General features: G+C 48.6%; 10 protein-coding genes across 30 annotated transcripts; 5 read left to right on the top strand and 5 right to left on the bottom strand.

Moving 5' to 3' along the window:
- Window positions 1–976: 976 nt before the first annotated feature.
- Window positions 977–44,244, bottom strand: SPDYC (speedy/RINGO cell cycle regulator family member C). 9 transcript variants are annotated; one of them, XM_077862351.1, is made up of 10 exons: window positions 41,740–44,236; window positions 23,684–23,826; window positions 7,301–7,466; window positions 3,894–4,289; window positions 2,960–3,141; window positions 2,633–2,691; window positions 2,094–2,179; window positions 1,821–1,992; window positions 1,396–1,738; window positions 977–1,203 (listed from the first exon to the last, which is right to left on the bottom strand). In XM_077862351.1, exons 5-10 carry the CDS (start codon window positions 3,099–3,101, stop codon window positions 1,169–1,171), a joined length of 837 nt encoding a protein of 278 aa, XP_077718477.1. In that variant the 5' UTR covers window positions 3,102–3,141; window positions 3,894–4,289; window positions 7,301–7,466; window positions 23,684–23,826; window positions 41,740–44,236; the 3' UTR covers window positions 977–1,168. The 9 variants fall into 9 exon arrangements, with proteins under 9 accessions (XP_077718477.1, XP_077718481.1, XP_077718480.1 ...); XM_077862355.1 differs by lacking the exon at window positions 41,740–44,236 and adding an exon at window positions 26,046–26,171; XM_077862354.1 differs by lacking the exon at window positions 41,740–44,236 and adding an exon at window positions 25,399–26,039.
- SYVN1 (synoviolin 1) lies at window positions 42,089–49,611 on the top strand. Of its 5 annotated transcripts, none has more exons than XM_077862335.1 (16): window positions 42,089–42,396; window positions 43,247–43,398; window positions 43,632–43,724; window positions 43,815–43,967; window positions 44,109–44,157; window positions 44,593–44,696; window positions 45,502–45,628; window positions 45,718–45,817; window positions 45,905–45,970; window positions 46,066–46,182; window positions 46,277–46,440; window positions 46,725–46,853; window positions 46,937–47,092; window positions 47,170–47,371; window positions 48,145–48,296; window positions 48,380–49,611. In XM_077862335.1, exons 1-16 carry the CDS (start codon window positions 42,249–42,251, stop codon window positions 48,484–48,486), a joined length of 2,019 nt encoding a protein of 672 aa, XP_077718461.1. In that variant the 5' UTR covers window positions 42,089–42,248; the 3' UTR covers window positions 48,487–49,611. The 5 variants fall into 5 exon arrangements, with proteins under 5 accessions (XP_077718461.1, XP_077718463.1, XP_077718462.1 ...); XM_077862337.1 differs by having other exon boundaries at window positions 42,172–42,396; window positions 46,940–47,092; XM_077862336.1 differs by having other exon boundaries at window positions 42,174–42,396; window positions 43,250–43,398.
- MRPL49 (mitochondrial ribosomal protein L49) lies at window positions 49,524–53,810 on the bottom strand. Its single transcript, XM_077862359.1, has 4 exons — window positions 53,651–53,810; window positions 52,101–52,251; window positions 50,956–51,080; window positions 49,524–50,828 (listed from the first exon to the last, which is right to left on the bottom strand). The coding sequence occupies exons 1-4, from the start codon at window positions 53,726–53,728 to the stop codon at window positions 50,682–50,684; spliced, it is 501 nt and encodes a 166-aa protein (XP_077718485.1). The 5' UTR covers window positions 53,729–53,810; the 3' UTR covers window positions 49,524–50,681.
- An 18-nt stretch (window positions 53,811–53,828) lies between these two features.
- FAU (FAU ubiquitin like and ribosomal protein S30 fusion) lies at window positions 53,829–55,470 on the top strand. 2 transcript variants are annotated; one of them, XM_077862360.1, is made up of 5 exons: window positions 53,829–53,987; window positions 54,250–54,332; window positions 54,443–54,587; window positions 55,017–55,072; window positions 55,297–55,470. In XM_077862360.1, exons 2-5 carry the CDS (start codon window positions 54,258–54,260, stop codon window positions 55,420–55,422), a joined length of 402 nt encoding a protein of 133 aa, XP_077718486.1. In that variant the 5' UTR covers window positions 53,829–53,987; window positions 54,250–54,257; the 3' UTR covers window positions 55,423–55,470. The 2 variants fall into 2 exon arrangements, with proteins under 2 accessions (XP_077718486.1, XP_077718487.1); XM_077862361.1 differs by lacking the exon at window positions 53,829–53,987 and adding an exon at window positions 54,004–54,138.
- Window positions 55,471–58,849: 3,379 nt separating this feature from the next.
- On the top strand, window positions 58,850–60,152 carry ZNHIT2 (zinc finger HIT-type containing 2). The gene has a single exon (XM_077862343.1). The coding sequence runs from the start codon at window positions 58,916–58,918 to the stop codon at window positions 60,107–60,109; it is 1,194 nt and encodes a 397-aa protein (XP_077718469.1). The 5' UTR covers window positions 58,850–58,915; the 3' UTR covers window positions 60,110–60,152.
- Window positions 60,153–60,291: 139 nt separating this feature from the next.
- Window positions 60,292–64,701, bottom strand: TM7SF2 (transmembrane 7 superfamily member 2). 3 transcript variants are annotated; one of them, XM_077862341.1, is made up of 10 exons: window positions 64,488–64,701; window positions 63,918–64,114; window positions 63,757–63,811; window positions 63,206–63,355; window positions 63,023–63,126; window positions 61,703–61,822; window positions 61,447–61,615; window positions 61,136–61,216; window positions 60,929–61,051; window positions 60,292–60,655 (listed from the first exon to the last, which is right to left on the bottom strand). In XM_077862341.1, exons 1-10 carry the CDS (start codon window positions 64,537–64,539, stop codon window positions 60,495–60,497), a joined length of 1,212 nt encoding a protein of 403 aa, XP_077718467.1. In that variant the 5' UTR covers window positions 64,540–64,701; the 3' UTR covers window positions 60,292–60,494. The 3 variants fall into 3 exon arrangements, with proteins under 3 accessions (XP_077718467.1, XP_077718466.1, XP_077718468.1); XM_077862340.1 differs by having other exon boundaries at window positions 63,206–63,400; window positions 64,488–64,700; XM_077862342.1 differs by lacking the exon at window positions 63,206–63,355.
- A 131-nt stretch (window positions 64,702–64,832) lies between these two features.
- VPS51 (VPS51 subunit of GARP complex) lies at window positions 64,833–86,460 on the bottom strand. Of its 2 annotated transcripts, XM_077862333.1 has the most exons (10): window positions 86,154–86,460; window positions 85,534–85,663; window positions 68,905–69,051; window positions 68,605–68,824; window positions 67,738–68,455; window positions 67,169–67,384; window positions 66,751–66,969; window positions 66,206–66,327; window positions 66,025–66,112; window positions 64,833–65,223 (listed from the first exon to the last, which is right to left on the bottom strand). In XM_077862333.1, the coding sequence occupies exons 1-10, from the start codon at window positions 86,376–86,378 to the stop codon at window positions 64,963–64,965; spliced, it is 2,346 nt and encodes a 781-aa protein (XP_077718459.1). In that variant the 5' UTR covers window positions 86,379–86,460; the 3' UTR covers window positions 64,833–64,962. The 2 variants fall into 2 exon arrangements, with proteins under 2 accessions (XP_077718459.1, XP_077718460.1); XM_077862334.1 differs by lacking the exons at window positions 85,534–85,663; window positions 86,154–86,460 and adding an exon at window positions 71,709–72,120.
- A 3,608-nt stretch (window positions 86,461–90,068) lies between these two features.
- Window positions 90,069–91,510, top strand: CATSPERH (catsper channel auxiliary subunit eta). The gene is made up of 3 exons (XM_077862362.1): window positions 90,069–91,043; window positions 91,149–91,248; window positions 91,358–91,510. The coding sequence occupies exons 1-3, from the start codon at window positions 90,870–90,872 to the stop codon at window positions 91,432–91,434; spliced, it is 351 nt and encodes a 116-aa protein (XP_077718488.1). The 5' UTR covers window positions 90,069–90,869; the 3' UTR covers window positions 91,435–91,510.
- Window positions 91,481–95,537, bottom strand: ZFPL1 (zinc finger protein like 1). Of its 3 annotated transcripts, none has more exons than XM_077862347.1 (8): window positions 95,378–95,537; window positions 94,904–95,013; window positions 94,511–94,622; window positions 93,217–93,410; window positions 93,036–93,108; window positions 92,818–92,964; window positions 92,445–92,568; window positions 91,481–91,932 (listed from the first exon to the last, which is right to left on the bottom strand). In XM_077862347.1, exons 2-8 carry the CDS (start codon window positions 95,003–95,005, stop codon window positions 91,746–91,748), a joined length of 939 nt encoding a protein of 312 aa, XP_077718473.1. In that variant the 5' UTR covers window positions 95,006–95,013; window positions 95,378–95,537; the 3' UTR covers window positions 91,481–91,745. The 3 variants fall into 3 exon arrangements, with proteins under 3 accessions (XP_077718473.1, XP_077718474.1, XP_077718475.1); XM_077862348.1 differs by having other exon boundaries at window positions 95,362–95,521; XM_077862349.1 differs by lacking the exon at window positions 91,481–91,932 and adding an exon at window positions 91,943–91,988.
- A 91-nt stretch (window positions 95,538–95,628) lies between these two features.
- CDCA5 (cell division cycle associated 5) lies at window positions 95,629–109,616 on the top strand. 3 transcript variants are annotated; one of them, XM_077862344.1, is made up of 7 exons: window positions 96,306–96,445; window positions 100,370–100,801; window positions 107,285–107,398; window positions 107,607–107,713; window positions 107,919–108,017; window positions 109,032–109,098; window positions 109,234–109,616. In XM_077862344.1, exons 1-7 carry the CDS (start codon window positions 96,395–96,397, stop codon window positions 109,546–109,548), a joined length of 1,185 nt encoding a protein of 394 aa, XP_077718470.1. In that variant the 5' UTR covers window positions 96,306–96,394; the 3' UTR covers window positions 109,549–109,616. The 3 variants fall into 3 exon arrangements, with proteins under 3 accessions (XP_077718471.1, XP_077718470.1, XP_077718472.1); XM_077862345.1 differs by lacking the exons at window positions 107,285–107,398; window positions 107,607–107,713; window positions 107,919–108,017; window positions 109,032–109,098; window positions 109,234–109,616 and adding exons at window positions 95,629–95,774; window positions 95,987–96,081; window positions 96,159–96,224; window positions 100,966–104,799 and having other exon boundaries at window positions 96,304–96,339; XM_077862346.1 differs by lacking the exons at window positions 96,306–96,445; window positions 100,370–100,801 and adding an exon at window positions 101,044–101,711.
- The last annotated feature ends 4,086 nt before the right edge of the window (window positions 109,617–113,702 follow it).

Here is a 113,702-nt window from a genome sequence, read left to right as displayed (position 1 = left end):
GCTGCCCGAGACTGTTGTAAACACTTCTAGGATTAATGCATTCGAATCTCACAACACCCAATTTAAGTATAATATCCATTTTGTGGATGACGCTATGGCGATTAAGTAATATGACAAGGTCACATAGGAACCTAGAAGTTAGATAGAAGCTGTCTGGCATCAGAGACCAAGTCTAATCTATTCCTCTGGAATAATCTTCTAGAATAGCCTACCTCATGACTTCTGCCCCTCCATGGGCAAACTTGACATTGGTCAAGGCCCAGCTCTAATGCCACCTCCTCTGGAAAGCCTTCTCTGCTCCCTCATTGACAAATTTCCTCTTGGGGACAGGGGACAAGTATTATAATAATTGCATTATATTTTATTGCAGCCCAGCGAAGGGACCAGGTCTTATTCCTAAGCAGACCTGGCCCTTGCAGGTATGTCTAGGCTAACTATAGGGGGCTTCACCATTTAAGCTTTTTTTGTCCTAGAGGTTCCAGGGCCTCTTGTAAGGGCTGCATATACTTTTTCTCATTCAACTTCATCCACACTGTGTAGATTTCATCATTTATGGGTGACATTATAGAGGGGAAACATATAGAGGCCCAGTGAAATAGCAGTTCAGGATGACTGGTCATCAATGGAAAGGGGTCATCAATGGAAAGGGGAATTGTTATTACAGAGCCCGTGCTCACGAGTCTCAATCACTGGTACCTAAACCCGGCAGGATTCCCTCTCCAGGGATCCCTGGGTGGCACAATGGTTTGGCACCTGCCTTTGGCCCAGGGCGCGATCCTGGAGACCCGGGATGGAATCCCACGTCGGGCTCCCGGTGCATGGAGCCTGCTTCTCCCTCTGCCTATGTCTCTGCCTCTCTCTCTCTCTCTCTGTGACTATCACAAATAAATAAAAATTTAAAAAAAAAAAAAAGGATTCCCTCTCCAATTTCATCCCTACCCCGACCCTGGGTCAAGGAGCCAGGCCAGGGCCTAAGCACAGTTGGTGTCCTATAGACACAAGTTTATTAGAGGGGCCAGGGTCAGAGTGCGTACAGTTGGGAGGAGGTGACAGGGGACCTGGGCAGCACTGCCAGCCTGAAGCCAATAAGACAGAAGGCCAGGGGGCCACAGCCAGTGGGGCTTAGGTCAGCAGGCAAGCAGGTGGGCTGCTCTTCACTCTGCACATGTCAGTGCCCAGGGCATGGTGGAGGCTTCGGGAGGACTAGAGAGAAAGGACAAAGAGAGGCTCAGAGAGGACACTTAGCAAAAGCAAACAAGTAGGAGTTGGCAAAGGTGGGACAGGTGCCCAGGCCTGCTGGACCCCAGGCCCTATGCCCCTCCTTCCCATTCTGTCAAGCCCCACACCCACCTCCCAGGCTCCTAAGCCCACCCCCAGCTGCTGTCCCCAACTCACTATGGAGAGTGTAGGTGCCTGGCTCTAGTTGCAGTTGGGGGGGCAGGATGATGAGGAAGCCCCCCCCCAAGGGGTCTCCAGCCACCGAAAGACAAGCTTGCGGGTCAGGGCAGTGTCGCTCAGGGTTTGGGGAAGGACACTTGAACAAGACAGGCAAGGGGTGGGGCTGGTGGCTGCAGTGGCTGGGGGAAGAGGGCAAACTACAGAGGGAACAGGCAGGTGGTGAGAGGCCGGGGCCCCCGGGGAGGGCAACTCGGGGTTTTGTGCAGCCCCTCTGAGCCCCACCGTGGTGGGGACGCCGCTCTCGAGTCCAGGCCCAGTGGGACGGCTCCTTGGCCATGACCTGGCATGAGTAGAGTGCACAGTAAGTGGGGGTGGGAAGTCCAACCTTGTTTCCCCAACCCGGGTTGATGGTAGGGCCTCACCTCCTCACAGCACTGGCGGCTCACCATGGCCCGGAAGCCCATCCGGGCCCACAGCTTATCCCTTTGATGTAGGAAGTCTGCTACCCGACAACGCCAATCTTTTCCCAGGGCCCACAGGAAAATCACACATTTAGGGTCCTCAAGATCCTCCTCCATGTCGTTTGCAAGAAACCTAGTCATGGAGACAGCAGGCAGAGAGCAGAGGCCATAAGCACCTGCACTGCCCCATCCTACAACTCCTTATGAATGTCCCCACCACCCAGGGCCACTCACAGGGCCAAGAACAAGTTGCTATGGGTGTACTCGCTGAGCTTCAGGTTGGCACGCCGAAAGTAGACCAGCACCATGGCCAGGAGATACTGCAGACACAGAAAGGGGGAGAGGTTACAGTGAGGCCTGCAGGAGAGGGGACTGTGCCAGGCCCATTTACACCCAAGGAAGCCGCGGTGTGGGTCAGAAAACCCAGGGGAAGTGGTCAGGTAAAAACAGACTTAAAAGAGAGATGCTCAGGACTCCTGGGTGGCTCAGTGTTTGAGCATCTGCCTTTGGCTCAGGTCGTGATCCCAGGGTCCTGGGATTAAGTCCTGCATCAGGCTCCCCATAGGAAGCCTGCTTCTCCCTCTGCCTATGTCTCTGCCTCTCTCAGTGACTCTCATGAATAAATATATAAAATCTTAAAAAAAAAAAAAGAAAAAGAAAAAGAAATGCTCCCAGTACCAGACCAGGAGGCCCAGTGAAATAGCAGCATTCAAGCTCCACTAATTCAGACCGCCCCAGGTGACTCCCAGCCTCTGTTCCCAGTGTCACCTCACCTTATCCGAAATCTGGAAACAGGGATCTCTGGAAAGGAATTCCTGGAGGAAACTGTGCTCTGGGGTAGAGAAGAGGAATGGTGGACTGGGGTTACCACCAGCCCCCACGAGACAAGAGTGGCATCAGAGTTCCAAAGCTCAAACCTCCACTGAACCCACATTCTGACAGGACCCCTCCCCTCCCCTTGCCAAACTGGGGTCACCTGAGAAGGGAAGGGGCAGAGATTGCTGATACTTGCATGGCGGGTGAATGTCCCCCCCACCTTCACTTCAGTTTCACACTTGGTCCTCACAGATGCTTCCACGCCAGTCCCTGAGTGAACTCACCCAGAAGGTTGAGAAAAGCCTGGAGCTCCTGGTGCCGGCGTGGATGAACAGACCCACTACCCCCACCTTGATGGCTCCAGCCCCCCAGCTTCACCTGGGTGGCAACCACTGGGAAAGTGGCAAAGTCTTGAGCGTCACTCATCTCCTAGGGGATGGGGACGGGTGGGGTGGGGCAGGATGGCCTGTAGAGAAAGTAGCCTCAGGATTAGCACCTACCCCCTCGCTCCCCACAAATCAAGGGGGTTTTTGAGGCTGGCCTGACAAAAGACCTCCAGGAAGTGGTGAGATGAGCATGGAGACTTGGGAGGGTGGGAGTGCAGTGCTCGGAGCAGACTAGAAACGGGCATTCGTGTGGGGTGAGGAGGCCAGAGAAGCAGCAGAATTCCTGGAGGCTGCAGCTCCCCCCACCCCATCCTGGGGCCCCAGGCCAAGCTGGAGAGTAAGCATAGCAGCAACAGCCACCACTGAGGGCTTCCTAAGTGCCTGGAGCTGTGCTCAATTCTTTGAGGGCATTATCTCACTTCATCCGGGTAGGTGGGTATAGGCCAATACTCATTTTGCAAACCCCGAAGCTGAAGCGTGTCAGGCTCACGGCCACTTAAAGGTTGGGCCTGCCTGACCTCCAAGAGCCAGAGTTTAATTGCTCCTCTTGCCCCCCAACTCCCAAATACCCCCTCACCCCACACCCAAGCGGCACACTTGGAAGGACCACCAACCCTCCTTCATGGAGAGGAAGCTGAGGCCCAGAGTGGGGATGTTATTAGACAAATGCCGGATTTAGAGTAAGGTTAGGTGGGGCCACCTTACCCTTTGCAAGCTACGGGAAGAGATGCCAACTACGGGGCTCAGAAGTTGCTGCTCAGCATCCTGCGGCCAACCTGGGGGCCTCCACCTACGCTCCCACAGACGCCCACCCTCCTCCAAAGTGTCTTACCTGAGCTAGGGGACGACCTACAGCGCAACTCCCCCGCGCTGGAGGGACTGCGCTTATATAGCCATGGCGCTGCCCCGCCCCCTCGCCCTTCACCAATCAGCGCCCTTTCCGGGAAGGGGGTGGGGCTTTGCGCCCTCTCCGCTCCCCCAGGTAGGAGCTTCTCCAAAGCTGCATCATCTGCAAGAGGGATAGAGCAGGCCGGAGGGACCCCAGGGCCTGAATGATGACACCGCCCGGGCCCCTCCCCACTTCCTCACAAAGGTGGAGCCAAGGTTGCGGGCCTGAAACGAGCCCTGGGCCCGATTCACCGGATTCACCGGATTCACCACCAGGGCCTTGGTGGGGCAGGGTCATTGGCAGTGTCTGTGTTTGTTTAGGATCCAGGAACCTCAAAACCTAGGAGCCGGAGAGGAGAGTGTCTTGGCATGAGAAATCCCAGAGTCTGCATCCCCCTCCCAAGATCCTTTAGCGGTAGGGGGAGCCTAGCCAGGGGCTCCAAGGTGGGAGACGGGGAGGCCTTTCCCAAAGACCACCAAGCCCCTTTCACTGCACCCCCCACCCCCCCACCCAACTCCCACCCTCAGCCCCAGCAGACCTTTCCGTCTTCACTGGCTCATTTACTCTGTCTACAATCCTATGGGACAGTCAGCACCTGCATTACTTTCCATATTTGACAGGTGACACTCTTCCCTCCTTTTTTTTTTTTTTAATCGTGGCAAAATACACATAATGTACAATTTACTACCTTAGCCATTTTTAAGTTGATTATTTTTAAGTACATTCATATTGTTGTGCAACCATCGCTACCGTTCATCTCTGAAACTCTTCATCTTGCAAAACTTGGTGTCTAGGGGCACCTGGATGTCTCAGTGGTTGAGCATCTGCCTTTGGCTCAGGTTGTGATCCCGGAGTCCTAGAATCGAGTCTGGCACCTGGCTCCCTGTGGGGAGTCTGCTTCTCCCTCTGCCTATGTCTCTGCCTCTCAGGAATAAATAAAATATTAAAAAAAAAAAAAACCCTGGGTGTCTATAGCTATTAAACAGTCACTACCCATTTCCCCTCTTCTGGTGCAAAGCAACCAGCATTCTGCTTTCTGTGTCTGTGAATTCAGCTACTCTCGGGACCTCCTACAAGTGGAATCACACAGTAGTTGTCTTTTTTGTAATGGGCTTATTTCATTTAGTATGTCTTCAAGCTTTTTTTGTTTTAAAGATTTTATCTATTTATTCATGAGAGACACAGAGAGAGGCACAGAGACACAGGCAGAGGGAGAAGCAGGCTCTATACAGGGAGCCCAATGCAGGACTTGATCCCAGGACTCGATTCAGGGACTCCAGGGTCACGCCCTGGGCCGAAGGCAGGTGCTAAACCGCTGAGCCACCCAGGAATTCCCATGTCTTCAAGGTTTATTCATCCCTAACATATGGCAGGATTTCCTTCCCTTTTGAAGGCCAAATAATATTCCATTCTGTGTAGAGACCACAGTTTGCTTATCCATTCATCCACTGATGAATCCATTGATGGACACCTAGGCTGTTTCCATATCTCGGCTATGGTGAATGAGGCAGCTATAAACAAGTATACAAATATCTCGAGATCTTGCTTTCACTTCTTTCAATTTCTTTTCTATACACCGAGAAGGGGAATTGCTGGGTCAGGGAGTAATTCTATGTTTAATTTTTTTGGGAAACACCAAACTGTTTTCTACAGTGATGGCCCCATTTCATGGTCCTGTAAACAGTGGGCAAGGGTTCTAACTTCTTCACATTATTGTCAACACTTGTGATTTTCTGTTTTGTTGATAGTAGCCATCCTAATGAGTGTGCAGTAATGACGGGTGACTTTTAAAATACATTTTTGATAGAAATGGAGACCAGAAAGAAGTTGAATCACTTATGTTCCAAGTCCCACCACTGGTGACGACAGAAGTGGGCTCAAGTCACATGACCAACACATCTGCCCCACCCTCCCCACCCCCCAGTAGGTAGGTTTTGTGATTCTCATTGCCATTTTTCAGAGGGGACACTGAGGCTCAGGACCTCAACCTGCTGACATTTGAATGAAAGAAGAAGGAAATGTGGCTGAGCCAGGTGGGTGGTGAGCACGGAGCCAGGTTTGGAGACCAGGTCTGGGGAACCTAAGATGCAGACTCCTCCCTGTGGCCCAATTCATCTTCACTGGTTGGACACCCAGCAGCTGTGTCTGCTCCCAGTGTCAGGGCTTTGACTCTGGCTACCAGTGTAAATTTTCATTCCCTGGGACTGCCCCTCCTGCACTGTGCCCACCTCCCCATCCCTGTTGGTTTCTGAGTCCCTTAATCTCTTGATCTCTCTCTATTTCTCAATCTCCCCACATTTCTGGGTATCTGGGTATTTCTCAGAGTTTCTTGGTGTTTCTGGATCTCTCCAGGTCTCCAAGCCTCTAGACATATATAAAATCTCTTATATCTCTAGTCTTTTGGCATCTCTGGGTCTGTGGGTCTTTTTGGTGCTCTAGGTCTTTTTGGCTCTCTCAGGCTGTCTTTTCCTCTCTGGATCTCTCTCAGTCTCTGGGTCTCCCTGAATCTTTGTATCTCCCTCAGTCTCTGGGTCTCTATATGAATCTCTGAATCTCTTGGTCACTCTGGGCCTCTGGACGTCTTTCTATTTCTTGGTGCCTTAGAATCTCTAGGTTTCTGAGTCTCTATGAATGTCTGAATCTCGTCGTTTCTTGGTCTCTCGGTCTCTCTGGGTTTCATGCTCTCTTTGGGGCACCTCTCATGCTCCCTGAGGCTGCTGAGCCTTTCCCTGACTACTAGGTCTTCATCAGGCCACCCTGCTTGTATATGTGTATGTGTGGGGGGAGGGGTATATGTGTTTCCTTTTGTGTATTTTTTCTTGGCTTCCCCCAGAAAGGAAAGTGTGACCCCCATGGTCTCCACAGCAAACCCTCAAAACGTGTCACTAAAGAGTCTGTAATTGAATCAGCTCACATGTTCATGACTACCCTACAAAGTGGATAGTTAGTTGCTTCATTTTACCAAGGAGAACTACAACTAAACCACCGAGTTTGGGTGGTCTCTGAGAGGTTAAGTGACTCACAGTTAGCCACGCAGCTAGTGAGTGAAGGGCCACATTTTCAGCCTGGCGGTCTGGCCCAGGCCCCACGTTGAAGCGTAAGACAGGGAGCCTGGCTATCTGCTCTACTGCTGTTTCTGGACAGATCCTGACACACAGAGGGTATTCAGAACAAATGAATGAATGAATCCTGCAGACCAACTGTGTTGTGGACCTTTCCCCCTCAGTAAGTGAGTACAAAAAAATCTGTTGGGGGCTTCAGGCCCATTCCATCCATGCCAGCCTTGGGCTGCTACACTATATTTAAGAGAACTTTTTCATTTTTTATTTTGAAAGAATTTAGACTCTCACAGATGTCGCTTTAAAAAGTATGGAGCCTGGGTGTCTCAGTCGGTTTGCATCCAACTCTTCATTCCAACCTGGGTCATGATCTCAGAGTCATGAGATTGAGCCCCGCATGGAGACTGCTTAGGATTCTCTCTCTTCCCTCCGTCTCTCCCCAACTCCTGGTGCCTCTCTGAAAAAAGGGAAGTATGGAAAGTTTTTGTGTCCCTTTCGCCCAGCTTCCCCCAATGGTAACATCTTACATAATCAGAGAACAGTTAGAACCAGGAAATTGACATTGGTACAACATCACTATGATTTCATCAGTTTTCACAAGCACTCACTTTTTTTTTTTTTTTTGGTGTCTAGTTCTATAATGTCATTATACACATGGATTGACATATCTACCATTTCAAGCAGGATACACAACTATTCCATCACCCAAAGCAACTCCCTCATGACTCCTTTAGAATCACACCCTCCTTCCCACCCCACCCCCCGCCTCTGGCAACCATTCATCTGTGCTCTGTCTCTATAATTTATCACATTAAGAACATTACATAATTGGAATTGTACTGTATGTTACCTTCTGAGGCTGGCTTTTTCACCCAACATAATGCCCTTGAGACCCATCCAGGTTGTTGCATGTATCAATGGTTCTTTCCTTTTTATCACCACATATTTTTATTACCACGTAGTATTCCACGGTATGGAATAGGTTGTCTCCAGTATGAGCTATTTCTAACAAAGCTACTACGAACATTTGTATACAGGTTTTTACATGGACATAATTTTTTTTCTCTAGGATAAACACCTAGGAGGAATCAGATGGTAAATGTATAAGAGACTGGAAAACTGTTTTTCAGAGTGGCTATTTTTCAGAGACAATTTTAGTATTGTCAGTATTCTTTATTTTAGTCCTATGGTTTATTTTCTTTTTTTTCACCCCTTCCTAGCTATTTCTACCTACAAGTGAATATAGACCTTCTCTACCATTTTTAAAAATTATTCTGACACCATCTACACATAAACTTTTGATAATTGGATTTCGTTTTTTTTATGGTGAAAAAAATTGTATTTAGATTTATAGCCGACTAGACTCCGTTTAGATTATCCTAATTTTGTTGGCCACATCCAAAGCATGATAGGAGCCAGTCGAACATATGCTTTCTCCTCTCCATCAGGTCTGATTAAGGTGTTGACCTTGGCCACATCAATGTCATAGAGCTTCTTCACAGCCTGTTTGATCTGGTGCTTATTGGCCTTGACATTCACAATGAACACAAGTGTGTTGTTGTCTTCTATTTTCTTCACGGCTGACTCAGTAGTCAGGGGGAACTTGATGATGGCATAGTGATCAAGCTTGTTTCTCCTGGGGGCGCTCTTTCGAGGATATTTGGGCTGCCTCCGGAGGTGCAGGGTCTTGGGTTGTTGGAATGTAGGTGATGTATGGATCTTTTTTTGTGTGACTGTTCACGTCTTTTAGCACTGCTTTCTTAGCTTTCAAAGCCTTTGCTTTGGCTTCAGCTTTGGGAGGGGCAGGGGCTTCCTTCTTCTCCTTCGCTCTTCCTTCTCCTTCTCCCTCTGCCTGTGTCTGCAATCCCTTTGTGAAAGGGATTCGATAATTGGATTTCTAAGCAACAAATTTTAATTAAACAATCTTTACTGGAATTCTTTGTGTAATGTGTTATATACTTCTGTGTCTAACTATATTTATTTTTTTGGTTTCCTTAGTCGTGTGGTTTTAATTTGCATTTCCCTAATGGCTAACAATATTGAACATGTCTTCACATGCTCATTTTCAGTTGTGGAGTGTTATTATTGTCCCCCCACTCCTGCAAAAGATATATTAGTCACCCCTCCCTCCACCATTTCCTGTGAATGTGAGGTCATTTGGAAATAGGATCTCTGCAGATGTAATCAAGTAAAGATGAGGTCATACTTGATTAGGGTAAATCCTAGTCCAATATGACTGTTGTCCTTAGAAGGGAAGAGACACAGAGACAGACACATAGAGGAGAATACCCAGTGAAGACAAACACGCAGTGCCCCTGGGTGGCTCACTCAGTTAAACATCTGACTCTTGGCTTTAGTTCAGGTCATGATCTCAGGGTTGTGAGTTTGAGCCCCATGTCTTGCTTTCCACTCAGTAGGGAGTCTGCTGGGGATTCTCTCTCTCCCCACTGCCTCTCCGCATTGTGCGCATGCTCACATGCATGCATTCTTTCATAAATAAATAAATAAATAAATAAATAAATAAATAAGACACCCAGAGGGAAGATAGCCGTGTAACATCAGAGGCCGAGATTGGAGTGTTGTAGCTGCAAGCCAAGGAACATCAGGGATTGCCTGCACCCTTCAAAGAGGCAGCATGGCCACACTAACACCTTGATTTTGGACTCCCAGCCTCCAGCACCTAGAGAGAAAGAGGCTTTCTCTTTGAAGCCCTCCAGTTCGTGGTACTTTGTTACTTGGCAGCCCTAGGACATGCATACGTTTTGCATCCGGGGGTCTTCTCTGGAGAAAGTCTGTTGCCTCTTTGTTAATTAGATCATTAGTTTTCTTACTGTTAGGTTTAGAGAGTTCTTTACATAGCCTAGATACAAGCTTTTGTCAGATGTATGATTGGTAAATATTTTCTCCCAAGCTATAGCTCATCTTTTCACTCTCTTAACATTGTCTTTCACAGAGTCTTCCATTTGGATGATGTTCAATCATCAGTTATTGTTAATAGATTGGGGGATTTCAAAGGTCAGGATTCTCCCATTCAAGGGCTTCAAGATGCCCCAGAGAGAGACAAAAGCCAGAGAGGAGAGAGGCAGCCAAAGGCCGACCGCTCTAGAAGAAGCCAGAAGCTGGCGGCTGAAAGCTGCCCTGGTTGGCTGTGTAGGAGGCAGCGCATTATCTGCCCCCCACCCCCAATCTGTTCCTTCCTCCGGTTCCCCATCTACTTACCAGTAGTTGCTCTAAATTAACATAGCAATGACAGAAAAGTAGGAATCATTGTTTTTAAGTAAATTTGTTATTGCAGCGCAGCAGCCACATAGAGAAGTACAGAGAACAGAAATGAGTAATGTGATGAATTTTCAGAACACACCTGTGTGGTCAGGGGCCCCGCGTGCCCTGCCCAGTCTCTAATCCCCCCACCACCACCACCTCCCCCCACAGGCTAATCACTATTCTGGATTCTATCCTCATAGGTTAGTTTTGCCTGTTTTTAACTTTATGTAAATAGGAAGCACAGAGTAGGTTTGCTTTGGGATAAGATTCATCATCCTCCTTCTTCATTCCCCTTGCTGGACCCTGTTCTCTTGGGGAAGAATTTGGAAGTATTTTTACTTTCTTTCACACCCCCAATATCCAATTCATCACTAAATCTTGGGGACTCTAGCTTAAAAATCTCTCCCTAGTTCATGCTCCCCTCTCCCCCACTGCCTCCCTGGCCATCCCTCCTGCCTGACTCCACCAGTGGTCTGCTGAATGGGCTCTGCCTTTCTGTGCTCTTGGCCCTCTCTAGAGCTGCAGTGATCTTTATTAAATAGTCCTTTTGGGGCACCTGGGTGGCTCAGTTCAGCTCAGGTTATGATCCTGGTGTCCTGGGATCGAGTCCCACATCAGGCTCCCCACAGGGAGCCGGCTTCTCCCTCTGCCTGTGTCTCTGCCTCTCTACGTGTCTCTTATGAACAAATAAATAAAATCTTAAAAAAAATAAAAAATAAAAATAGTTCTTTTAATAAAATACAAACTTTCCCTTAACTGTGGTACCTTTGTGATCACTGATCCCATTGTCCCGCAATCCTCTCTCTTCCTTGTTACTGCCCACTAGGTCAATACCTTCAGATCGGGAACCTTGTCTGTCCCCAGATTTCCAGCCATGACTCAGAGCCTACTGTGTAAGCACTCTGCTCACATTTACTGGATTAATGGATGGTTCACCAGGCCCTACACCATCCGGTCTTGCTCCAATCTCCAACCACACCCCTGGCCCTGCCCTTGGGCCATTCTCCAGCCAGACCAGCTTCTTTCTGTTCTTCTGTCAACTACGTCCTCCACTCCTTGCCCCAGGGCCTTTATACATGCTAGTCCCTCCCCAAAAAGACAGGTGTCTTTCCTCTGGGACAACTCTACTCCCTACCCCATTTTATACTTTCCTGGGTGGCTTGCTTCAGTTAATGGAATCTGAGCATAAATGCTTTATATGCCACATCTAAGCAGAAGCTGTAAGAGCCCCAAGGAGGGCTCTTGCTCTTTCTTTTCCATCTGCACCGGGTGCCCTCCCTAGCCTGGAGTCTGGAATAAAGGAGACAGGAAACAGATCCAGAGCTAACCTGTAAATGGCAAATAATGTGAGCAAGAGATAAACTTTTGTTTTTGAAAGCCACTGAGATTTTGGAGTTGCTTATTATTGTATTGGATCTCTATTTGCTGCTGTGACAAGTTGCCACAAATGTAGTGGCTTTAAACAATACAAATTTATTATCTTACAGTTCTGGAGGTCAGAAGTCACTCTGCTAAAGTCAAGGTGACAGTAAGGTTGCATCCCGTGTGGAAGCAGCCTGCACTCCTTGATTTATGGCCGCCCCCTTCTATCTTCACAGATAACAGCACAGTGTATTTAAATCTCTAACTCTGACCCCACTTCTACTTGTAAGGACCCTTATGATTACATTGGGCCCAACTGGATGATCCAGAGTAATCTCTCCATCTCAAGATCCTAGACTTAATCATATCTGCAAAGTACCCTTTGCCATGTGAAGTTCACAGTCTCCAGGAATTGGGATGTGGACATCTTTGAGAAGTCATTATTCTGCCCACTACATTATTCACAGCATAATTTATGCTATGCTAACGAATCTACTATTTATAAAACCATATATTAGCACTGCATGCTATTTATAAAAGATACACATAAAACAGAAGGATATAGGGGTGCCTGGGTGCCTTAGTCAGTTGGGCTGCCGACTCTTGATTTCTTTTTGGTTCAGGTCATGATCTCAGGGCCATGAAATCAAGCCCCTCTGCCCCTTCCCCCATTGGTCCTGTGCTGTCTCTCTCTCTCTCTCTCTCTCTCAAAAAAAAAAAAAAAAAAAAAAAAGGATATAAAAAATTTGGAAGTACAAGGCAAGGATAGAGAAAAAATAAGGCAAATGCTAAAAGAAAGCTGAAATAGCTATATTAGTATCAGAAAAAAAAAATCCATGTTAAAAGCATTACTAGACAGGGTCTTACGTAATGATTTCTAAAATATATAGCAATTTAAAATGTATTTATTATTAAAAATAAAGTCCATGGGGTGTCTGGGGCTCAGTTGGTGAAGCATCTACCTTGGGCTCAGGTCATGGTCCTGGGGTCCTGGGATCAAGCCCTGTGTCAGGCTCCCTGCTCAGTGGGGAGACTGCTTCTTCCTCTCCCTCTACCCCTCTTCTCACTGGCTCATTCTCTCTGTCTCAAATAAATAAATAAAAATATTTAGAAAAAATCTTTTTTTAAAAGATTTTATTTATTTTTTTTAAGATTTTATTTATTTATTCGAGAGAGAGAGAGAGAGAGAGAGAGAGGCAGAGACACAGGCAGAGGGAGAAGCAGGCTCCATGCAGGGAGCCGGATGTGGGACTTGATCCCAGGTCTCCAGGATCCCAGGCTGAAGGTGGCGCTAAACCGCTGAGCCACCGGGCTGCCCTTGAAAAAATCTTTGAACAAAAAAAGTCCATAAGCAATAAAGATATGTAAATATATACATATACATAGGTAGGTAGAACCACAAGGAAAAATAAATAGCAATAAAGCAATAAAAATATGTCAATGGATACTACATATATGGATAGAACCACAAGGAAAAACAGACAAATCACAGTTGTAGATCTGATGGCACATGCAGGAAAAAAATTGCCAAAGGTATAAAAGACGTGAAGAATGTGGTTAATGAACTTGACCTAGTGGATAAATACAGAGCATTGGACCTAAATGCAGAAAAACGTGCACAGAACATTTTCCAATAAATGGATTAAATTCTCAACCATAATGCAACTCAACTAATTTCAGAATATTAAAATAATTGTATTTTTTTTACCGCAATGCAATTAAGTTAAACATCACCAACAAACAGATAAATAGAAAGGGGGAGGGAGTATGTATTTGGAAACTAAGAAATATTTGATGAAATTTCTGGGCTAAGGAAAAAGAAAACACAACAAAAGTTAGAAAATAAATAGATTTGTGTTGTTTTAGATTGCAAGTCATGGTCAAAATATCATCTATCCAAATTAGAGAACAAGTAATAATTCTGAGACAGAAATTTATGACCTCGAATGCAAATATTAGGAACTAAGAAAGGGTAAAACCTAATGAGGGGTGCCTGGGTGGATCAGTTGGTTAAGCAACCGTATCTACTTGCTTTATTTATTTGAGAGAGAGCATGTGAGGGGAGAGGCAGAGGGAGAGGGAGAATCTCAAGCCCAGTCTGTGCTGCCCTGGAGTCCATCGCCCACCCATTCCGGCATCCAACCCAGGACCCTGAAGATCAAGACCTGAGCCGAAATCAAAGGTGAGCTGCGTAACCAACTGAGCCACCCAGGTGCCCCAATAAATAAGCCTTAAAAAAATTTTTTTTAAAGCTAATGAACAAAACCCTGAGTTAGAAAGTTACAAAACAAGAGCCGGGAGTCTCTCCGTTAGCTGAGGACCAGAGCAGCTGCCTGGGACCCCATTTCTCAATGTTTCCTCTCAAAACAAATCAGAATAAGAAGAGTGGGACTGACACTGCTGAAACCACAGCCTCAATGTAACTTAAAAGTAGAGTGTCCAATCTTCAAAATAACTAAATAAAAACAAAGCACACCAACTCACCCCGCCCACTAGCAGGCTTTGTGCCCAGAAAAACAGGAGGGGGGGGGCTGGCAGCTGGGCTCAAAGTGGATTTAGAACCTCCGTGGGAAAAAAAAAAAAAAAAAAAATAGAACCTCCGTGGGAAAGACCTTCCATAACCTGAAAATACTAGGAGAATGTCTGAGGAGTTCAGAGCTTGCACCACAGGCAAGGTAAGTTCCTTGTGAGTAGGATATGAGGCATCAGTCTTTAGAATGCATAGGTTCTGGGGTGCCTGGCTAGCTCAGTCCCTGGAACATGTGACTCTTGATCCTCAGGTCATGAATTCAAGCCCCTTCTTGAGCACAGAGCTTACTTAAATAAAATAAAATATAAAATAAAACACATAGGTTCTGGAAGAAGAAAAAAGGCCAAAATTAGCAAGAGGTGTCCTTGAGCAATTGAGTAGTGGAGGGGGCAAAAAACAGAAGGAGAAAATTTAGGATCTTACAACACAAAAAAGAAAGAAACAAATTGGAAGCCTCCAACCCTTCCCCCACCAAACAAACAAATGAAAATCCACTAAACTGTGGACTTTGCTCTATTGGTATAAGTGTGCTATTGAACTAGAAATCTTGTAAAACACCCAATACCACAAAAATGAAAAAAGATTATTAGCAGATCTGTATGGAGCTATTATTAAAACCAAAAGGTTTGGGGGGCTCCTTGCCTGACTCAGTTGGTAGATCATGCAACTGTATATCTCAGGGTCATGAATTCAAGTCCCACGTTTTGCGTGGAGCCTACTAACTACAAAAATACGTACATACATACATATCCGCCCTACCAAAAATCAGAAAATAAAACACATCAACTGAAGAAGTCTCCTACTGAAAAAACAACCATGAATCCAAAGAAAAGTATCATTAAAATGAAAGAATGGAAAGAAATGAATATAATTCCCAGCTCAAAACTAGAGAAAGAGACACAAAGTAAACCCAAACAAAGCACAAATGGGGGCAGCCTGGGTGCCTCTACGGTTTAGCGCCGCCTTCAGCCCAGGGCCTGATCCTGGAGACCTGGGATCCAGCCCCACATCAGGCTCCCAGTGGGGAGCCTGCTTCTCCCTCTGCCTGTGTCTCTGCCTCTCTCTCTCTCTGTGTCTCTCATAAATAAATAAAATGGTAGAAGGGGAGGAGGGCGGGGAGTGGGAGTGAATGGGTGATGGCACTGGGGGTTATTCTGTATGTTAGTAAATTGAACACCAATAAAAAATAAATTAAAAAAAAAGATAAAAAAATAAATAAATAAATAAAATCTTAAAAAAAAAAGCACAAATGGGAAAACAATTTAAAAAAATGAATAGACTAGAGAATAAAAATTAGACTTGGATTTTCGGAAAAATTAACAAACAAAAAGTATCAGCTCACTTATTTAAGAAAAGGGGGAGAGAAAACAAGTATAACAAATAAGAAATGACAAGAGGAAAACCATAGACCAAGAAATATTTTTAAATCTTAAGGTTGATTTCCAAAATGTCAGAGTGAGGAGCTCAGTAGACTTCCCAGTGAAACAACCATTTCACTGGGAAAAAAATATTTTTGAAAACCCAACTATTTAATGTCTGGAAATTATCCTACAGGCATATCCAGCGAATGTAGAATTCATTCAAGGAAATCTTAGTAAGAACAGTGAGAGCTTGTAGCATTTGAGCCACAGCCCACTCCTTTCTCTTCCCACCTCGTCCCCCTTCTTTTTTTTTTTTTTAAGATTTATTTATTTATTTATTTATGATAGATAGAGAGAGGCAGAGACACAGGCAGAGGGAGAAGCAGGCTCCATGCAGGGAGCCCAACGCGGCACTCGATTCCGGGACTCCAGGATCACGCCCTGGGCCAAAGGCAGGTGCCAAACCACTGAGCCATCCAGGGATCTCCCTCGTCCCCCTCCTGTCTTCTGGAAGACAGGCTGTGCAGCCAAGAAAACAAGGGCCTCTTTCTCTCACTCTATTCCCCATTTCTCAGTATAGAGCTAACGTCTCACTCCAGGAGGGGCAAGCCATTAATGTTTGTCATCCCCCTGTCAAGGAAGCTCTCTCTATTCCAGGAAGGTGCAGCAAAAAAAGAAACAGGCATCTTTTCCCCACACACAACCCGCACTTGTAGGGAAGAAGCTCTAGGCCGGGCATGACAGGCCTAAATTACTGGAACCCCATGACTGGAACCCCAGCTCTCTCCCAGGACAGATATTCCATGCCAGGAGGGAAAATCAAGAAGACCACGGGCTACTATCCCCCGCCCCCCCACCAGGTTATAGGGCAGAGACGTCACTCAATGATAATGGGCTGCTTTCCCCCTAGTTCCCACAGGGTGAGGCAGAAGTTCTGCCCAGGTGGAAAGACAGGCCATAAGGACGAAGAGCTCCATAGTTCTGCCTGGAGAAACTGATATTATTTGGGCCAATACCAGCCTGTGGCTTGTCTTCTCATTCCCAGCTCCTAGGTTATAAAAACTGAGGTTTCCATCTTGGGCCTTCCTCACCTTCCCTCTCTTGGATCAGTTATTCTGAGGAAAACCATGCTATGAGCAGTCCCACAGAGAAGCCATGCGGCAAGGAACTGACGTCTCCAGCCAGGGAGGAGCTGAGGCCTGCCCACAACCATGTGAGTGAGCTTAGAAGGTGACTCTTTGGGCCTCGGCCTCTGTGGAGTCTTGAGTTGACTGCAGCCTTGCCTACAGCTAGATTAGCTCATGAGAGACGGAGAGCCAGAGTCCTCAACTAGGTTGCTCCCAGATTCCTGTTGCCCACAAAAGCTAGAATATGGGAGATAACACAACAGATAGCTAGACAGAGGACCAGTCCTAGCAGACATTAAAACAAGTATAAAGCTTCTGTAATTAACACAGCATGGTAGTGTTACAAGAATAGACAAACCAGCAGAATAGAAGAGAAAACCTAACCCAAGTACAGTGGAAACTTGGTATAGGGCAGGAGGCATCTCAATTCCACTAGGGAATAGGTGACCTTTATAATATATGGTGTGGGACAACCCAGTAACCATTAGGATCAAGAAAAAAAAATAGACCTATACACTTCAGGTGGACAAGAATCTAAATGTAAAATATAAAACCATAGAAGCACTGGAGGAAAATTTGAGTGAATTCCTCATTAACCTATGTAGAAAAGGTCTTTCCAACTCTGATTCAAAAATCCTGAGACGGGGCATCTGGCTGGCTCAGTGGTTGAGCATCTGCCTTCGGCTCAGGTCATGGTCCTGGGGTCCTGGGATCGAGTCCTGCATCGGGCTCCCCACAGGAATCCTGTTTCTCCCTCTGCCCATGTCTCTGCCTCTCTCTCTCTCTCTCTCTCTCTGCATCTCTCATGAATAAATTTTTTAAAAGTTCCAGAGACAGTAAAAGAGAAGATTAATAAATTTGACTACCTCACATGAAGAAAAGATTTTTTTTTGCATGGCACAAACACCATAAACAAGCTGTGACAGTCATTTTAGGACCCTGAAAGGACAGGTAAGGAGACAAAAATCAACACACTGAAAACGTCTGAGAAGAAAGATAAGAAAATGCTAGACCTCTGATGACATCATTGAATCACTTAATTACTAGAAGAATTCACCACCTACTCAAACTTCTTGTTATATGAAATAATAAATGTCCTTTATTTTAAAGCCTTTAGAAGATGAACCATTTACTTGTTGAAATTATCACATGTTAATACTTGATCCTCATAAAACATTCCAGCAATAGAAAAATTGTGTATAAAATAGAAAACAAAAGCTCCCCACAGCTTCTAAACTAAGACAACTGACAAATCAGAAAAATTTTCAACCTGTATCCTTAATATAGAAAGAACTATTACAATTGAGAGACAAAAGACCAAAACCTAGATTTTTAAAAATGGGGAAAAGATCTGAACAGAAAATTCATAGAATAAAAGACATAAAAATCGTTTTCAAACATACGAAAAAATGTTTAAACCTAAATAAATTATTTTTTTTTTAATTTTTTTTTTTTTTTTATTTATGATAGGCACACAGTGAGAGAGAGAGAGGCAGAGACACAGGCAGAGGGAGAAGCAGGCTCCATGCACCGGGAGCCCGACGTGGGATTCAATCCCGGGTCTCCAGGATCGCGCCCTGGGCCAAAGGCAGGCGCCAAACCGCTGCGCCACCCAGGGATCCCAAACCTAAATAAATTAAATCAACACCAAAACACCTATCAGATTGGTAAAAGTAAACAGTGCAATGACATATTTTGTTGGTGAGGCTGTGGTGAAACAGACCTCATGTTGCCAATTGAAACAGGAACTGGTATAAAATTTCTTCTTTTTTTTTTTTTTTAAGATTTTATTTATTTATTCATGAGAGACACACAGAGAGGCAGAGACACAGGCAGAGGGAGAAGCAGGCTCCATGCAGGGAGCCTGATGTAAGACTTGATCCGCAGACTCTGGGATCACATCCTGGGCCAAAGGCAGAGGCTCAACCGTTGCGCCACCCAGGCATCCCAGTATAAACTTTCTGTAGGAAAATTTGTCAATATCTAACAAAGCTACATATGTACTTACTTTGTGACCCAGCGATGACACTTCTAGGAATTTCCCCTGATGATACACCTCCAATGATATGAAAATATATACTCACAAGATTATTTATTGAAGCATTGTTTGTCATTGCAAATAACTGAAACAAGCTCTACATACTGCATCATACATGGGAGATGGATGAAGGGATTTAGTACATCCAGACAATAGAGTACTATGCAGCTGTTAACGGGGAAAAGAAGGGGGCGCCTGGGTGGCTCAGCTGGTTGAGTGACCAACTCTTTATTTCAGCTCAGGTCATGATCTCAGGCTCATGAGATCGAATCCCGCATTGGGCTCTGCTCCCAACATGCAGTCTGTTTGAGATTCTCTCTTTCCCTCTTCCCCTATCCCGCCTCTCCCCACTTGCTCGCTCTCTCTCTCCCACAAATAAATAAGTAAATAAAAAAAAAGGAGGAAAATCTCTATGAACTACAAGGGAGTAATTTCCAGCAGCATATAGGATGCTATCGTTTATGTAAGAAGGAAGAGACTGTAAGAAGATATACCTATATCTATTCATTGTGCAAAAAGAAACACAAGAAGGATAAACCAGAACTAATGACATTTATTATCTTTATGGAGTAGGTGGGAATAGGTGAGAAAGAACCCAAGAATGGAACTGGCCTAGAAGGGGTTAGGGAAGAGTGACATTTCTCTGCGTATAGTTTTTTCTGTAGTGCTGACTCTTAGGCTCATATTAATGTTTTACCTACCCACCAAACAATAAATAAATAAATAAAAGTCATCTTGAATATGTGGGGGGTACCCCAAAAAGAAAATAAGCAGTGAGACGTGAACTTCACTGCATTAAAAATGAGTAACATAACCACACTAAAGGGAGTAGGGAAGATAAAAACTCACCTAGGTCACTTTGGATGCCAGTATTTTGACTACATACTTTAAGGCAAAAGACAGGTACTGAACAACACAGGTATTGCACTCAAATTACAGTATTTGTTTTTCAGAGGGTTATTGGTTAGAAATTCTGAAACTATCTGAGTATATACTTGTAGTAAGCATGTAAGTAATACACGATGGATTATGAGAACCAGATTTCTCACTGTTGAAATAAAGAGTTACAGATAAGGAAGAGGGTAGTGTTGGATTGGAATCAAAAGCATTAGTATAAACTTATCATCTGCCTATATGTTAAACACATATATGACGTGACACATATAACACATGCACACATATATACACACAGAGGGATAGATCCTACTGTACACCTTGAGAGGGCCTAGAGACAAAGACATCCCAGCAACAATGAACACAGCCAATACCCAGATCTTGGTTCTTAAATTCCATGCTCCAATAAAAGTAATCACGGCTCTTCGGAGATATGGTTCATTTCCAGGCTAGGGCAGAGATGAAACAAGATGAGTCTAGAACATCATGCAGTGACAGAAAGTAATGGAGTGCTCAAAAAATGATGGGGGCATTTCAGAAAAACAAGAGTCAACATGAAGGAGCTTCCAAGGGCCAAATCTGGGACAATTTGAGTAATTCAATGAATAGTGATAGGGTATTAGTCAGAGTTCTCCAAAGAAATAGAACCAATGAGCACCTGGGTGGTTCAGTTGGTTTAGCGTATGCCTTCGGCTCAGGTAATGATTCCAAGGTCCTGGGACTAAGCCTCACCTTGGGCTTCCTGCTCAGCAGGGAGTCCACTTCTCCCTCTGTCCCTCCACCCACTGGTGCTCTCTCTTAAATAAACAAACAAACGAATAAATAAATAAAACCTTTAAAAAAAAGAAAGAAACAGAATCACCAGGATATATATGTGAAGAGATTTATTAACAAGAATTAGCTTATGCAATTATGGAGACCATAAAGTCCCACAGTCTGCCATGTGCATGCTGGAGATCCAGGAGAGCCATGGTATAATTCCATCAGAGTCTGAAAACCTGAGAACCAGAAGCACTAAGAGCAGAAGATTGATGTCCGCTTCAAGCAATCAGGCAGGAAGGGGCAAATTCTTCCCCCTCCCCTACAACTTTTTGTTCTCTTCAGACCCCCAATGGATTGGATGATGCCCACTCACATTTGGGACAGCTAACCACTTCAAAGTCCACTGATTGATGAAATGTCTGTTTCATCCAGGAACACCCCCACAGATACACCCCAAAATATCACTTAACCAAATATCAGCATTCCTTGATCTAGTCAAGTTGACACAAAAAAAATATACGACAGATACTAATAATTACCTATAAATAAAATAAATGTTCATGAGTCTATTCTAATATAAATAAGTAAATGGGGGAGAAGAGACATCTCTTCCTTACTGTAGGATTCTAATAAGTAAATATAGAAGGAATGATAGAAATAGAAAATCATCATTAAGCAAATTGCACAGTAATAATTGTTGCAGGCATGACTCATTGATAGATGTTAAAATTAATGGGATCCCTGGGTGGCGCAGCGGTTTAGCGCCTGCCTTTGGCCCAGGGCGCGATCCCCTCAGACCCGGGGTCGAATCCCACGTCAGGCTCCCGGTGCATGGAGCCTGCTTCTCCCTCTGCCTGTGTCTCTGCCTCTCTCTCTCTCTCTCTGTGACTATCATAAATAAATAAAAATTAAAAAAAAATAATAAAAAAAATTAAAAAAAAATAAAGACATTAAAAAAAAAAAAGATGTTAAAATTAATAAGTAAGAGGAGCCTGGCTGACTCAGTCAGTAGAGCATGTGACTCTTGATCTCGGGGTTGTGAGTTTGAGCCATGTTGGGTATAGATATTACTTTAAAAAAGGGCACCCCAGTGGCTTAGCAGTTTAGTGCTGTCTTCGGCCCAAGGCCTGATCCTGGAGACCCGGGATCGAGTTCCACGTCGGACTCCAGTTCCACGTCGGGCTCCAGTCCCACATCGGGCTCCCTGCATGGAGCCTGCTTCTCCTTCCGCCTGTGTCTCTGCCTCTCTCTCTCTGTGTCTTTCACGAATAAATAAATAAAATCCTAAAAAAAAAAAAAAAAGAATCATGATAAAAAAAAGACGTTACTTAAAAAAATAAAATATTTAAAAAGAAAAATCATATCTAAAAAAATTAGTAAGTAAAAGTATGATGAGAAACAAGATATCTGCATAAATTCAAAGTCTCTCTTCACGAATGTTTACTAATTACAAAGAGAAAAAGTGTAACCTCACAGTGGAGAAACCTAGAACACACTACCTTACCCAAGTGATCGAAGTTTACATGACCATTTATTTATTTTTAAGATTTTTGTTTTACTTATCCATAAGAGAGAGGCGGAGACATAGGCAGAGGGAGAAGCAGGCTCCTTACAGAGAGGCTGATGCAGGATTCGATCCCCGGACCAGGATCACACCCTGAGCCAAAGACAGACACCCAACCACTAAGCCACCCAGGTGTCCCAACATGACCATTTATAAGACATACCAACATCATGTACCATCTAATATGAAGCACTTAGAAGAGCACTTCACTTCTGTAGTATTCTTACCCAAAGAATAGCCTCAAAGGAATCATTACAAAACATCAAAATATCCAAACTGAGGGATATCCTAGAAAACAACTGGTTAGTTACAACTCTAAAAAAAAATGTCAGGTTCATGGAAGAAAAATTAATCTGAGAAATTGTCCCAGATTGAAGAAGACCAAGGAGACATGACAAGTATGGTAGCCAGCCTCCAAAATGGCCTCTGAGTGATGCTGCTGTCATGGAAGAGGGCTGACCCACGGGTATCAATAGGATATTGTGGAAATGACACAGGGTGATTTCTGGAGCTAGGTCAGGAGGACTTTGCAACGTCAGCCTTACTTTCTTTGGGTGAAGCCAGCTGACGTGTCATTAGGCCATTCAAGCAACACCATGGAGAGACCCACAAGGCAACGAACTGAAGCCTCCAGTATTTATGTGAATAGGCTATCTTGAAAACAGATCCCCAGTCCTAGTCAAGACATTATATAACCACAGTCCTGGCTGACATCATGAGTGAAAAGTCATCAGAGACCCTGAGCAAGAACTACCCACCTGGGACACCTGGGTGGCTCAGCGGTTGAACATTTGCCTTTGACTCAGAGCATGATCCCAGGGTCCCAGGATGGAGGCCTGCATCTGGCTTCCCACAGGGAGCCTGTTTATCCCTCTGCCTATGTCTCTGCCTCCCTCTCTCTGTTTCTCATGAATAAATATATACAATCTTCAAAACAAAACAAAACAAAACTACCCACCTAAAAGCAGCTCCCAAATTCCTGACCCATAGAAACTATGAAACAATAAGTGTTTGTTGTTTTAAGCTACTAACTTTTAGCATAATTGTTACATAACAATAAATAAGGGATCCCTGGATGGCTCAGCGGTTTAGCGCCTGCCTTTGGCCCGGGGCGCGATTCTGGAGTCCCGGGATCGGGATCGAGTCCAGCGTCAGGCTCCCGGCATGGAGCCTGCTTCTCCCTCCTCCTGTCTCTGCTTCTCTCTCTCTCTCTCTCATGAATAAATAAATAAATCTTTAAAAAAAACAATAAATAATATACCAGTGATATGCAATTTGGAAACATACATGTAAAAACCCTAAGCAAATTAATTATTAGTAATAATAATTACTGAATCTAGAAGTATGTCGAAAAGGGGCACCTGGGTGGCTCAACAGTTGAGCATATGCCTTTGACTCAGGTCCTGATCCCGGGGTCCTGGGATCAAGCCCTGCATTGGGCTCCCCACAGGAACCCTGTTTCTCCCTCTGCCTATGTCTCTGCCTCTCTCTCTGTGTCTCTCATGAATAAATAAAAAAAATATTTTTTAAAGTTATACAGAAAAGATAACACACTGTGCCTAAATTGTATTTATTCTAAAAAGGCCAGGTTAGGGCCACCTGGGAGGCTCAGTTGGTTAAGCATCTGACTCTTGATCTCCGCTCAGTTCTTGATCTCAAGGTCTCTTGAGTTCAGGCCCTGTGTTAGGCTCCGAGCTGCTCACGGAGCCTACTTAAAATCAAACACTCAATCAGCCAGGTTAGAGATGAGAAATTTAATGAATGCAACTTACCCCTTTAGTAGATGAGAGGAGAAAATTTGCACCATCTCAATGAATGCATAAAGTGCATCTTGCTGGGCCCAGTGAAGTGTACCCCATAGGGCCCACTGCATCAGTAGGGGATGTGTGGCCAAGAGCAACAGGAGAGTCAATGTCTGGGCAGAAAGTTTGATCCAAATGTTAAATAGGATCTAGATATTCGGAGGTTTATTGGGCATGCAGTCTGTTTTATACTGAAAAAGCAAACCCTTTCAATTCTTAACTGGAACATTTTGGTAAGTGTATTTATAATAAAATAGTCACTCATGTTTATGAGAGAAATGAAAGCAAGGTAATGAGTTTTAAAATATTATAAATTAGGGTTGTGGGGGTCAGGGAGATGTGTTGGGAGGAAGAAATGGGGGAAACGGCAATGTTACTAATGTTCTGTTTTTCAAGCTAGGTGTCTAATTTATTATTTCACTCCATTGCTTGTGTATATTTGACATCAATTATTTTGTACATATCCAACAGTTCATAATTTTATTTTTTTATTTTTATTTTTTTATTTTTTCAGTTCATAATTTTAAAAGGTGAACTCATCAGGCTGCCTCTAAACCTGCAGTCTCCCATTATTCCCCGTAGAGAATAATTCTTTCATACAGAAGCCTGGGGCTACTTAGCTTCCCCCACATTCACTCAAATACTGCATCCTGGCCCCCTCTATCCCTTCAGGGTGTCTGTCCACCCTGCACAAACCAGAGCAGGCTGTTTCTTTTTTTTTTTTTTTTTTAATTTTTATTTATTTATGATAGTCACACAGAGAGAGAGAGAGAGAGAGAGGCAGAGACACAGGCAGAGGGAGAAGCAGGCTCCATGCACCGGGAGCCTGACGTGGGACTCGACCCCGGGTCTCCAGGATCGCGCCCTGGGCCAAAGGCAGGCGCCAAACCGCTGTGCCACCCAGGGATCCCCCAGCAGGCTGTTTCTATCTCTGAGTGCTGCATCAGCTTCCTGACCACTCTTCCTGCTCCAGCTGGAGCCCCTCCCTCCTCCCTCTATGGTAGCCATGACGATATTTCCCAGTGCCAATCTGCTCTTCCATCTCCAGCTTAAACTCTGCAGCATCTTCCCACTGACTCTGGTATAAAGCTGGCTGTTTACAAGGCCGGATGTGCTCAGTCTCCACTCACCTCTACAGACTCATGTTCAGCCATTCTCAGCCTCACTCCTCGAGCTCATCACTCAGGGAGTCTCATTGTTTCCTAAAATACACCTGCACTTTCAGGCCAGGGGAGTCTTCCTACTGATGCTGTTTCTTTTTCCTGTCCTCCCGCCCTATGCTCTAATCATCTTCTGGTTCCATCCTAAATGTCACTCCCTCATCCCATTTTTCTTTTCTTTTTTTTTATTATTCATTAGCAAGCATGACCTTTGAAAACCTCCCTAACAATCTCTCTCACTTTCTTTATCTGTGACTTCCAGCCCAATGCAGATCTCCAGGGAGCTCCAAAGGCTCCAGGGGATGGCCAAGTCGCAAGATAGAGGGAGCCCGGGTTCTTGCATAACTGGGTGGGAGCCTGTCCTCCGATTGCTCATCACAATCAAAGATACCTGCTATATTAGTTATCTGTTGCTGTATAAAAATTACCCCAGAACTTTGGTTTAAATAAAAAAACAACTTACCACTTCACTGTTCCATGGGTTAGGAAATTTAGGAGCAACAGAGCTAGGAAGTTCTGACTCACCATTTCTCATGAGGTTTGCAGTTAAGATGTCAACCAGAGCTACCGTATCTGAAGGCTCGGTAGGGGCCAGAGGCTTTCAGGTCCCCCTCCCTGGGGACTCATTCACATGGCTGTGGGCTACAGGGCCTCCACCCCATACCATGTGGTCCTGTCCAGAGGGCTGCTCCAGTCTTCCTGCCATGGCATCTGGCTGCCCCCAGAGTCAGAGAGCCAGCAGGAAGCTAAAGTGCTGTTTGTGACCAAGTCTCACAAGTCACACCATTGCTTTTGTTGTAATCTGCTCTTTAGACACAAATTACTGAGACCAGTTTACACTCACAGAGAGGAGAACTAGGGGCACCTCTTGAAAGGAGGAGTATTGGGGCACCTGGGTGGCTGAGTGGTTGAGTGTCTGGCTTTGGCTCAGTTCATGATCCCTAGGTCTTGACCTGAGCCAGCCTCTGTCTGTGTCTCTGCCTCTCTGTGTCTCTCATGAATAAATAAATAAAATCTTAAAAAAAAAAAAAAAAAAAAAAGAGTATCAAGAGCAAATGGATGCATCCTAGGAGCAGCCCACCCTGGCTGAACCCATTCATTCGCCTGTGTATTTCCGGCACCTGAGGGCTGCCTCACAGTGGACTTGGGCCGTGGGGTCCCTGGGCTCCCACCTTCTGGAATTCTCCTGTGTTTCTGTACTCAGATCCCACTCCTCTTTCTTTTCTTTTCTTTTCTTTTCTTTTCTTTTCTTTTCTTTTCTTTTCTTTTCTTTCTTTTCTTTTCTTCCTTTCTTTCCTTTCTTTCTTTTAAAGACTTTATTTATTTATTCATGAGAGAGGCAGAAACACAGGCAGAGGGAGAAGCAGGCTCCATGCAGGGAGCCCAACGTGGGACTCGACCCTAGGTCTCCAGGATCAGGCCCTGAGCTGAAGGTGGTGCTAAACCGCTGAGCCACTGGGCTGCCCCCAACTCCCCTTTCTGATGTAACTGGGTGTGACATCTCATTGCTCCTCCCACTTCCCACACTCACTCCCTTGTCCTGGTCCTGTATCTACCTGAGCCCACATCTGTGCATACCTCCTGCAGAGAGAGGACTGTCCTCCCTTCACTCTGGGTCCTTCTCACCTGCTCCACCTCCCTTCCCTTCTTGATTTCCCAAAGTCAACACTTCTCTGTGTGTTCCCTTGTTTATTTGTTGTCTATTGACTGGAAGCTCCGGGAACAGGGAATTTTTTTTTAAGGATTTTTTTTTTAATTTAAAATATTTTATTTTTTATTTATCCCTGAGAGACACAGAGAGAAGCGGAGACATAGACAGAGGAGAAGCAGGCTCCTCACAGGGAGCCCAATGTGGGACTCGATCCCCAGACCAGTATCACGGCCTGAGCCAAAGGCAGACGCTAATCTGCTGAGCCACCCAGACATCCTAAGATTTTATCATTATTGGAAAGAGAGACAGCACAAGCTAGGGGAGCTGCAGGCAGAGGGAGAGGAAGAAGCAGGCTCCTTGCTGAGCAGGAAGCCCAGCCCAGGGCTCCATCCCAGGACCCTGAGATCATGACCTGTGCTGAAGTTAGACACTTCACTGACTGAGCCACCCAGCTGCCCCGGAACAGGGATTTTTATGTTTTGCTCACTAATGCATTCTTTACACTTAGCATAAGGGCTGGCTCATGGTGGGCATGCAGGAAATACTTGCTGGATAAAGAAATGACTGAATCAGGGACACCTGGGGGGCTCAGTCAGTGAAGCGTATGCCTTTGGCTCAGGTCATGATCCTGGGGTCTTAGGATCAAGCCCCACATCGGGCTCCCTGCTCAGCAGGGAACGGGATCCCTGCTCCCTCCTGCTTCTGCCTCTCTTGCTTGTGCTCTCTCTCTCTCAAAGAAATAGTCTTTAAAAAAAAAAACTGAATCAGTGGCAGGAGGGAAACTCCATCCATTCTAATGGGAAAGAAGCAGGAGGAAAAGTGTGTGTCCCACATTTCCTGCACCAAGCAAGAAGGCTTATGAGGCCACAAAGTATCATTTTGGTCTCTATTGAGTCCCCAGCACACAGCCCTGTGCCTGGCACATAACAGGCCCTATAAGCTAATGTGTTGATTGGCCAAGTGCTGATTATCCAAGCCAGTAACTTATTGCCCCCAACACCTTTCTTTGTAATACACTTGGGTAACAGGTGCTGTCCCTGTCCCTGTATTCTGTGTCCCTTTCATAGATGTCCTCAGGTTCCATGTTCAGAGTTATGACCTGGCCTCACTCCTGGCCACCTGCTCCTTGCAGCGGTCAGAGACTTGGGTTCCCTGTCCCTGCTTTGTCCCTCCAAAGACACGCAGGTTGTCTAGCTCAGTGGTGATTCTTCCCTGGCTTTGCCCAGAGACTATGGGGAATGGCTGAGGCCCAGATACTCCTGGAGTTGAGAGTGGAACTCACCACAGGTCCTGGGGAGTTGGTGCACAAGAAGTGCAACTAGGGAATGTTGGGGAACCAGTGTCCTAGCTTGGCCACTCTCCAGCAGGGTGACTCCGCTAAGTTCCCTAGCCTCTCTGAGCTTCAACTTTCTCATCAGTAAAATGGCAACTTGGGGCACCTGACTAGCTCAGTCAGTAGAGCATGCAACTCTTGAACTTTGGGTCATGGGTTCAAGCCCCACGTTGGGCTTAGAGCTTACTTTAGAAAAACTGGCAATTTGTCATAGGAATTGAGAAGATGGATGTGTTACAAAGTAAAGAGGGTGAGAGTGGGGCTGTGGGGCTACCCTGCCTGGGTTTCAGTCCTGAGTTTGTCTTTCCCTATTAGTTGTGCAAACCTCAGGCAAGTTATCTAATCTTTCTGTACCTTAGTTTCCCCATTTATGAAAGAAGCATGATAATAGTACCTGGCTTATGGGATTGTTCTGATCCAGTCATACAATCAGAACTCAACACACACGGGCTGTGTGATCATCCTTACAGCTTACATCACACACATAGGAGTTATTATTATTATTCCGAACTTTGCGCTGACAGAGGTCACAGACACAGGAACAATTGCAATACAGCATTAGATGAGACTGTGTTCACATCGGCTCAATGCCACCATCAACAAGGGAGGGAGAGATTCGTTTAGGTTTACAGCTGATGCCTGAGAGTGTCTTTGGATGTGCACTAAGCATTTTCCGGGCAAACAGGAGGAGGAAAGTGTCTTACACAAAGGAAAAGCAAAAGAGAAGAAAGTTATGCTGAAGAGATGAGCAGAGTTTGAGGGAGGAGGACAAGTGAAGGTTGGCCACAACACAAAGTGCATGAGGGATGGCAGGGAGGCAGCAGGTCACGTAAGGATCCAAATGCCCAGTGAGAGCAGTGAGTGGATGCGGGTGTAGCCATCTGGCTCACCTGGCATCTGTCCCAGCCTCCTCCCAGCTTCCTTCTTGGACTGCAGAGTTTGTATTGGGGAAAAAAAAAAACATGTTCCAGCTGTTCAATTGCAATCATGTGAGACTTAACTCTGGAACTGAGTGAAATGGAGGGCCACCCCTGACCCCCAGGCATTCCTTCTGCTGGTGTGACTCCAGCACGCATGGTGTGGCTCTGGAACCACTGCACTGGGGAAGCTTCCAGGTCCCTGGATGGCAGTTATCACCTCACCAGGACAGCTGTCTTTGCACTGCCTGTGATATGTCACCTTCAGTGGCTCTGACTGAAACCTTGCCCAGGAAATGATTTAGAACAATTCCAAAAGAAACTGTCCCTTCAATCCTCCACGAAGTTGCTGTCTTGTGTCCCTGATTCTGCCAGAAACTACCACTCCAGGGCTGTCAGGCCTGAGTCAATGCCATTATCTACCCATCTATTCATCATCCAAATGTTTATTTATTCACTTTTTCAATATTCACTGAACTCTTGTTTTGTACCAGGCCCTGGGGCTGGGAACCATGAGATAAACCAGACATTATGCCCACTGTTTGAGTTATCTATTGCTATGAAACAAACCACCCTAAAATGTAAAGTTTTACAACAATAGCCACCATTTATTTCTTTACAACTTTGCAACTGGGGCAAGGTCTCAAGTGGAGAGCTCTTTTCTCCTGCATACGGCATCATCTGGAGCAGCTGGTTGTTTTACCAGCAAAAGCTAAAGATGGGTTTATTCAGGAACTGCTGAGAATTACAACCTGAAAGCTACAAGGAAGTTCCAGCAAAACCACAGGTAAGTAACTCCCTGAACAAAGAGAGGACCACTCTTTAATAAAGGAAAAAGGGGAGTTGGGAGTTATAAATTAAAAATCTATTGGAGTAAACTGGGAACGTGAACTATAGTGGCTTATAAATTAAAAATCTGGGGATAGTGGCTCAGCAGTTTAGTGCCTGCCTTTGGCTCAGGGCATGATCCTGGAGTCCCGGGACTGAGTCCCACATCGGGCTCCTTGCATGGAGCCTGCTTCTCTCTCTGCCTGTGTCTCTGCCTCTGTGTGTGTGTCTCTCATGAGTAAATAAATAAATTTTAAAAAAATAAAAATCTATTAGAGTAAACTGGGAGCTTGAAGTATAGTGGCTTCTCAATGGCTGAACTGTGACTGTCTTTGACTGTTGCTGGGGCAGGAAGAAATTTTCCTTCCTCCCACTGGGATAGCACAGAAGTATCTACTTGCAGGATCCCACTCTTCCCTTTGGGTCTGCGGTAGACCCCTAGTGCTGGGCTTGAGAGCTCCCCCTGCTGGCCTCCTAGCTCCATCCTAAATGAGATTTCCTTTTATTGATTTTCACACCAGCATGAGCTTTGTCTAGAGAAGAAACAGAATGTAATAAGTATGTCAGATAAATGATGGGACAAATTCCTGGTGTGTGCCCCTGGAGCCAATACCCAGCTGAATTAGGAGTGGGCATGGCTGCTCAAGGAGTGCCAAGAATGTCTCCATTTCAATGTGTGCCCCATGTAACAAAGCTTATGTCCACAGAACTGGGACAGGTAACGAGCAGGAGTGACCTTGGCTGCTGGAACTGGAAAGCTCTGGCCCCATCTAAGCAGCTCTAATCAGGAAGTTGGACTCAGTGGGGCCACACAGCCAAGTTTCCTGGAGAAGCCAGGCATCCTTACCTCTTATGTGAAATCTTATACATTTTAAGCAATGACAATTGATAAAAATTATCAGTGCTGTGCAGGTCTAACAAAACTCAACCATCTAGCTGGATGTGCCTATGGGCAGACAGCTGAGGTCTCTGATCTGAAGGCTATTTGTCCTCCAGAATACCAACGGTGCCCTCCTCCATGAAGCCTCAGGCTTACTCTGCCACGCAGCTCCCAACAACCCAGAATTACTGCTGTCTTTATTTTTAAATCCTTACTTTTCTGTTTATGAAAGGAATCCTCTTTCTTGGTGAAAAATTCAAACCTTACAGAAATTTTTTTTTTTTTTAGAAATTTCTAATATAACCTATGAACACGGACCTAGTCCTACCTCTACCTTTCCACCTGATAGTTGGTGAATATTCCTTCAGATATTCTAAGAATCTTTTTTCCAGTTCACAAAATTGAAATCTTACTGAATAACCACTTTATAAACTTTTTTTATAATAACATAGGATGAACAACTTTTCATGGCAGTGGCATTGATCTAAATTCAATCTTCTTGGGATGCCTGGGTGGCTCAACGGTTGAGCATCTGCCTTTGCTCAGGGCATGATCCCAGTTTAGGGATCGAGTCCCACATCAGGATCCCTGTGAGGAGCCTGCTTCTCCTTCTGCCTATGTCTCTGTCTCTCTCTGTGTCTCCCATGAATAAATAAATAAAATCTTTTTAAAAATAAATAAAAATAAATAAATTCATCTTTCTTAATGCCTGTGTTTAGGAGACACAGTGGTCAAGGTGAATGATTGTGAAATCAGATAGACCCAAGTTCAAAGCCTATGTCTAAATAACTGATCAAATGGCTCAACCTCTCTGAGACTCCATTTTCTCATCTATAAAATGAGAGAAAAAATGGTGTCTACCTTGCAAGGATTAAGTGAAAACATGAATGTAGGGTCTTGCACATATTATGCATTTGATGAACTTTAGCTACTACTATAGCATTCTGCTGTATGGTTATATAATTTCACCATTGATGGTCATGTAGTTGTTTCTAAATTTTCTCTATTACAAATTGTGCTTCAGTGAATTCTTTGTCAAGATGGATTCCTAGATTGAAATTGCTGGGTCATGGGTATCTGCATTTTTTTTTTTTTGACTTACTGAAATTCTCAAAATCATTTTATAAACGATCACACAAGTAATAGATGAATACATTCCCTTTCATGTGGTTTTAAGCTGCTCATAGGTATGCAGGGTAAAACACAGCCATCTCTCTTCACAACACTCCTCTCTCCATCCCACCTCCTCTTCTTTTTCCTAGAGATGTCCCCTTTATTTTTTTAATTTTTTTTTAAGTAGACTAACATGAGGCTTGAACTCACAACCCTGAGATCAAGACCTGAGCTGAAAAAAAAAAAGACCTGAGCTGAGATCAGACACTTAACCAACTGAGTAACTCAGGTGCCACTAGTCATCCCCTTTAAAAGTGTATTCTTAATAGATGCATGTAATACGTAGTATGTATATAAATACACACAGCTTTTTTCTTTACATCAATGAAATCATACTTCTAACATTTAAGTTACTTTTTTAACCTAATAAAATGTCTGTAAGTTACTTTTTTAACCTAATAAAATGTCTTAGAAATTTCTCTACATTAGAGACTCACCTCATTCTTATTATTTAAGGAAATATTCCAGAACACAAAAAGAGAAAACTATAGGGTGCCTGGCTGATTCAGTGAAGCATGAGAGTCTTGATCTTAGGGTTGTGGATTCGAGCCCCACATTGGGTGTAGAGATTGCTTTAAAATAAAGTCTTTTTGGGGATCCCTGGGTGGCGCAGCAGTTTAGCGCCTGCCTTTGGCCCAGGGCGCGATCCTGGAGACCCGGGATCGAATCCCACGTCAGGCTCCCGGTGCATGGAGCCTGCTTCTCCCTCCTCCTGTGTCTCTGCCTCTTTCTCTCTCTCTATGTCTATCATGAATAAATAAATAAATCTTTAAAAAAAAAAATAAAAATAAAAAAATAAAAATAAAATAAAGTCTTTTTTAAAAATCTAAATGCCTTATACATCATATACTATATATATATATAAATATATATGTGTGTGTGTGTGTTTATATCACTTTAAAAAAAATACTTGGTATTGGGGCACCTGGATGGCTCAGTCAGTGAAACATGGAACTCTTGATCTCGGGGTTGTGAGTTTGAGCCCTTCATTGGGTGTGGAGATTGCCTTAAAATAAAATCTTAAAAAAAAAAAAAAAAAGTAGACACACCTATGTACCCTCCACCAGTTTAGGAAAGGAAGCATTTGTTTTTGTTTTTGTTTTGTTTTTTAAGATTTTATTTATTTAGAGAGAGTGGGAGAGAAGGGTAGAGAGAGCAGGAGAGAAAGAATCTCAAGCAGACTCCTCGCTGAGCTGGGAGCCCAATGCTGGGTTTGATCCCATGACCCTGAGATCATGACCTGAGCCAAAACCAGAGTTGAATGCTCAAAGGACTGAGCCAGGTTCCCCACATTTTTATAAAGTTTTATTTATTTAAATAGTTTCTACATTCAGCCTGAGGCTCAAACTCACAACCCCGAGATCAAGAGTTGCATGCTCTTCCAACTGAGCCAGCCAAGTGCCCCCATATATAGCTACATTTGAAAATAAACTCTAATGTTCCATGAAAAACTGTTTTTATCTAGATTGAAATGTTAGGTCAATTTGGAGGAGAACTGACATTTCCTGCCAGAAATACATGAAGGTACCAATACCTCTACATCCTTGCTAACATTTGCTATTGTTGGTCTTTTTGTGTACGTCTTTTTTTATTATAACCATCCTAGTGGATGTGAAGTGATCTCAGCGTGGTTTGGATTTGCATTATTTTCATGGGACTATTGGCCATTTAAAGAAATTTCTGTTCAAATCCTTTGCTATTTTTGAATTGGGCTGTCTTTTTATTTCTGAGTTGTAAGAGTTCTTTTTATATTCTAGATACAAGTCTTTTATCAAATATATGATTTGCAAATGTTTTCTTCTGTGAGTTGTCTCTTCAATTTTTGGATGATTCTTTTGAAACACAAAAGTTTTAAATTTTAACGATGTCTGATTTTTTAAAAATATTTATTTATTTATTTATTTATTTATTTATTTATTTATTTATTCATGAGAGACACACAGAAAGAGAGGCAGAGACACAGGCAGGGGGAGAAGCAGGCTCCTCACAGGGAGCCCAATGCAGGACTCAGTCCCCCAACCGGGGATCATGCCCTGAGCCCAAGGCAGACACTCAACCGCTGAGCCACCCAGGCGTCCCAATGAAGTCTGATTTATCTAGTTTTTCTGACATTGCTGTGCTTTTGCTGTCATAGCCAAGAAATCATCATCTAACCGAAGGTCATGAAAATTTATGGCTGGTTTATTTCTAAGATTTTCATAGTTTTAGGTCTTACATTTAGGTCTTTGATCCACTTTGAACTAATTTTTTGTGTATGATGTGAGGTGGGGTTCCTAGCACCATTTGTTGACAAGACTATTTTCCCCCCACTGCATTATGTTGGCACTCTTGATGATAATCAATTGACTATAGGATGCCTGGGTGGCTCAGTGGTTGAGCATCTGCCTTGGGCTCAGGGTGTGATCCCAGTTGGGGGACTGAGTCCTGCATCGGGCTCCCTGTGAGGAGCCTGCTTCTCTGTGCTAATGTCTCTGCCTCTCTGTTTCTCATGAATAAATAAATAAAATCTTAAAAAAAAAAAAAAAAAGGAAATAACCAATTGACCATAAATGTCTATGCTTATTTCTGGACTTTTTTTTTTTTAAGATTTTTATTTATTGGGCAGCCCCGGTGGCGCAGCAGTTTGGTGCCGCCTTCAGCCCAGGGCCCGATCCTGGAGAGCCAGGATCGAGTCCCACGTTGGGCTCCCTGCATGGAGCCTGCTTCTCCCTCTGCCTGTGTCTCTGCCTCTCTCTGTGTGTGTCTCTCATGAATAAATAAAATCTTTAAAAAATAATTTTAAAAAATAAATATAAAATCAGGAAGTGGGATCCCTGGGTGGCGCAGCGGTTTGGCACTTGCCTTTGGCCCAGGGCGCGATCCTGGAGACCCGGGATCGAATCCCACGTCGGGCTCCCGGTGCATGGAGCCTGCTTCTCCCTCTGCCTGTGTCTCTGCGCCTCTCTCTCTCTCTCTGTGACTATCATAAATAAATAAAAATTTTAAAAAATAAATAAATAAAAAAATAAAAATAAAATCAGGAAGTATGAGTACTCCAACTTTCTTCTACCTTTTCAAGAATGTTTTCTCTCTTCTGAGTTTCATGCATTTCCACATGAATTTGAAGATAATCACCTCGTCAATTTTTGCAATGAAGGCAGCAGGGATTTTGACAGGGATTGTTGAATTTTTAGATCAATTTTGGGGACTATGCCACCTAACAATATTAAGTCCTATAATCCATAGATATGAGATATTTTCCCATTAATTTAGATGTTTAATTTCTATCAACAATGTTTTATAATATTCAGTGTACCAGTTTATATTTCTCTTGTTTAATATATTCATAAGCATTTTATTCTTTTCATTGCATTGTAAATGGAATTTTCTTGATCTTATTTGTGGGTTGTTCATTGCTAGTGAATAAAAATACAATTGAGTTTTGAATACTGATCTTCTATCCTGCAACCTTGCTGAACTCATTTACTAACTCTAGTGTTTTTTGATGGATTCCTTAGGATTTTCTGTAGAAGATCCTACCATTTGCAAGCAGAGATACTTTGATTTCTTCCTTTCTAACTAGATGTCTTTTATTTCTTTTCTTACTTAATTACCCTCGCTAAAACTTTCAGTATAATACTGATTAGAAGTGATAAGGGTGGACATTCTTTTCTTGAATCTGATCTTAGAGGGAAAGCATTCAGTCTTGTACTGTTATGTAAAATGTTAGCTGTGCTAACACATGGCTGCGTGATAAATACCATTTATCAGGTCCAGGAAGTTTCAGTAGATTCCTACTTTGGGTTATTTTTTAAAAGATTTTATTTATTTGAGAGAGAGAAAGAGAGAGCACAAGCAGGGGGAGGGGCAGAGGGAGAGAGAGAAGCAGACTCTCCACTGAGTTTGGTGCTCGACAGAGGCTCCACTCTAGGACCATGAGATCATGACCTGAGCTGAAATCAGACACTTAACTGACTGAGCCACCCAGGTGCCCCTAGTTTCGGTTATTTTAAAAATTATTTTTATTTATTTTTATTAAGTTTTAACTTTTAATTACAATATAGTTAACTTACGGTGTTCTGTTTCATGTGTACAATATAGTGATTCAACAATACATTACTCATGCTTATCATGATAAGTGTACTCTAAATCCCCTTCATCTATTTAACCCATCCCCCTGCCCCCCTTCCCTCTGGTAACCCTCTGTTCTCTATAGTTAAAAGTCTGTTTGTCTCCTTTTTTCCCCCTTTGTTTTTTTTTTTTTTTTTTTTTTTACTTATTTATGATAGTCACAGAGACAGAGAGGGAGAGGCAGAGACATAGGCAGAGGGAGAAGCAGGCTCCATGCACCGGGAGCCCGATGTGGGATTCGATCCTGGGTCTCCAGGATCGCGCCCTGGGCCAAAGGCAGGCGCCAAACCGCTGCGCCACCCAGGGATCCCTTTTCCCCCTTTGTTCGTTTGTTTTGCTTCTTGAATTCCAAATATGAGTGCAATCATGTGGTATTTGTCTTTCTCTGACTTATTTCACTTAGCATTATACTCTCTAGCTCCATCCATGTTGTTGCAAATGGCAATATTTCATTCTTTTTAAGGCTAATACTCCATTCTGTATATATACCACATCTTCTTTTTTTTTTTTTTTAATTTTATTTATTTATGATAGTCACAGAGAGAGAGAGAGAGGCAGAGACACAGGAAGAGGGAGAAGCAGGCTCCATGCACCGGGAGCCAGACGTGGGATTCGATCCCGGGTCTCCAGGATCGCGCCCTGGGCCAAAGGCAGGCGCCAAACCGCTGCGCCACCCAGGGATCCCCTATACCACATCTTCTTTATCCATTCATCTATCAAGGGACATTTGGGCTGCTTCCATGATTTGGCTATTGTAAATATGCTGCAGTAAACATAGGGACGCATGTGTCCTTTTGAATCAAGTTTTCATATTCTTTGGATAAATACCCAGTAGTGTGATTACTGGATCATAGGGTAGTTCTATTTCTTTTTTTAAGATTTTATTTATTTGACAGAGGGAGAGGGAGAGAGAGAGAGAGAGAGCAAGCGAGCACAAGCCGGGGGAGCCACAGGCAGAGGAAAAGGGAAAAGCTCAGCGGGGAGCCCAATGTGGGGCTCAATCCCAAGACCCTGGGATCATGACCTGAGCCAAAGTCAGATGTTTAACTGACCGAGCCACTCAGGTGCCCCTATTTTTTTATGGACCTCCATACTGTTTTTCACAGTGGCTGCAGTTCGCATTCCCGCCAATAGTGCATTGTGGGTTCCTTTTTTCTACATCCTCGCCAACACTTGCTGTTTCTTATGTTTTTTTTTTTTTTTTTTTAGCCATTCTGACAGGTGTGATGTGATATCTCATGATGGTGATTTTGAATTGCATTTCTCTGATGATGAGTGATGATAGCTCCCTGTGCTCTCTTCTAGGATTTTTACGGTTTCAGGATTCACATTTAGGTCTTTAATCCATTTCAAGTTTTTTTGTGTGTGTGTGGTGTAAGAAAGTGGTCCAGTTTTCCCAAAACCATTTATTGAAGAGACTTTTTCAATTGTATACTCTTGTCTCTTGTCAAAAATTAATTGATCATGTAATTAATTGATCATATAAAGGATGTTCACTCTCACCACTGGGTTTGTTTCCAGACTTTCTATCCTGTTCTGTTGATCGATGTGTCCGGTTTTAAAATAAGATTTTATTTATTTGAAAGCACCAGCAGGGGGAGGGGCAGAGGGAAAGGGAGAAGCAGACTTCCCACTAAGCAGGGAGCCTGATGTGGGGCTCAATCTCAGAATCCTGGGATCATGACCTAAGCCGAAGGCAGGCACTTTAACCAACTAAGCCACCCAGGTGCCCCTCATGTGTGTATTTTTGTGCCAGTACCATACTGTTTTGATTACTACAGCTTTGCAGTATAACTTAAAACCTGGACTTGTGATACCTCCAGCTTTGGGTTTTTTTTTTTTTTTTTTCTTTTTCAATATTATGTTGGATATTTGGGGTGTTTTGTCATTCCATACAAATTTTAGGATTGTTTGTTCTAATTCTGTGATAGGAATTACATTATGTTTGTAGATTGCTTTGGGTAGTATGGACATTTTAACAATATATATTCTTTACAACCCCTGAGCATAAAATATCTTTCCATTTGAATCATTTTCAATGTCTTTTAAAAAAGACTTATTTATTTATTTATTTATTTATTTATTTATTTATTTATTCATGAGAGACACAGAGAGAGAAAGAGAGAGAGAGAGAGAGAGAGAGAGGTAGAGGGAGAAGTAGGCTCCCTGCAGAGAGCCTGATGTGGGACTCCATCCCAGATCCCAGGATCAGGCCCTGAGCTGAAGGCAGATGCTCAACCGCTGAGTATCCCTAAATCATCCTCAATGTCTTTCATCAATGTCTCATAGTTTTCAGAGTACAGGTCTTTCACTTCTTTACTTAAGTTTATTCCTATGTATTTTATTATTTTTGGCACAATTGTAAATAAGATTGCTTTCCTAATTTCTCTTTGTGCTTAATTTCTCATTATTGGTGTATAGGAATGCAGTGGGTTTCTGTACATTGATTTTATATGCTTTGACCTTAGTAAATTCATTTATCAGAGACTTCCTCCTAAGATGAGGAACAAGACAAGGATGTCCACTCTCACCACTTTTATTCAACATAGTTCTGGAAGTCCTGGCCACAGCAATCAGATAAGAAAAGGGAATATGGGATCCCTGGGTGGCGCAGCGGTTTGGTGCCTGCCTTTGGCCCAGGGCGCGATCCTGGAGACCCGGGATCAAATCCCACGTCGGGCTCCCTGCATGGAGCCTGCTTCTCCCTCTGCCTATGTCTCTGCCTCTCTCTCTCTCTCTTTGTGACTATCATGAATAAATAAATAAAATATTTAAAAAAAATTAAAAAAAAAAGAAAAGGGAATAAAAGGCATCCAAATTGGTAAAGAATAAATAAAACTTTCACTATTTGAAGATGACATTATGGGGATCCCTGGGTGGCTCAGTGGTTTAGCGCCTGCCTTTGGCCCAGGGCATGATCCTGGAGTCCCAGGATCGAGTCCCGCGTTGGGCTCCCTGCATGGAGCCTGCTTCTCCCTCTGCCTGTGTCTCTGTCTCTGTCTCTCTCTCTCTCTGTGTCTCTCATGAATAAATAAAACCTTAAAAAAAAAGATGACATTATATTATATATAGAAAACCCTATAGTTATTTTTAATCATGCAAGTGTTTGATATTCTTTTAAATCTTTCTTTTTTTATTTTAAAGATTTTATTTATTTATTCATGAGAGAGAGAGAGAGAGAGAGAGAAGCAGAGACACAGGCAGAGGGAGAAGCAGGCTCCATGCAGGGAGCTGGGTGTAGGATTCGATCCTGGGACTCCAGGATCACGCCCTGGGCGTAAAGGCAGGCACTAAACTGCTAAGCCACCCAGGGATCCCCTAAATCTGCCTTTCTAATGGATTAAACGTTATTGCAATAGATGGATCTAACCATTCTCTTCCTAATGGACATGTGGGGATTTTTTTTCTTTCCTATCATATCTTCTTCCCATTTTACATGTTATTATATGCAGTATTTTAATTTTTTTATCCTCACTTATTAAAAATCTAATTTGTGGGGCATCTGGGTGGCGCCATCAGTTAAGTGTCTGACTCTTGGTTTCAGCTGAGGTCATGATCTCAGGGTCATATGATCAAGCCTCATGATAGGCTCTGCACTGTGTGTAGAATCCTCTTGAGTCTCTCTCTCCCTCTCCTGTCCACTCCCCCCCAAAATCTAATTTGTGATGAATTTATTTAGTTTTGAAAGAAATATGATTTGGTAAAGATACATTTTTACCTTTTTTTGTATTTATAATACATCTGGGGTCCCCACATACAGAGCATATGACTGATTGTAGGGAGTGGAGGCAAGGTGTGAGCTGAGGTGTCAGAGGATCTTTCTGGCCACTGTGGGGACAATAAGCAGACAGTAGAGTATAGGAAAAGAGATCAGTTGGGTGGCTGTTAAACTGGCCCACGCAGGGGCACCTGCATGGCTCAGTTAGTTAAGCATCTGCCTTTGGCTCAGGTCATGACATGGAGTCCTGGGATTGAGACCCGTGCCAGGCATCCTGATCAAGAGAGTTTGCTTCTCCCCATCCCTGTGCCCCCTCCCTCCTGCTCGTGCACTCACGTGCATGCTGTCACACACACTCTCTCTCTCAAATAAATAAAATATTTAAAATAAAATGGCCTGAGCATGAAATGATGATGATGGACTGAAGATGGAAAAGAATGAATGAATTCTGGAGATACTTTGGATATAGAATCAACAGGACTTCATCTCTTGTGTAATATATTGTAAGAGCCTCCTAACTGGTTTCCCTGCACCCCAGACTACTACATTCAGTAACACAGGTGCTAGGGTGACCCTTTTAGACCTAAGTAGAGCATGTTCACCTCTACTCAGCATCCTCCAGTGCCTCCTCATATCACTCAGAGTAAAAGCTAAAGCCCTTGTAATGGCTAAGGCCATCTGGTTTTGCCACCTCCTCCTCCTTACCCTTTTGCTATTTCCACTCCAGCCACGCTCACCTCCTCCCAACAAACCAGGACAGGTCGACTCTTACCTAGCTCCAGCTCTTTACCCAGACATCCCTTTGACTCACGCCCCTACCTCCTTCTAATCTTTGTTCAGCTTCTCACTGATACTACAACCTGCTTCAAGCACCCAACCAACACTCCTGATCCTTTTTTGTTCTGCCCTTTTTGCCTATAGCACTTATTACCTACTTATTATCTGCCAACATAGTAGATAATTCACTTACATTCTGTATATTGTTTATCACCCATCACACCCACTAGGATAAAACTTCACAGAGATTGTTATTTGTTCACTGACATCCTAATTTCCTAGAACAGGCTCCATCTGACACATATTTGTAGACAACTGGATAAATGATTTAATTACCAGTTTTATGTGGGGACAGATGGAGGGAGAGGGTGAACAAGATGCCCAGGTTTCTGAAGCTAGGGTAGGGCTGGAGGAGTAGGAACACTGAAATATTTTCCAAACAGGAGATATTCCAGCTGAAGACCTCTTGGGGGGCAGCCCGGTGGTGCAGCGGTTTGGCGCTGCCTGCAGCCCAGGGTGTGATCCTGGAGACCCGGGAGGGAGTCCCTTGTCTGGCTCCCTGTGTGGAGCCTGCTTCTCCCTCTGCCTGTGTCTCTGCCTCTCTCTGTGTGTCTCTATGAATAAATAAATAAATAAAATCTTAAAAAAAAAAAAAAAGAAGACCTCTTGGGTTAGGGGTGTGGAACCCACAGGAGCAAAGAAAGAAAAGGAGAGGCCTGTGGGATTACAGAAGCCCAGGGAGGAGACTTATTAGAAGAGGAGAGAGGTCAGGTCAGGCAATAACTGAAGCTGACTACTGGATGGAATCACTAGAAAGTAATACCTGGCCTGGGGGAGCCAACTCTGTGACAGGTTACAAGCTAAATTGGTCAGGCCAATTCAGGAGGAAGTGAAGGTGGCTGAAGCCAACAGGACGGGAATTTAGAGTCGCACAGACCATATGCCAATCCTAGAACAGGTCCTGTTAAATCTCTGAACCTCAGCTGTCCCAGGTAAATAAGCAGAGCACCTCCTCGCCCATTAACCTTGATGCTTGATTGCCAAATGAGAAAGAGGAAAACGCAAGATGCAATTTGGCGTATTGTCTTCATTCTGTCAATGCGCAGACTGGCTTGGCTGCGACTGCGTCATCAACTGAAATACTGGGCAGCCCAAGGCCAGTGGGAGCTGCGCTTACCGCGGGGGACTGGACAACACGAGGAGGGCAGAGCTGTAGGCCCAGGGAAGCTGAAGTCAATCCCTTTGCACAGAACACCATCCCAAGATTAGCCGGAATTAAAGGTCTGCCTTCCTAGTCCTACACACACCAGCCCGCCCTCCCTCTCGTGGCGCAGCAAACACTGCGGCTGGGCAGGCACACAGCACCCGCCCACGGACTGCGCCCCCCCCCCCTTTCCCTCTCTCTCCGCCAGCTGTCCGCCCACTGGGCTTGGACCTAGACCTAGGCAACGCCGCCTCTCGTCCCTAGCAACCACTCACCTGCTTCTCCCTTTCCGTTGGCCGGCAAATTTCCCTTTTTTATTGGTCCGCGTAACTCTATTCGGCCAATTAGTAGCAGCCACGGGGACCCAACACACTCCCACACAATTTGGGGGTGATCGTGGAGGAGCAAATTTTTCTTTTCCGAATTTATTTGTTAATTCGTTGTGAAATATCCTGGAATGAGACTCTAAAACATCTAATTTCTGTTAAGCCTGTGGCGTCTGGCCCTTGCACGCGCCCCCCTCCAAGTGGGACGGGCCGCACAGGTCCCGCCTTCCTCCCCGCGGGGGAGCCGGAGTCCTTCGCTGGGTTGAGTCGCCTCGGAGACCGAGACGATACCATCCGGGGCGAATGCGCGGGGGGACCCCAACTACCTCCCTCGCTGCCCTATTCCACTCTGACCGCCTCTCGCATCTCCTGCTCCGGCAGTGGGCACGACGCCTGGATACGGTGGTGGGACTACGCTCCCGGCGCCACGGAGGGTGCGTGGTGCGGCCGAAGGAAGGATGCACTTGGTACGGTCCACACGGCGCCCCGCCGGAAGTGAGGTGTCTCACCCCCGAAGTTCCGGCTCGCAGGGGGTGGGGAGTGTCGTTAACCGAAGTCGCCTCCGCAGTCTCGGGGATCGAGCTGGCTCGCTGCGGTGGGCTCCTGGTGAGTCGAACGGGGTCGGGGTCGGGGTCGGGCCCGGGTAGTGGTTGGAGTCGGGACCTGGGTCCTCCCCTTGAGGGCTCCGGGGTCGGCGCGCCCCCTCAGCCCGGCTCGCGGCTTGTCAGTTGTCCGTCGACCGCGGGTGCCCGCGCGGCTGCTCTCCAGAGGCCGGGCCCCGCCTGCGACAGTCGCAGCTCCTGGCCATCACAGGTGCGGGGGCGACCCGGGTCCCTCTCCCTGCCGCCGTGCATCGCGGCGATCGTCCGTTTCTCCGCTGCCCCCGAGTGGACCCTGCCCCGGGGGTTGGGGGACGCCAGGGATCCAGACTGACGTACCCCGCCCGCTCCCGCGGGGCGCGTGTCGCAGCTGCCCACCCTGGCCGAGCTGTCACCGTCGCTGTCGCCTGCCCGGCTGCGCCCCCCAGCGCCCCCCAGCGCCCAGCTTCTCCTAGTCCAGGCGGCACGTTCCTGCTTCCGGAGGTTTCTGCGTGTGCATCCTCCGCATCACCTTTTAAGAGGCTGTGGTAGCGGTTCCCCTTCCTCCAGCACGGTTGCCTCTCCTCGTAGCTCCCTAGAGGCGGCGGCATGGAAAGCCCTAGATTTGAAACAAGACTGATCCGGGCTCCAGGCTTTGCGTCATTGCGATCGCTTAACCCCTTTGAGTCTCCATTTTCTTATTTGTAAAATGGGGGAGCGTACGCTATTCTTGACGTCTTGCTATTCTTGATTATGAGGGTGAGGTGAGGCGAGTCTTTTTTTTTTCCCCCTCCTGTGTAATGACACTGCGTTTCGGGCGCTGTGCTCCGTCTGCACGGTGCACGCATCACCCGGGTTATTCCTTCGCTCTCCCCAAGCAGGTCTCCAGGCCGGGGCGATGTTCCGCACCGCAGTGATGATGGCGGCCAGCCTGGCTCTGACCGGGGCCGTAGTGGCTCATGCCTACTACCTCAAGCACCAGTTCTACCCCACTGTGGTGTACTTGACCAAGTCCAGCCCCAGCATGGCAGTGAGTACAGACAGGGCTCAGGGTGGGAGGAACGCCCTGGGAGGGGAGGAGGCGTTTGCTTGAGGCTGGGGCGGAGCTAGAGGTCAGGTAAGTAGACTAGAAGTGAAGAAGCTGCTAGCTGTCGTATTTTGAACTAATTTTGTGATGGGGACATAGGGAGGTTCCCGGGTGATGAACCCCAGACATAGCAGAGCAGAAAGTGACCTCAAACCATAGTCTCTTCTCACTCCTAGGTCCTCTACATCCAGGCCTTTGTACTTGTCTTTCTCTTGGGCAAAGTGATGGGCAAAGTGTTCTTTGGACAGCTGAGGGCAGCAGAGATGGAGGTAAGATGTTCATGACTCCAAAAGTGAGGGGCAGGGGGCTGGGCAAGCAGAATGTCTTGTGTTCCTCATCATTCCTTATTCACCCCCCAGCACCTTCTGGAACGTTCCTGGTATGCTGTCACTGAGACTTGTCTGGCCTTCACTGTCTTTCGGGACGACTTCAGCCCCCGCTTTGTTGCACTCTTCACTCTTCTTCTCTTCCTCAAGTGTTTCCACTGGCTGGCTGAGGACCGTGTGGACTTTGTGAGTTGGGTCAGAGGGTTCTCTGAAGCAGATGGGAGCCAAGGAGTGGCTTGGTGGGTAGGCTTGTGCAGTGAAGGCTGGGTTGGGGATGTGGGGTGAGCCCCAGCCTTCCTGATGGGCCCCCTTTCTGCTCTGCCTCAGATGGAACGCAGCCCCAATATCTCCTGGCTCTTTCACTGCCGCATTGTCTGTGAGTGAGATCCATGGGAGGGGATGGAGGGAGCTGGAGGGAGAAGAGACACCATGGAGGACTGGAACATGGAACATGGAAAGTCACTAACCGTGGACCTGTACACTAGAGCACAGGCATCCCCCCTCAACCCACAGCTGTACAGGAAAGATAAATTGGGAAGTTAATTTGCATCATCTCTGCCCGGTTCCACTCCAGGGCTTCTCAACTGCCCAGCCCCTTAGCTCTTGGCCTCCTCACCTGGAGCTTGGGCCGCTCTGATACCCTCCTAGGCAAAATTGGGAGTTCCCAGGGGGCTGGGTTCAATGGAGTGTGCCACCTGACTAGATGGCTAGGGCCATGATGGGCTGGAGGGTAGTAGGGAGGGCTCTTAAACCAGGAAGTGGCTGTCAGACCCTAGGCTGACCCAACCAACCCATTTGGGGGTCCCCACAGCCCTCATGTTCCTCCTGGGCATCCTGGACTTCCTCTTCGTCAGCCATGCCTATCACAGCATCCTGACCCGTGGGGCCTCTGTGCAGCTGGTGTTTGGCTTTGAGGTAAAACTGGCTTGGGAGGTTGGGAGGGCAAGCCTGAGGTGGCAGTGAACGTGCCTTGAATAACACGATAAACCCTTCCTGAGCACCTGTTCTGGGGTCAGGCCTGTGCAGGCCACCAGGGAGCAGCCATCAGCCAGTCTCGGCTCCTGCCTTCTACATGCTCACACCTGGGAGAGTGGGGGGAGCACAGAAAGAGGCATGTGTGGAGGAGGAGCCCTGACCTGGCACTCAGGGAAAACGTCCTCAAAGTTGACGCCAGGGGAGCTGGCTATTGATGGATTAAGGAATTGGCTGACAGGGATCCCTGGGTGGCGCAGTGGGTTAGCGCCTGCCTTTGGCCCAGGGCGCGATCCTGGAGACCCGGGATCGAATCCCACATCAGGCTCTCGGTGCATGGAGCCTGCTTCTCCCTCTGCCCCTCTCTCTCTGTGTGACTATCATAAATAAATAAAAATTAAAAAAAAAAAAAAGGAATTGGCTGACAGCTAAGGAGGTGTGTTTGGTGATAACAGCTCACATTTGTTGAGTGCTAGCTGTATGCTAGACCCTGTACTGAGCGCTTGACTTGTATCTTTTCATTGGCAAAACAGTGTCATTACAAAGGGATAGTTAATTCTGTCACTTAACAGGCCGACAGGGTTGGAGGGGTCTGGTGAGTTGCCAGAAGTTGCAGGAGCTCGTGAGTGGAGGAGCTAGGAGGATGCCATTGTGTCCGAGCCCATGCTGGTATCACTGCACTGGCAGAGGGTGACTGCAGGAGGGGGTACTGTGTCTTACGGCCCCCCACCCCCTCGTCCTCCTCTAGTATGCGATCCTGATGACTATGGTGCTCACCATCTTCATCAAGTATGTCCTGCACTCCGTGGACCTCCAGAGTGAGAACCCCTGGGATAACAAGGCTGTGTACATGCTCTACACAGAGCTGTTTACAGGTGAGAAGAGCCCAGGCCTCCCCTGACCTGGATCGACATCCCCAGCCTTGCCTCCCAGGCCCTGTGACTGCACCTCCCCTTGCCCCCAGGCTTCATCAAGGTTTTGCTGTACATGGCTTTCATGACCATCATGATCAAGGTGCACACGTTCCCTCTCTTTGCTATCCGGCCTATGTACCTGGCCATGAGGTAAGCCCAGCTCAGCCCAGCCCAGCCTGCCTGACCCATACCTAATCCTACCCCATCACTCAACTTTCACTGAAACTGTCCTTTCAGACAGTTCAAGAAGGCTGTGACAGATGCCATCATGTCTCGCCGAGCTATCCGCAACATGAACACACTGTAAGTGGGCCGCTTTAGTGGTTCTCCCAAGCTCTGCCCCAGGTTCTCCCATCTCTGCCTCTGGTCTTGACATATCCTTGGACCATCCTAATTAGGTATCCAGATGCCACCCCAGAGGAACTCCAGGCAATGGACAATGTCTGCATCATCTGCCGAGAAGAGATGGTGACTGGTGCCAAGAGACTGCCCTGCAACCACATTTTCCACACCAGGTAGGAGGGGGCCCGGGGAGCCTGACACCAAGGAATACGGTGTGGAAGGCAGGCCCCCAGGGACCGCTGACCATTGCCTGGTCTTGACTCCCAGCTGCCTGCGTTCCTGGTTCCAACGGCAGCAGACCTGCCCTACCTGCCGTATGGACGTCCTTCGGGCATCACTGCCAACCCAGTCACCACCGCCTCCTGAACCTGCGGATCAGGGGCCACCAGCGGCTGCTCACCCCCCACCACTCCTGCCCCAGCCCCCCAACTGTGAGTGGCCCCCTCATTTGGCCATTCAACACACTCCGTTGAGTACTTGCCCTGAGCTGGGTATGGGAAATGCTGATGTGAATCAGACTCCCTGTTCTTCAGCCCAGTCTAGGTGGGGGAGAGGGTCATAGAGAGGAACATCAGTGGCTTGTAATCACGTGCTGAGCTCAGAGAGGCCTGTGAGAGCAGGGATAGAGTTCCTAAAGTTCCTAACAGTCAGCCCCTTGCATATATTTGCATTGATCTCACTTTGGACCTCTTCTCACTGCCCCGTTCTCTCGCAGTCCCACAGGGCCTCCTGCCTCCCTTTCCTCCAGGCATGTTCCCGCTGTGGCCCCCCATGGGCCCCTTCCCACCTGTCCCACCTCCCCCCAGCTCAGGAGAGCCTGTGGCCCCACCATCTACCAGTGCAGGTGAGTCCTTTGGGTACTGAGACAGCCAAGGGGTGGCAGGAATGGAAGCAGAGGTCTCTTAACTTCCTATTCTTACTCTCCAGCAGCCCTTTCTCGGCCCAATGGAGCAGCCACAACCACAGCTGCTTCTGCTGCCTCTGCCTCGGCCCCTGGCTCTGCCCCCACCCCTGAGGCTGGCCCCACCCCAGGCTTCCCCTTCCCTCCACCCTGGATGGGCATGCCGCTGCCTCCACCCTTTGGTGAGCTGAGCCACTCTCAGGGTTAATCTGGAGGGTAGGGGGTGTTAGGCCCAGGCTGAGCCTCTGCCTCTCTCCAGCCTTCCCCCCAATGCCCGTGCCCCCTGCGGGCTTTGCTGGGCTGACCCCGGAGGAGCTGCGGGCTCTGGAAGGCCATGAGCGGCAGCACCTGGAGGCTCGGCTGCAGAGCCTGCGCAACATCCACACACTGCTGGATGCCGCCATGCTGCAGATCAACCAGTACCTCACTGTGCTCGCCTCCTTGGGGTATGTCTGTTCCAGGTACGGGGGGCGGGGGGGGGGTGGGCGACGGCAGCGTAGAGCTGCCAACAGAAGGCCCCTGGCCAGGGTTCTCGGTCTTTTTCTTTTCTGCCACTCCGTGACGCCTATGGATTCAGGCCAACCTATCTGTAGACAGACTAGGATCCCCAGGTTCTTGAGGCCTCTGTCACAGGACTGATGTTCATTAGAGAGCTAATTTTGAGTTTTGCTCCTTTATATTTTTCTAAAGTCAAATTACTCCTAATTCTCAGTGCTTTAGTTCATCATGCGTACGCTTCTCACATATGGTGACCCTGTGCTTGGGAACAAATGCCCCTGATCTGAGACAGTATGTAAAAAAGTTGCCCAGAGCCAGCCTGGCCAAAGTTCAAGTCGTGGTCCCACCACTCACTTGTTTGGTGACCACTATCACCTTATTTGAATAGATGGGTTCTAAGTCCTGTGCACAGGTCACATGCACAGAGTGCCTGGCACACAGCAGTGACGGCACAGCCTGGGAGGGGAGCTTGAGTCTGAGATTTGAGTGTGTTCAGAGCCCGGCACCCCATTAGAAATGGCAGTTTAATAGTGAACGAGGCCTGCAAGTGGTCTACAGTCCATCTGTAGTATGGAATCACGAGAACTCACACATATTCTTGTGTCTGCTGCTAAGTCAGGCTGCAGAGGTACATCAGTGCTGACTCTACCCTACAATGCTCACAAGGGACCAAAAAGTATGCCCAGTTGTGCCTGGATATCAAGGCCTCACCTGCTTCTACCTCTTCTCTTCCTAGTCCACCCCGGCTGGCCACCTCAGTCAGCCCCACTGAGGAGCCTGCCCCTGTGGTTGTCACTGCTGCCTCCCCCACCAGCATCCCCAGCTCGGAGGCCACCACACCATCCCCAGGAGCTTCCTCACCAACCCCTGAGCCTGAAAAGCCTCCAGGTAGCCTGAGTCAGCCTCGGAAGCGGGGGGTAGGGAGTGGGGAAGGAACTTCTGTAGGTTCCACTTCTGAACTCTGTCACCAGCTCCTGAGTCAATGGGCACAGAGGAGCTGCTTGAGGATGGGGAGCCTGATGCAGCAGAGCTCCGCCGCCGCCGCCTGCAAAAGTTGGAGTCCCCTGTTGCCCACTGACACTACCCTGGTCCCACCCCTGCCTCCACTCTCCTGAGCAGCCCTTGCTGTAACATGTCCTGCCACCAAGTGCCCACTCCCTCTATCTGCACCAGGGAGTAAGAACCCCAAGCTCTGAGACAAAGGAGGCAGCATCCCCTAGGCCAAATGGAAAGAAGCCTGAGGCCCCAGTTGACTCCAGCCCTTCCAGTCCCAGGCAGCCATGGGGACCTCGGGTTAGTCCCAGCCTTTCTCTCCCACCCTTCAGCCTGTCCTGCTGGGGCCGTGAAGGCAGAGAGGCATAGTCTCTGAGAAGCCCCCTACACCCTCACTCCTCTCTGGGAGAAGGGGTTGCTCCTCCAAGCCTCACTTTTGTGTGTGCGTGTGTGTGTGTGTGAAGTCGCTTCAGTGCTAAAACAGTATTAGCTCCCCAATCCCATGTGTGAACTTCAGGAGCTGGAGGCAGACCAGGAACTTGCTCCCTGGGCCACCCACCAAGACTGGTACTGACGTCCCTTTTGACTCTAAACTCCCTATGAGCCCTTTGTGATGGTGGCTGTGTCACTTCTGCCCTGTGGTGTTTCCGTGTCTTACAACTGCACAGCTCAGGGAAAGGAGTGCTGGGGGTGGAGGAGCAGGTGGGCAGCCTTGAGGCACCCTGCCCTTCCCCCCAGGTCCCTCTCTCCCTGCAGTTTATAAAGTGAGACTGTTCCTAGTCTCACCCAGCAACCACTGCCCGGCCTCACTCCAGGCTGAGGGCTCATGTCTGCTCCTGAACCACTGCAAGCCTGAGAATCTGTGGAAGGTCACTTCTCAACTACAGAAATTTGAGTTTTGAAGAATTGGAATTACTTCCTTGCTGTTGTTTTTTGGCTTAAATTTTTGTCTTTGAACTTGAAATCTTGACCCTAAGAAAGAGGAGCAGGAGTGTCAGGCTCCTCCTGGTCTTTCCAGTTTAGAAAAGGCACTGGGCCAGGTAGGGACCACAGGAGCCGAGGTCTGCCTGCCCCTGTCTTTTTTTACCCTCGGTTCTGTGTTACAAGAGTTGCTGGAGACAGTTTCAGATGATTATTTAATTTGTAAATATTGTACAAATTTTAATAGCTTAAATTGTATATACAGCCTAATAAAGACTCGCATTAACAACTGGTGGAGCTGGTGTCATGGGATCAGTGTGCCAGGCTGCTTTTTCTTGCTCAGGCTGCAGACTTGAGAATCCCCAGGAACGTGGATTTAGACAAGCCATTAAACAATTGTGAAGATGTCCCCATTTTCCATATGAAGAAACTGAGCCCCAAGTCATAGAACAAGTAGGGGAGCCATGCTTTGAACCTTGTTCCTAACTAGTTTGAGGGTGGGCACTCAGGCCTCTGACCTTTGTAACTCCCAAGGGTGGGGCAAGTGTGAAGGATCATTGGCTGGGGTGGAATGGGATGGCAGGGGCAAACGGCCAGCATCTTTCTTCCTGCAAAGCCCCTGTCCAGCCTTGATAAAGAGGCCAGCAAGCTGGAAAGGCAGGCTGGGAGCTCCCAGGCACCCCCTTGTGGACACAACAGCTAAAGCTAATCACAGCTTCCCGGGGCTAGAAATACTGTCAGGCCCAAATCCTGCCTAGAATGGCAGAGGTGACTGGGCCTTCTACTCCACGGGTAAAAAGAATGAGCCCAGGGGCTGCCATGGGCGTTCTATGTCTGTACCAGCATTGCACTTGGAACTGAAGATCTCTGGGACCCAGGCCTGAGTCCTCTGTGTTCTCCATAGCCTCTACCAAACCAGGTCTGACCTGGAGCCTCAGGAATGTCTGCAGCAGTGAGGGTCTGAGGGACTAAGAAGGAATGTGCTCAGTGGGTTTACCCTGTGCTACCCTCCCCTAAACAGGGTTGGGCTATTACTTCCACTAGAGGGGCAGTTGTCAACCTCCAGAATTTGAACAGCAGAACCCAATGAGCTCTGATGAAGGCAGGGTCACCAATGTCACACAGCCCTCTCCCACTGCTGGCACCTGCGAAGAGAGTCCCATTACCCCTTAATATGAGCAAGGCCTGCTCTGAAGCTCTGAAGCCCTTTAGCCTAACTTCCTCTGCCCTGCCCAAGCTCTTAGGCCTGGCGTTTATACCTCCTGTCCTAATTGCTCCCACAGCCATCCCCCTCCTTCCAAGACCCCCCTAAACTCTAGTCTGTGGGGGATGCTATTATTCAGGCTGCTCAGCTGAGCCTCAGAAGCCCTTCTCCAGGAGCCATGCTTTGAGCTGCTGGTCAAAGTAGCCTTTGACCCGTAAGGTACCTGTCACCTCATTGATCTGGGTGACAGGTGTCTTCCCCAGCAGTAGACTCAGAAAATCTTCCACATCCTTCTGCAGGGCCTGGAGAGGGAGAGTGGAGGAAGGGGAGATGACAAATCAAACCTGGTCAGTTCATCCCCTCTAGTAGACCCCCATTCCTTCAGCCTTGAAAACGTCAAAATCAGACCTGACCCATGCCCTCACTTACCCAGATGTCTCCCTCCACCTTTCGGATCACAGTCATCTGGCGGTTGCCATGTGTGATGTCCTTGTAGACAGGGATGTTGTGCATTCGAGAGCGCCGCACAAAGTAGGGCAGGTTGGGTGGGGGGTCTGTTATATGGAAGAATGACAAGTCAAATCTTCCCAGGCCCACCTTAGCAAACACCCTTCCCCTCAGTCTACAGAGAATCAGCGCACCCAATGGTAAAGCCACCTCTAGATCTCATGAAGACCTGCTCTTTCGGGGGATCCCTGGGTGGCTCAGCAGTTTAGCACCTGCCTTTGGCCCAGGGTGTGATCCTGGAGACCCAGGATTGAGTCTCATGTCAGGCTCCCTGCATGGAGCCTGCTTCTCCCTCTGCCTGTGTCTCTGCCTCTCTCTCCCCATGTCTATCATGAATTAAAAAAAAAAAAAAAAAGACCTGCTCTTTCCCTAAATTTAGAGCCAGGACCAGCTGCTGGTTCACCCCGGTAACCTCACAGGCCCAGTGCCGGGTGTGACAGCAGAAGGTGCTCAAGAAAAAATGAAGTTAGGGCCATGCCTCCATGGATCTTTAGGTCCTTCATCTGGGACCAATCCTTGTACTTCTCCCCTGGGTCATGGAGGCTAATACCAATCTCCAACACAAAGAAATGGGGATTTACAGCACTGAACACCTACTACCACATACAGGGCTCTGTGCTAAGTGCTTTATGTACTGTGCAGATTATCTCCATTTTGCTGAAACTGAGGTTGGGAGAAGCTAAGTGACTAACTCATGATCACACTGACAATGAACAGCAGAGCCAAATTCGAACCCAGAATTGCCCAACTCCCAAGCTCTGTTCCCAATTACGCTATAAGGCCTACTGGGGTAGGGGTGGGGTCGAACCTCTTAGGTGTTCTCTCTATGCTTCATTTTTCCTGAATGGGAAGACCTCATCCTGGCAGTGTGAATGGACCGGTACTAGTGAAACAGGGCTGCATTCCCAGGCCCGCCCTTGAACATGAGACAGATGCTAAGCCCTTAGAGACCTCAACACAAATCCTGAACCCACTGTGGAATCCCAGAGCCTCAACTGGTGAGGTAGACCACTAGGGAGGGGGAGGTTTTCCTGTAAACTTCATGCCATCACCATTGCCCAGCTCACCTCTGGGTGGCTGCCAACCACTAGGAGTGGGATAATGTTCGTGCTTCGGGGGCTCCGGGATGCTGGTAGGGGGTAACAGGCGTTCCACAAACTGGTATTCATCCACAGACTCCACAAAGCTGGGGTAATCAGGAGGCCCCTGGGTCTGGCTCTGAGGCCAAAAACAAGAATAAGCAACCATTGCTCCCATCAGCCCATCCACCACACACCCACCCCACACAGAAGAGGGAGAACTTAAGTAAAAAAAAAGAAACACTACAGGTGCAAAGAATGGCATAAATAAAAGCCTGGAGGTAGGAAAGCATCAGACTTAAGTTTGCCAGGGTAGAGGTGAGACTGGAAAAATTCAAGCACTCGGAAGAGCCCTCCTCTCTTGGGATTTCTCTGGGTCTCAAAAGCCAAAGCCAATTTACTGTAAGTCTGACCAATATACCATTTTTCAGTATCTTAAAGTCTCCTCTAAACATCCTACACAGGGATCCCTGGGTGGTGCAGCGGTTTAGCGCCTGCCTTTGGCCCAGGGCGCGATCTGGAGACCCGGGATCGAGTCCCACGTCGGGCTCCCGGTGCATGGAGCCTGCTTCTCCCTCTGCCTGTGTCTCTGCCCCTCTCTCTCTCTCTCTCTCTCTGTGACTATCATAAATAAATAAATAATTTTTTTAAAAAAGTTAAAAAAAAATAAAATAAACATCCTACACAAATATTATAGTTCTGGATTGGACACTTCAGCAACCGTGATAACTTCAGCAAGTCACAATCATCCGATGTGACCCTCGCTTTTCTGGAACATTTTGGCCTCGTATAAACACCACTAAGCACTGGACTACAAGTATTTTTTTTTTTTTTTTTTTTTTATTTATGATAGTCACAGAGAGAGAGAGAGAGAGAGAGGCAGAGACACAGGCAGAGGGAGAAGCAGGCTCCATGCACTGGGAGCCTGATGTGGGATTCGATCCTGGGTCTCCAGGATCGCGCCCTGGGCCAAAGGCAGGCGCCAAACCGCTGCGCCACCCAGGGATCCCTGGACTACAAGTATTAAGGGTACAGTTTTGACTTGATTTTTACAATGAATACAAGTTAGGTATTTTATTACTCCCTTTTTCCATCTAAAATAAAATAAGACATTAATAATCTACCTAGGGTAACTCTCCGCAATCCGTCCTCCCATCCTCCAGCCTGAAGATCCTTCTTGGACATTTCTCCCAAAAGATACCCTGGAGTCCTGACAGGCCCCGGAGTAACGAGAAGAGGGAAGCGGGATGAAGTAGCCTGTACATCATGAACTCTAGGTTCCCATTAGTGTCGCCAATGATCTGGGGTCGACCCCTACCTAACCTGTGGAACAGTAGCCCTTTTAAAAAATTAGCAGGAGTTAACGCTGCCCCTCCCAGTTCTGACTAACCTACGTTGTCCACCAATCAGGTTCTACGCCCCACACACCGAAACGCGCTGCGGGCTTTGCCTCTATCTTGTATCAGAGCTCCAGAGTTACAGGAATAACAAGACTGAAAGCAGCCCTCGTCCTCCACCTCCCGGCTGAGCGTTCTCACCAGCCGCCGTAGCCTGCAGCCCGGCGGGACGCCGGTTCTCCACCCTCTCAGCGTAGCGCGGAACACGGCCGCGGCCATCTTGAACTACTCCCGTACACTGGCCGCCTGCGCGCGCAACCAGCTACGTCCCGCCCCTTCCTGGGCGCACCGCCTGGGACCGAAAGAACGCCTGCGCAGGCGTGAAGAGGCGGAGCTAAGCCCGCACAAAAACCTAAGGCCCTAGCGGTCGCTCCGCAGTGACGTGACACGCAGCAGACGGTGAGGACGTACGCGCCCTTGCCCCTTCCTCTTTCTCGACTCCATCTTCGCGGTAGCTGTTGCGGTGTCCGCGGTTCAGGTAATATTTCGGCCGTTGCTGGATCTGTAGGGCTTAATACCAGGTCGGCCGCGAGGTCAGAGAGCGCGGTGAAAATAGAGGGAGAGGATCTGCTTTGAGAGTCAGCTTCCCGTCCTCAGCCGACCTCACTGGCAGGCCCGGCCTTATCCACGTGAGATCCCGCGACCACCTACATCCCAGCGCGATCGGTCCCTGCCTGCCACCTTCCCCCAACCCCTTCTCTGCCAGAGCGTTCGTCTCTTACAAGCCTTTCCTTCTTCAGTCGCCGACATGCAGCTCTTTGTCCGCGCCCAGGAGCTACACACCCTCGAGGTGACCGGCCAGGAGACGGTCGCCCAAATCAAGGTAAGGCTGCGTGGTGCTTCCCGGGCATCGCCCTCTGGGGGGAAAGCCTTCCTGAGTTCTTCAGTCTCGCCCCCCGCGGGATCGCCGATGAGTCCTATTTTTCCCCGTAGGCTCATGTAGCCTCGCTGGAGGGCATCGCCCCGGAAGATCAAGTCCTGCTCCTGGCAGGCTCGCCTCTAGAGGATGAGGCTACCCTAGGTCAGTGTGGAGTGGAGGCTCTGACCACCCTGGAGGTAGCCGGCCGCATGCTTGGAGGTGAGTTGGGGAGCATAGTCCTTGGAAATGTTTGTAAGCCCATAATGAGTGTGGAGTGTGGAGTTCAGTATCCTCAACTCAGGGTGGTTCTTCCTGTTTACCTCCCTCATTGAGAGGTCCTTGGGAGACTGAGCCAGAGTGTAGTTTTATTTCAGTTACTTACCCTGTTTTCTCACAAAAATCAAGTCAGACTAGATTCCTGGAAGTGTTTTTCACTTCTTGTGTTTAAAGTCAGGGGCTTGAAGATCCTGAACTGAAACCTTGGAATGTACCATAGAAAACACTCTCGGCCAGAGGTTATATCTCTACAACTTTGTTCTCATTCCTTGTTGGTCTGGTTTCTTTAAAGACTTGAGTTGAGGAAGAAAGGATTCTGCCGGGCGGGTCCTTCTTGCACTCCTAACTGTCCTTTGACTGTTCCCACCCCAGGTAAAGTCCATGGTTCCCTGGCCCGTGCTGGGAAAGTAAGAGGGCAGACTCCCAAGGTAGGTGAAAGTATTAGCGGGGTGTTTAGACTTTGGGTTTTGTTGTTGTTGTTGTTGTTGTGTTTTGTTTATTTGTGAGGGGTTTTTATGCGTTTTGTTTTAAATCAAAGCTAAGCCAAGCAAGACCTTTGGTCTTTCCTCTGTCTGTCTTCTCCCTCTAGAATTAAGACTGAGGGAATGCATGAAAGGTCAGCCAAGGTTTGATCATCCCTCCCTTTTCCCAGGTGGCCAAACAGGAGAAAAAGAAGAAGAAGACAGGCCGAGCCAAGCGACGAATGCAGTACAACCGACGCTTTGTCAATGTTGTGCCCACCTTTGGCAAGAAGAAGGGCCCCAATGCCAACTCTTAAGTCCGTTGTAATCCTGGCTCTCCCCAATAAAGCCACTTGGTTCAGTCATCTCATTGTTTCATCTTCACACGCAGAGCCTCAGGAAGATACACAGATACACGGTTTCTAGGGCTGGTGTGTTCATTAGAACATTGAGGCCTGAATCTTAATTCTTGCCACTGTCAAGTTGGAAGATGCAGGGGCTCTTGGCTAGGATGGAGAAGAAATGATAAACTCCATAAGAAAAGGCTTACCATGAGAATTGGTAATCCAAAGATAGTAACTTAAAGATATATTTACTTGAGGGAGGGGCAGAGGAAGAAAATCTAAAAGCAGACCCCCATCTGAGCATGGGGTTGGACACAGTTCCATCTCAAGATCTGAGCTGAAACCCAGAGTAAGACGTTTAAACAACTGAGCTGCCCAGGCACCCTGTTCTTGTTCTTTAAACAGACAATAACAATTCTCAGGAGGATTATGAAGACATCAGTAGAGGAGTTTGAGTAAAAAGACCTATCAGGGAAGGCTAATCTGACCTTTCCTGAACTTGAGACCAGCTATGACTTTAATGGAGTCCAGGGCAGGGATCTAGTCTGTACCTATTTGGGAAAGTGTGGGCCAACCCTATTGGGTAGAGGCCAGTGCCAGCCCTAAAAGAGTTTGCCTAGGGCAGAACAAAAGAAATACACAGGTTGAATACTCTGGAGGGGCGGGGATCCCTGGGTGGTGGCGTCAGAGGAGAGACTTTCTGCCAGGAGGCAGTGGGATGGCCTGTAGTTAAGGGGAGTTAGGGGAATGTGTGGAACTTTTAGTAGCTATCCCTTGTAAGCAGCTCATTGGTCAGCTAGGGCTATGGTGATGTGGATTGCTAATGGGCCTATTTTGGCCCGGTGGTCACTATGGGCCCTTCTACCTTATCCGGGCTTCCATTGCTCAAGCCTGTTGCCTAAAAGTAGTCTCTAGAATGTTGCCTGCCTGATTATGTTAACACTAAGCTTGTTTGTACCTCCACCTGACTAGCTAGCTTCCTTAACCTAATCACAGCTTAGGATGGTGGGTTGGTTAGTTGAGTGTTCTGGGAGTGGAATTCTCTGGGACTCGTGAGGTTCCCCTAGTAACATGGATCTCCTCTCATTTTGCTAAATTTTTTATGCTGCTGATTCTTGAAATACAGTGTAACATAAGTAAAGACCTTAGATCCGGGCTTGGACTGCCTTGAATTTGAATCCTTCCTTCTGATTTTCTGACCTTAAACAACTTACTTGATTTCTGCCATCACAGCTTGAGAGTTGCTGTGAAGAATAAAAGATATGAAGGGCTTAGATTCAGAATCCTCCAGCTAGCAAATGTGCAAACATATAGCCTATTTTTATCTCTAGTAATCTTTTTAAAAAGAGACCTGGTGGGCAGCCCCAGTGGCCCAGCAGTTTAGCGCTGCCTTCAGCCTGGGGTTTGATCCTGGAGACCCGGGGTTAAGTCCCACATCCGGTTCCCTGCATGGAGCCTGCTTCTCCCTCTGCCTGTCTCTCTGCCTCTCTATGTCGTGAATTAAAAAAAAAAAAAAGATTGAAATATTAATGGTGGTACAATGAAAGGGACTGTGGAGTTGGACAGACATCCTAGGGAAGGCCTCTGAATCTGGGGTGTATGAGGCCTGAAACCTATCAGATAATGGAAGAGGTCCAGCCCAGGGGACTGTGTGCAGAGCTGTGTGGTTCATCAGACATGGAGAGGAGGAGTTCAGGTCTGAGTCCAAGTGCAATGAAGAGTTACCAAGTACAGGGAAGGGTTTAAGCCAGGGCCTGATGTGATCATGTGATCTGACTGGTGATCCAATTTGTGGCTGATTTTTCTGAACAGCTGGCAAGAAAGGGAGCCAGTTAAGGGACTAGTAGCTGAGACTGGTAATGGGGATGTAGAAAATGAAGGGACTTGAAGATCATCAAATCCATCCAGATCTTTTTTTTTTTTTTTAACTTTTATTTATTTATGATAGTCACACACAGAGAGAGAGAGGCAGAGACCTAGGCAGAGGGAGAAGCAGGCTCCAAGCACCGGGAGCCCAACGTGGGATTCGATCCTGGGTCTCCAGGATCGTGCCCTGGGCCAAAGGCAGGCGCTAAACCGCTAGGCCACCCAGGGATCTCCATCCAGATCTTGATAAATAGATGATCCATGTAGAAATAACGACAAGGTATTATGAAGGTCGAACTTACTGGGATGGGACTGTTGTGCCCAAGATTGTGAATCCGAGAAAACCACCAAGGAGCTGACACGGATGCAAGCACATAAGGGTTTATTAACAAGCTTGAGCTTGGGTCCAAGTATACCTGACACAGTGAAGCAGGGACTTGGACCCTGAGGTGGGTTACAGCTGGGTTTCTATGGGCTGGTCTAGGGGTAAGGGGGGGGGGTTTCAGTAAGGGTGGGGGTGTGAGAATCTCCAGTAAAGAGGTCTCACAAGCTCTTGCTTCCTTATTCTGATAAGGGCATGCTTTGTGGTTTTTTTCTGTAGCTGGGGTAGAGTTCAGTACCTGGTCACAGTGGCCTGAGATGGCTGCCCCAGGTGCAATGCCTGTACTTGTGCCAATGTTAAACTTGAATGGCCCTAATTTTCTCGGCCTCCACAGGACTAGATGTGAGGGACTAAAGAACTAGAGCTCACTTCCCCGGGTGCCATGGATCAAGGCCTCAAACGAAGTTCCATCAGGCGAGGGATCCCATCTCTGCTCCTCGTGTTTTGGCACATAGCATGGATTCGGTACTAAAAGTCGGATGAACCGGGGCAGCCGGGCTGGCTCAGCGGTTTAGCGCCGCCTTCAGCCCAGGGCGTGATCCTGGAGACCCGGGATCTAGTCCCACGTCGGGCTCCCTGCATGGAGCCTGCTTCTCCCCCGCCCCCCCCCCCCCGTATCTGTCTCTCATAAATAAATAAATAAACAAACAAATAAATAAATAACATCTTTAAAAAAAATAAAGGTCGGATGAACCATGGATTTGGAGGGGAAACCAAACAGGAGCTCAGTTACCTGTTCTTTCTTCTCAAGAGGGGAAACACCTCCAAAAACAGAGTCTCGGCCACGTAGTCCATGTTCACCCTATTTCTACATCTCGCTTTACTGGTCTCTCCCGTAGGAGAACGGCTGCCCCTCAGCTCAACACGCCTCCTTCCCCAGGGCCCTGCGCAATTAGTGGCCCGAGTAGGGCCTCACGAAGATCGACTCCCCAAGGGCGTTTTATAGCGCTCAAAAAGGAGCCACTGGGGGGGCGGGCGGGCACCAGCGGAGCTCCGGCTGCGCACCAGCCCCCTCGACCCACGCCGGCGCCGGCTCGAGCGCTACTAGATAGAGGGGTGGGGCTTGGCCACCGAGCAGGGGCGGAAGTTGCCGAGAGTCCTCGGGGGCTTTGACCACGCCCCGTCGGCCTTGCCCGGAGGCGGAAGTAGCCGGTTAGCGCCGGAAGTTGCCCCGCGCGGCCTGAGAGCGTTCGTAAGCGGCGCGGGGCGCCCGTTGCCATGGAGCCGGCCGGGCCGTGCGGTTTTTGTCCGGCCGGGGAGGCCCAGCCCGCGCGCTACACCTGCCCTCGCTGTAATGTGCCCTACTGCTCCCTGCGCTGCTACCGGGCGCATGGCACCTGCGCCGAAGACTTCTACCGGGACCAGGTGCTGGGAGAGCTTCGCGGCCGCAGCGCCTCGCCCAGCCGTCTGGCCAGCGCCCTACGCCGGCTGCGTCGGCAACGCGAGACCGAGGACGACCCCGAGGACGCAGGCCTCAGGCCTGGCCCGGCGCCAGGCGGGCCCTCCAGACTCTGGGAGCTACTGGCCCCGGCAGAGAAGGTGGCCTTCGAGCGGCTGCTGAATCGTGGCGAGGCCGGGCGGCTGCTGCCCCCATGGAGGCCGTGGTGGTGGGGCCGCGGGGCGGGGCCGCGGCTTCTGGAGGAGGTGGGTGATGCTGCGGACCGTGACCCTGCGGAGCTGGAGCCCACCCCCGCGAGGACGCCCCCGGAACCCGTGAAGGAGGCCGCCGCTGAGCCGTTTCTCGAAGACCCTCCCGAGGCCTGCGCGCCCGCCGTGCCCACCCGGATCCCCGTGCTGGCCAGTCTGAGCCGCGGCCGGGCCTCGCCACTCGTGCGCTTCCAGCTGCCCAACGTGCTGTTCGCCTATGCGCACACTCTCGTCTTGTATCACGGCGGCGACGAAGCACTGCTCTCTGACTTCTGTGCCACACTGCTCGGCGTTTCCGGAGCCCTGGGTGCGCAGCAGGTTTTCGCCTCTGCTGAGGAAGCCCTGCAGGCCGCAGCCCAGGTGCTGGAAGCGGGCGAGCATCCGCCTGGGCCCCTGGGCACACGGGGTGCCATGCGCGAAGCCGCCCGCATCCTGATGGGTGAAAGCCCCGCCAACCGGAAAGGCTACACGCTGGCAGCCCTGGGGCACCTGGCACAGACCCTGAGCCAGGCCCGGAAGCAAGCTGTGGCTACGGAAGAGCGAGATCGCCTCTATCGGGCGCGGAAGAAGTGCCAGTTCCTGCTGGCTTGGAGCAATGAAAATGAGGCGGCCCTCACATCCCTGGCTCTAGATTGTGCAAGGGCCCATCGAGCCCATGCTGTGGCGGCCGAGGAGGTGGTAGCCCTCACCGAGGAGTTGGAGCAGCTTTGGGGAGGACCCCTGCCACCTGCTCCAAGAATTCTCATTGAGGAGCTCCCTGGCTGAACTGGGATCTCTTTGTCATTAATAAAGCTGGTCTTCCCTGTCAGCAGTGCCTGTTTCTGAGGAACAGCTCTTGCCCACCCCACCCCCAGACTCTTGGGCCCATAGACCACTTCAGCTTTTCCTGGATCAGAGCTTACCTAGAAAGTTTTAAACACCCTGGCCCCAGAAAGGGAGGGAAGTGGTACCATGGTTTCTAGATGTTTATTATCCAAGGAGAAAGAACAGCCCCTCCACTCCATTTTTGGGCACTGGCTTCATTTCTCCTTGCTCCAGAACACCTCTCCCGGGCTGTTCATCCCTGCTTGTTGGAGCTTGGAGCAGGGTAGGAGTCCAGTCTCCTGGTGCTGAGTGCACATGCCCCAAGTCTGGGGTGAGTAGAGCTGCTTCAGTAGATGTAGGGCAGGATTCGGTAAGGCACACGCCGACAGTATTCATGCCAGGCCAGGCCATACTTCTGCAGGCACTGCTGCTCATCCCGGGCCTCACGGTGTACCAGTAGTGCCGTGAAGTAGAGGAGGTAGAAGTAGGGTAGCAGGTGAGACACTCCTGTGGGGAAGTAGAGGCTGTGATCCCTCAGCAGCCCCTCCAGTTCACAAAGACTTCCACATCTAATGGCTCATAGGACATTGGGGCTGTGGTGAAAGGTCCAGGTCTGCAGCAAGGTGCTGGCACAGCTACGCAGTCCATTCCCAGCCTCCTGACTGCTCCCTCTACTAGGGTGTATCCCTGTTCTCCATTCCACACCCAGACTGAGCATCCTGTGATCACCACCTCTGTCCCTGACGTGGTCCCTGTTCTGTGCCCACCCATGCCACTCACCACAAGGCAAGGACCAGGCCAGAGCCATGATGAGGTCTCCAAGGTAGTTGGGATGGCGGACCATACCCCACCACCCAGACACCAGCAGCTGTCGCCCGGTGGCTGTGGGGATGGTCTCAAGGTCTGAGGAAAGACAGGTAATGGGATGAGGGAACCTGTAGGAAGCCCTGCTGCACCACCTCATAGCACCCTAGAAACCCAGCTCACCAGCCACTCTGGGGTCAGAAGGATTCTTTCGGAAGGTGTTCTTCTGGGAATTAGCTCCTCGGAAGATGTAGTAACCAACAGCTAAGGGAAAGCGTGGACAAGTGGTCAGGGTTAAGGTTTTTAGCCTACTACCTGACTGACCATCCACCCACAGCCCAGATTCAGTTGGCCTGGAGACCCAGGACCCAGTCCTCCCCGCCCCCCACACACCTCCACCCCTTCTTAAGGAAATGCCTGAGGCTTAGTACCTACCGGGTACTGAATAAACAACATGAATGAATGAAAGGGGTAGGAGCCCCTTCATGACTGACCATTGATGAGGCAGATGACTGAGGCCACGGGCACCCCCAGTGGCTGTGGGTGGTGCAGCAGGAATTGGGCCTGCAGGCTGTAAGTGAAGGGTACCCAGGCTAGGTCCCCAAAGGCCAGCATGAAGCCAAACCCATCATGTGTGATGTCCATGGTGGTGAGAACAGCTTCCTGCAGGGATGAGACCCAGAAACACTAGCTTAGTCCCCATGAGGTCCTCAAACACCCTCCCTGCCTCTTCACCCCATCCAGCCTCACCTCATGCCAGAGAGCATCACCCACATAGAGTAGCTGGAAGCCATTGACCAGCCACATGGCCAGTGAGGGACTCCCCCGAAGTTCTGCTTCCTGCATCAGCATGGCCAGGTTGATGAGGACCTGGGGTTGTGGGAGAGGGAGGACAGGGCAGTCTGTCCCCAGCCTGTCTCCACAGAGGTGGCAGCACCTAGATGGGGCAGTGGCTTATCTGTCTTGGTTCTCAGTCACCAAGTCCTGGGCCCTTTATTGAATGGATCCAGCCCCTGTACAAAGACCAACAGATGCTTCCAGAGGTGCAACCTCCTGTTGGCTCTTGCCTTGTCCAGTAATGTTCCTTTGGGGAGAGCAACATAGAAAGCTACTGGACATTTTAGGCTTGAGGATGAAAACAGACCTGGTTTTAAATCTCAGCTCTGCCACTTCGGCAAGTAGCTTACCCTCTCCAAAGACACCTTTTCCCCCATCCCATGTGGGAAATGAAAATAATCATGGACCTGCATCACAGAGCTGAGGACTCATTGACATGATGCATGGGCAGCACGAAGCATGATGTGTCCAGCACATACTCATGATTAGCCAGAGGCACACACTCACCTCCATTCTGATATCAGTGGGTTTGGGGCTGTCATTAATACGACCACTTCTGATCCTCACAAGAACCTTCACAGGAAGGTCTGATCCCATTTCACACATGGGGAAATCACCTCAGAGGCCAGGATGCAGATCCATGGTGGATACTTGGCCTCCTCTCACCTCTAGTTTCTAGGATGACATGAGCACCTTGCCCAAGAGACCCTTGGGAAATCTTGACCACAGTCCAGCCTGGGTGGTGTTAACCCAAAACCACAGTTGGCATGACATCAAGGCCACTAGTGATGGACAGCTTGCTATGCCCAGTGATCTGTCTCAGGTTCTGCACTGCTAGAATGAGCGGGCAGCATAGCATGAGCTCTCCTGTCCTCAAAATAGATTTTGAGCTGATTTATTTAAAGTTGCACCTGTTCACCTAACTCCCTCCATACTTTTTCTTCCTAGCACTTAGCATCCCCTGCCATGCTATATATATTTTATTTTTGTCTATCTTTCCCAATAGAAAGTAGGTTGAGAACAGATTTTTTTTTTACTATGCTTTCCTGTAACTTTTTTCTCTTTTGTCTCCTTGTACCTAGAGCAGTGCCCAGGGCACAGAGTGGACTCAACAAATATTTGTTGGATGAATGAATGATTAATGGTTTACATCTGTGCAATAGTGCCCTGCCCAAGCACTACTTACTCATCCCACCCCCCTCCTTCTGGCCCATGTAGCCATGCCCAGCATACCCAGCCGATGAGGCCAGGCCGCAGTTCACAGAAATATTTGAAGTCAAAGGACCAGACGCGCGGGTTGAGCTCCCGTCCCAGGAAGAAGTCGTAAATGGGATTGCCTGGAGAATAATGGAGGCTGAAGATTCAAGCGAGCACCCCCATCTACTCCTGTCTGCACCCTCCTGGAACCCCTCTCACCTGAGTTCCCCCCAGGTGCCAGGGCCGAGGCAGGGGCCACCAGGGCCTTCAGATAGAGAAAGAGGCTGAAAATGAAGGTGGTGAAGGTGGCCGCAAATGCCAAGGGCAGGAGCATTTCGGGGAGCGCCCCCAGAGGCAGACCTGCCAACACTGCCAAGCCCACCAACAGGGCTGTCAGCATCAGGGCCTGGAAGCCTGAATTGCAGTACACAATGAGTCCTGGGGGCTGCGTCCCTACACCTCTGCCCTTCCACTCCACTGCACCCCCCTCCATAACACACACAGTCCAAAGCCCAGGGAGGTCAAGGATCTTGCCCTTGGCTTTCAGTGGGTCACCACTGTTCTGGTGCATAGAGTAGTAGTAAATGCTGTGGGTAGGGATGTAGAAACAAAAGATGTGGAGAGGGAAAGTGAGATCCCCCAAGGCTACCCTGGGCACATAGCGTAAAATAGGCATCTAACGGAGCTTGGGGTTGGGGGCTAATCTCCACTGGGCCCAGACCTCCACCCCCAGCCACGACTCCAGCGAAAGGATCCATCCCCCCAAGCACCGTTAATGGGATAGAGCAGACGACTCTTGTCCTTCAGTTCCTGTCCCTCAGCAACCTGCAGGCACAAAGGGGGTCCGATAAGGGGTGAAAGTGTCTTCGTCTGGCGGAGCCGCCTCCCTCGGCCTGCTCCCCCCCGCGAGCCCCGCGAGCCGAGTCTGCACCTTGCGCGCAGGCAATAGGTAGAGAGCCGCTTGCAGGCCGAGCCAGGTGAGCCACAGCAGTAGCATCCTCGGGCTCCACAGCACTTGGAGTCCCGGCAGGTAGGGGGGTGGGCCCAGGAGGCGCGCGGGGCCCGAGCGGACCACCAAGAGCAGGTGGAACATGGTGGCAGGGAGCAGCAGCATCAGCGCCGCCGCGCCTGGGGGCCGGGGACGATCGCATCGGGCGTCCGCTCCGCAACTGCCCTCCGAACCCCCCACCAGGCGCCCCGTGGTCTCCAGGGCCCCTTCGGCGTTCCCCCTGCCCTCCATGTCCCGGTCTCCGCCCTCAGTCCCTGCCCGGACTTCCATCCTGGCCCCCGCCTCCACGCTCCCCCAAAGACCTTCCTGCTGCTCTCGGTACAATCCTCCACTCAGCGCCTCCCGCCTCACCCCCGATCTCTCGGCCTCGGGAGACCATTCACAGGCTTCCATTCTCAGATCCTGCTCCTCAGTATCCCTCCCCACCCCCGCCGCCTGCGGTTCACCCGCCTTCGCTGAGCCTGACCCCAGATTCCACCCTCTCCCCATTACCCAGGGGTCCCCCGAATTCCAGCGGAGCCCGGGATCCCTGAGGAGAGGCCATGGTTTCCGCTCCACCGGGGGTGGGGGTACACAACAGTCGGTCAAAGAAACACAGTCCACCTCATCCCCCGGGACACGAGCTTGGTGATGCGGATCAGACCAGCACTGGAACCTGCTCGGTCTGAGCTCAGACTACTACCCACTCGATCCGGAGATCTCTAAGTGGACCCACCCCCGGCCCATCATGGGCCCAGCAATCCAGCCAATCGGCTCTGGGGGGTGGGCCTGACGCAGGCACCTCGGGAGCCTCCTCACAACCTCAACCCCAGCAAGCCCCGCCCCTGGGAGCCAGAGGAAGAGAACAACACGTCTTTATTGGCGGGTCTGGAGGCCGGAGGGGAAAGGCCAGCGGGCGGGAGACCAGGGGATGGGGAGGTTGGGGCGACCAACGGCGCAAGCGGGTGCGTGCATGGCAGCGGCTGGCCTAGCCACGCTCGCAGATGACCTCGACAACACTGGGTTCCATGGGCACTGGGTCTGGGCAGCGCAGGGCAGCTGAGGCCACCACTTCATCCAACAGCAGGTGCACAAGCTCCTCGTCCGCCACGAAGCGCCACAGGTAGAGCTGCAGGAAGTGACAGTCCACCTGCACCTGCTGCAAGCCGAAGCGACCAAAGGTGCGCAACCGCACACACTCCAGCAGCGTCTTCAGGCTGATCTTGATGATGCCAGTCAGCACCGAGACCTGTGGGCAAGGAACAGGAATATAGCTCTGGGCCAGCAGGTGCTGGGAGGGGGCACTGGGTCCCTGAAGGCATCCAGTTCTGGGCAGGGGCTACACAGAGAGTAAGAGGCCAGGAGCTGCAATGGGGTGTACAAGTCCCAGGACTCCCATAGATACAATGCTGGCACCATTATCTGGAGAACAGAGGGAGAAGGCCTAACAATCAGAAGCAGAGATGGGAGTCAGCACTGACATAGGGGAGCAGAGAGGCTTGCTGAGTCAGAGACAAAAGAACGCCAGGTCCCAATCGCTTGGGTGGCTAAGTAGTTGAGCTTCTGCCTTGGCTCAAGTTGTGATCCTGGGATCGAGTCCCACATCTGCATTGGGCTCCCTACAGGGAGCCTGCTTCTCCCTCTGCCTATGTCTCTACCTCTCTGTGTGTCTCATGAATAAATAAGTAACAACTAACTTAAAAAAAAAAAAGACCACCAAGTCCTGGCATATGGGCTGGGTTGGGGCAGAGACTATGGTATGGACAGGAATCCTTGGGGAGGACCCAGGACTACTCTGATGACGAGGACAAGAGCAAAAGAGGCATTCTAGATCTACATCCAGACCCAGGCTGGGAACACACCAAGGTCAGGGCAGAGGGCCATGGCATACGGTGATGGTGGGGTTCCGGCTGACCATTTACTCCTAGAAACAGCCCACAGAGGCAGAGCCTGGGTGAGGACAGAGTCCTAGGCTTCCTGACTCTGTGGGACTGCTTCAGCCAACCTTCTCAAGGGCCCCTGGAAGTTGGTGTCATGGGGGACTTCAGACCTTGTTGAACTCCACGGGGCTGAACACATCAATACGTTCAGAGAACAGTTTCTGGATGTTGCTCAAGAGATTAGTGTCCATTGGGGCACTGGATGGGGGGGGAAGACAAGCAATCAGAACCCACCCTGGACCTCCATCCTCCTTTGTCCATTCCCCCTGGGGTTCCCCTGGCCAGCCAGACCTGGGTGTATAGCTGGGTGCATAGCGGCCCTGCTGGCGAGAGCTGCTATACACAGAGAAGGTCCTTTTGCTGGAGTCACTGCTCTGAGCCTTGCGGACACCCTCTTCATACAGAAGACCCACCTGGTAGTGGAAGAAAGCACTGCAAGGAGGCCAGAGCAAGGGGAGCCTCCAAGCCCATCAGGTGCCCAGGGTGAGGCCCAAGGACATGCTAAATTACAAACCCATTTGTGACAAGAATCACAGGATAGTGGGGACCTGGTAATGGGGACTTGGTACCTGGTCACTATTTATAGGTCTGGTGGAATGGGCAAAGGCGGGACATGAAACTTCGCACTGAGGCCCAAACTTCAGTGCTAGCCCGGCCCTGATTCCCTGGTTGACTCTAGACCTCAGCCTCATTGTAAGTAAAATGGGGGCAACAATGCCTTGAGCCAGGGCTGAGGAGGAACAAGCCACAGGCACTGGTGTCTTGATCCTCCGAGGACTGCTCCCCTCACACCCACAGCCTGCATCAGGACCCCCTGGCCAGCCCGAGGGTAGCACCTGCACGTCAATAGCCGTCGTGTCCTCCACCACCCGCTTCATGACAGCACGCACATTCCGGGGCTCCAGGGTACTGAGCCAGTCCCGTGTCTCGACACTCTTGCGCAGCATCTGTGATATGACCAGGCCCTGCACCTTCACATAGTGGGTCAATAACCGCCGTGCTGTCTCCCTGGCCTCTGCACACAGTGTGCTTACAGGTGTCACTGGAGACTGGTCCTGAGCCAGGGGTGCAGAGGACAGAGAGACAGTGAGTGCTGGAAGGGCCACTGCCAAGCAGGAGCTGGGCACAGGCTGGGCAAGGCAGAGGCTGGGCAGGGCATAAGCAGCTGGCCTGGGTCTGACCATGACAGCTCAGCCCAGCCTCCGGGATTCCCAGTACCACCATCCCCTACCCTGCTATGAGCTAGTGGTTCACCTGCACGAGAAACTGTTCATCGGTGAGGGTGAGGATGTAGGAGATGGTGGCTGTCTCATAGTCCAAGCAAAGGCGGGAGAGTAGCAGGAGCAGAGCAGGCGGTGTGGCACCCCCCTTCTCCCCAGGGCTGTCACAAAAGCTCTGAGCTGTCTGGCACATGGAGCGGATGAAGCCCACGATGAGGCCCTCACGAACACCTTGGCTGCAGAACTCGCCCTGTGAGGAGGAGGGTCACAGATACATAGCAGGTCCCCTCTTCCAGGCATGGGCTGCTAGCCACCCTCTATTTCTAAATGCCCTAGACCCTCTCCAAGGGACAGCTTTATTCTGCATTCCAGGACCCAAGAGCAGCTCCCTTGCTTGGAGGAGGGAGTGCAAAGGAACAAAGCCAGCACTGGGGATCCCACTTGCAGATGCCCTCACAGCCTTCCTCATGACAGCCTGAAACCACATCCAGAGTGCCTGGGCAAGGACTGTGTGCTCTGATAGCTGCCAAACTGTAGGATGAATAAAAGAATGCCCAGGATTAAGGGGGAGGGGGGGATGGGAGGCCCAAAGATAGGTCATACCCGGAAGTAAGGCTTGTTGGAGAAAGACACCTCCTTGGCGGTGAAGAGGTGCACAGCTGCCAGGGAGGCTTTGATGTGGCTCAGGATGGAACTGGCCACATTGGCCAGCAACTCCGCCAGGCCTGGGCCTTCCTTTCCAGCCAGACGAGGTGCAGCCAATGCCTGCCTCACATCGGTCAGGCAACCCAGGAAGGCAGCCCGCAGGCCCTGCAGGTGGTGGCCTAGGCGCTCCCGGGCCACTCGCTCCACAATCTCCGTGGCAGCCTCAGCCAGCCCCGCAGCGGCCAGCAGAGCCCCAGGCGCCCGCAGGCGCCGATGGAAGCGGTCCAGTGCCCGCACCAGCAGCGAGTTGTCCCCGCTACCCTGCTCCTGAGCCAGCCGCCGCTCTACTAGCGCAAAGTAGCGGCCACCCAGCTCCTGGGCGAAGGCTGTGAGCTTCTCGGCACCCGCCGCGCCCTGGGCTGCAAACAGCTCCTGGTAGGCAGAGGCCACTTGGCAGAGGCCACCCACGAAGCCACTTCCCCCGTGATCGGTGAACTCTAAGACGTCGGGAGCGGGAGGGGAGGGCCCCAGCTCTGCCTCCAGGCTCCGCAGCTCGGCGTCCAGCCGCCCTCTGGCGTTGGCCAGGAACTCGTCACACAACTCCTCCGCAGGCTCGCCTAGGGCCAGCAGCAGCTCCACGCACTCTGCCTGCTCTGGGGCTCCAGAGCCGCCCTCCCTGAAAGGTGGGAGGTGGCGGTGAAGGGAAGGCCCACAGACTTCTGGGTGGGGGTGGGGGTGGGGGCGGGGGTGGGGGTGGGGAGTGGGGCAGACAGCAGACTGGCAGGCCCAGGACCCCGGCGGGGTGGGTGAGGGCCGGGGCCACACCTGAAGCGCTGCCGCAGCTGCTGAGCCAGGCGAGCCGTGATCACCTGGCAGTCGTCCTGGATGGCGCGGAAGGAGGGCAGGTGCTGGTACTGCTGCAGCACGGCCCGCGCGCGGCCCTGGTAGCGCACCGCCTGCCCGTAGGCGCCCAGCTCCACACACTTGGTGAGGCACGAGGGCAGCTCGAAGAGGAACTGCAGCTTCCGCAGCAGCGCGTGGACCCCTGGGGGACGGAGGCAGGTGGTGAGGGCCCCAGGGCCCGGGGTGGCCAGCTCCGGCCCCTGCTTCCGGGGCCGGGCCCACCTGCCAGCTTGGTGATGCGCTCGTGGCGGTCCTGCAGGGTGGCGCTGATGCGCGCGCTGAAGTCCGTGATCACCGCCATGTTGGTGGCCAGCCGGTCCATTTCGTCTTCCATCTTCCGAAAGTCGTTCTTCATCTTCCGGATGGTGTCTGGGGGGGCAAGGGCACGGGAGAGGGCAAAGGAGATGACTTGGCACAGGCGCAGCACTCAGCTGGAGGCAGGACCCAAAGGCTTCCCCGCCGCCCACACACCGCGCACCCCCCCCCCCCCCCCCCCCGCAAATGCTCCCGAGCCAGCTCCTCAGGTCACATTCATGCTTCAGTGCAATGGTGCTTCGTCACAGAAATCGGGAGGGAAGGCCACATTTTCTGAGCACCCCCTGTGTGCACCGGTGCAGCAGGGGGACGGCCTACGGAGCCACAGTTCTATGCTGAGAAGATGCCTAAGGAGGGCACAGAGCACTTGGCAGGAACCTGTCTCCTCCTTCAGAGGTACATCCTCCATGCCCAGAACCCTGCCCGACAGGGAGGAGATACCCTTAAGTCCTTCCCAGACCTTCCAAACCCTTTCACTCCACCTTCTGGAACACAGCTGACCTCTAATGGGCCCTTTCCCTTTTATCTTAAGGGAAATCTGCCTGAGACAGTTTTCACACCCATGCCCCAGGGCCTGGCCCCTTGATACTTCTAGATAGTTTCTACTCTTCTTCCCTTTAAAACCCCAGCTTCTCTGAAGACCACGCCATCAAACTACACCCCTTTTGTTGCCATCTCTACTGTCCTCTTTGCCACACCTCTCAGGTGCTGATCACTGTCACTTCCTTGTAGACAAGAACATCCATATGGAGGAGGCTTCAGACATTCCTGACTCTCCATTCACAACCTCCCCAATTCCACCCACCCTTGCCTCTGTCTCAACTGTGCCACCCTCTCCTTGCCCTCAGAAAGAACTGCTTCCTCTCAATCTCAGCTTTAAGCGTCGCCACCTTCTGTAACTCTGATCATTCACCCTGTCTATTCACTCTAACAATCCTTTGGCCTCTTCAGGAACTCCAGACCCACTGACCTTAGCACCATGTCACTACTCATGACACCCTTATGGCTGCAATTCCCTACATTTCCTTCATTTCCCAGGATCTCTGACCCACCACTAGGGGATCATGGCATACTTACAAGCACCCTTGCCTCTTTTGCCCCCTTCCTCCAATACTTGCTAGTGAAACCGTCCCAACAAGCCACCAACCCCATGCAACTGAACAGCTAAAACTGAGCCACAAAATCATGCCAACTGGCTTCCCTTTAAATTTATGACTTCAAGTTCAAAAGTGGCACTCCGCATCGTTCACCCCTCTATCCTTCTAAACCCTTTGCTTTGCCATTTTTTTAGATTGTATTTATTTATTCACGAGAGACACAGACATAGGCAGAGGGAGAAGCAGGCTCCCTGCAAGGAGCCTAATGTGTGACTTGATCTTGGGATCACACCCTGAGCTAAAGGCAGATGCTCAACCACTGAGCTACCTAGGTGCCCCTGCTTTTCCATTTTCTAAAGTAGTATCTTCTCCTGATATCTTAAAACTCCAATACATGCCCCCAGCTCTCAACTGGTACCTCTACTTCACACTTCACAAAGAAAATACAAGCAAACACCAACACCCTCCAAATCTGCAGAGTACAGGGACCCATGCCTTCTGCTCTCCCTCTTCCTTGGGGGTCTGTCTCATCCAGTCCCATGGCTGTGGTGACCTGGACATTATTGTCTCCAGTCCTGACCAGAGTCCAGCCTAACGACCCATTTAACACCTTGATGCGGATGGTAAACAGGCTATTTAAGTATGACATGTCCAAAACAGAATTCTTGACTTTCCTAAAAACTGTTCTTCCACTAAAATTTTCCATCTTGCTCCTGGCCATTTTCAGAGTCATTTTTTATTCTTATCTTTCCTTCACTTTACATTCGTCTATCAACAAGTCCTGTAAGTTTTACCTCCAACAATTTGTTTCCAAGTCACCATCATCTCTTGTCCAACTATGGCCAATATTTCCCAAATAATTTCCCTAAATCTACTCCTGAACTTATCATCAGTATTCATAAAGGAAGGCTGCCTGGCTGGTTCAGTCAGAAGAGCATGTGACTCTTGATCTCAGGTTGTGAGTCTTTGAGCCCCATGCTGGGTGTAGCGATTACTTTAAATATATATTCATGAAGGAAAGCAAGTATGAAGCTGAAACATATTTGTCACAGGAGACTTTAATCTACTTCTACCGATCCACAACAGATCAAGTGTCAAGAGCCAAGGGAAGCTACAGAAGATCTAAAGAACTAATATAGGTGACCTATTTGATTGAAATTGGATTCTTTTCAGATTCCACAGAATACACTACAACCTTACCACATATTAGGTCTTCAAGAAAATCTCAATAAATTTACAAAGACAAGAAACTGAAGTTGTACAGACAGCATTTTCTGATTACAATGCAATTAAATTGGAAATTAATAACAAAACCACAAAACAAAAAGACCCCATCATTTAGAGGGGAAAAAAAACCCTTCATTTTTAATCAGTTATTGGGTCAAAAGGGAAATCAAAACAAAGTGCAGTATATAACAACAATGAAAACACTACAGATCAGAACCTATAGGACACAGCTGGAGCAATGCTCAGAGGAAATCAGTTTTTAATCTTTATATAAATAAGTTAGAATAAATTTTCAACTCAAGTTAGTAAACATACTACAAATAAAAAAAACAGAATTAAGGAATTAGTAATGCTAAAAGCAGAGATTTTTTTAAAGATTTTACTTACCTATTTATTTATTTTTAGAGAGAGTGAAAGTGAGTGCAGAACCCATCGCGGGAGTCAATCTTACAACCCTGAGATCATGACCTGAGCCAAAACCAAGAGTTGGATGCTTAACCAACTGAACCACACAGGCACCCCAAGATCAATACATCTATTACATGGGTGAACTAACGAAGATCAGGATCACTAAAAAAAAAAGGATAAAAATAAAATTTATAAAATGTTAGGTAAAGGGCACCTAGGTGGCTCAGTGGTTGAGTGTCTGTCTACCTTTGGCTCAGGGCATGATCCTGGGGTCCTGGGATAGAGTCACTCTGCCTATGTTTCTGCCTTCCTCTCTGTCTCTCTCTCTTTTTTTTTTTTTTCTGTGTCTCTCTTGAATAAATAAATAAAACCTTTAAAATTTTAAAATAAAATGTTAGCTAAATTAATTTTTTTAACAAGTGTTGATGAGGATATAGAATAAAGTGTTTTTTTACATTTTTATTTATTTATGATAGTCACACACAGAGAGAGAGAGAGGCAGAGACATAGGCAGAGGGAGAAGCAGGCTCCATGCACTGGGAGCCCGATGTGGGATTCGATCCCAGGTCTCCAGGATCGTGCCCTGGGCCAAAGGCAGGCGCTAAACCGCTGCGCCACCCAGGGATCCCCTAAATTAATTTTTTAAAGGGGGAAATAAATACAAATACATAATTAGAATAATTACAAGATAAAACTTTACTCAATTTTATGTAAAGAAATTGAAAACCTGAATGAAATGAATAATTTGCTATGAAAACAGAATTTACCTATATGTGGGTGCCTAGGGGGTTCTGTTCTGTTGGTTAAACATCTGTCTTCTGAGCCACTCTTCTGAGCTATGGCGATACCCCTAGGACATTGGCCAGGCCTGGTGCCCATGTGTAGACGGGAAGGAGAATCTTTTGTTGACAATGTTCTCTTTTCGCTGTTTATGTTTTCTGTTGTTCTGGAATCCATATGGTTAATTTTTTTTTAAAAAGGTTGTATTTACTTAATTGAGAGAGAGAATGAGCACAGTAGGGGGGAGCAGAGGAAGAGGGAAAAACAGGCTCCCTGCTAAGCATCCAACTCTTGGTTAGCAGGAAGCCCAATGAAGGGCATGATCTCAGGACTCTGGGATCTTGACCTGAGCCAAAGACAGATGATTAACCAACAGAACCACCTAGCACCCCATATAGGTTAATGAGAACATTAACAAAAAGAGCTCAAAAATTAAAATGATACATTCATATCTTTTATGAATAGAGATGCACAGATAAATAAATGGAGAGGCTGAGGCAACTTAGCAAACAGAATTCAGCAATGTATTAAAAGAATAATTGGGGGATCCCTGGGTGGCTCAGCAGTTTAGTGCCTGCCTTCAGCCCAGGGCATAATGCTGGAGTCCCGGGATCGAATCCCAGCTTATTAATAGATGAAAATTAAGTGCCTGGTTGGCTTAGTCAGTTGAGCATCCAATTCTTGGTTTCAGCTCAGATCATAATCTCAGGGTCATAAGATGGAGCCCTGTGTGGGGCTCCTCGCTCTGCACTGAGTCAGCCTGAGATACTCTCTCTCCCCCCTTCCTGCTCTCTCTCTCTAAAAATAAATAAATAAAAATAGATGAACAAGAAATAATTCAACACCAATTCTTGAATTTGAAAAAAAAAAAACTCAATAAAATATGAATAGCCGAATATTTCTCTAACCTCCAAAAACCAACATAAACTTTAATGAAGCAATGCTGGAAGCATTCTCATTAAAACCAGAAAGATGACAGGAATGACCATGATCACCACTGCTATATAACGTTGTTCTGAAGATACTAGCCAACCCAGTTAGACTCAAGAAATACATTATAGAGAGACACAAATTGGAAAGGAGGTAAAATTATCACTATTTGCAGATGATATAATTATACAAATAGAAAAACCAGGACAGTCCGGGTGGCTCAGCGGTTTAGCGCCGCCTTCCGCCCAGGGCATGATCCTGGAGACCGAGGATCGAGTCCCACGTCGGGCTCCCTGCATGGAGCCTGCTTCTCCCTCTGCCTGTGTCCCTGCCTCTCTCTCTCTCTCTCTCTCTCTCTGTCTCTCATGAATTAATAAATAAAATCTTTAAAAAGAAAAAATAGGGGATCCGTGGGTGGCTCAACGGTTTGGCGCCTGCCTTTGGCCCGGTTTGGCGCCTGCCTTTGGCCCAGGGCGCGATCTGGAGACCCAGGATCAAGTCCCACGTCGGATTCCCTGCATGGAGCCTGCTTCTGCCTCTGCCTGTGTCTCTGCCTCTCTCTCTCTCTCTCTCTCTCTCTCCCTCTCTGTGCCTCTCATGAATAAATAAATAAAATCTTTTAAAAAATAATAATTAAAAAAAATAAAAATAAAAAATAGAAAACCCAAAAGAATCACTGAAAATATCAGCACAAACAAGAAGAGAATTTTGTAAGGTGACAGTATGGAATTGATACAAGGAAATCAATAGTATTAAGTAGCAGCACTCACACTTACTAGTTAGAAGATACAATGAAAGAAAAGGACCTGTTTTAATACAATTTAAAAAATAAAAATGTCTAGAAATAAGTTTCAGAAATGTTCAACACATATGAATAAACCTGTATAAATTAGAGAGGAAGATACTAAAAGGCCTGAAGGAGTAGAAAAGCTTATCTTGGATAGGAAACCCAATACTCTGTCAATTCTCTCTAGAAATTTAACTTAATTCAGTAACATTTTAAGATATCACTTCTTGAAAGTATAACTTAATGTTCAGATGGAAGAATAAGCACACACAGGAAATTTTGGAGGTGAAAAATAGTGAGGGAGAACTAGCTTTCCCACAATGTAGAGCATTTGTAACTTTATAGCTACAATAATTTAAAGTGTGTGGCACTGGTATGTGGACAATTAGAGATCAGTTACATCAAACAGAAGATTTTTTATTTTATTTTGAGAGAGAGAATGTGTGCATGAGGGAAGGGAGCGGAGAGGAGAGAGAATCTCAAGCAGAGTCCACACTCAGTGAAGAGCCCAGATGGGGCTCAATCTCATGAGCCTGAGATCACGACCTGAGCCAAAAATCAATCCAGAGTCAGACACTTAACTGACTGAGCCACCCAGGAGCCCCAAAACAGAAAGTTTTTGAAAAATCCAGAAACAAAGAAATTATGATAAGAGTACCATTCCAAGTCCATGGGAAAAAGATTAATTATTCAACAAATAGTGTTGGGACAAGTGGAGAACCACTTGAAACAAAAATATAGTTGGATTCAGACCTCACACCTAACACGCACATGAACAAACACACACACAGTAGATGAATCCAAGTTTGAATGTGATTTTAAAATGTAATCACAAAGTATATGAAGACAATCAGGAAGAATTTTTTAAAAATTATTATTATTATTATTATTTTTATTTATTTATTTATTTATTTATTTATTTATTTATTTATTTATTTATTTATTTATTTTATGATATTCACAGAGAGAGAGAGAGGCAGAGACACAGGCAGAGGGAAAAGCAGGCTCCATGCACCAGGAGCCCGACACGGGACTCGATCCGGGTCTCCAGGATCGCGCCCTGGGCCAAAAGCAGGCGCCAAACCGCTGCGCCACCCAGGGATCCCAGAATTTTTAAATATTACAGATGGAAAGGTCTTTCTACAACACCTTAAACTCAGAAGCCATCGAAGAGGAGATCAATAAAATTATTTGACCAACAAAAACCACCGGAACTAAATCAAAAGATGAACTTTTAAAAAATATTTTATTTATTTCAGAGAGAGGGAGAGGGAGAAGCATATTCCCCACTGAGCAGGGAGCCAGACATGGGGCTCGATCCCAGGACCTTGAGATCATGACCTGAGTTTAAGACAGATACTTAATCTACTGATCCACCCAGGTGCCCTGAAAAGATGAACTTAAAAAAAAAAAAAATTCATGTCATTTCATCTAGGGCTAATTTTCCTTAGTATGTGAAGAAGAATTCTAAATCATTATGAAAAAGAACAACAACTCTATAGAAAAACAGGAAAAAGACATGAATAGGCAGTTTACGGACAAGGATAACAAACAGTTCTTCAACAGGCAAAAGATGTTCCACTGCACTCACAAGACAAATTAAAATTCCAGAGGTTTCCAATTTTCACTCATGGGAGTATCAAAGATGAAAAATTTTGGTAAGTGTTGACTGGGGTGTTTAGAAAGAGCTATTCTCTTAGTTGCTGGTGGTTGTGCAAACTGATGAATATTTATGGAAAGGAACCTGGCGTCATCTGTGAGCCTCTGCACACCCATACCTGGCTTGGGTGTGGCTCCTGGACCATGGGAATATTTTCTGAGCAGACCTGGGGCAGCAGCCCAACTTGGGGAGACAGCAAGAAAGGCAAGGTGAGGAGAAAAACATCAAAGACATGACAGGGAAAATAAAAGGGAACAGACACAAAGTTGCAGGAAACAAACAGAGAAGGTAAAAAAAATGCACAAGAACCCACAGAGCTAAAATCTGTGGAGCAACTGAGAGATTTAAAAAATGTACAGGAGGAAGTAGACCATGAATTAGCAAAATAACCTTTTCATGTTAGCAACAATCTATAGCACAAAACCACTCACCTTTATTCTTTTTTTTTTTTTTTTTAGATTTTTATTTATTTATTCATGAGAGACACAGAGAGAGAGAGAGAGGCAGAGACACAAGCAGAGAGAGAGGCAGGCTCCATGCTGGGGAACCCGATGTGGGACTTGATCCCAGGACTCCAGGATCACACCCTGGGCCAAAGGCAGACGCTCAACCACTGAGCCACCCAGGGATCCCACTCACCTTTATTCTCACTTTATTCTTAGATGTTACCCTAGAAAGTTACTAAAAAATAAAATAATATAAAATGAATGGACTATACTTACTATTCTTTGGAGCCCCACTCTGGAGGTGCTTGCATTTTGTTGGAAAAAGATTATTCCATTGCCAATCCATGAACAATGTATTAAAGAACACAGCACACAGAGTACCGTATAGTTAAAAAAATGAATAAAAGCAGAGCAAAGGCAAAAGATGAAAGCTGAGGTACCAGAAGGATCATGGGCTAATGATCACGGAGGAGCTTGGAAAAGAGGCATTTCATCCTCCCCTAATTTCTGTCTTCGCTTAGGAACAGTTTAACCAAGGGATCCCTGGGTGGCTCAGCGGTTTAGCGCCTGCCTTTGGCCCAGGGCGCGATCCTGGAGTGCCGGGATCGAGTCCCATGTCAGGCTCCCGGCATGGAGCCTGCTTCTCCCTCCACCTGTGTCTCTGCCTCTCTCCCTCTCTATCATGAATAAATAAATAAATCTTAAAAAAAAAAAAAAAAAAGAAGGAACAGTTTAACCTGTTGACATAATCTCCATCCAGGTTTGTCAAATGATACCATCAAAAGAGCAAATTCCTTTTTGGGGTGGGTGTTTGGGCCCATGACACTTAGGTACTACCTCAAAAAGGAAACTTGAATCTGACTTCCAAAGGAAAAAAATCCAAAAACTAAGTTGTCACTCAAACGGAGTAAAAGAAAACCTACTGCTGGTGTCATTGTTGCTGAATGCACAGGCACAGAGCTATTAAAATGGAAATAAAAGTTGTACAATGTTAAAAAAAACAAAAAACAAAAAAACACCACTGAGTAATAGAGACTATACTGTATATCCTTGAACTATTTGAAGCTTGTTACGTTCCAATTTTAGTATATGTGCTGCCGAAGCGAGCACTTGAAGCTTGTTACGAAAAGCAGCTTGCACTAGGGCAAATGGTAACTAGACACCAAGACACTAGCTTGGGAGAGGAATGGGAGGTAAGTGGTAGGAGACTGGGGGTGGGGTGGGGGTGGGGAGCTAGCCAACCTGCAGCCTATTGGCCTCAGTGCTGACTTCCCAGACCTGTTCCATTTGTGAAATTCACAGAGCTCTGTACTTGTAACCTGTGTACTTTTCTGTATGTCTGTGAATCTTCAATAAAGTTTACTGTTAAAGATTGATTTATCATTGCCTGGGGAAAGGAATGGGAAGAGGCTTTTCATTGTGCAACCTTTGAGACCTTTTCAATTTTGAAACAGATAAATGTATTATTACATAAACTAACTATCAAGGCCAGAGGTTGGCAAAGTACAGCCTGGAGACCAAACCTGACTTGATCCCTGTTTAGCTTTTTGGGTTTTAACTGGGATGTAATCAGCATACCCTGAAATTCAGTGGGTTTTAGTATTTTTAGTATATTCACAAGATTGTACAACCCATATCACTATCAAACTAGAATATTCATCACCCCAAAGAGAAGCTCAAAACCCTTGGCAGTGACTCCTATTTCTCTCATGCCTCAGTCCCTGCCAATCACTAATTTGTTTTGTTTCCACACATTTGCCTGTTCTGTACATTTAACACAAATGGAATTATACAAAATATAGCCTTTTGTGCCTGGCTTCACTTAGCACATGTTCAAGGTTCTCTACATTATAGAATGAATCAGCATGTCACATTTTCTTATGGCTAATATTCCATTGTGTGGCTCCACATTTGTTTCCCGATCTACCATCTGGTGGCCATTTGCATTGCTTTGTTGGCTACTATTAATGCTGCTATGAACATTCATGTACATGTTTTTATGTGAACATGTTTTCCGTTCTCTTCAGTATTGTCCCACGAGTGCAATTTATGGGGCATATGCTAACTCTCTGCTTAGCTGTTCGTGGAATGGCCAAAGTATTTTCAGGTGCACCATTTTGTATTCCTACCAGTAATGTCTGAGAGTTCCAAATCTTCCACATCTTCACCAACATTTGTCATATTCCACTTTCTGGAAATCCCAGTGGGTATATAGTGGTATCTCACTGTGATTTTGATTTGCATTTCCCCAATAACTAATGATATTGAACATCTTTACATGTGCTCATTGGTCATTTGTATATCTTCTTTGAAGAAATGTCGATTTAAACCCTTTGCCCATTTTTCTTTAATGATTTTTCATTTATGTATTCATGAGACACACACAGAGAGAGAGGAAGAGACATAGACAGTAGGAGAAGCAGGCTCCCTATGAGGAGCCCGATGCGGGACTCAATCCCAGGACCCCACAATCATGACCTGAGCCAAAGGCAGACGATCAACGACTAAGCCACCCAGGTGCCGCCTTTGCCTATTTTTAAATAGGGTTATTTGTCTTTTTAGTGCTGAGTTGTAAAAGTACTTTATATATTCTGGACATTAGACCCCTTATTAGATATAGGACTTACAAATACCTTTTCCATTCTGTGAGTCATCCTTTACTTTCTCAATATTGTCCTTTATTATTTTTTAAAGATTTTATTTATTTATTTATGAGAGACACAGAGAGAGAGAGGGAGAGAGGCAGAAATATAGGCAGAGGGAGAAGGAGGCTCCATGCAAGGAGCCCAAAGCAGGGCTTGATCCCAGGACTCCAGGAAAATGCTCTGGGCCGAAGGCAGGTGCTAAACTGCTGAACCACCCAGGGATCCCCAATATTGTCCTTTAAAACATAAAACTTTATTTTTCTAAAAAGATTTTATTTATTTATTTTTGAGAGGGTGCATGGAAGCCAGGTGAGGCACAGGGAATCTCAAGCGGATTCTACACTAAGCACAGTGCCTGACATGGGGCTCAATCTCATAACCCCAAGATCATTACCTGAGCCAAAATCAAGTGATGGACGCTCAACCAACTGAGCCACCCAGTTGCCCTCACAAAACTTTTATTCTGATAAAGTCCAATTTACCTATTTTTTTTTCCTTTGGTTACTTATGCTTTTGGTGTCTGTAGAGAGAAAAGACACTCCTGTGTGTTTCCTCCACTCTCAATACTCCAACACTACTTCACATCTGACACCAGATTATGTGGGTTTACCACACATCAATTCTGCAACACCAGCTGAATATCCTACAATTTACCTTAATTGTGTGACTATTTTTTTAAAATTTTTTTTAATTTTTTTTTTTTTTTTTTATCTATGATAGTCACACAGAGAGAGAGAGAGAGGCAGAGACATAGGCAGAGGGAGAAGCAGGCTCCATGCACCGGGAGCCCGACGTGGGATTCAATCCCGGGTCTCCAGGATCTCGCCCTGGGCCAAAGGCAGGCACCAGACCGCTGCGCCACCCAGGGATCCCAATTTTGTGACTATTTACCTAGAGTTAGTGTCAGATCTTTTTTTTTAATATTTTATTTATTTATTCATGACACAGAGAGAGAGAGAGAGAGGCAGAGACACAGGCAGAGGGAGAAGCAGGCCCTATGCAGGGAGCCCAACATGGGACTCAATGCCGGGTCTCCAGGATCATGCCCTGGACTGAAGGCGATGCTAGACCCCTGAGCCACCCGGGCTGCCCTAGTGTCAGATCTTATAGGCTAAGGGCTAATTCACACAAGACTACACTACCCCAGGGCATGTGGGTCGATCAGTTGGTTGAGCATCTGACTCTTGATTTCATCTCAGGTCATGATCTTGAGGTCATGGGATCAAGATCCAAGTCTGGCTCCTTGCTAGGTTGCAGAGGCCTGCTTGAGATTCAACCTCTCCCTCTGCCCCTCCCCCTCACTTTGTGCGCATACATGCTAGCTCTCTCTCTTTCTCTCAAATAACTAACTAAATAAAATCTTTATAAAATACAGCAGATTTAAATCTTTCTTTTAAAATTTTTTTTAAAGATATTATTTATTTATTCATGAGAGAGAGAGAGAGAGAGAGAGAGAGAGGCAGAGACACAGGCAGAGGGAGAAGCAGGCTCCATGCATGGGACTTGATCCCGGGTCTTCAGGATCACACCTTGGGCCATAGGTGGCCCTAAACTGCTGAGCTACCCGGGCTGCCCAGATTTAAATCTTTCTGTAGTAAATTCAATACCTGGGCTTCTGAAGAGACAGTTTCTTTCTTTTTTTTTTTTTTTTTTTAAGATTTTATTTATTCATGAGATAGAGAGAGAGGGAGAGAGAGAGAGAGAGAGGCAGAAGCAGGCTCCATGCAGGGAGCCCGACATGGGACTAGAACCCGGGTCTCCAGGATCATGCCCTGGGCTGAAGGCAGGCACTAAACTGCTGAGCCACCCCGGGATCCCTGGACACATATTTTTTTAAATACCTGGAACCAATACATCTCTTTAGTTTTTGCTGAGGGACTGTGTGAGTGTGTGTGCTGGGGCAGATCTTAAACACTCAACCAGGCAGTTTACAGCTCTGCCTTAGCCTTTACTTACTGTTTGTGCAGAGCCTGAAGGTGAGCCAGAGAAGAAACCTTAGAGCATTCTCAGGTCTTTCTTAAATGCATGTGTACCACCTTACATATATGTGACCTTCAAATTTCAATATGAATGTCTCGTTCCTCAGCTTTTCCTGTTAAGCGTTTGAGTTAGTCTTTGTTTGCCCCATGTATTATCTATCACTTCACGCAGACACAGTAATTGCCTGAAATTTTCTGACAAAACTCTCTGGTGAGAGGCTTTTAGACCCAGGGTGACTTCCAGGGTCAGGTCAAGTAAAAACAAATCTATGGAGTGGAGTCTTTCGGGAAACCACCAGACAGGTTACATAAAGGCAGTTCTTGGAATGCCTGGGTGGCTCAGCAGTTGAGTGCCTTCTTCAGCTCAGGTCGTGATCCCGGGTTCCAGGGATGGAGTCCCATGTCGGGCTCCCCACAGGGAGCCTGCTTCTCCCTCTGCCTGCATTTCTGCCTTCTCTGTGTGTGTGTCTCTCATGAATAAAAAAATAAAATACTTAAAAAAAAATTCTTTCAGCATGAGGCTTTGAAAGAGCTCCACTTCTGTTCTGGTCACTTCAGTACCAGAAATAAATGGGCTACTACTGAGCTGGTTGAGATGGAGAGGAAATTGTGGGGTAAGCTAAAATATCACAGGGTGCTTGGGTGGCTCAGTCAGTTAAGCATCTGCTTTCAGCTCAGGTCATGACCCCAGGGTCCTGGGATCAAGTCTACTTCTCCCTGTGCCCCTCCTCCCTGCTTGTGCTCAAATAAATAAATAAATAAATAAATAAATAAATAAATAAATCTTTTTAAAAAATTTATTTATTTGACAGAGGGAGACAGAGTACAAGCAGAAGGAGCAGCAGGCAAACGGAGAGGAAGAAGCAGTCTGAGCTTCTCCCAATGAGGGGTTAGATCACAGAACCTGAGCTGAAGGCAGATGCTTAACTGCCTGAGCCACCCAGGTACCCCTCCCCCCAAAAAGTCTTTAAAATATATAAATTAAATACCACAGGCAGGGTGCCTGGGTGGCACAGTTGGTTAGGTGTCAGACTCTTGGTTTTGGCTCAAGTCATGATCTCAGGATCCTGAGATCAAGCCCCAAGTCGGGCTCAGAAGAGTCTGCTTGAGATTCTCTCTCCTTCTCGCTCTGCCCCTCCTGTTCATGTACTCTTTCTCTCTCTCTCAAACAAATACATACATCTTTAGGGGGAAAAAAACCCACCACCGGATTCACTACTTTTACCAAGATTCAGTTGTTTTTCTTGAAAAAAGGGTCCTCAGATTGCTGCAAACTTTTGGTTAATTTTTAGAATTCCAAAAAGTTGATTCTGACAATTTTGACCAGTTTTTTGGTTGCATTTATGGAAGGGAGATTTTTTATTTTTTATTTTTTTTATTTTTTAAAGATTATTTATTTATTTATTCATGAGAGAGAGAGAGAGAGAGAGAGGCAGAGACACAGGCAGAGAGAGAAGCAGGCTCCATGCCAGGAGCCCGACGCGGAACTTGATCCCGGAACTCCAGGATCGCGCCCTGGGCCAAAGGCAGGCACCAAACCACTGAGCCACCCAGGGATCCCCAGATTTTTAAAAAATATTTTATTTATTTATTTACAAGAAACACAGAGAGAGAGAGAGAGAGAGAGAGAGAGAGGCAGAGGCACAGGCAGAGGGAAAAGGAGGCTCCACGCAGGGAGCCCGACATGGGACTCAATCCCAGGTCCCCAGGATCAGGCTCTGGACCGAAGCCGATGCCATACCACTGAGCCACTTGGGCTGCCCTGGTAAGAAGATTTTCAAATACACTTGCTCCACTATTTCTGCTGACATCATTTTGGATGTCACACCTGTTTATGTAAATGAGCTTCACTGGAGCACAGCCATCTGCATTCATTCACCTACTGCCCATAGTGGCTTTCAGGTTATCACAGCAGAGACAAGTACAGAAACCAAGGGGCCTGCAAAGCCTAAAATATGTACTTTACTCAGAAAAGCTTGTGACCCTTCGTGTATATATCCTATGCAGTCAGGTCCTGCTCCCTTCATCACGTCACTCTTGCTCTTGTCACAGCATTTTCAGGGTCTTTGCACAGGATGTTTCCTCAGCCTGAGCTGCTCTGCCTCCAAATCCTCACATGGTCAGCTCTTTATCATTTACCTTCACTGTCACTGCCTCACAAACCCCTTTCTCTGCCACCCTTTTTAAACTACCCCTAACCACCCACTTTCTCTATATTATCCTGTTTCATTTTCTCTGGAGTTCTTGTTGAGTGAAATGATCTATATTTATCATCCGTCTCTTTCTCTAGAACATATGTTCTGTGATGGCTAAGAAGCTTTCTTAGTCCATGCCGCTGGCATCTTGCCTAGACTGCTGCAACAGCCACCTAATGGGTGTCCTGGCTGCCACCCTTGCCTCCCTATAGTCCATTCCCCACAGAGTGGACTGAAAGGTCCTTTTAAAACAAGTCAGGTCACTCCATTCTTCTCATTTCCACTCACTCAGAGTAAAGAGCAGGATCCTTGTAACCACTTATAAGTCCCTACAAAATCTGGAATCCACTAGCCCTCTATCCTATCACCTACCACTCTCCTCCTTCCTCCCTCGCTCCCCCTAAACCCCATGCTGCACTCTGAATATGCCCACATGCCCTCTCTTCAGAGCCTCTGCCCCTGCTGTTTGCTCCCCTACCCATGGCTAGTTCTTTCTCATGAAAGCCCTGCTCAAATGTCACCACATCAGAGGGGCCTTCTCGTACTTACCCTAGCTAAAGGTAGACCCACACGCACATTACTCTTTTATCCTTATTCTATTTTCTTTTTCTGGCACTTACTACCACCTTTATTTATGTGTTCATTTATTGTCTGTCTCCTCAAATAGAATGCAGGCTGCAGGAAGGAGCTTGATCTAGCTGGTTTATTACTATATCCCCAAAATGCAGAACAGGTCTTGGCAAAAAAAAAAAAAAAAGGCATTCAATGAATACTTCTTGAATGGATATAAGACTTTACCGTGTTATAGATTTAGAACCCCGATTCCAACACTCATTTTATAATTTTCTCCCTTTCTTAGAAAAAAGATAAGTCATCCTTTATTAAATAACAGTTAAATGTCAAAATTATACAAATTCTAACAAATGGAAAATGTAATGTTTGCAAAGTTCTTGTAAGAAATTTTGTAGCTCAGAAATTATCATGATTTCTTTTTTTTAAAAGACTTATTAAATTATTTTAGAGAAAGAGTATGAGGGTATGGGCAAAGGGAGAGAGAGGCAGAGAGAAGCAAACTCCCCCTGAGCATGGAGCCCCAACACCCGGCTCAATCTCCATCTCATGACCCTGAGATCATGACCTGAACGGAAATCAAGAGATGGACTCTTAACTGAATGAGCCACCCAGACGCCCCTAGGAATTATGATTTCTTGCTGGTTGATGCTGGTATTAGCAAATAAAGAGGTGCCTACTCACTGAACCTGTTTCAAATCAGATAAAAGGACAATGGCTACACCCAACCTTGTGACACTAGTAGAGTAAGAGATGTCAGAATAAGCCTCACAAAGGTTCACCCAACATTCTCATGGACCACCAGTAGACATTCGAGATCTGCCTCTAGAACTATGTACACACGAGTCCAAAATTATCACAAAAAAGTCTGAGTAGTGCATTTCACCAACATAAGACAGTAGTTAGTGTGAATGATAGCTGAACCCTGTCTAGCACTGTCCTGGACAGAGAATAAAGGAGGCAGGAGGAGAAGGAAAAAAAAAACCCTTTTCATGATCTCTGTGTCCCTTAATGTCATATATTGTGTCTCTTTGCTTAATTATTTTTTAAGATTTTATTTATTTATTCATGATAGACATAGAGACAGAGAGAGAGACAGAGACACAGGCAGAGGGAGAAGCAGGCTCCATGCCAGGAGTCTGATGCGGGACTCGATCCCAGGACTCCCGGATGACGCCTTAGGCCAAAGACAGGCGCTAAACCACTGAGCCACCCAAGGATCCCCCTCTTTGCTTAATTTAAAAGGGGGAAAGGGATAGAGGAAGGAAAGGAGCGAGAGAGAGAAAGAGACAGAGACAAGCCCACCCTCAAGATAGACCTGGGCAAGAGAAGAAAGCTACCACTAATCAGAGAAACTAACCCTTACTGAGACATCGATAGTGTCAGGGATTCTAAGTGGTTCAGATAAACCCATTTCAGTTTAAGGTTTCATTTTGTTGGGATGCCTGGGTGGCTCAGTAATTGAGTGTCTGCCTTCAGCTCAGGTTGTGATCCTGGGGTCCTGGGATCGAGTTCCACATAGGGCTCCCCCAGAGAACCTGCTTTTCCCTCTGCCTATGTCTCTGCCTCTGTGTGTCTCTCATGCATAAACAAATAAAACCTTTAAATTGTTTTCATTTTGTTTTTTTCTCCCCTTTGACCCTCAGAACAACCCTCTGAGAGCAGCTACCATCATTTGACCACAAAAGCTCTGAGAGGTGGGAGTGGATAAATGTCAGGGAGGGACTAGAATCTGGGTCTCCTCCCCCGACTCCCCAACACAAGACCAACAGGCAGGCGGGACTGTGATGGGTGTGTCCCAGCGGGAATCACCTGTGGCTGAGATGAACTTGTTGTAGTTCTCATAGACCAGGGTCTGCATGTCGCTGTCCAGAGCCCGGATCTGTCGCACCATGTCTGTCTCACTGTCCATCAGCTGGGCCAGGGGGCATTCCCGACGCAGCTGGAGGAAATCCAAGTGGTAGTGCTCAGGGCAGGGGCATTCATGTCCCTCAGGCCTGCCCCTACCTGGTAGGCTTTGGGTGCAAGAAAGCTCTCATCCCACTCCTGGCAGAGATACTAGACAAAGAGCCTATCAGTGCCATAGGTCAGGAGTTACTAGATTCGACTCTATTTGGGGTTTGTCAGCCTTTGAAACGCTCAGATTCAGCCACCGCCCACCCCTAAGCCTGTCAACGCCTGGGCCACGCCCCACGCCCCACGCCCGGGCCTATCAGAACATCAGCCCAGGACATCAGCACCCCGCACCTGCTCCGGCGCGTCCAAATCTGCCCACGCCCCCTTAGACTCCAGCTCGGCCCCTGCTTCCTGCCCTAGGGTCATCTGGTTTTTAGGAGCCCCTGCGTCCCTCACCCCCGCAGCAAAGTCGAAGGCATGATCTGGGGGGTGCGATGTGTCCGGGGCCTGGTTCTCCCCAACACACAAACACACACCTTGTCCAGGTACACTTCCGGGTCGAAGTGTGCCCCGTTGAGATCCGTCGGGTCCAGGGGGTCCGACCCTGCGGGGCGCCCCGCGCTCTCCCCCTCCGAGAGACCGTAGTAAATCTTCAGCATCCCGTGCGCCTTCCGCCGACGCTCCGGGGCCTCCGCCTCGGGCCCCTCCGGAGAGTCCCCAGTTCCAGACCCCGGGCCAGGTCCAGCGGCTGCAGCCGCCATCACTGCAACTGCAGCCCACGGGTGTGAGGCTGGGAAAGAACTGGGAGGAGGCACTTCCGGGAGCCATAAAGTTCTTGTTGAAACGAGGCAGTCCTTCAGCTGAAAGGTCCCCCTGCAACCCTGGGTCCTTCGAGACTAGCGTTCCCCCTACCTTTCCTCCCTGAGCGGAAGAGGTTCCGGGAGAGCCCTGGGTTCCCGCAGCCTCCCGAGCAGATTGATTGAGAACTCGTCTGATGCTTCCCTCCCAGAAGGAAGGCGGGTCCTGGCTCCCAACCCCGCACCCCCGCAGGCAGGGGCCCCCGGAATATGTCCCCCATTCCTACTATACGGGTGCAGACTTCACAAGAGGCTGCGGGGGAGCTACGAGGTTAGATGCGCGCACAGTGCGGGCGGGGCCTCTAGCAGTTTCCCCGCCCGTCCTCTGACACGGGTCAGAACTGCCTTCAGACCCTGGGCTCCCCCAGTCCTAGCCTCTTTAAGGGAAAAAAAAAAAAAAAAAAAAGTCCCCAAGCACTTTAAGATACTTGCTTAGAAGACCGACTGGGCAGATCTTCAGCGACCCGTGGGATGTGCTGGGGGGGGGGAGGGGCTGGGTGGAGATGATGAGGGTTGTTCCCAGGTTTCCGATTTCAACAAAATGCAATTAATTGTTCACCAAGGCGCAGTGCTTAAGAGGACAGGTAATGAGGTTCAAGTATAGATACGATGAGTTTTAATAGAGAAAACGACTTTATCGACATGGTCCTTGAAACATTACTTGTGATGGGCTGGCGGCTGGGCAGGGCGGGGTGGGGGGTGTTGGAATGGAAACCACCGTGTTTAAAGATTCTTTGGCTGGGGTGCGGCAGGCCAAACACATCCCACCACGTGTTTTCATTTGGCCTGTGAGCTAAGACTGGTGTGTTTGGTTTTTTTGTTGTTGTTGTTGTTTGTTTTCATTTTTAAATGGTTAAAAAATAAGAATGGCATTTCATGATGTGAAAATTATGTAAAATTCATATAATCAGAGTAGATCTTAAAAGTGCTCATCAGGAGAAAAAATAATTTGTAACATTAATAATTTGTATAGTGACAGATGTTAGACTTCCTTGTGATCATTTTGAAATATATACAAATACCAAATCATTACCTTGTACCCTTAAAAATATTGGAATATGTCTATCTCAATTTAAAAGATGATTTTCATAAAATCAAATGAAAATTATATGAAATATTCCAGTGTCTATAGTTTTATTTGAACACAGCCATGCACATTTGTTTACATATTATCTGTGCCTGCTTTTGCACTACAACAGAAGTGTTGAGTAGTTGCAACAGAGACCTTATGGCTGACACCTAAAACATTTACCATGAAGAATAGTTGGCTGACTGCTGAAATCTGTGTTGAAAGATTTCATCTATGTTAAGAAGGATGTTTAGAGGCTGTTTAAAAAATAGTGTCAGCTGATGATGCTATAATCTCAAAAAAAATGAGTATAAAGATTTAGATCTACTCCAAGTCTATACACTTAAAAAAAAGTTGCAGAATAATGGTTAAGAAAAATTATTCAAAATTTGGAAATAAGACCAAGAGTGTAGGCCACTTGGGTGGCTCAGCGGTTGAACATCTGCCTTGAGCTCAGGTTGTGATCCTGTCCTCTGCCTCTTTCTGTGTTTCTCATGAATAAATAAAATCTTTAAGAAAAAACAAACAGGGGATCCCTGGGTGGCGCAGCGGTTTGGCGCCTGCCTTTGGCCCAGGGCGCGATCCTGGAGACCCGGGATCGAATCCCACGTCGGGCTCCCGGTGCATGGAGCCTGCTTCTCCCTCTGCCTGTGTCTCTGCCTCTCTCTCTCTCTCTCTCTCTATGTGACTATCATAAATAAATAAAATTAAAAAAAAAAAAAGAAAAAACAAACAAAAAAACCCAAGAGTGTAGCATGTTCTGCTAATGCCACACTGGGGCTTGTTTTACAAGCCTATCCAAGGATTATTTAATTACCCACAGGAATGAACATTTGATATTGCTATTTACCATTATGTGTTCAGATGCTGATATTACAAGTAGATATTGTCCAGGAGATATACAAAACATTTATATCCAGCAGAAAAAGTAACTTCAAAAGTTCTATTTATCGTCCTGTAGGATATCAAGCAGTTTTGTGTCTAACCTAGAATCATATTTTAACATTGCTCTTTATTTTTCTTTAAAGATTTTATTTACTTGAAAGTGAGAGACCGTGAAAGGGAGAGTGAGAGCACAGGAGAGGGAGAAGCAGACTCCCCGAACAAAGAGCCAATGCGGGGCTCAATCCCAGGAACCTGGGATCATGACCTGAGCCAAAGGTAGCCGCCTGAGAGCCACATAGGCACACCAACATTCCTCTCTAAAGGAATGCTTATCAATATCCAAGTCCCCAAGATACATTATCACCTTACTGAGGGGGGACTCCTCACTGATAGGTTAATACATCTTAGTTACATGTTCATTCCAGACCTAGCATCATGTTAACTTTTTGTTTTTTTTTTTTTTTAAAGATTTTATTTATTTATTCATGAGAGACACAGAGAGAGAGAGAGGCAGAGACACAGGCAGAGGGTGAAGCAGGCTCCATGCAGGGAGCCCCACATGGGACTCAATCCCGGGTCCCCAGGATCACACCCTGGGGTGAAGGCGGCGCTAAACCACTGAGCCACCCAGGCTGCCCCTAACTTTTTGAAAGTTACACTTTGACAACACATATGGTGTGGTTCTCCATGATGCTTTTTAAAATTATACATGTATATATACAGGTAGGTATATGAGGTTTCAGTAAGAAGGGATCCAAAAGATGCCCACTCACTAAACTGTTGAGGGATACCTCTGTGAGGTAGGTAGGAGGCGGGCAGGTCGTTGTCTTTTCCTCTGTATGCTTGTGTATTATGCAAATCTTTTACAAGAACATAGTCATGCACTACTTGGATAATTTTTAACTGGTTTTGAGCCAGAAGCCCTAATGTATAAAATTTCATTTGTATTTACATGAGAATGGAGATGGAAACAATGGGTTTTTTTTTTTTTTTTGAAACAATGGTTTTAACATTTGGCCAACAAGTGGGCGTTGGGGGTCACTACTGTAATGTGTCAGGATGGGGGTCTAAGGGACTGTTGTGATTAATGACACTGGGCAGCAAGCATGGATGTGGCAGGAGACTTTGGGTCTTGGCTGGACCCTGAACCTAACTTCCGAGGCAGGCAGATAGGAAGGAGGTCCTGGAGGTGGCTAAGTTCAAGCTGTCCTTCTTCTACTCTAGTTCCTGGGAGTTTCCATGTCCCTCCATACCATTTCTGCCCATTTTTCTGGATGATACTGCTGAGGATCCTAGAGTTTTCACCTTTTCCACATACAAAGGAAACGTTTTCTTGTTGCTTATGAGTGTCCCTGCCCAATCACAGCCTTGGGTAGAACTGGATCTTTGTCTCAATACTCACTCCCTCAGGGGGATCCCTGGGTGGCTCAGTTTAGAGCCTGCCTTTGGCCCAGAGTGTGATCCTGGAGACCGGGGATCAAGTCCCATACCGGGCTCCCTGCATGGAGCCTGCTTCTCCCTCTGCCTGTGTCTCTGCCTCGCTCATGAATAAAATAATCTTAAAAAAAAAAAACAAAAAAAAAAAACAAAAAAAAAAAACAAAAAAAACCTCACTCCCTCATTCAATGGCTCTTAGTGCCTGGGCTGACGCTCCTTCTCTGTACCTCAAACTTGTGTGCAATATAAGATTCATGCCACCAGCTTAGCCTGGGAACTCTTGGAAAGGACAGAGGTGATGGATGTGAAAGTCCTGAGTGCTTGAAGGTGACAGAGAGGGGAAAGCTGGTCAGCATCACGTCTTAGAACATGTGAGGGAGGATGGAAAAGCCAGTTGCTCTCTGGGCCATGCCTAGAGAGGGCATGGGGAAGGTCCCAGGACAGCTGTGGGCATGCTCTTATCTCCCTTTTAGGGAATGGAGCAAATATTTAGAGCTTACAATTCAGCACAGGCCTCCCTTGTACTGGGAATGCCCTCCAGCTACACATCCGGGCCTAGTCTCTTGCTGGCCTAAGATTTGCTGTGGATCTAGGATGTGCCCTACCACTTTTCTGAGTCCCGGCTCTGTAGAAGAAATATGCCCACAGTGCCTCCTCTGTGGAACTGTCAAGAGGACTCAGCGAGAAGATAATGCACAAGACCACAAAGTGTGCAGGCAGGATAAGGGACACTATCCCTTCATCGACACTCCTGCTGGTCTGTACCTTTAGCCCTCCAACCTTCGATAATTTGGAACTCCCCCAGCCACCCATGAACCACTCCTGTATTGGCTGGAACCAGACTGTATTCTAGAATCTTGTCCCCTCCAATGTTCTCATGGTTCTAGCATCCCACCACTATTCTAGACTGTACGCTCTAGAAGTAGAGGGGTCAGTTGCTTCTCCTAAATAGTCTTGGCTTGGTCAAGTTCCACTGGCTCACTTGAGTCTATGCTCTTGCCAGGATGCGGTGGCGGGACCGACTGGCTGTGCTCTTCTTCCCCCAAGGCATGGTTCTCAGTGCTGCCGCACTGATGCTCTTCTTTATACACCTTGGCGTCTTTGCCAGCGATGTGCACAACTTCTGCGTCACCCACCACTATGATCGCATGAGTTTCCACTACACTGTTGTCCTGATGGTAGACTGGGGCCAGGACTCAAGGGCTGGTCGGGGGAGGCCCAGGGGTTGATGGAAACCCCGCTGTTGTCTCAGGGGGCCACTCTCCCCCGGATGGGGCCTACAGTTCTCCCAGGTGATCAGCATCTGCTGGGCTGCCATGGGGTCACTCTATGCTGAGATGACAGATGACAAGTTTTTTCGGTGCTTTGCCCTGACCATCCTAAGTGAGTAGGGGAGGGGGATGTATTAAGGGCGGAGGAGGGAACTTTGGATCCCTGAGACATAGCAAAGAACAAACAGGGAATGCTGATGGGGGCTCTCTCCTTTGCCCAGTGCTAAACGGAGCCATGTTCTTCAACCGCCTGTCCCTTGAGTTTCTGGCCATCCAGTACCGGGAGGAGAACCACTGAAGTCTGAGGACCAGGCTGACAAGGGGGAAGGAAAAGGAGGCTTCGGTGTTTTAATAAAGTCTGTCGTTTATTTCCACCTGTCATCTCCTTCATGGGGAGGAGGGTGGGAGGCTGGAGACCCATAGTAAGCAGGTCAAGACAAATGTTTGACCTGCAGGGGCCCCAGGCCCAGCCAGCAGTCATTCTAGTGGACTTGACTGGGCCTGGGATCTTAGTGTCTCAGGCTTGAAGAAGAGGAGCAGGAAAAAAGCCTCCAGACCTCCCTACCTCAGGCCCCCAGGTCCTAGGCTGGCCTAGCTACAAGCAAAGGCTCAGGAGGGACCCACACGGATGTGCGGGTTCATAAGCGGGTCCAGGTTGGGATCGCTGTCAGCGGCAGCTCGGCCCAGGCGAGACATGAGTGCAAGGAGAGCCAGGAAGCCCAGAAGCCCCAGGAGCAGCAGCAGCCCTGCCCGCTGGAGCAGGGTCAGCGGCCGCTTACGAGACCCAGCCCGGCTCCTGGGGGGATGAGGGGAAAGTCAGGTCAGGTTCCCAATCCCTGATGACTCCTTGTCCTGGAGAGGAACCCCAGATATTAACACTCGTCTCATCTTCTGGCCCAGGGGCCACCATTACTGAGTCTTGTTCCTTCAAGTGTGCAGGGTCACCCCTGTACTTGCTTGTTACACAGGGGACCATGCAGCTCAAACCAGCTGAGCCAAAACTGCTCTGGAAACTAAAATGTGTCAGGCTTGGTAGCCACTAGGGTCAGGTGGTGTCAGAGCAGGAAGGGACCTCAAAGAGCCCAAACTCAAGCCTCAGATACCCAGTAGGTGAGGAAATAGCTCCACAGGGGAGCAGACCTGGGACTTCTAAAGCTGAGCTGAGGCCTCTCTGCACAGCCCAACACCAGATACTACCATTACCCAGAGAAGCCCCTCTTATCATGCAATCACCATGCCCAGGGCCTCTGGCTCTCACTTCCTCTCCTCCCTCCTTCCTGGCATTTGGCCCCACCTGACCCTGTGTACCTGAGCAGCTGGGCCAGCCACCCCAGGGCAGGCCGGCGACGGTACTTGTCTTCATCACAGTCCCCATGCAGGCCTGGTGAACGGTCATCGTCCCGCGTGTCATACACCTTCCTGGGGGCCGAGGCTGCAGGGGCAGAGCCACCAGTATCCACAGGCTCAGAGAAACTGGCCTGTAGCAGGGTGGGGAGTGGGGAGGGCAGGAGGTCCTTGCCCTCTTAACCTGACAAAACATCTCAGGATCATGGGGAAGGTAATGACTATGTTAGTGAAGAGGGCAGCCACCCGGTGGGCCTCTGGAACCCCAAGCCCCCTCCACATAAGTCACTCCACTCCCTTTCCATCCTCTTCCAGACTGGAAAACTCCTTGGCTCACCATGAGTCAAGGGCTCAGGATTGCCCATGTGGATCACTGTGTGCTGCTCGGGCCGGCTCGGGGAAGCAGGGGGCCGGGGGGCTTGGCTGTAGAAGGATGGGGCAGCAGAGGCGCTGGCTACCTCCTCCTGTTCAGGGCTACCATTGGCTGTGGCAAGAAGAGAGCTGTCAGCAGAGCAGGGAAGCAAGGCCCCAAGGGCAGTGCAGACCACTACCTACCATTAAAGCTAGACCAGTCAGAGAAGTCAGAGGTGTTGAGGGGCTCAGGTTCCGGGCTCACCACTTCATCGATCTGGAGGAAGGAACCTGTGTCACCAGCCTGCTCAATGCTGTCCCTACCCACCCATCTGGCCCAAGTGGGACCCAGGGCAGACGGTCGGTCAGACACACAGATTCTCACCAGAGGAAGGCCCAGTCCTGCCCGGGCCCAGTTGACCATGGCCAGCTTCTCTCTCAGTGTGGAAGCAACAGGGCCAGCCAGGTTGGTTGGGGGGAAGATGGGGCCACTGCAGATGGGGCACTGGTAGCCAGCAGGAGCTGTGTTACGGGGTAGCTGGGCGGCACGTTCATTGAGGCAGGCCCAGTGGAAGAGATCTTAGGGCCAATGAAATAGGGGAGGAAAGGCATGAGGAAGAAGATATGTAGGATCTCTAGCCCGGCAACAACCCCCAGTCTGCTATGTGGATGTATGTATACGCGCACATGTGAGCTCATAGCCTTCTCCTTCCTGTCCTCACTCAGGTCCATTTTATCAGTGTTCCCTAAGATTTCAGCCTTCTTGGCCACCACTACCTGACTCAGTCAAGGGAGATGCTACCAAGATCCCCAGCCCACTAGAAGGGAGAAGCCTACTTCTCCCTGGGGTAGTAGGGATGGGAAGAAATGCCAGTGACCCTTAAAGTGAGTCCTCTCTGAACATGCACTTATCACAAGCTCCTCAAGCTAACAGCTAATCAGGAGCAGTTTCATAAGTTCCTAGACACACACAAGTACACGTATGCATGTACACACCCACACCCATGGGCACAAATGTATACATACAATAAAACACAAGTACCATCCCTGTATCTACACTTGTAGGCACACTAACTCCCACACAGAAGCTTTTATACAATCACATTTGCTAAAATTCAAGCACCATAACCCAAGCGTTGTCCTATAACCCCACAACACACCTGTGTTCATACTTCACACGTTTACCCATTCACTCATGTGCAGGTACTAAGGAACACATTAACACACATAAAGTAAAAAAAAAGCTGAGCCTAAGCCTCTTACATCAGTCAGGTCAAGGTCATGATACATATGACTAACTTCTTTTAGCTAGTTACTGTGGGAAACTCCCTTCCTCTCTGTTTAGTTGGAATGAATAATAGATCCCAGATGTCTGAAAGCCTCATGCCTTCAGCTCCCTGCTGGTCCAGCCAGCTACTGCTCACAGCCCAAATGTTACAAGTTTGATTGGCTCTCACTCAACCCTGTAAATGGGCAGGTAAGAAAGTAGGAGCTTTAATTTTTAGGGAAAAACACTGAGGCCTAGAAAGGGAAAATGACTTGCCTCAGCTCACACATCAGGTAAATAACACAGCAGGACTAGAATTTGGGGTTCCAGCCTCCCAAGCCTGGGGAGGTCTCCATTGCCCTGCTGCTTAGAGAGGACGTGGAAACTGGTCACCAAGCTGGGCAGGCCTCACCGTAACAGACGAGGCGGGTGGTCTCCCGGTTGGCCAGGGGTGTGCTGCACAGGCGGCAATTCGGGTTGTAGTCGCTATCTTGAAGCCACTGCAGATAGGACTGGACGATGCACTGGAGTGGGAGACAGAGGTCACAGCGGGGGCCCAGCTGCTTCTTTTTCTCTCATCACAAACAAGAATCATACTTTCGTTTGTTCAATCAATAAACATTTATTGAGCACGCAGTGTGCCAGAGTCTGTCTTAAGTGCTGGGGATAGAGCCGAGAACAAAAGAAACCAAGTTCCCGCCCTCCTGGAGCTTCCATTCCAACCCCAGGGCCTTCTCGGAGTTGGAGAAAACCGACACTGCCGGCCCACCCACTGCCCTGCTTCGCCCCTCCCCTGAAGCCCCACCTTGGCGTGATTGGCTACCAGGCAGTGCTCGCAGACGTTGACCCGGTGTTCGAAGCAAAAGAGATTGGTCACCTTCCTCTTGGGGCACTTGCAAAGTCCCATATTCGACCCTGAGCAAGGGGTCGGAGTTGAGAGAGCCAGCTTCCGGTGTCCGCCACTACGAACTCACAAGCCCAGATCGTCTCCACTCCTAAATCCCCTAAACACCTCTCATGATCGCCCCAACCCCTAATTCCTGCCCACCGCCCTTCTACATTCCGGGCCACGCCTCCTGAACGAATTCCGCCTCCAGTGACCCCTCATTTCTCCTGGATCCCGCCCCCGGCCAGGTCCCTCCACCAGCGAGTCTCCGGTACCACCGGCCCCGCCCCCAGGGGCTCCACCTGAGCCCCACCCCCTCCAAGCCCCGCCCCCTGCTTCAACACAGACCCCCCCCCTCGCCCCCCCCTCCGTGTTACCGATCGACCGCCTCACCGGTCCCGACGCGCGCGAGCGCTGGTCCGAGGCGCGGAAGGACAGACACTGCGCTCAGCCGTGCTCCCGCTCTGCGCGCTCTACCTCGGGCCGCTCCGATTATCCCTCCGCTGCCACGTCTCTTCCGGGTGCGGCGCCCACTGATGGCGTAAGTGGACCGCTGACCCCGCCCCTGCTGACGCTGCGCGCGAGACGGATGGTAAACGGAGCACGGCGTCCCTCCCGCCTTGCGTCATTTCCGCTTCCTCCAGGCAGGGCGGGTAATTCGAACGTTTCGGTCTCTGTGATCCCTCTGGGTTGGCGCGAGCCCCGGCGGCGGAGGCGGCGGCGGAGGTCGAGACCAAGGCTAGCATGTCCGAAAGGCGAACACGGTCCGGAGGGGCCACACGGCACTCCGGTGAGCCGAAGGCGCGCGGGAGCCTGGGGCCGAGCCGTTTGAGGGATGGAGTCCCACGAGGAGCCCCCCCCTCCCCCCCCCCGCTCTAAGAGGCTCATTCCGCCGTTAAGGAGCTTGTTTGGGGAACCTTCTCTCGCTCTCTCCTGAATCTCTTCTCTAGACTCTGAGGCCTAGAGTCTTACCTTTACCTCCTAACTTCTTTCTCTGCCCAGGGTCCAGGACTTCATCTCCTACTCAGTCTCTGCGGAGGTCCCAGCGGAAATCAGGCCCTGATCTCCCGAGCACCCTCCCTGAAATCTGGCCCAAGGTGAGCCCTGCTTTCTCAGCTTCTGTCCCGGGGGCCGCTGGACTAATGTGGAGCTCATATTCACTGTTCTTTTCCAGGCTCCCAATGCGGCTCCAGTCAGAAAGCCCATCGTGTTGAAGAAGATCGTAGCCCATTCTGTAGAGGTGAGGACTGAGAGAGGGGTTGTGGGTTGGGAGCCAAAATTGCGTTTGAGTCTTTGATCAGTTATTATTGTCTCCACAGATCCCATCTATCCACACGCCTCGAAGGAGCCCAAGGGTGAGTTCATTTTCTTTCGTCGGCTCAGTGGAGTGGAATCCAGGGCACTCTCGAGATGGGGCAGGATATACTGGCTGCTCACATCTGCCCAGGGAGCTGTTTTGAGGTACAAATCTTCCTGCACTTAGGACAGGGTTACTTTCTGATAAAACGGTCATGAATTGAACACGTAGTATGTCAAAAATGCAATTAATGCGCCGAATCTATCAAACGTGGTACTTTAGGTTATCATGCCTTAAACGTGTTCGGCACAGTTGTATGAGCGTATAGTTAAATTATCTGATTCAAAGCCTATCCATAATAAAAAATTGAATACCACTTAATTTTATCAAATACTGAACTGAAAACGAACGACAGAATGGTTGTAAATTTGTCAGTTGTTTCCCCACGTGATGGCATGGCTGTCTGGGAGCTGCAGCTTGCTGCCACTACCAGCATCATGAGAGAGGATCTTAACACATTTCACTAGCCTGGGAAAAGATCAAAATTCGAAGTGCGATTTCTATGGAGTGCATATCAATTTTGCACCGTCATAACACAGAAAAATCAAAAAAAAAAAAAAAACACAGAAAAATCTTAAGTCAGACCCTCATTAAGTTGGGAAGCATCTGTATTTTGAAACAGTTTGCCTTTGGACAGCTATGTGCATGGCCAGTTTTGCTCACTCCCTGTGGATTTCATACGTTTAGGTCTTGATGTCCTGATATTCTCTGCTTTTTTTTTTCTTTTTTTTTTTTAAGATTGTATTTATTTATTCCTGAGACCCACACAGAGACAGAGACGTAGGCAGAGGGAGAAGCAGGCTCTCTGCAGTGAGTCTGATGCGGGACTTGATCCCAGGACCCTGGGATCATGACCTGAGCCAAAGGCAGACATTCAACCACTGAGCCACCCAGCCATCTCTCTACCATTTTCCTAAGAGCTGAGCCGGGTCCAAAGTATTCCTTCTTTCCAGCCTATCTCCTCAATTTGTAAGCACAGGTTGTTGTAAGAGGAGTATGGCATTTTTACTATCTTAGCAGAAGTTACTGAGGATGTTTTACGATCAGGAAACCTCGGCCTGAAGATACAAGTGAGAAATGCTAGGTGCCTGTTAGGAGCACATGGAGCTTATGGTCAAATGGGGAGAAAGACAGATGAGCAAGTGATAATAGCACATCGTGCTGAGGACTGCGGTAAGAAAAGTACTAGGTGATGGGGCACCTGGGTGGCTTGATTAAGTGTCTGCCTTCAGCTCAGATCATGGTCCCAGAGTCCTGGGATCCAGCCCTACCTCTTGGCTCTGCTCAGCGGAGAGTCTACTTCTCCTTTTCCTTCTTCCTCTATCTGCCATTTCCCCTTGTGTACTCACTCATTCTTTCTTAAATCTTAAAAAAAGAAAGAAAGCACTAGAGGTTATGAAGGCACCTAACCCAAACCAAGTGGCACTAGAGCTGTTTCACGGAAAAAGAAATGTTTCAACTGAGTCTTTCTAAGGACAAGTAGTAATGTTTGGGCAAAGGAAGCTGTGTTTTCAGAGACCTGGAATTCACAAAGAAAATCTAAAGGTTTGGAGAATGTCAGTTTGTTCGGTGTGGCAGATCTTGCTAGGTGATGGAGCATGCTAAGCCAGAGCCGTTCCTGATGAGGCATGAAAGCCTTGGCACTGTGGGAGCCTTTGAGGAGTCTCCAGCAAGGTAGTCACTAAGGCGTGCTTGAGTGCTTCAGAAACAGCACTCTGGGGTCTGCGTGGAGACATGGATGGAAAAAGCCTGCTGGGGACCCCTAGACCAGGTAGGAAGACTTAACAGGAGTCCTGCAGTGAGATGGTGGAGGCCTAAAGTAAGGTGAGGGCAGAGTGATGCTCTGCCCCTCATCTCACCACATGACCTTCCCATCACACAGTTCTCAGCTGAAAAGACGCCTCCTAGAAGCCTTCCCTGACCACTGTACCCTGTCACTATCCTGTTTCTCTTTGTAGTTCTCTTTAGGCCTTCTCAATACTCTGAATATTTGCTTGTTGTCTTGAGGGCAGGGACTTCTGCCTCCCCATGGCAATCATTCATTCTTGTTGGTTGAATGGTAGATCGATGACATCGAACAAAAAGAGCTGCAAGGACTTGCATGACTGCTTGCCATAGGGGATGGGGAAGCTATAGTCAGAGCTAACCTCCATTTTGTTCAGCGTCTCTTTTACTAGGAATTGTTACCAAGACTCAGATTTCCAGTGCTTGTAGCCAGGAAGGGTCTCTCTTGATAACAACTCCTTACAACTCCTTTTCTCAGACCATGGGAGTGACTGAATTTGTCCCATTTCCTACCCTTGCTTGGCTGCCAGAAAGCCCAGTGCCAAGTTTTGTTACAAGAATTCAGTGAGCATCAAACACCAGCTGCATGCAGGGCTCTGAAGGCTCAGGCTGTAGGCAGGGGCAGCTAGACAGATGAAGACCCCTGCTTTCAAGAAGCTCCTGTTTAGTTGGGTGACCACTGAGCAAGTCAGAATCAGACAGCGATGGTAGCTGTACGAGGGAGGTGGTTGTGGCAGAAGTAAAGAGCAGCACCAGAGGGGCTGCTCTCTATTCTGCAGTGAGAATGGTTTCTCTGAGGAAACAGCATTTGAGCTGAGAGTGTAATTTTAAGGAGCCAACACATGAACGGCTTCATATACATCCCAGATTAGGCCTTTCCCCATTCACAACCTTGCCATGGCTCCCTGGGTCTCCGCAAGGGTCTCCTTGGGCTTCCACTTACAGTGTCCTACAAAAGACCCTATCGCAGCTCCCACTATGTCTCGAACCCCATCTTCATTTCCTCTCCTCCCTGTCTCTCACCTGGCCACACTGGCTTTGTTCCTTTACCTTTCCAGGCATACCTTCACCTCAGGACTTTTGCCCCTTCTGTTCCCTCTGCCTACAACACTTGGCCTCCGTGTTGCTCCTTCCCTCACCTTCAAGTTCTAGTTCAAGATGTCCCCTCAGACCTATGTTGACCTTCACCTACTTAAAATCCCAATCCAGAAAAAAAAAAAAAAAAAAAATCCCAGTTCACACCCAGTACTCTCTTGTTCTGTTTTTTTTTCCCCAAAGTGTTTAATACTTCTAACATGCTACATGATTTTTCCATGTTTTACCCCATGAGAATGGAAGGTCCCATGAAGACGGGGGGGTTTCTCTGTTTTATTGCCTGCTACCTATTGTTCTCTGAGCGCTTGTAAAGTACCTGGAACAGGTGGCCAGGAAGTACTGACTGAGTGGACGGGCATGTTAGGAACAGCGTTGGCAGCTGTGTGGCATTTGGGCCACGGAGGGCACACATGGTAGCAGGAAGAGCAGTCAGGAGCTTGACCTGGTCCAGATTACCTGTGATTGTGGTTCAGGTCAGTCAACAGGGGCAGCTAGAACCTCACTTTGTTGGAGACAGAGCTGACTACAAGGGGCGAGATGCCTTCTTGACCTTACAAAAGTAGACTCAGAAACAATGGCAGATTCTTCTTTTCTTCCCCACCTTAAATCTTTCCCAGGATCTGATTTATTTGATCTCTTTTCCTTTTAAAAGTATCCTGCAGGGATCCCTGGGTGGCGCAGCGGTTTGGCGCCTGCCTTTGGCCCAGGGCACGATCCTGGAGACCCGGGATCGAATCCCACGTCGGGCTCCCAGTGCATGGAGCCTGCTTCTCCCTCTACCTGTGTCTCTGCCTCTCTCTCTGTGTGACTATAATAAATAAATGAATGAATGAACGAACGAACGAACAAACAAACTAAAAGTATCCTACAGGGGACGCCTGGGTGGCACAGTGGTTGAGCATCTGCCTTTGGCTCAGGGCGTGATCCCAGGATCCTGGGATGGAGTACTGTATCGGGCTCCCCACAGGTAACCTGCTATTCCCTCTGCCTGTGTCTCTGCCTCTCATGAATAAATAAATAAAATCTTTTTTTTTTTTTTTTTTTAAGTGTCCTATGGGTCTTTCCACCCTGTATCTCCTCAGACCTCTCTGGAAGTAAATAAGACGGCTAACTAACAAGGAGGCCTTCTCTCTTCTGTCCTTGTACAGATTGCTTTTTTCTTGGAGAAGGAAAACAACCCTCCCACCAAGGAGCCTGCTAGGGAGGATCTCTTCAAGTCATGTAGCATCCCTGTCACCCCCACCACCACTCCTGTGCTGTACCCCGTGAATGTTGAGTCTAATTCCAGGGAAGAAGACCTGGATGCCAGAGACTTGGAAATGTCTAAGAAAGTCAGGAGATCCTATAGCCGACTGGAGACCTTCGGCTCTGCCTCCACCTCCACCCCAGGCCGCAGGTCTTGCTTTGGTTTCGAGGGGCTGTTGGGGTCAGAAGACTTGGCCAGAGTCTCACCTGTGGTGTATTCCAAGCTAACCGAAGTCCCCAGGGTGAAGCCGTGGGCCCCAGATACAACTCTCCCTGGAATCTCCCCACCAGTCGTGAAGGAGAAGCGAAAGAAAAGAAAGGTGCCAGAGATCCTGGTGAGTGAGGGGCAGGGCTTGGGTCTGCTGTTGCACCAGGTGTGCTGGGAGACCACCAGGCCTTAGGCCAGCCTGGGGCTCAGTGCCTGTAGGGTCAGGGTACACATGCCCTGGGCAGCATGCTCCCTTCCTCCCTCACCTGTCCCCCTTTTTTCTCCCCCTAGAAATCGGAGCTGGATGAGTGGGCTGCAGCTATGAATGCGGAGTTTGAAGCTGCTGAGCAGTTTGATCTCTTGGTTGAATGAGATGTCAATGTCAGGGGGTATCCCTGGCCATCCTCTCCTCTCTCCTGTACATAGCTCCTCCTACCCATGGAGAAGACACTTGGGGTCCTCTCTCCTGGCCTTATTACCTGTATTTATGCTGCTGCTGCGTGAGGCCTGTATTCCTCTGAGGGTTGTGTGGTGGTAGCAGCCGTCTCAGGAAGTGGGGCTCTCCAGGCCTGGCCATGCCCTGCAGTCCTATGTTTGGTCCTGTGACCCACCAGCCTCTCCCTGCCTCCCAGAGGAGCCTCTTCATTTTCCAGCTGGGCTGCACACTAGGGAGTAGGATTGCTTGCAAAGCTGCAGGAAAGGGCTTGGGATTGCTGGTGAGAAGGGGCCTGGGCCGTTTTTGGGAAATGTAGCTGCTCTGTACCAACCCCAGAAACCAGCACCAAGGCAAGGCATCCACAGGCATTCCCCGCTGAGTTGTCTTCCACTGGAGGCCTAGTTCCCAGCCATGGAGCCCATCTGTGTAAAGAGGCTTGGGTTCCCTGTTAGATTCTGTAGATGGTCCAGGAGAGAATTTGTGGGTTGGGTAGAGTTCTATTTGCAGGAAGATGCTGGACACTATAATATAGAATTTTATGTTTTGAAGAAAAAAAGAGAAGCCGTGCTTATGTCAGACCAGAAGCATTTACTCCAAGAAGGTGGGTTTTATTTCTCTGCTCTGCTGTTGAGATGTTCAGTTAGATGCCAGGCTGGTGTAGCACTGGCTGCTTGGGGCAAAAAAGGTGCCAGAAACTGAGGCCCGGGGCTCTGGACAAGACACCTGCACAGGGCTGAGAAGGGGGCTATGGCAAGAGGTGCCCTTCATCATTTGCACCTATATTTTATCTTACAAAATAAAGTACACAGAGTCTTCTCCACTCTAGAGGGAAAACAGGGTTGAAAGGTCCTACTCCTGAAGTCCTGCTAGTTTTGCAGCTACACTCATGAAGTTCTGGAAGATGCTCTTCACTTGCCAAGAAGGGGCAAGAAGTTTTAGCTTTCTTAGTGTCTTCTCACATGAGAACACTGAGGAGATGTGAAGAGCAGATGGGGGGGGGTCTTGTTTCGTTTCTGGGGAACCCTACCCCCTTTTCTTTTGTCAATACTAGTAAAAATCATGCTCTCAAAGGCTGCCCTAGCACCACTTTGGCCATACCTCATGCAGGTGCATCTTTTGACGTTTACGGGGTCACCGCAGTAGAGGCTGAGGAGTGTGGTGGGGCAAGTGGGTGGCAAAATGTCTGGGAAGATGCACTCATGCTTGGGTAGGGGACTGGATGCACCAGTGCAGGCCTGGTGGGCACTAATGAAGCCCTTGCAAGGCCCGGGGGTCCCGGGGCTCCTGGTCAATGCTTCGTGCTTGGTCAGGCTCTGTGAGCAAGCCCCTTGCCAGGGCAGGCCCAGGTGTTCCAGAGCTGGACAGCAGAAGAATTCTTGTCCTCACTGGCTGGTGGGGCAGAACGCCCGGGAAGGGTCCCAGTCGGGCAGTCGGGGAGTAGCCAGGTGGTGTGGAGTTGATGGCATTACTGCAAATCCTCTCTTTCCCTGAAAAATTAAGACTGTGGAGTTTAAGGAAAAATTGTTGCTTGAATTAAAAAAAAAAAAATCTGAATAAAAAGTTTGCTTATTTGAGACTTTTATTGAGGCAGAGGTGAAGGTGGGGGCCCCAGGAAGCTGACCCTTCTTTGGGCTGTTACCAGGGGACAGCCAGCCTTCCCTCCAGCAGCCTAGTGGTCACTACTCTGCCCTCACCTCTGCCGCCTCAAGGTGGGGCTGCCTGCAGAGGAGGCCTCCAGGCAGCCCCACCCCCCAGTGCCTGGAGACCCAGTCCCCACAGGGTCCACCCCTCCTTCCCTTGAATGCTCCTGTGGAGGAGCTGACTCCTCCCACTGGCCCAAGCTGCTGCGGAGCTGTGCAGAGCCCCCTGGGCCTCAAAGGTACAGATTCCTGGAAATTCTCCCACTCAGCTCAAGGAAGCATGCACCTTGGTACAGGTGACACAAACTGGCCTGCCTCCCAACGTCTTTCACTTGTCCTTGCCTCCTACTTTTTAGAACAAATTAAGTTTATTTATTTTTTTTAAGATTTATTTATTTATTTATTTATTTATTTATTTATTTATTCATGAGACACAGAGAGAGAGGCAGAAACATAGGCAGAGGGAGAAGCCGACTCCATGCAGGGGTCTCCGGGATCTGGGCTTAAGGTGGCGCTAAACTGCTGAGCCTCCTCAGCTGCCCACAAATTAAGTTTAAATCCTCCAATTCCCACAGCTTTCCCAACCCCCATTTCTACACACATACACATATACACACACACACTCCACCTCACCACCCTGGCTGAGGAGAGCAGTCCTCTCATTTCAAGGCCAGCTTTCCACTTTGGCTTTAGGTTCAGTTCTCATCTCTGAGACCTTGGTCTTTTTCCAACAGTCCTGAACTGTTCTGTTCTCTATCGTCAAAACAACCACCAAGAAAAGTTGACCAGCATCTGTTTTTAACTACTACCATTATTCCTTTTAGGGTTAAGCTTTTTGAAAGAATGTTCAAAAGCGTCTGTTCCTGTCCATTTAGCAAGTGCTACCGCCACCCCATTTACTTCTCAGGCAGAAGCAGCCAGTGACCCCTGCCCCTAATGACCAGTGTGATAGGCTCAGCTCTGCTACATCCTCAGACTGACTGGGAACTGCTGGCACCTCTTTCCTGACTTCCCCTGAGATATCTAGACACCCAGGTTCAGGCCTGGGCCCTTTTTTCCAACCTGCTTGTTCCTGCCAGTTGAAGACAGGCTCTCTGGGTCACCACCTTGCTCATTCATGGCCAGTCTTTATCTCCATCCCATTCCTCCTTCCCGAGCTCCAAACCAGAATCTAGAGCTGCCTTCTAAAACTACATCTCAATTTAGAATCTGTCATCTCAGACTCCGCTCATCCATCAGCTTGCCTCTTCCTGTGCTCCCTATGCTGGCAGTATCACCCTGGGTGACCTAGCTACTACACAAGCCAGGAGCCCAGGGGTTGTCCGCAGCTCTACCCTCTTCCTCACCCCTTCCCATCAGCCCTAACTTAAACACCTCTCTGCCCCACAGCTATTGGGCAACACTGGCCTAGCAGTGTCCTTTTAACCTCTCCCTTCTCCAAACTACACTGCAGCCAGACAAATAGTTTCCTAGACAAAATATCCCGTTTCTCCCTTGCTTAAAACTCGATACGGAAAAAACAAACAAACAAAAAAACAACTCGATACGATTCCACTTCTGGTTGTAACACCCAAAAGAATGGAAAGCAAAGTCTCAAAAAGAGGCTTCCTTTTGTGGTGTAACAACATCTCTGGCATGTGTTCCCTGGTATTCACAGTGTAGACACATCACATGGAGCAATTGCACTTGCCTGTCTCCATTCCCAAGGCCTTTGACTTCCTGCCCCCAGTGTCTCCTTGTCCCACCCATCCTCCCAGTTACAACTCAACCTGCACAGAAACACAGAGGTCTCCTGTGCCTTCTTGTCACCCGGTGGCCATACCCCAGGCCCATTTAACTATGTCCCATTTAGAATGCCCTTTGGGGGATCCCTGGGTGGCGCAGCGGTTTGGCGCCTGCCTTTGGCCCAGGGCACGATCCTGGAGACCCAGGATCGAATCCCACGTCGGGCTCCCGGTGCATGGAGCCTGCTTCTCCCTCTGCCTGTGCCTCTGCCTCTCTCTCTCTCTGTGACTATCATAAAAAAAAAAAAAAAAAAAAAATTAGAATGCCCTTTGGCACTGGCCTGCCCAAACTGCTCCCTCTTGGATTGCCCTCCTCTTGCCAAATCCCCCACTTCTTGATGCTCAAATAGCACCTTTGTGGTAGAGTCTCTGGAGCTCTAAGCCAAATGCATGGCTCCCATTTTTCATGGCCGGGGCTGTCTGTATAGGCTTCTTTAAAGGCACATCTCCCTGCACTGTGGGCACTGGGCACTTGGGGCCTCCCCGGCCCCGGGAGCTTCTGGGCAGAACCAGGTCATGATCACCTGTCTGTATATTCTCAGGACCCCACTGAGACCCGTCCCACAGACAGCAGTTGGTCAACCAATGTTTACTGGGAACCATTAAAGGCAGAGTGACGTGTGTTCTAGCATGTTCCTGCCATTATTTACTGACTTTTTCTTATATTTGGGCCCTTTAGGCTGCTTCCAGTTTTTCTTCTTGGTATAAATTAGCTACTGTGGACCTCTGTGTAAATTATTTTATTTCCTTTGGAGTCATGTTTTTAGGCCTAGTTACCAAAGTGATGTTATAGGGCCAAAGGTCTTGGCTAGTTTCATAAATCTTGCTTATAAGCTGCCAGCTTGGGCAGCCCCCGTGGCGCAGCGGTTTAGCGCCACCTGCAGCCTAGGGCATGATCCTGGAGACCCGGGATGGAGTCCCACATCAGGCTCTCTGCATGGAGCCTGCTTCTCCCTCTGCCTGTGTCTCTGCCTCTCTCTCTCTCTCTCTCTGCATCTCTATGAATAAATAAATAAAATCTTAAAAATATATATATAAGCTGCCAGCTTCCCCCTGGGACGAGTCAGACCCAGTGATGGAGCTACCCGCCTGTGAGCATTGGTATCACTGTGGAGCTCAGTGAGTCCCCAGAGTTAGCCACCCCCTGCCCCCTGCCCTGCAGGGTATTGCTGGCCACCAAAATTCTGTTTCCATCATGTGGATAGGAATTACAATATTTTAGGCTATCTGGAAAGGCTTGATGCACTGCAGAGAGCACACTATGTAGGACCCCTGCTACAACCCATGGGCCTATCAAAAGCCCAGAGGGAGCTCAGTGTAAAGGACAAATCTGAGGTCACTATTTGTCTTCCGATTGGATTGTCCTCCATCGCTGAGCCAGCAGATGTGCAAGATTCTGAAAAATCTGAGACCAAAAGAACTAGTGAGGATTCCATTTGTTGACTTAAGTAAGACTTTGTCACTTGGAGAGAAGCTGCTATTTCAAGCCTGCTCAGTGGGACATCTAACACTGCCGTAGAGACAACCGCATCCTCAGGCTGAGCCCAGCTCTGGCTCCACTGTGAGCTAGTCCAAGGGGGCCTTGGGGTGGGGGTGCGAAATGCTCAGCAGAGGAAAGACTGAGTCCAGTTCAGATTGCAGAGCAGGGAGGGAACAGGAGAGGGCAGGACAACATGGGCCAGAGTGTGGCAGTGGGGACAGTTCAGGCTGGTGTTGGAAAGTGAGGCTCCTGGTTGGTCTGAGCAGACACTTGTTTGGGGTCAGTGGGATATTGACAGGGTTATAAACGAGGGTGTTCATAACAGGGGGTCTTGAATGCCACACTATTTGCTTCTCTGTGTCTGGTCAATAGATGATTGTAACACCAAAAATGGGAGGGATTCTCTGCTTTCTTACAAGCTTCTATAGGATTCCTTTCAGTAGGGCGCCCCTGATGCCTGGATACCCAATAACTTGCATTTGCAGGAATTCCTTTTTTTTTGTTTTTTATTTTTATTTTTTTATTTTTATTTTTTTATGATAGTCACAGAGAGAGAGAGAGAGAGAGGCAGAGACACAGGCAGAGGGAGAAGCAGGCTCCATGCACCGGGAGCCCGACGTGGGACTCGATCCCAGGTCTCCAGGATCGCGCCCTGGGCCAAAGGCAGGCACCAAATCACTGCACCACCCAGGGATCCCAAGGAATTCCGTTTATGAAATATTGTCAGCATGTAGCATGTCACCAGATAAAATATAGACCACCTAGAGAAATTTGAATTTCAATAAATAATGAATCATTTTGTAGTATAAGTATTTCCCAAACATTGCATGGGATATACTTATACTTTTTTTTCTTAAGATTTATTTATTTATTTATTTATTTGAGAGAGAGAGAGAGAGAGAGAGAGAGACAAAGACACAGGCAGAGGGAGAAGCAGGCTCCATGCCAGGCACCCGATGCAGGACTCCAGGATCACGCCCTGGGCCGAAGGCAGGTGCTAAACCGCTGAGCCACCCAGGGATCCCCCAAGGATATACTTATACTTTTAAAAGCACTTGGTTTTCAGCTGAAATTCAGATTACACTATGTGTCCGTGTATTTTATTTGCTAAATGTGGTCACCCTAATTTTGAGGGATCTCATTAGCTGGGCAGAAGTGGTAGAGGCTCTCCAGACTGGAGGCTGCCCCCAAGAAGACCAGATAAGGCTGGAAAGGGGAAATCATCAGGATGGTGGATGTGGCTCCCCAACTGGGCTTCTGTCTCCTTCAGTCTCCCAGGGGCAGTAGAAGAGCTTACTGTAAGCCCATGGTGAAGCCAGAAGCACAGCCTGTTGAGAAGCAGAAGCCAGAAGACCCTCAGGTCTCCGAGGAGCCAGTCTTAGAGGTGACAGGAAGGCCCAGGGCTTCCCAAGGCAGAGAGCAGGGGTGGCAGGTAGGGTGGCAGGTGGCCAGAGAAATTCTTCCTCTTGGGGACTAGACCTCTGAACTGCCAGCCATCATCCCTGCTGTCTTACTGTCTGGTGTGCGAGGACCCAGTCTCCTGGGCTGTCCCCTTATGCTGTTCAGTTACTGTGGCACCTTCTCTGCCAAAGCCATCTTCTTCAGAGCAAAAGCTGGACTCACAACCAGAACCTACTGTCACGTTCCTGTTTACACTCCTGAGCACAGCGGAGCCCACTGAGTCCAAAGACCCTGAAAAGTAAGGCTGTGTGAGTGTGTGTGCGGGGGAGGGAGGCAGAGGGTGCTTCTCTCTGTTAACATGCAGACCTGTGCCCGGACTCAGCCCTGGAATGGGCAGAGGGGAGACCCGTACAGGATGTGGGCCTTGGGCTCCCCCCTTCCTCCATGCTCCTCACCCTACCCTCCCCCAACCTCTAGGCCCTCTGGTCCAACCCTTGTCCCAGGGCCTCAGATATCCAGGAGTGCCAGTTCCTGGACAAGGAAGACTGGGGGCCCCGGCGCACCTCAAGGGAAATCAGCCATTTGCAGAATGATTGCAGGAGGTGAGCTGGGCCGTGGCAGGTGGGGGCAGATAGGGTGCCAGGGCTTTCCTCCCACTGAGGTCAGGGCCTGGGGCTCGATGGCTATGGGTTTGCACCTTCCCTTGGCCCTCCTCATTCCCTCCTTCCCTTGCCTTCTCACTGTTCTGCTCTGGATGATCTCACTAGCCAGTAGGTCCCTTCTCTCCCAAGTACCAGTGTCCTCCTGTGTGAGGGGGACCTGCCCCAAAGGCAGAGGAGCCATAGTTCCTTCCCATCAGTCAACTTCATGCCTACACACCTGGTCAGTAAGCAGTCTCTAAGGCTGCCTGTCAGGAACCCCCACTTTTAATGGTCCAAGAGCCTGAGGGGGTAGTTTGGTCTGAGGAGTAGCAGGGGTAGGGGTCTGTTCTCTGGACACCAGGCTCTAGACTTTGGGTCTGTGTCATTCCACGGCCACCTGCCCCTCTGCGGTGATGCCAGGGTCAGATCTCTACCTGGAGACAGAGGTTTGGGGGTGGGGCAGTGTGACCTGGTCCATCGGGGCTGCAGGTGGGCTCCTGTAGCATCGATCTGAGTGGTCAGCACTTCTGTTCATGCACAGAGCCCTCAGGCAGGATGAGTTCCAGGGTTGTCCCTCTTGCCAGCCTGGAACCACACAGAATTCTGTCACGGTCCCCACTGCACCCCAACAGGGTGGGATGGCTAGCCTGCACAATGGAGTCACCCACCCTTCTCTTCCAAAGAAGAGAAGAAACACGCTTTCGTCTCTGGCTGGAGTTGCCCACCTTTCTCTTGCTAAAGAAGAGAAGAAGCACGCTTCGTCTTTGGCTGGGTCTCCTGCTGCCAATCCCTTGGGAAGAACAACTCCCTACCCATGTGGCTTTGCCAGGACAATAAGACTAGGCTCTGGCGAAATCCTGTCCCCTGGATGGCTGGTCCAGGTCACACAGCTCGTGCAGGAGATGCATGTTGGGGCTGAAGGAAGCTGCTTAGGACAACAACCCGGGGGCTGAAGGGGGTCTCTTACAATTCTAGACTTCGGGAGTCCCTGAGCACTATCCAAGCAGACAACCGAGCCCTGAGGGAGAAGCTGCAAAACCTGGTAAGACCCTGAGACCAGGACCCTCTTTCTTTGTTGTGCTGCCTCCTCCCTGCCTCCCAGCCCAGCTAGGGGGAGCTTGGAACAGCCTTGCCTAGGGTTGGTACCCACCTCTGGGCCCTGCAACCTTTGTTCCAGCTGACCGTGTCATATGATAGCCTGAAGAGGGAAGCAAAGGCCTTCTTGGAGGAGGTGAAGGCTGCTCCAGAGGATGCCCGGGCTTTCCCCAAGGATGCCCAGGCCATCCCAGGGATGGCACTGTCCCAGGTGCACTGGCAGCACCCCCATGGCACGAGGGGAGAAAGGACATGCCTTCCCCAGCCGGTCACTCAGCTCCCCTTGCCTGTAGCAACTCAGCTCCCAGAAGGCGGCTCTGTTCATCCCGCAGCCTGCTGCTCCCATGACCCGCAGATACCAGTATCAGCCCTGGCAGGGCCCAAGGCTGGAGACTAGACACTTCTTGGGGAAGCCATTCCAGGAGCTCCTCTCCAGGTCACAGTAATAAACTACTCCAAAGCTGAGACGCCACTTGCCGCATGTTTGTGGGCCCTGGAATCGGGCAGAGTGGGAGGTCACCAGCTCCAAAAGGAGCTTGGCCCCTGGGATCCCCTCTGACATGCCCCCTACCGCTGGTTCTCTGGTCCTGAGCTCCCACCACCCCAGAAGAGGTTCCAGGTCTGGTTGGTGTCTGCCTCAAGGGCAATGTTCCAGTGATAAGACTGGAAAGAGGCCACCCCCCCCCCAAAGATGGAGGCCCCTGGTCTAATTCCAAAGGGCAAAAAAGAGACTAGGAGAGGCAGAAAGAGCCACTGCCCACCTGGAGGCCTAGGATAAATCTCTTCCCCTTTGTAAGTCAAGTTGAGGGCAGGGATGGGGCCGGTAGTGGGAGCTCCACGAGGGTCCAACACCAACACCTGTCACTCGCGCCCTGCACTGATGGAACTCTTCCCGCCCTGGCCTGCAGATGGCTGCCTGAGGTCTTAGCTGAAGCAGAGAGAGAAAGGGAGACAGGGAGAGAATTCCCACACAACTAGACAGGGAGCGTGCTTCAGGTTTGTTTTGTGAGGAAGACAATGGAGCCAGCAAGATGACAAAACCAGTGTAAAGGAGGATATAAGAAATAGGCATATATGACAATATATATGTAGTCAAGGGAAAAAAAAAAGAAGTCCTGAAATAAGATTGATAAATTAGATAAAAATTGGTCAATATCCTATGGAACAATTTTTTTGTTTTTTTAAAGATTTTATTTATCTATTCATGAGAGACACACAGAGGCAGAGACACAGGCAGAGGGAGAAGCAGGCTCCCCATGGGGAGTCTGGTGCAGGACTCGATCCCAGGACCCCAGGACTACTACTTGAGCCGAAGGCAGATGCTCAACCACTGAGCCACGCAGGTGTTTCCTGAAATGAGTTTTTTCAAAGCCCCATAACCCAAAGGGTGATAATATATGCTGGGCACAAATCCTCTAGGAGGACGTGGGAAGGACAGTGGCCATCTTTCTGCCCTTGCACCCGGTGCAGGGGACATGACGAAAGGTTGGAAATTCAGCCTTGTGGCCCCCCTCAGACCTACTGGGACTTCCACTACACCTGGTGCGATCCTGCCAGGACCACTAACTACTAACAGATTTTATTGGTGAAGGTTCGGTTTGGTCACAGCTGCAGGCTGAGCAGAGCTGAGTCTGACTCAGCAGCCACCTCTGGCAGTTCTCTGCCCTCCCAGCCTGTGTGCTCTGGGAGTCCCCACCACTGGCTTCCTGACCAGCTCTCCACCAGGGCAATCTTGCCATTTCCCTGAAGGGGATCATCTGATCCTCAGACCCAGCGGGGATCTTGGGACAGATGGCTAAAGGGTTAAATCAATGGGGACCACTTAAGGACTTCTACCAACAAGGCTGAGTCCTAAGCATGTTTCTGATTGAACCTGCTTCCTCTAAAAGCCTCCAGGATTGGGGCACCTGGGTGGCTCAGTGGTTAAGCCTCTGCCTTCGGCTCAGGTGGTGATCCGGGAGACCCGGGATCTAGTCCCCCATCAAGCTCCCTGTACGGAGCCTGCTTCTCCCTCTCCCTCTGCCTGTGTCTCTGTGGCTCTCATGAATAAATAAATAAAATCTGGGGATGCCTGGGTGGCTCAGCGTTTTGGCACCTGCCTTCAGCTCAGGACGTGATCCTGGAGACCGGGGATCGAGTCCCACATCGGGCTCCTTGCATGGAGCCTGCTTCGCCCTCTGCCTATGTCTCTGCCTCTCTCTCTGTGTCTCTCATGAATGAATAAATAAAATCTTTAAAAATAAAAAATAATAATAATAAATTAAAAAATAAAAATAAATAAATAAAATATTTTTTTTAAAATAAAATCTTTATTTATTTATTTTTAAAGATTTTATTTATTCATGATAGACACAGAGAGAGAGAGGCACTGACACAGGTAGAGGGAGAAGCAGGCCCCATGTAGGGAACCCGACGTGGGACTCGATCCCGGGACTCCAGGATCACGCCCTGGGCCAAAGGTAGGCACTAAACCGCTGAGCCACCCAGGGATCCCAAATAAAATCTTTAAAATAAATAAAAGCCTCCAGGATCTCGGCCTGGGGCAGCAGGCATATGTAGCTACATGAATACAGGAAATGGAGTCTGTTCCAGAGCCTTCTCCCCAGGTGACTCGTAACCACAGAAGTGCTGACTGATGCCCCAAAGGCCCCGGCCTTGTACTGACTACCAGAGCTCAGTCCCTACAGCCATTCCTGTGGACACAGCATCCCTCCAGTCCTGCTGCCCCATCAGGAAGGCCCTTTCAAGGGAAGGTCCCACAGCAAAGCTACCAACACAGGCATGAGCGAGTGCACACACACACACACACACACACACACACTTCCCCAGAGCTGCTAGTCACAGCAGGCTGCTGTGTCAATCACAAGCTATCCCCAGATCTTCCAGTCCTCTCTGTCATCAAGGCATGGAAGCGGGGTTAGCAAATCCCCCTCCCCTGTCCCCATGATTCTGTTTCTTGTGAGGGGCAAGCACGATGCCTCACCCTGCCCTGAGGCAGAGAGCTGGTGCAGCTTTGTGGACAAGAGGCCCCCTCCTGGGCACTCATCTCGGCTCCCCTGTGTGCAGCCTGTGTGACCTTGACTGAGTGACCGCGTGTTCTTTTTTGTCTGTAACATGGGGTTAATTGCAGTGCCCACCTCAGAGGCCCTTCAGAGGACTAGTGACCTAATGCGGGCTTGGTGAATGGTTGGCATTGCAGTGAGTTTTGGCAATTTGCCGACACTCCCTGGAATCCACCTAGTGGATCTACCCAGGCCTCCACCCTGGCTTCAGAGGCCCCTGGAAGCAGGGGTGAGGTGGGGTGGGGTGGGGTGGGCACGGACCCCAGCAGTCTCCCAACTCTTGCCCAGCCTAAAGGGGCTGCTCTCCCTGCCTGAGAAGGTGGCCTGATCCTGCAGCCTGGCAGCAGCATCCTCTAGAAACAACCTGCTCCAGATTCCGCATCACCATCTTGTGAAGGCAGTCGTGTTACGCAGTCCCCTCCCCGCCCATGGCTGGCTCAGCAATCCCACTGGGGCTCCTTCAGATGGAATCTGTTTCCCAGGTGTTCTGAGGCCACCTTTTGAATCCCTTGAGGTTGCACCTGACACACCTTAAATCCGAGACAGCTGGAGCATGAGTGCTTGGTGTTGAGGAGCTGAGCTGAGAAATCAGCTTCTCATCCATTTGACAGGCATTTGCTGCATGCCTCCTGTGTGCTCTGTTCTGGGCTCTGGGGATTCAGCGGTGAATAAAGTAAAGACCCCTACCCCAGTAGGACTTCCGTTCTAGAAGGGGAGACAAGAAATAATGGGTAAGTCAGATGGTGACAAATGCGATGAAAAAAAATGGAAGGAAAGAGGGAAGAGGGGCAGCCCAGGTGGCTCAGTGGTTTAGCACCTGCCTTCAGCCCAGGGTGTGATCCTGGAGACCCAGGATCAAATCCCACATCGGGCTCCCTGCGTGGAGCCTGCTTCTCCTTCTGCCTGTGTCTCTGCCTCTCTCTCTCTATCTCTCTGTGTTCTCATGAGTAAATAAATGAAATCTTTAAAAAAAAAAAAAAGACGGAGGAGGAAGCCTGAGGGAGGTTTACGTAGAGCAGCAGGGAGGATCTCTTGGAGAAGTGACATTGAAGCAAAGATGTGGAGGGCCTGAGGGAGGAGCCCTGAGGATGACTGGGGAAACAGTGTTCCAGGAAGCTGGAGCAGCAGAGTGAGAGTAGAATTGCCCTCTAGAGACAGGGAAGAGTGAGCAGACCAGGACCAGGGAATACAGCGGGATTGCTGCGCAGTGCTGAGGGCCTGTTTGAGGTTTGAGATCATAAATTTATTCATTCATTCATTCATCCATTCATGAGAGATGCAAAGAGAGAGGCAGGGGGGGAGGGCAGGCTCCCTGCAGGGAACGCGATGCAGGGCTCCATCCCAGGACCCCAAGATCATGATCTGAGCTAAGGGCAGAGAGTCTCAACAACCACTAGGCACCCAGGCATCCCAGGGTCATAAACTTAAAGCAAGACCAGTGAGATCTTGTGACTCTGCAGGCACATTCAGAGTCAAGGGGTACAGGTGC

Source organism: Canis aureus, chromosome 21 (genome assembly GCF_053574225.1).
Source record: "Canis aureus isolate CA01 chromosome 21, VMU_Caureus_v.1.0, whole genome shotgun sequence".
NCBI lineage: Eukaryota > Metazoa > Chordata > Mammalia > Carnivora > Canidae > Canis > Canis aureus.
Note: the sequence above shows the minus strand (reverse complement) of the source record. Positions and strands in the feature narration are given on the sequence as shown.

What these genes read in the sequence shown, in the direction of transcription:
- CATSPERH (XM_077862362.1), top strand. Translation starts at nt 90,870, where the DNA reads ATGCGGTGGCGGGACCGACTGGCTGTGCTCTTCTTCCCCCAAGGCATG. An exon ending in ACTACACTGTTGTCCTGATG is followed by an intron (nt 91,044 to 91,148) that starts GTAGACTGGGGC and finishes TGGGGCCTACAG; the next exon opens with TTCTCCCAGGTGATCAGCAT. An exon ending in CTTTGCCCTGACCATCCTAA is followed by an intron (nt 91,249 to 91,357) that starts GTGAGTAGGGGA and finishes TCCTTTGCCCAG; the next exon opens with TGCTAAACGGAGCCATGTTC.
- MRPL49 (XM_077862359.1), bottom strand. Translation starts at nt 53,728, where the DNA reads ATGGCCGCGGCCGTGTTCCGCGCTACGCTGAGAGGGTGGAGAACCGGC. An exon ending in GCTGCAGGCTACGGCGGCTG is followed by an intron (nt 52,252 to 53,650) that starts GTGAGAACGCTC and finishes TTTTGGCCTCAG; the next exon opens with AGCCAGACCCAGGGGCCTCC. An exon ending in TGGTTGGCAGCCACCCAGAG is followed by an intron (nt 51,081 to 52,100) that starts GTGAGCTGGGCA and finishes TCCATATAACAG; the next exon opens with ACCCCCCACCCAACCTGCCC.
- CDCA5 (XM_077862344.1), top strand. Translation starts at nt 96,395, where the DNA reads ATGGGGCAGGATATACTGGCTGCTCACATCTGCCCAGGGAGCTGTTTT. An exon ending in GAAAGGTGCCAGAGATCCTG is followed by an intron (nt 100,802 to 107,284) that starts GTGAGTGAGGGG and finishes TGTCTCCTTCAG; the next exon opens with TCTCCCAGGGGCAGTAGAAG. An exon ending in CCGAGGAGCCAGTCTTAGAG is followed by an intron (nt 107,399 to 107,606) that starts GTGACAGGAAGG and finishes TCTCTGCCAAAG; the next exon opens with CCATCTTCTTCAGAGCAAAA.
- TM7SF2 (XM_077862340.1), bottom strand. Translation starts at nt 64,539, where the DNA reads ATGGCCTCTCCTCAGGGATCCCGGGCTCCGCTGGAATTCGGGGGACCC. An exon ending in TCTGCTCTATCCCATTAACG is followed by an intron (nt 63,401 to 63,756) that starts GTGCTTGGGGGG and finishes ACTGCAATTCAG; the next exon opens with GCTTCCAGGCCCTGATGCTG. An exon ending in GGCCTGGCCTCATCGGCTGG is followed by an intron (nt 61,823 to 63,022) that starts GTATGCTGGGCA and finishes CCACAACCCCAG; the next exon opens with GTCCTCATCAACCTGGCCAT.
- ZNHIT2 (XM_077862343.1), top strand. Translation starts at nt 58,916, where the DNA reads ATGGAGCCGGCCGGGCCGTGCGGTTTTTGTCCGGCCGGGGAGGCCCAG.
- FAU (XM_077862360.1), top strand. Translation starts at nt 54,258, where the DNA reads ATGCAGCTCTTTGTCCGCGCCCAGGAGCTACACACCCTCGAGGTGACC. An exon ending in AGCCGGCCGCATGCTTGGAG is followed by an intron (nt 54,588 to 55,016) that starts GTGAGTTGGGGA and finishes TTCCCACCCCAG; the next exon opens with GTAAAGTCCATGGTTCCCTG. An exon ending in TAAGAGGGCAGACTCCCAAG is followed by an intron (nt 55,073 to 55,296) that starts GTAGGTGAAAGT and finishes CCCTTTTCCCAG; the next exon opens with GTGGCCAAACAGGAGAAAAA.
- ZFPL1 (XM_077862347.1), bottom strand. Translation starts at nt 95,005, where the DNA reads ATGGGACTTTGCAAGTGCCCCAAGAGGAAGGTGACCAATCTCTTTTGC. An exon ending in TGGTAGCCAATCACGCCAAG is followed by an intron (nt 94,623 to 94,903) that starts GTGGGGCTTCAG and finishes CTCCCACTCCAG; the next exon opens with TGCATCGTCCAGTCCTATCT. An exon ending in TGACTGGTCTAGCTTTAATG is followed by an intron (nt 92,965 to 93,035) that starts GTAGGTAGTGGT and finishes TTCTTGCCACAG; the next exon opens with CCAATGGTAGCCCTGAACAG.
- SYVN1 (XM_077862335.1), top strand. Translation starts at nt 42,249, where the DNA reads ATGCACTTGGTACGGTCCACACGGCGCCCCGCCGGAAGTGAGGTGTCT. An exon ending in CTCGCTGCGGTGGGCTCCTG is followed by an intron (nt 42,397 to 43,246) that starts GTGAGTCGAACG and finishes GCTCTCCCCAAG; the next exon opens with CAGGTCTCCAGGCCGGGGCG. An exon ending in TGAGGGCAGCAGAGATGGAG is followed by an intron (nt 43,725 to 43,814) that starts GTAAGATGTTCA and finishes TTCACCCCCCAG; the next exon opens with CACCTTCTGGAACGTTCCTG.
- VPS51 (XM_077862333.1), bottom strand. Translation starts at nt 86,378, where the DNA reads ATGGCGGCTGCAGCCGCTGGACCTGGCCCGGGGTCTGGAACTGGGGAC. An exon ending in CGGAAGTGTACCTGGACAAG is followed by an intron (nt 85,664 to 86,153) that starts GTGTGTGTTTGT and finishes GATTTCCTCCAG; the next exon opens with CTGCGTCGGGAATGCCCCCT. An exon ending in CCAACAAGCCTTACTTCCGG is followed by an intron (nt 67,385 to 67,737) that starts GTATGACCTATC and finishes TCCTCCTCACAG; the next exon opens with GGCGAGTTCTGCAGCCAAGG.
- SPDYC (XM_077862352.1), bottom strand. Translation starts at nt 3,101, where the DNA reads ATGAGTGACGCTCAAGACTTTGCCACTTTCCCAGTGGTTGCCACCCAG. An exon ending in GGCTTTTCTCAACCTTCTGG is followed by an intron (nt 2,692 to 2,959) that starts GTGAGTTCACTC and finishes TCTCTACCCCAG; the next exon opens with AGCACAGTTTCCTCCAGGAA. An exon ending in GCCGCCAGTGCTGTGAGGAG is followed by an intron (nt 1,739 to 1,820) that starts GTGAGGCCCTAC and finishes TACTCATGCCAG; the next exon opens with GTCATGGCCAAGGAGCCGTC.